This window comes from Leiobunum rupestre, chromosome 2 (genome assembly GCF_980474605.1).
Source record: "Leiobunum rupestre chromosome 2, qqLeiRupe1.1.hap1, whole genome shotgun sequence".
Classification (NCBI taxonomy): domain Eukaryota; kingdom Metazoa; phylum Arthropoda; class Arachnida; order Opiliones; family Sclerosomatidae; genus Leiobunum; species Leiobunum rupestre.
This window is the reverse complement of record NC_143385.1, coordinates 79,097,772-79,241,950: the sequence shown is the minus strand read 5'-3', so window position 1 is coordinate 79,241,950 and position 144,179 is coordinate 79,097,772. Positions and strand designations below refer to the sequence as shown.

General features: G+C 37.4%; 3 protein-coding genes across 4 annotated transcripts; 2 read left to right on the top strand and 1 right to left on the bottom strand.

The window, feature by feature from the left end:
• Nucleotides 1-34,459: 34,459 nt before the first annotated feature.
• On the top strand, nt 34,460-34,933 carry LOC149959157 (uncharacterized). The gene has a single exon (XM_090167351.1). It carries the CDS (start codon nt 34,460-34,462, stop codon nt 34,931-34,933), a length of 474 nt encoding a protein of 157 aa, XP_090023477.1.
• Nucleotides 34,934-37,382: 2,449 nt separating this feature from the next.
• Nucleotides 37,383-61,720, bottom strand: Pp4-19C (protein phosphatase 19C). The gene is made up of 8 exons (XM_090166435.1): nt 61,403-61,720; nt 57,996-58,147; nt 48,492-48,644; nt 47,577-47,750; nt 45,331-45,457; nt 39,823-40,012; nt 37,743-37,821; nt 37,383-37,679 (listed from the first exon to the last, which is right to left on the bottom strand). The coding sequence occupies exons 2-8, from the start codon at nt 58,143-58,145 to the stop codon at nt 37,629-37,631; spliced, it is 924 nt and encodes a 307-aa protein (XP_090022561.1). The 5' UTR covers nt 58,146-58,147; nt 61,403-61,720; the 3' UTR covers nt 37,383-37,628.
• Nucleotides 61,721-62,364: 644 nt separating this feature from the next.
• betaCOP (coatomer subunit beta) lies at nt 62,365-109,861 on the top strand. 2 transcript variants are annotated; one of them, XM_090166431.1, is made up of 21 exons: nt 62,365-62,528; nt 67,650-67,749; nt 68,293-68,522; nt 69,246-69,415; nt 89,021-89,228; nt 89,758-90,015; nt 90,256-90,363; nt 91,085-91,231; nt 91,293-91,438; nt 92,339-92,435; nt 92,744-92,900; nt 96,458-96,585; nt 96,938-97,009; nt 97,077-97,322; nt 97,774-98,005; nt 98,664-98,783; nt 105,700-105,845; nt 106,740-106,829; nt 107,720-107,872; nt 108,281-108,398; nt 109,708-109,861. In XM_090166431.1, exons 2-20 carry the CDS (start codon nt 67,659-67,661, stop codon nt 108,347-108,349), a joined length of 2,868 nt encoding a protein of 955 aa, XP_090022557.1. In that variant the 5' UTR covers nt 62,365-62,528; nt 67,650-67,658; the 3' UTR covers nt 108,350-108,398; nt 109,708-109,861. The 2 variants fall into 2 exon arrangements, with proteins under 2 accessions (XP_090022557.1, XP_090022556.1); XM_090166430.1 differs by lacking the exon at nt 109,708-109,861 and having other exon boundaries at nt 108,281-108,494.
• Nucleotides 109,862-144,179: the final 34,318 nt, after the last annotated feature.

Genomic DNA, 144,179 nt, shown 5'->3' with positions numbered 1-144,179 from the left:
ACCATAGACTAGACGTTATTAGAAACAGAGAGGTCCTATCTACACACGTGGAAGTGATTATTTTATGTGCCCAACAAGATTTAGCACTTCAGGGGAACACTTACACATCCGCCGACAATATTGGGAATAGGGGAAACTTTATTGAAATATTAGATATTTAAAAAAAATGTCATGATTTAAAAGCAAGTTTAGTGAGAAAAATTATTGTTCAAGAGGTCAACTACTATAGGGTTGTTTGGGCGCTTGCCCAACGTGTTTAGCTCCGGGGGTCCGAATTAAAACGTAATAATTAGATTACTTTGAAATTTAAAATTGTCAAAATTATTTTAAGCACTAAACAAGAGGCTGTTTTACACATCAATATTAATTTAATAAGTTAAAACACAACAATAAAACAGTTCAGCTTGAAATAGCGCGAAACTAGACAATGGCCACTGTAGTCTTCCCCCTTAACAATGGGGGAGACAAGCCAAAATAAGTAGTTGATGAATTTGGGTAAAGAGGTAATCGTAGGGTGGAATTCTTCGATTAAAAGTAAAGTTGGTAATATTTTTTGTAAATAATATACTTAACAATAAAAAATTATTAATTTAATAATAATAAAACTTTTATTAATTTAATAATAATAACATTTTTATTAATTTAATAATGATACATTTTTTATTAATTTAATAATAATAAAAGGGCCATTGGGGTGTCGTTTGTCGTGCTGCACATGCCCTTCAAGCGGCTGACTATGTTCAACCTCCTACCGGGGATTGCGCCTCTTACTTTGATTACGAGATCGCTCCTACTTATGATGATCCTGATCCCTCTCTATACTATCTCCAAGAGGATTTTTCTTGCTTGTTACAGTCTTATTCTTGCCCGGGAAGTTAATCATTTACACAGTGACTCTTTCGCTGTCGATGAGATCCTGGAGGAACTTTACCTCGATGATACTCGGGTGACTTTCAAGATCGATACCGGTGCGCAAGTAAATAAACTGCCGCTCCATTTGTATGACACGTTCTTTTCCACCTATGTATTACAGGCTCCTGTTTTTACCGTCATGGCGTATTCGGGTCATCCGGTTCCTCTGAAGGGGGTGCTCGACCTCCTTTGTTCTTCATATACGGCTTCAAACACTTTCCCGTACGTAACTACTGACAACCGGGTTCCCATTCTTAGTGCCTACGCTGCTTTGCAGTTAGGCATCATCCAACATCACTGCCATCATTTGGGGCCCAAACCTAGCACCCTGGGCTCTACTTCACCACTATGACTGCATCACTTGACCTCACGTTGCATTCCCCGCAGGACATAGTCTCCCAATTCCACACGGTTTTTGATACGGTTGGACGGCTTCCCGGACAACATCAAATTCAACTCAAGGCCCATCCCACACCCGTCATCAGCGCCGCTCAACAGATTCCACATGCTTTTCGTGAACCAGTTCGGCTTGAATTGGAACGGAGGGTGCGCCTTGGTGTTATTGTCCCGGTTTCCGGCCCGTCTGAATGGGTCCACCCCATGGTGGTCACGCCTAAACCAGATGGCTCTGTCTGGGTCTGCCTTGACCCCCACAAATTGAATGGTTTTGTGAAACGCCAGCCATATCAAATCCCATCTACTCAGAAAATATTTACCTCCCTTAGCGGCTGTACGGTCATTACAGTTTTGGAGATATGCAAAGTGCTTTTTGGCACATCGCGCTCACCGCCGAAAGCTCGCATTTATGTACTTTTGCCACTTCGTTGGGCGTTTTCGCTACATGCGATATCCTAATGGGCTAGTTACTGCCTCTGAGGTCTGTCAACAAACTCTCCGCAATATCTTTCCCCTGTGTGAATTCCCGGAAACTCTCTCTGGCTACAAACCGTGCCAAATATGTTGCCCACATCATCACGATGGACGGTGTGAAAGTCAACCCTGCTCGTGTTACCGCTATATGCTCTCTACCACCACCAACCAATTTCTGGGTATGATTAATTACATAACTCGTTTTCTTCCCTGGGTGAACTCCGATACCGTTCCTCTCCGTACTCTTCGGAAGGATGCTGTATTTCAATGGGAGCCTGATCATCAGTCTCATTATGATTCCCTCAAACGCCTCGCCACTACTGCTCCTGTTTTGGCCTATTTTGACCCGAAGCAACCCATTACACTCTCTGTGGATTCTAGCCAGTACGGTATAGGGGCGGTTTCACTCCAAAATGGGCAGCTTGTGGAATACGCTAGCACTTCCCTTACCCCTGCACAAGGTCGCTATGCCCAAATTGAAAAGGAATTGTTTGCTATCGTTTACGCGTGTGAACACCTTAATTTCTACGTTGCTGGCTCAAAATTTACCGCAGTGGCGGATTAACTACCACTCGGGCCCCTAGGCTTAGCTTTGTTTAGGGGCCCCTTGACCTTGGGAAATTTGCCGCGGCGGTTTTGATATTATTCGTTTAAGCATTTATGGTTGTACAGTCTGTTACAAAAGTCTTCGACAAAGGGAGTTTTTGCATTTATCTTAAATTTTCTCGAAACGTGTAAACGATAGAAAAATGAAACCACAAGCAATTTTGAATACTTTTTGATTTCCTTTCACGTGGAGTTGTCATATTTTGCTTGTGGTTTCATTTTTCTATCGTTTAGACGTTTTGAGAAAACTTAAGATAAATGCAAAAACTCCCTTTGTCGAAGACATTTGGAACAGACTGTACTTTGTACGATACTAAACTTTCTTATGAAATATATATAACTAAAAAAATCTGATGATACAAGATGAAGAACTGACCATTGACAAAGCACACCTTAAAGGGGCTCCAAAGTTCGGTGGCAAAAAAAAAATAAAATTGAGCATGCGTTTCATTCCCCTTCACTCGGCCTTGGCACTTTACTGACTTTACACACATTTTGCCACCGAAATTTGGAGCCCCTTTAACTGAATTCGTCTCAGAAGCAGCGAAATTATTTTCTTGCTATTTGGGTCGCACAGATAACTCGAGTCAAAAATTAGAATTTCTAATCCATCTTTGATTGGCACTTGCCTTAAGTTTTATGAACAGCGCACAGTTTATCACAGTCAATCAGTCATTCAATTAATCAAATATTATAATATATCAAAATTGGTCAAGAAAATAACCGCCTCATTGGTGATGGACTCGGACTCCGATCCGTACTGTCCAGGTCCGTTATTATTTCGTGGCTACTCGCAAAGTATTATTTTATTTAATTTTACTCAATTTTGAGGACAACAGGATGCACGCATAAAATAAATGCTTGGGTTATACTATATAGATAAAATCAATAAGCAGAGTAGTATTATCAAAAAATAACGTTTTCATGAACTCTCAACTAATTAACAATGCAAACTCTTATAAATTTACCTTTTACTAGTCCCCCAAACTATGGTAATTTTAACTTTATTGATAATTCCATAATCGCTGTAACCAATTTAATTTTAACTATTAATAGTCCTTGATATTGTTTTTCTTTCTCTTGTCCTAAAGTCTTAAAAATTTGTTTGAAAAGGAAAGATGTTATATAATGTTTTAGCTCACTAGATGGCGCCTAAGGCGTTATCATAGAGAGGGGGGGCACACAGGGCTAACAAGGGGGCAGCAAGCGACCGGTGTGACACTTGTGATCTTGCACCGATACCTAACAGTATGCTAAATAAAATACCTTTATTAATCTGAATTAATCTGAGTTATTTTCCAACTTAACATAGAGATATTATGTTTTTTATGGTAAAAGTAGAAAATGACGTAAGATAACAAGTGGGTCACACCGTACCCAAAATAATTGTTTCACACGAGCTTACCTAGCGAAGTATGTAACATCCGTAAATAATAGTGTTGTCGTCTGATACGATTTTGAAAATTTGTAACGTAACAGCTGTAGTGTTAATAGTGGCCGCCATGACAGTTACCGTTTTTATCAATTGGCAAATTACAATGGTGACGTCCCAGGGTTTCAGACGACAACACTCTATAATAAATGAATCAGTCCCTTATCTGTGGCAAGCTAGTTCTAGAATGACCGCAAGTTTGTAAAAATGAATGTGCCAAAATTTATTATTTTTAGTTAACATTTATTAAAGAGACTGGCAGATTATCTATTTAAACACCATAAGTCCATAACACGCCTGAGTCAGAGTTACCAGTTATAAGACGACGTCTAGCAGTCCAAACGGAAATTGGCTTCTTGCGGCTATCAAACTAAACCAGCTAGGAATGTTCAAAATAGAATTTGATTTAAAGGTTAGAAATTATTTCTATCCCATTTTATAGCCAAAATTTCAAGAAATTTTATAAAAGCTTTAATTTTCGTCAATTAAATACTATACCATAAGTGGTATTACCACTTATGACTATACCTAAACAATTCGCGACAGAAATTATTCTAGGTGGCGTAACGGCGCTAGCTTCTCCGACGTAGTGCCTATGCTCAAAGATAATTTAAACTCGTACCCTAGATTCGAAATCACTCTCTCGCGCGTTGCCGATAGCGTTTACCCACTTCCGGCTGGAACTCAGAAAAAATTAACTCCATGGTTTGCGCCTTACCGCAACCGAAGGAGCCCGATTTTTCTGAGGTCACGTGCCGGAAAAGGGTAAACGCTTCGTAACAAAACCGTCAATGGGAAAGCTATCAGTATTCGAATCTAGGGTACGAGTTTAAATTATCTTTGCTATGATCTAGCGTCTGCTACAGTCAAATTAAAAAGTTATAAGAACGTTTTTTTTAAATGGACATCTATAACTATAAGTCTTAAAGTTTGTCCTTTTATTTATTTTCTTATTTGTATGTCATGTTCAGGGCCTGATTTACTACTAAACGCGCCTAATATAATTCCAAATACCTGACATGGTTATTAATCTAATTCAATTTTACTCATAATTCAATTTTATTTTACTCGACTTTGGACTTTCACCCGTTTGCTTCCTTGCGCCCGTCCCGACCTTTAAACTTTTTAACGGGTTAGTGTGAAAATCGTAGAAGGGGAGTTAGTGTGAAAGAAAGGGACTTCATAGAAGGGGAGGTTTAGTTGGTATTTTTAAGTAGTTCAGGACTTTTTGCTGCGCGTGTTACGTGTGTTACGTTTTTGCTACCATTTTTGCTTCAACGTTTACCTTTCTTACGTACAAATCAGAAATAATTCATTAAAACTAAGACCCCGGGCGATGCCCGGTATTAAAGCTAGTCAAAATATAAGCAAACGATATAACAATTATATTAATATGCAAATATCAACCAACTTTTTATCAATAACGACGAGGAAAAACTAAAAGAGTCTGCTTAAGCCGCTACCTATCTAGGTTTCAATGGCGAACAAAAGGGGGCGTAGCAATAGTTTTCTTATGGACTAGGAGAGTGTATGACGTCACATGCGCAGAAAATCGGTGCTTCAGTTTTTTCAAGCAGCTGAGCGAGTTAAAAAATTGATTGTTGCGGGTCTCGTTGCCCGCGTAGCTTTTTGCGGCTAATTTTTTTCAAGTTGTGAAGATTTTTGTGGTTTTATTTTTTTTTCTTATAACAACAAAAATAGGTATTGACATATGAAGCATAATAAACATAAGTATGACACTTCCTACTCACCCAATGCACCAATTATTACCTCTCCGAGGGGACTTTGTACTCTAGGAAGGGTGGGTCTGTCTGTCAGGCCTGCATTTTCGGGGCAAAGGGTAATCACTGCGTACCCAGTTTCTTAGAATCAGGGAAAAGGTTTTTCCAAAAGCGCCCTCTTTTTGTCATTGGGTGTAGTATAATTTTTTAATCGGCCGAGATTCGAACCCGAGCCCTCTTGCACGACAGGTGAGCGTTCTACCGCTGCCAACTTGTTAATGATAGTCTGTTTCGCCAATGAAAATGTAAGCATTACGTACCGACGGATTAACAACTCTCCGCAAACTGCTCCTAGTTTTTGGAGGAAGCCCGGAAAATCGCCGATGGTCCGCCGGCAGCCAGCCCGACGGGCTCGGAAGATAAAAATAACTATTTTAACCTAAACGCGTGTACGCTCGTATTTCTCACCATCAAACTAACCAACTATTTTGCCAGCGAAAAGAGTAGGAAGGGACGAGTTTCCTGTTCGGAAACTTCCTATTTCGCAATCACTCTACTATAGAGTTACCAAATTCGTTCTGTGCCATACTTATGTTTATTATGTTACTTATGGTATTGAAAAGTAAGTTCATTAAGTAATTAAATAAAATGGCAATGATATTTAATTTAATCGTATATTAGATAATCGTTTATTTACAATGACTTGGGTTGTAGTAAATCTCGTAATTGGAAAATAGTACGCAAAAATCAATACCACCCCTACAGAGCTATACGCTACACCAAGGCTTAAGAGATTAAGATCTCGAAAGAAGATTCGATTTCTGCAACTGGTTACTCAATGCCAGCGTTGCCAGGTCGTTTTTGAGAAAGTCGCCCAAACGTTATTTTAAAGTAGCCCAATTTGTCGCCCAAAATAAATTCAGTCTTTCTTAAGTAGCCCAATTTGTCACCCAAAGTAAAACATTAATAACCAAATGGTACAAGCTCACTTAAACTAAATTTTTTAAATCAAACCAATCATTTTATTAAAAAATGAAGAAGCACGGCCAACTTAGATCTGTTCTCGCTGTAGAGCGAGAACAGATCTAAGTTGCCCGTGGTAGAAGTTACATTATACTAATTGCATATGTAACATAATTACTAATAAGTATGCCACTAGCTCTATTTCTTCACTAACGGTTTGTTTCACAGATATTGCGTCAAGTAGAAGGAAAGTAAGGTCGACACTCCGATCCCGGGATCGGGATCGTCGGGATCCGAGATTTAAGTGGTGAAATGGGGGTAAAATCGTCGAAAAGTCAATGTATTTATGATATTTCTCGCGACGATTTGTTTTCCCGTATATCAACATATTGTGTCCAGGCCAACTTGTTCATTTATCTACGCTTATCTCGAAAGATACTTGAACGTATATATTATCGCGTTTTATCGTACGGAATAAGTTGAAATGATGTAAAAAGTGATAACCTAGGCGGCGCGCGTGCGCGGATTACCCGGGGGACGCGGTTAATTTGAATTTAAGAGTTTTTTGACGTCATGGAATATGGGACGCGGTTAACGTGCGCGGATTGGGGCGCGGTTAATTTGAATTTAAAACATGGATTTGAGTGTTTTGACGTCATGAAATATTTGTTAAAATGACGTAGAATGGAAATATTTTTAAACTTCATTTTAATAGTACTTAAATATGCTTGACACTTGAACCTTTCTCACGAGTATTTCAAACGAATATCTAAAGTTTAAGTATGAGAAACGTATCGTTCTCAAGTATTGTAATTGTACACGTGATTCCGTATGAGGACCGGGAAATTCCTATATACGTAACGCGATACACTTCAAAATGCGTATACGTAGAATGGAATTAATTTTAAACTCCATTTTAATAAATAAGATATCGAAGATAAATAATTTCAGAGTATAAAAAGGGAAAACCGTATAATAGTAAGACCATATTTAGAAAGTTCACCATCTGAATTGTATTGGAAGTGACTCCGAGGAACCTTAAAATGTAAGTAGGAATACTCAGTGATAATTCTTAACTTTGTCTTAATGTATTTATTTTATAGGAATTGTTCATTTCCTGTGTCTGCTGACAAAGGGTTAATCGTTTATGCAGATGAAACCATCCACTGCGGTCTATTAGATTTAACAAAGGGTATCAAACTAACAGAAGCGGAACTGCAAGAGCTATGGACAAAGAAAGATGCCATTGAAGCTTATTTCAATAACGAAGCTGAAACTTCGTGGGTTTTCACAGGTTCTGAAACCAAACGGTTTTCGGTTCATAGATTTGCCGAACAAAAGGTTTTAGATGTTAGACAAATGTACCATGGTTATGGAGTAAACTATGGAAAACTGTTACCGACTAAAGAGGGGGTAGCTTTCGCTCAATCTTCTTGGTTGAATTTCCTCGACCAGTACGAGTCGATTCAGAAGTGTTTAAAGAAAATCAAAGAAATAAAGGAGGCGATGACTAACGTTATAATTAAACAATTACACGAAGCTCTGAAGAAAGCGTGTAATGGCTGTCAAATTGATCATCCATCTCAACTCCAGCATGATTGTATCATGACGGATTATTCTAAGCGTGTAGATTTGCATTTTTATGAAATAGTTATGTCGGTAGATTGTGAAAATATTATTGAAATGTTTACTATTCGCTGTGAATTGTCGAAAGAAATTTTAAATAATATAATGTCACTAATAATATGCAATGCTAAAAACTTGTTAAAAAACTAATAAAATTGATTGCACTAATGTTCCGATTCTCATTTACCATTATGGATTTAAGCTTACAACATCCAATGAATGGGCTTGTAGCCGGGTCCACCCAATGCGGAAAGTCATTCCTGGTGGGACGGTTGATTCAATATAAGAAGACCTGTATATCCCCTCCTCCGGAGAGGATAATATGGTGTTATACCGAGTATCAGCCGAAACTATTTCAATCAATATTAGAACACACACCTTCAGTCGAGTTTCACGAAGGGTTACTCGATGTTAATATATTAAACCCGCAAATTAGGAATTTAGTTATTTTAGACGATTTGTTATGCGAGATATCTAATAATAAAGATGTAACTAATTTATTTATTCGTGGATCTCATCACAGAAACACCTCCGTACTAATTTTAATGCAAAACCTTTATTACCCCGGAAAAGAAATAAGAACTTTAAATTTAAATGCTCATTATCTATTTATTTTTAAATCACCACGAGATAAATCAACAATTTATCATCTCGCGAGGCAGATATCTCCAACCAATAGCAAATACGTTATTGATGCGTTTCAACAAGCTACGTCACGAAAGTTTGGGTATTTATTAGTTGACTTGAAACCTCACACCCCAGATCAGTATTTACTACGAACAGGTTTAATACCGGGTGAAGAATCGGCTGTCTTTATTCCAAAATGAAGTGTATTATAGAAGGGAATTTTTTTAGGGTTATTCGAGAGTGGATTATTAAAGAATTAGCTTACGTAGTATTAGAAACTGAAGAATCGGAAGTGTTTACTTTCAAATCTCCATGCCCTTTCAAAGAGCTTTCAAACGAAGATAAAAGACAATGCAGATGGATATCTCATAACATTTGTCATCTTCGATGGGATGACGGCGAACGTCCTTACAGAACGAGACGTGACATTTGCAATCAGATAGCGGAAAAAGCGACTTCGTTTTTCACCAAAGGTTTAGAAAAAGCTGCAGTATTATCGACACTCCTCGGTGTTCCAGTAACTAACATCGAAGATACCGGTTGTCCTAAATTATCAGAACTAGAACACGTTGAATTAGACTGTCCTTTTCATTCCGAAACTGTTCATTGCGCTTTAAGAAAGGCTAAGAAAATCTATAAATGGATGTCTCAAAACGAGTTAAGAAAAACATAGACTTTCTACGTTTCCTAACATCCTGTAATCTAAATCAAAGAAAGACAGCTATTAAATACGCTAGCAAGGAAGCTATATTGGCTCTCGTTGAATGTTGTATAAATGTATTGCACGGAACAATTGAACTGTCAGAACGTCATCGTAAGCGGTTAAAGAAACATAGCGCGGTTATACGAAACGTGTCGAAGAAGAACCCTATATCAAAACGACGAAAGATACTGGTACAAAAGGGTGGTTTTCTTCCATTTTTATTAGCGCCACTGCTATCTATCGTTAGCTCAGTCGCCGGAAGTGCAATAAGCCGAGCTATAAACCGATGATGGCTCGAAAAATGCTTCTAGTACCTGAAGATGTAATGGAGAGATTAAAAAACAATACACCTTCCAAAACAGAAGAAACACCTGAACTTCAAAAAGAGAAGACACTCGATGATGAAATGAAATCTATTCTAGATAATCCAGATTTAAACGAATCAGAGAAATTAGCATTATACAATCAAACTCTCCAACGACGGTTAACTTACGTACGTAAAGAGCAAATCTCTCCCGGTATTGAAAACTCTGAACGACCTAAAACTTGGTTCGCGCAAATATCTTATTCTCTACCTGCAACTTATGTTAGTGATGCAATTTCATTATACCGAGCGACTACGGAAGATCCGAGATATATTAGATGGACTAACTCAGGAGAGCTTTCTATTCGAGGACAAGTGATTGGAGGATCTAATATAATCGATCTTTTGTATGACGCTGTGAGAAAAACGCCTGGAACAGTGATTGATCCTATAGGAGTTACTGAGTTTTACGAGGGCATTCATAAGTCAAATATTTCAAAACGTTTAATTAAAAATCCTGTAAGATTGACACTGTTAAAAACATTCGCTGTATTTCATACACCACCAAGTAGTTCAATGTTATCATCATCTTCACCTAGTCCTCTAAGACCTTGGATACATACTAAATAAAATATATTAACCTGATAATTTTGTTCTCATTTCATAGTATAAGCCTACAATGGAAGGTTGTACAGAAACGGTCTCTTTAGGACTTTTAGCCTATTTATCACAATCATTTTCAAAATCACCGAAAATTATCACAGCTGTATTAATTATCATAGTTATTATAATATTAGAATTATTTAATTTCCTTTTTTGGCGTTACATGCCATTACATCAAAATATTACCCAATATGGAGAAATAACTTGAGCAGATCTATACTAACCACGCAGACCCAGGGTCATTCGCTGGAGTTCGAGCGCTCTATAATTCAGCTCGACATAAAGGTTTAAAGGTTTCATTGGAAAAAGTAAAAAAATTTCTAATAAAGCAGGATACATATACGCTGCATAAACCTGCTAGAAGACGATTCAAACGAAATCGAACTATTGTTTATGGAATTGACGAACAGTGGCAAGCGGACTTGGCAGATTTTCAGAAGCTGTCTAAATATAATTCAGGATCTCGCTATGTATTATGTATTATCGACATATTTAGCAAATACGCTATGGCTGTAGCGGTTAAAAATAAGAAAGGTGTAACAATTTTAGAAGCGTTACGTAACGTTTTTGAAAAAGGCCGTCAACCGAAAAGAATTCAAAGTGATAATGGAAACGAATTTGTCTGTCAAGAAGTGCAGAGTGAATTACAACGAAGGAACATTAAATTTTTCGCTACCCGATCAGAAATGAAAGCGTCCATTATTGAAAGATTCATTAGAAGTTTTAAATCTCGTTTATATCGCTATTTCACGCAGAATAACACCCTTAAATATATCGACGTTTTAGATGATATTATAAACGCTTATAACAATAGTTATCACAGATCAATTAAATGTAAACCCGCGGAAGTTACTCTAGATAACTCTGCTAAAATATGGAAAAATCTTTACGGTTCGGTAAATTTTTCTCCTCCGTTAACATACGCGTTTGAAATTGGAGATATTTGTAGAATAAGTAGAAATTTATCAATTTTCGATAAGAAATATAACCCGAATTTTACTACAGAATTGTTTAAAATAGCTGAGAGACTACCACGTGACCCACCTGTATATAAGCTGATGGATTTAAATTCTAACCCCATTTTAGGAGTATTCTATCGAGAGGAGGTTCAGATTGTTGGTCGAGATTTAAAAGACTGTTACTTCATAATCGAAAAAGTAATAAAAAAGAGGAAAAAATCGGACGGCCGCGTAGAACTGTATGTCAAGTGGCAAGATTACGACCCTACATTTAATTCTTGGATACAAGAAGTGGATTTAAAATGAGTTTTTACGTAACGCTACCTTCAGATTCCTCGTCATTATATTACCAAGATAATAGCGTTGGTAAATTTCGAACGTATTTAGCTGAACCGTTAAGATTTGAGGAACAGTACGAAGTTGGGTTAGCGGAAATAAGCTATCCTCGGACATGGCATAACGTTCGAAAACCTAATCTATTGGTTATTAAAGACCCTCTCGAATATGATAAAATGACTGATAACCCTCTAGTTAAAGACCCTCTCGAATATGATAAAATAATTGAAGTTCCCGCGGGTTTTTATAAAACTCCGGAAGAACTATTACATGTTATGAACGTCCACAACCAAGAAGAAGAACAAGTTACATTCGCTTATTTAAATTATTCTAATCGAATTAAAGTTAAATTGCAACCGAAAATCAGAGCTGTAATTGGCCCCGATCTATCGATTTTACTAGGTTTTAAGGATAGAAGAGATAATGATTTCACCATTTTAAATTCAATGATAACCCCTTACCCAGTTGATATGAACGCTGGGTTACATTCCTTATTCGTTTATTCTGATCTGGTTGAAAATAGCGTTGTTGGGGATAGTTTAGCACCTCTATTAAGAATCATAAGCGTCGAAGAGAAAGCCGAGTCTAATGGGAAAACAACTACAAAAATATTTTCACAACCTCATTACCTACCTGTCGTGTGTAATAATATTAAGACTATAGAGATTAATATAACAGATGATTTAGGTGAGCCAATACAGTTTCATAGTGGAAAAGCTCACGTTGTATTACATTTTAAACCCCGTAAAATGTGGACTTCACTATAAACCTTTAATCATTCAGGACACACCTTCATTCTAGCTTAAGAGAGCGAACAGTTAACATCATGAGGTCTGAATATTCACCTTCAAGAACTGATTATGAAAGTTACTATTTAAACCAGGTTGGTTTCGGTGGAATACCTGTATATAGAGGTTTAGCCGTGCAAAGAGGACATGAACTAGGAAATATATTATCTTCAGCGTTTAGATTCGCGGTACCTTTACTGAAGAAAGGCGCTTCTTACTTGGGGAAAAAACTTTTAAGTACCGGAGCGAAAGTAGCGACCGATGTTGTTAGCGGAGTCCCAATTAAAACAGCGCTTAAATCGCATTCTATTAACGCTGGAAGGGAAACTTTAGCTTCAGCAGCTGATGAAGCCATGCGACTAACATCTTCAGCTACGGATCATATTAAAAGAATGACGGGTTCCGGAAATAAAAGGAAACGAACTCAGTCGAAAAGCGCCATTTCAACAGCAGGCTGGATAGCGAAAGGACGGTTCCCTAATCGTTCCGATATATTCTCATAATGTCCCTTTTACACCCGCACTCAGTTGAGTGTATAAATTCCGAGCTAGATTTGTTTCAAGTACCTATGACACAATCTTCGATTATTGGTGGAGAATGGGTTGAGTATAATCCAATATCAAATATAGTTGATAACGCATCAATTACATTTTCTATCAACGGTAACTCTGAAACCTTTCACAAACTTTGTTGCACGTTCGAGTTAAGGTAACTAAAGATAATGGTCAACTACCGCAACCCGCAGTTCCAGGTGTTGCGGGTGGGGCCGCCGGAACTCCAGCCGACAATATCGCCCCCGAGAATTTGTTTCTTCATTCGCTTTTTAGCGACGTCCACGTATTTCTTAATGAAAGATCAGTAACACCTTCCAGTCAAAATTACGCTTATAAAAGTATGATACAAACTTTATTAACGTTCGGAGATTCTGCGAAAAAAAGTTATTTAACGAGTTCACTTTTCTATCGGGATACGGCTGGAAAGTTCGATTCATTTTTCGATAACGATGGTTTCTCTAAACGAGCGAGTTTAGCGCAAAAAGGGGCGATTGACTTGTTAGGCGTAGTCCATACTGATTTATGTCAACAACCACGCTTTTTATTAAATATGGTTGATTTGAAATTTAAATTCGATAAAAATAGAGCAGCTTTTTGCGTTCATTCCGACGTAAAATGTAAAGTGGAGATTTTATCAGCTTCCCTTTATCTGAGGAAAGTTAAAGTGATACCGGAACTATCGCTCGCTCAAGCCAAGGCGTTACAATATGGAACCGCTAAATATCCTGTAACTCGTTCGGAGTGCACCTCATTTTCTATACCCGCTGGTCTTATGGCTAGTGTGCAAGATCATTTATTTACCGGACAAGCACTTAAGAAAGTTGTTATCGGGTTTGTGGAACAAAAAGCGTTTCTAGGAGATTTGAAAAAATCCCCGTACAACTTTCAACATTTCGATTTATCAAGCATTGGATTGTACATTGACGGTAGCAGCGTCCCTCATAAGGCGTTATCTCTAAACTTTGAGGAAAATCTATATATTCAAGCGTATTGCAATCTTTTCATTCAAACTAATCAGTGGAACGTAGATGAAGGGAATCAGATAAGTCGGGAAGATTACCCTAACGGAAATTGTTTATTCGCGTACAATTTAACCTCGGATCTTAATAACAACGCTAATCACTTGCATCTTGTAAAAAACAGTAACCTGAGATTAGAATTAAAATTTGCAAAACCGTTACCGGAGACGATTTCCATTCTAATTTACGCTGAGTTTCAAAATTTGATTGAAATTGATAAAAATCGAACCGTGATTTTCGATTACAGTAATTAATGGATTCGCTACAGATAACTAAAATTCTTGAAAAAGATTTAAGTACTAAAAGTATATTTCAAGGCGTGTTCGCGGCTGACAAGCTAAATCCGCGCACGCGCGCCGCCTAGGTTATCACTTTTTACATCATTTCAACTTATTCCGTACGATAAAACGCGATAAGATATACGTTCAAGTATCTTTCGAGATAAGCGTAGATAAATGAACAAGTTGGCCTGGACACAATATGTTGATATACGGGAAAACAAATCGTCGCGAGAAATATCATAAATACATTGACTTTTCGACGATTTTACCCCCATTTCACCCCTTAAATCTCGGATCCCGACGATCCCGACGATCCCGATCCCGGGATCGGAGTGTCGACCTTACTTTCCTTCTACTGCGTCATCCGTACCCTACGTAATATTTGACGTCATCGAATCTCAAATGCCGATAATGCCGTCGCCCAATTAGCTCTACGTCTGATAAACCGACGGCCATTATTTTAGTAAACAAACCGGTTGAACAACCAAGGCTTAGGAGCTAAAAATGAAGTTCTGTTAATTGCAAATTAATGAAGTTCTCGGAGACTCACGTTCTAAAATAAATTTGCATTGTCAAATAAAAGAAGCAGGTTTATTGGAAAAAATAGTTGAAATTCAGGTTGAGCTTTTCTGGCGCATCTACAAGATTGGAGTATTTACAGATTCTTTTGAGCCTAGGCCTAACTCTTCTAGGCTTGATATGGGTTTTAATAACGCTGGTGGAAATTGGAATATCCCACTTCGACGACTTGTTCCATTTTCGGAAAGCGATCACTTATTGGTCATTTTCCCGAACCTTTTGTTTTTCTAAATTACTCATAATTTAACTTCCACCCCACAAACCGAGCGAGTTTATAAATTTAAATAAAGCTACATTGGGCTGACTAAAATTCCGACGCAAAAAATTCCTTCTCAATTTCGAGATTTTCCATTGGCTTAAATAAATATGTTACTAGCCAATAGTGTGACTCCCAAAATTACTAGGATGAATAAAAAGGTTAAAATCTAAAGTAGTCCACCTTTATACTGGTTCGTGGTGAAACAAACCGCTAGTGAAGATTTTTGAATGGAATAAAGGTACAGTGGCATATTTATGAGTAATTATGTTACATATGCTTATTGGTTATACATTGATTGGTTGAATGCGTTTAAAACTCAGTTGGAGGCACAAATTCCGAACATTTTGTTTATTCGAGATAGTCTGAATTTAACATATAATATACTAGACAATAAATCGAGATTCATTCGGTTTCTAAGATCAGTTTTCGTCAAGTTCACTTTGGGAGAAAACTCGTTCTACTTGTGCGTTAGAAATTGGTAAACTTAAAAGCTTAATTGCACCTTCATTATGTGCTCTCCAGAGGCATCTTGAAAACGGTATACGTCTATCCAAAATGTGTTCGACCAATTTTGAAAATAGTGCGGGCGACTGAAGACAGATAAAGGAGCCCCAAAATCGCCCAAATCGACCAAGCATTTTTTTGTCTCCAATCGTTTTGAAAGTAGCCCAAATTGGTCGACTTTTCGCCCAACTGGCAACCCTGCTCAATGCTGTTGACAACTATCTTCAATTTATCCGCAACGTTTTGTTCACAGATGAATGTTCATTTTCAAGAGATGGAGCTTTTCGATCATCAAAATAAACACCTTTAGCAGGACGAAAACCCTCAATGGGGATTTTCACACCATCACCAAGTGCAGTTTGAACGCTTAAATATTTTTGTTGGACTCGTGGGAAATCGCCTCATTGGTCCAGTACTTTTACCTCGAACCTCAACGGTCAGAGCTAATTGATTTTTGGGGGCTGGGGCTGTCCAATAGTCAGCGGAAAATCTTCTGGGGCGATGTCGGGCGTTGGAGATTATCTTATTTAACCTTGACGACTAGATGTCTTTAAAATCGTACATCGGACTAAAACGACTACTTCCCCCAAGAACCTTGCATTGTCGCTGGCTTTGGCACGTACCGTCTATGCTAGAGGTATCGGACTTTCCCCTCCAGAACCACCTTCTCTTCTCCTAGCCTTATAATTAGGAAGCTCTTTAACCAGGAAAGAAAGAAATTCGGTGACTGGGCTGCAAGGTTATCCGCGACACTAATAGGACCGCCAAATTAATGAAACTAATGGCAAATGAACTTTAGTTTGATGCTCATTTTGCGGACTCCAAAGCCACGGATAATGTTGGCCCTGATACTCTCCCTTTAAGGCTCATACGTATTAAAAGGGAAGTTTGGACTGTTTCGAATAAGGTCGTGGTGTACTCCAGACTGATTTGGGCCATAAAATCTCTCAAGCCCTATAAGTCTCCTGGTGGGATTTTACACGTCGGTGATGCGGTCTTGTACTTCGCTACTCCACGCACATGGATACCAGCCCATATCATAGCACTATCTCTGGAACCACATTCCTATGTAATCAAAACCATGTGTGGCAAAACCCGAGGTGAACTAGACATCTTCGTCTCCAGCCTCCCTTGAGATAATCATACACATCTTCGCTTAGTGGCGAACTCCCGACGCATCTGCAGTTAAGGCTCTGCTTCCCTTAAAACGACGTGTTTATGCTTCGTTTATATCAATGTACTCTATTACTTATTAAAGTTAGAAATGTCGGCCTTACATATATTATAGACAAATGTTTACTCTATCGATTGGTTATATATACGCTCTTTTCTGACAACGGAATAATTAATAATGACTGTCCAAATTTGATTAAGTTTTTCCCTCACATGACACCCTTTCATCCAGCAAATTTGTAAAACCATCAAACCGATCATGTTGTGCAGTATGTCATTTTACTTGAAACAATTTGATGTATGATTTGAATACTTTTTTTGATATCTTTATTATTTTTAAAGATAATTAGGTTTAAAGTTAAAATTTTTATTTTCGGAAAAATGGAAGGGCAGTTAATTGTCCCGTAATTTTATTTCTAAAATTTGTGTCACCATAACAACTATCTCAAATCATAAAACGGAATCTCATCTTTTTTTAAGTTATTACTCGAAAATTTTACTTGTTTAGTTTTAAGGTTAAGATATACATAGAATTTTCAAAATACTCTAACTTTCAAGTTAATATTTTATATAGAAAATATTACACTTAAGTGTCGCTATTTTGCACACTTAAAGTTTCAAATGCACACTACTAAATGTAACGTTGATTTTTTCTATTGAATATTTAGTTTCGTCACAATAATTAAATTAACGAAGTACCAATTTAGTTACTAATTCATGTTTAAAACCTTAACGATAAATTAAATGTTATTGAAAATTTAACGAATGGTGTAGTTTGTGATACTAGAGTGAAGTATTTTTAAAATTTTTAAAATAAATGATTAACTTTCATGTAATTCAATTTTATTAATTTTCGTACTTTTTATTTTAAAACTTTTTGTTTCATAGCAACCGTAAATCGAAAAAAAAGCGAAATTATTTCCCTTCAGTTTTTTAAAGGCCGAGAACAGAGATTCCATTTTCTCGTGTGCGAATTTAGAACCCCACAAAATTGAGTGACAGCGTCGACAGCTTGACCGACGGCTCGGACTGTTTTTGAATAGAATATATACAATGAGCATAAAAAAAAGAGGTAAGCTACAATACATGGAATTGTCCAGGCGGTCACTCAAGCTGTCAGAGCTGTCACTTAAGTTGTTAGAGATGTCAATCAGTTGTCACTCGTCAAAAAATTAGTTACGGGATAAGAGGGGTGGAAATTCGCTCTGGTCTCGGTCTTTAAGATCTATTTTTTGATACCATTTTTATAATTTTTGAATAATTCGATCTCGAGTTATTCATGAATTACATTATATTTCATTATATATTCAAAGCTCCATTGTATTCAAAGTTCGCGTATGCTCGTGAAGATGGCGTTCGAACCTAAGGGGGGGGGGGATTTACGAGGGAAAATGGGAAATAAATTGAAGTACGCGCGGCTCGTGCGACCTTGGACTGACGAGCCGTTTGACATACCTCACTCAACCCCTTGCCCAAAAACGACGGGGAGCAACCTTTTAACTTTTCTTTCTTCCCGGCTAGATTCACTAAATGGATGGATGCTTTGGCATATTACTTTCGCGATCTAAATATATTACAAATGGTGGAGGCTGCTAATTTTGTTTTATATAATTTTTATGCATATATATAATTAGTAACCGTGTTATCATAAAAGCAATACATGTGTAGGCTTTACATTAAAAGTCCCCGACCCTTTTTCTCTGGCCAGATGTAGTTGGCGCCGGCGATTCTGAAAGCTTCTTTTGTATGTCCCCAGAGATTGTGAAATATAGGCATATCTTGGGGCTTTTAGTTTTCGGTGGGAAAGTGGGGTCTAGTATTAAAACTGCAGAAGCAATTATGTGGCAGTCCCAGAACGAGGGAGTTTATGGTTCATTTGGAAATCGAATCACTCTTATTTGCGACGCGAGTAGAAACGGTTTCTTCGTATTTTTAGCGAGTTTTTTTTCTGCTATGGCTAAGTTCAACAAGAAGCACGACAGTCGGAAATTGAAAAAAGGAAAGCGAGGCGTTCATTTACGAAAATTGAACTCCGACTTTCAATATTACTAATCGAGTAATACCTCAACTGAATTGGATGATAGCGGGATCGAATTGAACGGATCAGTATTAACTCAAAGCTTCCGATGTTCTGTGTCGACAGATGAAACGATCGTGACGAAACAAGATTACCATCTTCTATATCTTGTAGCCAAAACTCTGATTTTGATACGATACTACAAGGATTTCACGAGTAAGTAATATTAACTCATTCATTCTATATTCCCTGCGGGGGTTTTCATTACGAACTATACATATTTATAACCTTATTAAGAGACAACATACCTGCCGCGAAATTACCGGCCAGTGAATGTTATTTAGAAGAGCGATTTGCTTTTTCTAAATATAATTCGAAGATAACTAGCATGTCAGGGAGAAGAATTGTCGATATAGAACATTATACGACGGAAATCTGGAGAGTTGCCGCGCATTTCAATGAATGCAAGTTTACGACAGAGAAGTGAGGTAAGTCGATTTATTATCAATAGTGAAAACGGGTAGCTTAAGACGTATTCAATTTTAATTTAGGTCCAATTGTTTATCGTGAGAGTTAATAATTTACGGTAACTCGGGTGGAAAATGTCATTATTTTCAACATTATCTTTCACTTCTAGGTATGGTCTTGTCAGTAAATACTTGTTTAAATGCGACAAATGCCCGGAATCAAAGGTCATATCAACCGACCCAATCCAAATAAAGGGTGACGCACCATCCCTAAATAAATCTGTAGTTTGGTCTTTCACGTCTGTTGGAGCAGGCCACGCCCAGCAAGATGAAATATTTAGTGTCTTGTCTATACCTTCGTTGGGCCTAAAATCTTTTATTAGAAGCGAAATGAAAGTAGGAAAGGTAAAAAAATGTTCAAACGACGTTGCCGTTTTATTAGATTTAATGATAACACTAATTTACTAGGACTGGGTATCAACATTAAGCAAGGCCATTGACGAAGCCGGCAGGGAAGAATATCGCTTAGCTCTGGAAGCGGGAGATGTGGATGCTGATGGCGTTCCGTATATAACGGCGATCGTAGACGGTGGCTGGTGTCAACGAAGTTACGGCCATAGATTTACCGCCAAATCCGGATTCGCCGTAATCATTGGTGCCAGAACGAAAAAAAATTTAGGAGTAAGAAACAAATATTGTAGTATTTGCGTTGTGGCCACCAAAAAAGGAAAGAAAATAGACCATGTGTGCTTCAGAAATTGGACCGGATCGTCTGGAGGAATGGAACCGGATATCATTGTTGAAGGGTTCAATAAGAGCGAATCCATGCACGGCTTGCGGCAGAAACGTATGATAGGTGACGGAGACTCCAGCGTATTTAAGAACATCTTAGAGAAGGTATCATACAGGAGAGACTTGAAAAAAATTGAATGTGCCAACCACGCCGTTAAATGTTATACGTCGGCCTTATACAAAATTACCAAATCGGGACAGAATGCGAAACTTCTCAGTAAATCGAGAATCAACCGTCTTACATCTGCTGCTCGACAAGCCATAAAAAGGAAAGCGGAAAATGGTAAGCAAGCTTCAGATTTGAGGAAAGAACTTCTAAATGGTCCGAAACACGTTTTTGGGAGCCATTTGAACTGTTGTTCTAGCTTTTGCAACCCGAGCAAATATAAAACCGGCACTCTAAATCTATTTCAAACGATGCCAGTATACCTAAAAACTGCGATATTTTCGTCCCTTCAGTACCTGGTCAACAAAGCGGACTCGATGCTTCAAAACCACACCAGCAACGCTGCCGAAACATACAGGCAGTTGCTATCGAAGTTCATCGGCCACAAGCAGTTTTGTAGATCTCGTAGAGGAGCAATGAATTGAAGATCGACGGGTGCTGGCCTCAGTCAAACCTATGGAAGTGAGTTTCACCAAAAGACATGGAAGCAAGCTTTTCAAAAAAGTCCTTCTAGGGTTCTTAAACGCTATACATCGAAACTTTCTAGGAAGCGTCAAGACACATGAAAACGTTTGGCCTTTACCGAAGCCAAAACACATCGCACGGTAGCGAGAACTATGGCCGCACCGACAGTCGAAATAGATTACGGACCAAGTGCTCAACAGCCCGATTATGCTGAAGAAAAATTTGAAGAACTAAAACAAGAGTTCCTGAAACATTTGAAATTGGGCGTTTCCGAAATGGCCGACCTCGAGAGGCGAACCAGAGAACAGTGAGTGTGACGAGTGGATTGAGGAAAGAAGAAAAATACTCACGGCGTCAATGATTGGACAAATCGCCAAATTGGGGTACACAACATCGGTAGTAAGGCTTGTTAAAAGCATAATATTCTCTAAACACTCCGACAGTACAATACGGCAAGGAAAACGAAAAAAACGCTATCCAAAACTATAGAAAGCTTCGAGCTTTTATCCCTGTTGAGAAGTCTGGCCTCTTCGTTGACAAAAATGGGTTTCTCGTAGCTTCTCCCGATGGATTAGTAGGAGATGATTGTCTTTTGGAAGCTAAATGCCCCAAAACAGCTGAAGAAACCACTTTTTAAACTTTAGCTGCTACTAAAGGCAGTTCGTTTTGCGCATCATTACAATCAGATGGATCGCTACACCTAAACCGAAAACACAACTATTTCTATCAGGTATTGCATTTATCGGCTCTCTAATTAGAATAATAATTTACTAATTATATTTGGTTTCTGCTGTAGATTCAGTTTCAATTATATTGCACTGGCCGAAAATATTGCGACTTCGTTTTATGGAGTCCAAGCCAATGCAATATAGAAAGAATCGAATTTGACGCAAATTTCTGTGAAAGTATCATTCCAAAGCTGCAACGATTTTACATAGAGGTCTTGCTGCCAGAATTGGTGCACCCTAGATTGTCCAGAAATATGGAAATACGAGAAGCTCCGTATGTAGAAGAGGCGACTAGAAAACAACAGCTCGGACAAAGCGCTAAATTAGCTAAAAGAAAGCATCAAGCGGTACGGATATTGAAACTCTAGAATGCATTTTTACCTCTCCGAGGGGACAAAGTCCCCTAGGAGGGGTTATACAACCACCGTGTCTGTCTGTGGGTCTGTGGGTCTATGGGTCTGTCAGGTCTGCGAACGCGTTCGCATTTTCGGTGCAAAGTGTAATCACTGCGTACGCAGTTTCTCAAAGGGTTGGCAAAACCACCGTGTGACGGTGAGCGTTAACGGATGCATTTGCGGTTTGGTTTGGATGGTGTTTTTTCGCTCACCGTCGTGACGGTTTGGTGTATTACGTTTTTGTAATGTTTATGCGTAGGTTGTGAGTGTTGAATTTGTTGTGTTTGTGTTCTGATGGTTGTGCATGTTGAGTCTGTTGTGTTTATATCGGCGTTTTCTCTCCAACTTCTGCTTAATGACTTTGGGACGGACCGAGTGCTGAGTGTAATGCTACCTCTCAACGTCCAATGGCAGGGTTTCCACCAGTTGTACACGGTATTCGTCTTAGTATCAATTTGCGATCGCATCGGGCGGGATTTGAACCCGAGACCTCCTGATTGACAGGCGGACGTTCTACCACAGAACCACCGACACTTGTTACGCCTTATTGAAAATTAGACCTTCAGCTTTATCGGAAGCGTATTTAATAGAGTACGAAATTTTGGTTTAATTGAAATAGAATTGAAATTGAAATTATTGCATCGAAGAAATTCTAATTTAGCGTTTCTCTATTGATTAAAAACAAATGCGCCACCCAGGTTTCGAACCCAGACCATTCGGCTTGGCAGTCGAGCGCTCTACCACAGAACCACCGATAGCTGCTTAGATTCACTGAAATTAAGACAGGCATCGTAAGCATAATAGGTAATAAAGTCTTTTTTTATTAATGAATTTATGAAGGCCTAATCTGGTTTTTCTTAAAGGTTAAATCCTGTTTTAGCGCAGTCAGCCGAGATTAGAGGGTTAAAGGGTAGACCCTGTGGGTGGTCCACTTTGTTAGTTTTTTTTTGTTATTTATTTACGGGTATTATTAACGACCTATATATAGTTGTGTTAATTCAAAGGAGATAATTTAACGTTAATTGCTTTAAGAGCTGGCGGTTAGTCAAGTGGCTCTCTGTGCTTTGTTGATGGTAAGGTTTTTGCTTCTTGTAAATATATTTGGTGTGGATATTTGGATATCTACGATTTCTAACGCAGTCAATGATTTCCTGGGTGTGCGAGTCATTATATGATATTGGAAATTGGACGGCATTGGTCTTTTTCATGCGGTATGTGTCACAACGTCAACTGGAAGTCTACGAGTGTTGAAATAAAATGAGCGTTAAAGATGCGGCAAGTATTTCGTAAGCGAGAAAAATACAAATACCATCTGTAGATGTTTCTTTCATTAAAATTTGCTTAGTATTATATTCAACTGATAAACATGTACTGTAAAAAGGGTTAAATTCAATTGTGCATTGTTTTAGTGAGTCTAACTCGCTGTTGTAACTACTTAATTTATAATATTCTGAATAAATTAAACTCGATTGTTTCGTCTCAATTATTTAAATTAAAATTAAAATTTTATACCGGGCAGGGTTTGAACCGAGAATACGTTTTTCGTAAATAACTCTGAATTGCGGAGATATCTTTGGGGGTCGTGTCGAGAAATTAATACCACTAGGGACCATACTTCCGAGGAGAGGTATATTTTGGCTTGCCAACTTGTTTATAGACGTAACCGTTCTGATTTCTCAGGTTCAAAACTCGGTTTCAAAAAAGAAGAAGTAATCTTATGACAATGCCAACTTTCCCAATGAAGTTATTCAGACGTATTCCAGTCTTTGTAGACCGAAACCAAAAAACGGCCCTTTTCAGGGCCATCCAAATTTTAACAAAACGTATCATCGCCAATAATGTATTGTTTACGCGCCCTGGTGATATTTTTCTTATTTTTTTGATAATCTGAAACATTTTGGGTAAGTATAAATGGTTATTGATATCTAATCCGACATAAAGACCGGGACGTGATTTGGGTGGGGCAAGGACATTGCCCCCCCCCCACGACTTTTTATATAAATTACGTCCCTGCGTAAATCTTGAATGTCATTTGCTTCATTTTGTTTTCAGGTTTTCAACATACTCCTTTTCTGAAATAGTAACTGAGTACTTAGTCAACGTAATGTAATATATTTCTGCAACTAAATAAATGTTACCAGTATACGCAATACCGTCTACACTTGTTTATTTTTACCGTTTTCATTTTACAGTATTATTAGGCTATATTTGTATATTAGACTTATAAAATATTTAGAAGCCATTTTAGCACTCCTATTATTACTTTTATAAAAGTATCATTTTGAACTCAACTATAGGAGCGTAGGAAAAAACCCAAAGTGATGTCTCAAAATACCGCTCTATATTGAAAATAGCACAATAGAGAAAATCCGACTGTTTGTCCCTCCCTCCACCTCGAATTAGCCCCGTTTTTCTCGGCGGACCTTACGTCTCACCAGGGGTCCACAACGAAATTCCCCTGCCATTAGACTCACGCTTTGACTTTCACTACAAGAAAAGTACTATTTTATAGCCTTTCTTATGTCTCGTGGGGACAAGATACAAGATATATAGATGGCAGATAAATAGAAAATATTTTTTCTTATTTTCAAAACAGGTAGCGCCATCCCAGAGACCAAAATCCGAACTAGGGCTACGTATATCTTAAGCCGCTCATCTATTTTGCCCATTGACTTAACACAGAGGCCTATTTCGAAGGGAATCCGCCAGGGGTAGACTGTGTTTTCAAAACGGAAAAAATACCTCTTTCCCGCTTAGAAGGGGGATATCGCTACAAAGAGGGATAGTTGCACGGGGCTAGTTGCGGTCTTTTGAAAATGGGCGTTCCCAAACAGATTGTCTAGTCAATCTCGGCAACTTTCGGAGAATCGGAATCAAAGACTATGTAAGAATTTATATAGTCTTTGATCGGAATCTAGAAAGTATTCGAAGACTGTTTCGACTTAGGTATCGGCACCTGCGCTAGACCTAGGAGGATGAAAGTGAACCTGGAGTGGTAATTTGCGCGCACTATGTACTGCACATGCCTCTCGGCTTTGGCCCGGTTCATCGTAATGTGCTGCCATCTCTGAACGGCAAAATCTGAACTGTGACCTTAAAATAAGCTAAGCAGGTCCTAGGCAGGGTTTTGAAAATGAAAGTCGTGTATTTCTATAGTTATAGATAATTAGAAAGATTTTGAAAGATAAAATGAATATAATATCAGCAATTTTGAATGAGCACAGTTATAGTTGTGCATCTAATAAGAATAATTTGATTTATTTTGTATGTTTAATATTTTGGCCATGTCACCAAGGCCTAGTAACCTATAACTTCAACTTGCATTACAAAACATTTGGGAAATAAGAAAAATCCAAATACTAAAAAAGGGAAAATTTGAAATAGGAAAGCTGATAGTCAATTAATTACCATTACTTATCCATTATTAACGATATACGTTAAATGTTGAAAGATTGGTTAAGCCCACCTCATCAAGCTAAGCCTATTTCGCGATATAAAAAAAGCTGTTTTTTAATGTTTACTAATTAGAGCTGCGGCTAGAAGTCGTTACAATCGTATGAACCAAGGCGGACACGGAGCGCCTCCAGCGGATTTCGGTTCCACACATACGAACAACGGCCCCGTGCTATAGGTATGGTAAATACCACTCCAGGTTCACTTTCATCCTCCTAGGCTAGACTAACTTCTTACAATTATTATTATATATTAATTGCGCAAGAGATTTTTCGATTGTTATATATTCAATATGATGTATAAGATTTAATTGCATTTAGAATATGAGATTTTAATAATTCAAAATAATACCATAATATAATAATGTTTGAACTCTTTATTATTGTAGCTAATCTAAACGCAAATAAAATATTGTAATTCAGCAGTATGTAATGTTGGACAATACTAATCTTCAGGCGAACCTTTTTAAGTTTGGGAACTTTGGCTTTTTAGGGGAAAAAAGAGTATCCGTATTATAATGAGCGTACAATGTCAATTTTACGAATTAATTTAACTGAACGGCTCAAAATAAAAACAACAAGTTGGCAAGCCAAAATATACCTCTCCTCGGAAGAGTTTTTAATTTTCAGTGAAGCGTAACTGTATCCGTGGTTCTGCGGTAGAACGCTCACCTGTCGTGCAAGAGGACTCGGGTTCGAATCCCGGCCGATTAAAAAATTATACTACACCCAATGACAGAAAGAGGGCGCTTTTGGAAAAACCTTTTCCCTGATTCTAAGAAACTGGGTACGCAGTGATTACCCTTTGCCCCGAAAATGCAGGCCTGACAGACAGACCCACCCGCAGACAGACACGGTGGTTGTATAACCCCTCCTAGAGTACAAAGTCCCCTCGGAGAGGTAAAAACTGGGGAAATGTTTAGTGTAGCGCGCGTGTGCCACCGGACATCTAAGGTCATCTGTCGACGTTTCGGGCAGTGAGCCAACGAGTATTAGAAACCCCAAATATTGACAGGCATTTTTATTCTTAGGAGTGGCCATTCCTTTGTCAAGCAAGCCCGAGAGAATCGATTCGTTTCAGTGACGCGCTATTACTATTAGCAAATATAAATTACAACACACATTCTGTTGTGCATTATTTTACTCGCGTCTGATTAGCTACAATGAGTAGGGAAATGACCAGGTAATAGATTTAGATAGGGCGTTTGTATAGACCAGTGGTCACAGGTCACTACAACCATCCCCCCCCCCGCCTGCTACCTCCCCCCTAAAAGTTTACTTTGGCGTGATCGAGAAAAAACGTTGCTTGTGAGAGGGTGGCGTAAGAAGGTCGCCAGGTCGGAGCCCCTACGATACTCGAGTCGAGTAAGCGTGTTTGAATCCCCGCAACTTTCAACATTGTAAATCCGCGTGTTTTCTAGGCGGGATACTACCAGAAGTAACAAATAAGTTCGGTTTGAACTTTGAAAGTGTAACCAAAGGTAACAATTATTAATTGTACCATAAGCCTATCAACCCTAAGTTTGAATCGAAAGGCAGTGTTGGTTCAAGCAAACGACTGGCGAAAGTACAGCGCTAAATAAATCCACCCGGTGGCGGAAAAGAGAAACGTAACGCGTCCCGCAATACATGATGCCAGCTGCTTTGGTAAGAGAGAGGTGCGTAGAGAGAGAAAGGGGTAGTGTTCGGCAGTCGATTAATTTTTATCCATGAATAAAATAAGCTCGGCTATATTTAAATAATATTTATTTAAATAACCAATAGTTGAATAAAACTTGTAAAATGCTTAAATAATCGATAGTGAATAAGCCTATTATTTAAATAAAACAAACAATTATTTAAATAAATACCACTTTTATTCAAATAAATGCTTGGTTGAGTAAAAAACATAATTAAATAAGTTAAAAAGATATTCTTTTTACCAACGTTTTTTAAATAAATCGGAAAATTTGTGGATAATGAATAAACAATTCCGAACACTAGAAAGGGGGAAGGAAGAAGTTTCAATTTATCTCTACCAGGTGCCGATACTATCGCCTGATTTCTTCTTTTTTGCCCTTCCAGTGGTACAAAGGGCGCTATGCGCGTTTCAAACTTAGAGGTTATAGGCTTATGATAGTACCTTTAGTTTGGAAGAATTCGCCATTTTTTGGGGGCAAATGGTTTTTGTAAGGCTGTACGTGTAGGTTAAAGTTACTGTTAAAAGTTTGCAAAACAATACTTTTTTTTAAATAAATTTTTTACAAAAATTATAAACCAAAAGATTAAAAATTTAAATTGCATATTTTTTCTTTTGATTTTTCGGCCCTTGATCGTCGCTCCTTGGGACAATCCTTGTCAAAATATCCCACCACCTCACAATTGAAACACGGTTTACTGCGTTTGGTAAAATGGGGTGGAGTGACGGCTTTGGACCGAAATTCGGCCCTTGCATCCTGTTGGTGGACGGGGTCTCGCCGGTGGTCCGCGACGTGACGAGGAGATCGCGATCTGTGACGGGCGGCTCTTGGCGGATCTCGGTCGGCTGCCGGTTGCAGATCTCGATCGGCTGCCGTTTGCGGATCTAGGTCGGCTGCTTGTGGCGGGTCCCGAGCGGCTGCTTGTCGTGGGTCTTGGTTGGCGGCTGGGTCGACAAAGCTGAATCCATCTTGTATAAACGATATGGAAAGTCCTCCACCCATTTTGATGGTCGCCTTGACATGACCAGCCTTTTTATACCTGTTCGACCTGACCCCCCCCCCCCTCCGTTCGAAGGCTTACCCCTACCAATTCTACGAAAGAATGCAACTTAGGAAGATACCTCTCTATTTTGGGATTTCCAAGTTTCAAAACCGTTTCCCTACAACATTTGGCAAAGCCACTAGTGACCCATTGCCGAAATATTATATTTAAAATTTTCGATTAGGTCAATAATAGGTTAATGTCACAGTAGGTATTAAAATCATACTAAACCATTAGGCTAAGTAAGACCCGCCGGACGATAAAACAGGAACGTCGAACCGAGGCTAGTCGTTGATCGTAAATTTATACGCGGATAAATTGTTCTTTATATAACGCCAGGCAAAAAGGTAACTAACATTAATTACATACACACACACACACACACACATATATATATATATATATATATATATATATATATATATATATATATATATATATATATATATATATATATATATATATATATATATATATATATATATATATATATACGGGTACCTACGAAGTTATTACAGTGGTGACGGGGTAGCTATCTATCAGTAACGCGGTACCATCTGAAGGCTCTACCAGTATTCTGCTTCTGGGACAATGGTGACGTATCTCGGGACCGTAGGCGAGTTCGTGCCCGGTGAAGAAGACTGGGGCACTAACGTTTGGTGGTCTACTCCCTCAAGTGGGAAATAAGATGTTTGGGTTCATTCAGGACCTTTGTTCTCCAACCAAACCGACTGCCGTAAGGTACAGGCATCTGATCGCTAAATTGACCGCTCATTTTAATCCGGAACCCAATGTCACGGTGGAACGACGCCGGTTCTGTCGCTGCCATCAGAAGGAAGGAGAGTCAGTCGCGGCATACATCGCGACACTGCGCCATTTCAGCAAGAACTGTAAGTTTGGAGCTCAAATTGATGATTACTTGCGGGATCTGTTCGTGGCAGGAGTCCGGGAGGAAGCTGTCTCGAGGAAGTTATTATCGGTAAATACGTTGACGTTCGCAGGGGCCGTTGACATAGCCCAATCCATGGAGATCGCAAAACGAGTGCCGTTTCCGTGCAATCTCCGCGTTCTGGGGATCCAAATGCTAAAGGGAAGCCTGAGCAGCGAGAACCTTGTTTTCGTTGTGGCCGCAGGAATCATATCATGACCCAGTCAGATGCTTCGCCAGGGATAAAGAATGTCACAATTGTCACCGAAAGGGACATTATTCCAGCGCATGCCGTTCAGGAACCACGTCAGATCAGGCCAAGCCAAGGCAACCACAGTGACGGAAGGGGAAGAAGGATGTAAAAAAGGTGTTTGCGGCGGAAGAGTCGGGAAGCGACAATGATGTGGTGATATTTCGACTGGATCACGACACAAATCCACCGATTTTACTTCGCATCAAAGTCAAGAATGTCGAAGTTGACATGGAGCTGGACACTGGAGCTGGTTTTTCAGTGATGTCGTCAAAAATGTTCGATCGACATGTAAAATGGACATTGGAAGATACCAAGGTCACGCTCCGGCCGTTCCAGTCTACTGCAGTAATCCGTCTGCTGAGGAAGTTCTCTACGCTGATCTCTTACAATAACGTCACTTATGAGCATGAATTCTTCGCGGTCAAAGGGGACGACCGATCCTTGCTGGGACGGACGTTCTTTCGCCAATTCAAGGTCCGATTGGAAGATGTACTGAGCATATCCGAAGGGGGCAAGGCTACGAAGGTTACTCTCAAGGGCGTCCTGTTTATTGAAGAGCTGGGTTGGGTCAAGGAAAAGCTGGTGATGCTGATTTTGAAACCGGGAGCTAAGCCTGTCTTCAAGAGGCCACGACCTTTACCTTTCGCACTGTTCAAGCCGGTCGAAAGGAAGCTCAAGTCAAGGTTTCCGACTGGGCTACGCCGATCGTACCGGTCATGAAGTTGAATGGGGAAGTCAGGATCTGCGCTGAATATAGCGTGACGCTTAACCCACATCTAATGGTGTATAAATTTCCACTACCAACGGGGGCGGAGCTGTTCAGCAAGCTAGCTGGAGGAACGAAGTTCTCAAAGGGTCATTCCATGACAAAACGCCTAGTTTTTTTTTAATTTTAACACCCGACCCCTTTAGATTTCGCCCTAAATTTGCATATAGGGTTTTTTGGGCCTAGGAAAACGATTTTGAAAGTTTCATAAAGATCGGTAGAGCCGTGTACGAGATACAGCATACGTGTTTTTTCAAAAGTACAGCTTGACCCCCTAAATGTTTTCTCCTATATCTTATGAAGTATATAATATATAATATATCATATTGAAGAGAATGCGTACCCTAACATGAATATTTAATCAGGGTTGTTAGGTGACGTAAATGTCATTAAAATCTGGGCCTTTAAATAATTTGACCTTTGACCCTGCCCAGACACCTCAATCGTAGATCATCGATTTTAGCATTTTCAAAATCTGCGCTATCGAATACATAATAATTACTCAAAATCCCAAAGTAATATTTGTAGTTTTCGAGATATTCATTTTTGAAATTCAGCCCACAACACACAAAATGAAATACCAAAACCATTTATTCTTATAGTTTACACAGGAATCAATTTTTAGCTCGATTTATAGGTTACACGAAACAAGGGCGTATCCAGGATTTTATTTCAGGGGGGGTTTTGAGGGAAAATTTCAAGGGGGGGTGCTGACGGAAGTTTCACTGATTTTTATAAGGCACCCCCCAGTCATCAGCATTTCGGGGGAGGGGGGGGTTTGGACCCCCAAACCCCCCCCTTAAATACGCCCTTGACACGAAACAGCTGGCACTTCTTTATACTTTGAAAAGGCTTTGATAATTTTATTTTTGTTTTCTTTTTTCAATTGATAACCTTTTGAATTTGGTAAACCTACAAGAATTTCAATAGCACAAAGAACATTTGAACTTGATACCCAACAGCTATTGATCCTACTGGCCCATGTGTATTTGTCAGATATACCGGGGGGGGGGGGGGGCACAAGGTTTACAATAGTGCGCCGCACGTCTCCGGTTTTGCCCAATTCGGTTCCGGCTCCAAGATATTTCGGAGCCGAATATGGAGCTACGGCTTCGGCTCCAAGGTATTTTTTTAAATATATTGGTTTCTAAATGAGACGGGCAATTTCGTGTATATAGAATAAACTTACTAATTAAGATACGGAGTTACTCTTTGAAATAAAAAAATGTTGCATTGTGAAATTATTCTAAATCAATTGAATCAGTATAATGAAGAACCCATAGACATACTAAGAACAAAGGAATGGGGATTTTCCTAAATCGACTCCTAATCTATAATTTTTAGGAGACGAAGCTATAGTCTAGCTTCTACCACTATTGTTACTTGTATTGCTATTAAAACTGATTACGAAGTTAGTTCTGTAAGAAGGCTCATGCTTTGTTCCTGAATTTGCGACCTTTTATTTTTGCCAGAACTTTGAATATTCTGGCGCGGAAGAAGTTGCGAAAGGAGACAAGGAAAAAGGCGGAGCTTATTTTGAAATATAGATTAGGAGGCTCCACGACGGCCTAAAGCTATAATTGCGTGTTTTAGTACGTCTATGGGTTCTTGGTATAACGTGATATATCCTTACATTTGTTGTGATACACTTACTTTAATTTAACACCTCATGATAAATGTATTTTTTATTTTATTTATTCAAGTTGCTTTTTAGATAGTTATATTTCAGAGTAAATGGCGCAATTAGCGGTTATAAAGACCATGTATCCATTCAAACATTTGAGTGGTCGGACATTTACGTGAATTGGAGTCTGCAATGGAATGAGTTGAAATCGAACAGACGTTTCACACAAAAATTTATATTATGAAATGTAATCGCAGCCAGCTCCTGATATTCGAAAATTAACAGACGCGTTTTTATGTCCACGATCCTGGCTGGCGTTCAGTCTGTTGCCGTAGATAGAGAGGGGAACCCGTAATGGGGAAATATCCGTTTTTATTCCAGGGTACCAAGTTTTCTTGTTCCAAGGTACTCTGTCGGGTTTCCTTGTGATTTCTAGTAGACTTGGAAATAGATGGAGTTCTGCAGCCCTTAAAGTAAATCATTCAAACGATGGTTGCGGGCCACCAGGGCCGCCAAAATTAATTAATAAATCTTTTTGCAAAGTCTGATATCTTGTACAATTTAGGGTGCAGTAATATATGATAAAATAATATTGAACGCCCAGACTATACTATCCTGGACAAGCAATTTAGTTGCATCTTCTGTAGATAACACGAAAAACCAAAATAAATATATAAATACCTAATCGTAATGTAAGAAGAAGAGTTTTTGATATTCTAAAATCTAAATTACTAGAATCATAATAATATTAATTTATTTAGTAGGTCAACTAGTTTCGAGTATAAAAAAATAGAATTTTCGTTTATTGGTGGGGTAAATTTCAATAATTAATATCTCGAAAACTAGAAATATTACTTTGAGCCGGAGTCGTGCGGTGCAGTATTATAAACCAGGTATATGACAAATACACATGGGCCAGAAGGATCGATAGCTGTTGGGTTTCAAGCATAGATGGGCTTCATTGAAATTAACATTATGCCCTCCAGCCCTCCGGAGGTTTGCCCATCTATGGTATAAAATTAAAATGTTCTTTGTGCAATTGAAATTCTTGTAGGTTTACCAAATTCAAAAGGTTATCAATTAAACAAAGAAAATAAAAATAAAATTACCAAAGCCTTTTCAAAATATAAAGAAGTGCCAGCTGTTTCGTGTAACCAATAAATCGAGCTAAAAATTGATTCCTGTGTAAACTATAAGAATAAATGGTTTTGGTATTTAATTTTGTGTGTTGTGGGGTGAATTTCAAAAATGAATATCTCGAAAACTACAAATATTACTTTGGGATTTTGAGTGATTGTTATGTATTCGATAGCCCAGATTTTGAAAATGCTAAAATCGATGATCTACGATTGAGGTGTCTGGGCAGGGTCAAAGGTCAAATTATTTAAAGGCCCAGATTTTAATGACATTTACGTCACATAACAACCCTGATTAAATATTAATATTAGGGTGTGCAATCTCTTTAAAATGATATATTAAATGTGATTTTGCGAGAATTACTTCATAAGATATAGGAGAAAACATTTAGGGGGTCAAGGTGTACTTTTGAAAAAACACGTATGCTGTATCTCATAAACGGCTCTACCGATCTTTATGAAACTTTCAAAATCGTTTTCCTAGGCCCAAAAACCCCTATATGCAAATTTTGGGCGAAATCGAAAGGGGTCGGGTGTTCAGCGCCAGGCGTTTTGTCATGGAATAACCCCAAAGTTAGATCAGCGTCATGCCTACGCGCAAGTGAAGTTGGACGAGAAGTCGCAGGAGATGTGTACGATCAACACACACTTGGGTCTATTCAGAGTCACTCACCTGATGTACGGCGTGGCATCAGCTCCAGCTATCTTTCAACGAATTATGGAAGAACATTTGACGGGGATCCCGCAATGCCTAACATTTCTGGACGATACCTTGATCACGCGAAAGACGACGAGCCGAGCACCATCTCCAAGCGTTGGAGCGAGTCCTGGGGACCTTGGAAGATTCCGGTTTCCAGTTGGGCAGAGACAAGTGTTTATTTATGCTACCCGAAGTCGAATATTTGGGGCACCGAATTTCCAAGGAGGGAATCAAACCACTGAACGATAAGGTCGAGGGAATCGTCAAGGCCCAAGTCTCAAAAGATCTTACGCAATTATGAGCCTTCCTAGGGGCATTGAATTTCTATGGCAAATTCCTACCGAACCTATCCGATATATTGGGACCAATCCACAGACTACTAAGGGACAACGTACCCTGGAAATGGGACTCAAAATGCCAAACATCGTTTGACAAGGCCAAGAAGCTTCTTATTTCAGTACCGGTATTGGCACACTACGATCCAGGGTTACCGGTGGATCTCTATTGCGATGCATCCAGTTATGGCATAGGTGGAGTTTTGGTATACGTTACGGAGGGAAGCATTAAGAAGCCGACAGCGTTTGCTTCAAGAACCCTCTCAACGGCAGAAGCAAAGTACGCCAAGATAGATAAAGAGGCTCTGGCGATTATCTTTGCAGTCAAGAAATTTCACCAATATCTTTTTGAACTGATCATAGACACCCTTAATAACGCTGTTCAAAGCCAACACGCCTATACCATTCAAGCTTTCCGAAGGGTAACGGACAATGGTGCTCAATTCACAAAGACTTGTGGAATCCTGCACACCTTCACTGCACCAGGACATCCAGCTACTAATGGAGCTGCGGAAAATTTTGTCAGCACTTTCAAGCGAGAGCTCAAAGCTGGGGTGCAGGGCGGGCACTCATAGGACGAAGCACTCCTGCGATTCCTCGGTTCCTACCGATGCGTTCCACATACCACGACTGGAATGTCCCCGGCCGAGTTACTTCAAGGACGTCGCCGGCATACGCGCTTGTATTTGGTTCATCCCTCAACGGCAATCCGGGTTCAGCAGAAACTGTCGAGCCAAGTACTGGATTACGGCGGACGGGATCGGGAGTTTCATGTGGGCGATCAAGTGCTGACTAAAGAGTTTCGGCGGGGACAGTCGTGGACTCCGCCAACTGTTCTTAGCGTGGCCGATGGCGCACTGAACTATACAGTCCAGACCCACGACAATCACACTTGGCACCGTCATGCGGATCAGCTATGGCGTTACCGACCACCAGCCATGGTTTCTGTACTCGTGGAAGCACCGACTCCCATAGTAACACCGAGTAAAGCGTCAATTCCGGAACCAGACCCAACACCGGATAGTTCACCGGAAACTGCACCACCAACACCGATACCAAGAAGATCTACTCGGATATCAAATACTCCGGATCGTTTTATTGTACATTGATTTAATTAACCTTTAATAGAGGAAGGTGTGATAACGAGGTTATCTATTTTTGTATAATGTTTTTTGAGACTAAAGGGGATGTTCCCTACCGAATAAACCAGTTGTTGTTTGGATCCATAAAGGAAATAACTTGTTATTACTTATACGGGTACCTACGAAGTTATTACACACATATATATGTATTATATATATATATATATATGTATTATATATATATATATGTATAACGGTATATGTATAACTATTACCGTTAACCTCAACAAATTTTTATAGAAGGGGAAACCGAAGATCTCGGGGAAAAACCACTTAAACCAGCAAAGTTTTAAACTTGCAAACTCTACGCAGAAGGAGTTGTTCCGAGTTTTCACCCAGTGCCACAAGCTGGGATCGAACCCGGCTCCTCTTGCTGCGAGGCGAAAGTGCTAACCACTCCGCCACCCCACACTTATGCACTACCCCCGGCCACCAAACCACTGCTGCATACGTCAGCATAGGCCTCATTATCATGGTATAGATCCAATACACAACCTTTGGGCTAAGACCCCAAGACTTGCTTATGGTACCCCTTACTCTCCAGAATAACATTTTAGCCTTCCTGATACTGAGATCAAGATGTGGCTTCCATGTTAGTTTACTGTCGAAAATGACACCGAGGTATTTAACCTCAGTTGACTTGACCAAGACGGTCCCAAAGAAAGAAATATCCTTAAACAAGTCCTGTACCTTCCTCCGAGTGAAGGAACCAGGCTCGTCTTGTCAGGATTGAAATGGTTCCTGGGAACTTCCCAGTAATTAATTTGCCAAGCAAGGAAGCTGTTGCGACCCGATCAGTCGATTAGAATCGCTAAAAAGACACAACGTGTCATTGATACCAAAACGTTTAGCAGCCTTAAGAATGACAGCCTTAGAGACTTTACCAAAAGCCCCCCTCGATGTCCAGATAAACAGCTATCGCTATTTCTTTGAACTCAATTGCATGTTTGAGGCAGTTAATTATGCCATGAAGGGTAGTCTCAGTAGATTTGCCCTTATGATAGGTATACCGAGCATCAGAGAGGGGTGTAACACAGAACCTCCTCTCTAATATAACTACCAACTAATTTCTCCAAGACTTTTAGGAGAAATGAAGTTACACTTATTGTTCTAAATGCCTTAGCCTCGAGATAACTGGTTTTCCAGGGTTTAGAAATAAAGATAACTTTTGAATGCTTCCAGGAGCTCGGTATATGCCCAAGAGCAATACAGGCCCTGTAGATTCTGCACAACACAGGACAGAGAATATCTATTCCCTCCTGCAACAAGATGGCTGAGGACATTCCTACCCGATCCTGTGATTCCTGGCAATTCACCCCGTCTACAACCACTCATGCCAACTTCCACACTACAGAGGACATTCCTACCAGATCCTGCGATTCCTGGCAATTCACCTCAACTACAACAACTCGTGCCAACTTCCGCGCTACAGAGCACAGGACTACCAGATCCTGTGATTCCTGGCAATTCACCTTGTCTACAACAACTTGTGCCAACTTTAACGCTACAGAGGACAGGACTACCAGATCTTTAGATTCCTAGCAATTCACCCCGTCTACAACCACTCGTGCCAATATGAACACTACAGAGGACATTCCTACCAGATCTTGTGATTCCTGGCAATTCACCTCATCCACAGCCACTCGTATCAACATCCGCACCACCATTACAAGGTATTATGGGAATGAGAAGGCTCATATAATGGCCAAGGAGGGTGTAAAGGCTGTGTTCTATGGTATGGAGCTTGACGTCCCCATCCCCTGTAGCTTGGTACGAACCCTTGTCTCCCAGCATATGACTGATATGCCGATGGTAAAAGGCAAGCCAAATAATTTATTTTTAACTCCTCTCAGAGTTACCAGACTACGGAGAAAGCCTTTTCCGATGTTCATTACAAGCTGTACACCACTGGTTCAAGCACCTTGTTATGCATCAGTTGAAATAATAATTATTAAATTCGTTTTTTCTTTTAACTGTACTGTGAGTAAAATTTATTTATACCCTAGTTAGTCAAAGAAGCTAAATATGAAAAAGAGAAGCGCATCTAGTCCACCTATGCCTCAGCACGGCTCCTGATAAGACAGATGCTTTAAAACTAACAACTTGATATCCTTGTAATTAACAGTTTTATTTGAGATTCCTAGCATGAGGAATTAGTCTACACAGTTACATTAAAATTATATTTTGAAAAAATCATGAATAATTTTCAAATTATTTCATTAATGTAACCTAACCATAATATGGGCATTTATTTGTAACGCTCTGAACTGCATTTATTTTGGTTTTAGCTAATTCAAGCTACTTTTCATACATATTAATTTCAGATAGTTTTTCAATTGAACGGAAATTTAAAAGCAATTAGTATACTTTTAAACTGTTTTATTAGTAAATTTCAACAACAATTTTTTGTACAAAAATTGGAACTTTAATATTTGGGTCAGAATGTGATATACAATATAAAATGTTGCATATCATTTTCGTATTGGAAAATTGAACTGTAAAACAATTGTAAAATTCACATTGCAGATTTAAAACTCAAACTTTTTATGTAAAAAAATCTACTGCAAATTAGACTTCATTAAAAAGTCCAACCAACTTTCTCAAGTTCCATCATTTACATTTTAATAAAAAAGATTCTTAAAGGACTAATTGGAGCCGATTTCTAAAGAAAGTAATCTGGTTGTGGCTTCTTCGTTGGAATACCTCGACTTTCCTATTTAACAGAAAAAAAGAGTAAAGACCAAGGTGATGCAGTATTTGGATTAAACTTTATTACCTGTGGTGCAGCTTCAAAAATAGTGAATTCTCTCTGTAGATGCTCATCAAGTTCCAAGATTGCCGCTACATTCCCGCACCTAACAAAACAAAAATTATCTTTAAGAAAGCTTAGATTATTACTATTGATATTTTTCATTTGACAATAATACAAAATATGTAAATATAATTTCTAGAAGGCTCAAAATGATTTTACTATTTTTACTATTAAGTTCAGCTACATAAGACCCAGAATTAAGCTAGTATTTTTAACTGAGAGGATAATCAGGATATTGGTGTAGAGTAAAAAGAGTGTAGGAAAGGTGCAAAAATAAGTCATCAAAATTTAAAATTTCACCAGTCCAGCACCACCAAGTGCGGTGTTTTAGGACGTATCGATTACAGAAAAAAATAGCGACAAGACATTTGCCCATAGAAAAAAGGAAGGATTCCCGTACATAGCCACCTAGTTGGCTTAATTGTAATCGATGGGGAGACCATCTCTCAGTAAATATTTCAAAAGGCTCACTGTAAGGCTGACCTACTATTGGTTGTTAAGTCGCTTTTGCTCTTACTTTTTCAACAGTTCTGTCTCACTGGATCTCGTTTTTCCCCTCGATTCATTTGAATAAGTATTAACATCCCAATTCAAACCACTACAAGTTTTGTTCTTGAATTTAACTTAAAAACCATTTGAACCAAAATAGTTCAATTTCAAATAATGGGTAATACCACTACGGACCCTACATGCATGAATTTTGACTGCAGAAACTGAATATCCAAATCAAAATTAAGCCAGCCATTTTTTTAAGTACAGTTAAGTTATTTTAAGAATTTTACTTCATTTTGTAGATAAAGAGAGGACGGGAATTTAAAATTTCGAACCTTCAAAAACTATTCCCCACCCTTGATTAATCTTAAGATGTTTGTGTTTTTGACTAAAAGTTTTAACAAGAAATAGGTTGCTAAGACTATCAAATTGATTTTCTAATACTATTTCATCGGTAAAATATAAAAAGGTGTTATTTTTACATCTTTAAGGAAAGTAATAGCATAGACTAAGAAAGGTTTCACAAGGACATTTCGCGCCCGAATTTAAAACCATGTAAAGTCTCAGCACGGGAGGGCGCCACGTATATCAAAATGCTGGTGCGAACCAAAGACTAGTGAAAGTTTACCAAAGACGTGACAGCATCGAAGGACTCAAATATTATTCTTATTAGCACGTGTTTTAGAAATCAGATGTGATACACGTGAGGTACTATATGGGTTTGAAAACGTATATATTTAATTAAAAATGAATTTGAAAACCAATATGGATGACTTGGATACTAATATGCATGATTTGGAAAGTTTCTTCAATCATGGTATGTATTAAGTTATTAAATTAGCTTTCCAGTACTAATTAAATAATATATCTATTGTTTCAGATTCTATGTCATCATTTGAATTAAATGACGAATCAGAACGCACCCCTTGTTTTTCGGCATTTTCAACGTTTAAAAAAGAACTAAAAATAATACAGGTCTTACAATAAAATTCCAAAATGTGAGAAAAATCTAATTTACCTTTTCAGTTTGTTGTTCAATTAATAAATTTCCTAAAATTATTAAATAATTCTAGAAAATATAACCATTTTCAAAATGAAACTATGAAGAAGAGCAATGCAGACGAAATACTGTTGAAATTCAAATGAAAATAATATGCACGTGATCACCACTTTCTTTAAAATACGCTAGGCGCGCGGCCGTTCGCACCATCAACGAAGTCGGGGGGGGTCTCGCGCCGCCGGTTATAGAGGATAAAGGCTAAGGGGGGGTCACACGCTAAATGTCCTTGTGAAACCTTTCTTAGTCTATGGTAATAGACTGAATTTTTTTGCCATGATGCAGTGTAGAAATCCGCAATTTGTGCTCAATGAAATCTGTATCGACACTGCGAAGGGACATTTAATTTTAATGGGCTATATGGATACTTCACTCCCAAGAGATTTATAATTAGGTTCTGATATTACTAATGATTACTTGCATGAAGTTTTATAATTTTCTGATACATTGTATTTTTTTTTTTTCAAAATTGTGGAGAATATCGAGAAAAATTACCTGTAACAATAGTTGGGAGCTGACCAAACAGTTAATACGGTTTCATTGAAGTGCCATTTATAACCTTCCATGACAAGTTGATGTGCACGACAAATCATATCGATATTATTTGCAGCATTAAATTGAGCCACAACATCACTTCCAAATAAATATCCAGCACCTCTGGGACTAACGCCCCAACCTTGCGTGTCTGAAAATTGAAAATAAAACAATTATTAATTTAGTGTTGGGCCGAATACAATATCGGTACAGATTACTGATATAACGATTTTGGCTATTTATCAGTTCACGTGCAACTTACCAATTTTACCCAATACTGATATTTCCAGATGTTTTAAAACTAATATCCTTAAACTAGCCATGACCTTTGGCTTTGCTAATTTATTGGAAAATATTGGTATTGGTTGCACGAAATTTTAGCTATGGCTAATTAATGGTTCATTAGAAAGAGCAAACATTTTATAGCAAGTACAGAAAATTTCATCAAAATCGGTTACATGGTCTTTGAATTATTATAAAAAGAAGTCGAAATGGTGAAAATCGAGTTTTTCGGCGAATTTCCAGACTTCCCAGCACCCATGACGCCAGAAAATGCGAAGCGTATCATTGGCTAATTGTCTGTAATACATTTCTTTACATCTGGGATTAAAAGCAGGTTGATTTAACACCCAGGAAAAAGTCCTACGCAGTAGTAATTGAAATAGGCATACACAAGCCTACGTAGTAGAAAAACGATATGAAACCGAATGCTCCTTGTAAATTCTTCTTAAAACGTCGGGTTATAATATCCATTGTAAAACCTAATTCATTTTTGGATGGTAAAACCTTTGTTCTAAGCCAACTAGAACACACACACATTATGTCAAAAGTAAATAAATAAAACCAATTTGGTTTCCAGTCAAATAACTTAAAATTGAATCTTGATTTTGGTAATTTAGGTCTCCCATAAACAACTTTTTTACTTACGTATTTTGTAGCTTAAAATCTCAGCTTTTTAGCGGTGGCCATCTTTTTTGGATTTTCAACTCCCTACGTACCGTAATTTTGCCGCAATCACTACCATGTTTAGTAGTTTTTCAAAAAAATAGGTCGGTTCATGTAGCTATAACTCAAAAACTAAATTCCTGAGATTTCTTTCAGCGCTATTTTCGTGTTCATTGGGCCCATTTAACATAATATCAACTCCCATATTTATCTCCGATTTAATATTTTGGTGACAACATCATCTTTAGTTTACCTCAACAAACGAAATTTCAGTTAAAATCGCCATTTTCAAATATTTTTTTATTAAAAACCTAATTTATATATTTCAGAAAGAAAACTTTCTAGTTACTCACTGTTACCTATATTTATAGCATAAAACGTTTCGTGGGTCTATCTTGAATAAGTTTTGAGTTATTCGTACGCACATACCGAGATTTTCGGTATTTCAAAAATGTACACCCTAGACATCATTTTTTCAAAAAATCATATTTTAAAAACTACATTCCATTTTGGGCTAAAAATTTGGATTTCCCACTAAAAATATCTATATTACTAACGTGTAAAGTTACGTCAAAATCGCTCATGGTGATTTGGCATGGAATTACCCTTTAATTACATTACAAAAATTGTAAAGGGCAAACAGATAGATGATATATTTTAAGCATGAGTTTAGTTTTTTTTGCAGAAAATATTTGAAGTAATTGTTTGTATATTTTAGCATACAGGATATAAATATAGCAAATTTCAAGATAAGAAACTCAACATAACATTGCATATTTAGTAGAAATCAACCTTAGAGAAATGGACTAAGACAAATTATGTCAATGGGGTACCAGCAAAAAATCTTTCAGTTGTTTTATTTCAAAGCCATTGTTTTATGCAATTATTAATGTTCAGATTTTAAGTTTAATTGTTACTATTTCCACCGAAAAATGTCTACAATTTCCACCGAAATATGTCTACAATTTCCACCGAAAAATGTCTACAATTTCCACCGAAAAATGTCTACAATTTCCACCGAAAAATGTCATAATCAGCTAGGCTAGGCTAATACCCAAGGCACCACCTTAGGCCTAAGTCGTCAAGCGACTTTTGAAGCCTTTAATTCAGGTGGCCGGGTTACAATGCGTAGGAGGGTGGTGGCAAGCCCTTCATGCCACGCGATCGAGCTAACAGCTCCCTACACTAACTATTACCGTTAACCTCAACAAGTTTTTATGGAAGGGGAAACCGAAGAACTCGGGGGAAAACCCCTTAAGCCAGTGGGGAGAGAACTTGCAAACTCAACGCAATTTCCACAGAAAAATGTCTACAATTTCCACAGAAAAATGTCTACAATTTCCACAGAAAAATGTCTACAATTTCCACAGAAAAATGTCTACAATTTCCACAGAAAAATGTCTACAATTTCCACAGAAAAATGTCTACAATTTCCACAGAAAAATGTCTACAATTTCCACAGAAAAATGTCTACAATTTCCACAGAAAAATGTCTACAATTTCCACAGAAAAATGTCTACAATTTCCACAGAAAAATGTCTACAATTTCCACAGAAAAATGTCTACAATTTCCACAGAAAAATGTCTACAATTTTCCACAGAAAAATGTCTACAATTTTCCACAGAAAAATGTCTACAATTTTCCACAGAAAAATGTCTACAATTTTCCACAGAAAAATGTCTACAATTTTCCACAGAAAAATGTCTACAATTTCCACAGAAAAATGTCTACAATTTTCACAGAAAAATGTCTACAATTTTCCACAGAAAAATGTCTACAATTTTCCACAGAAAAATGTCTACAATTTCCACAGAAAAATGTCTACAATTTCCACAGAAAAATGTCTACAATTTCCACAGAAAAATGTCTACAATTTCCACAGAAAAATGTCTACAATTTTCACAGAAAAATGTCTACAATTTTCACAGAAAAATGTCTACAATTTTCACAGAAAAATGTCTACAATTTTCCACAGAAAAATGTCTACAATTTTCCACAGAAAAATGTCTACAATTTCCACAGAAAAATGTCTACAATTTCCACAGAAAAATGTCTACAATTTCCACAGAAAAATGTCTACAATTTCCACAGAAAAATGTCTACAATTTCCACAGAAAAATGTCTACAATTTCCACAGAAAAATGTCTACAATTTTCACTGAAAAATGTCTACAATTTCCACAGAAAAATGTCTACAATTTCCACAGAAAAATGTCTACAATTTCCACAGAAAAATGTCTACAATTTCCACAGAAAAATGTCTACAATTTCCACAGAAAAATGTCTACAATTTCCACAGAAAAATGTCTACAATTTCCACAGAAAAATGTCTACAATTTCCACAGAAAAATGTCTACAATTTCCACAGAAAAATGTCTACAATTTCCACAGAAAAATGTCTACAATTTCCACAGAAAAATGTCTACAATTTTCACTGGAAAATGTCTACAATTTCCACAGAAAAATGTCTACAATTTCCACAGAAAAATGTCTACAATTTCCACAGAAAAATGTCTACAATTTTCACTGAAAAATGTCTACAATTTTCACTGAAAAATGTCTACAATTTTCACTGAAAAATGTCTACAATTTTAACTGGAAAATGTCTACAATTTTAACTGGAAAATGTCTACAATTTTAACTGGAAAATGTCTACAATTTTAACTGGAAAATGTCTACAATTTTAACTGGAAAATGTCTACAATTTTAACTGGAAAATGTCTACAATTTTAACTGGAAAATGTCTACAATTTTAACTGGAAAATGTCTACAATTTTCACTGGAAAATGTCTACAATTTTCACTGGAAAATGTCTACAATTTTCACTGGAAAATGTCTACAATTTTCACTGGAAAATGTCTACAATTTCCACAGAAAAATGTCTACAATTTCCACAGAAAAATGTCTACAATTTCCACAGAAAAATGTCTACAATTTCCACAGAAAAATGTCTACAATTTCCACAGAAAAATGTCTACAATTTTCCACAGAAAAATGTCTACAATTTTCCACAGAAAAATGTCTACAATTTCCACAGAAAAATGTCTACAATTTTCACAGAAAAATGTCTACAATTTTCCACAGAAAAATGTCTACAATTTTCCACAGAAAAATGTCTACAATTTCCACAGAAAAATGTCTACAATTTCCACAGAAAAATGTCTACAATTTCCACAGAAAAATGTCTACAATTTCCACAGAAAAATGTCTACAATTTCCACAGAAAAATGTCTACAATTTCCACAGAAAAATGTCTACAATTTTCACTGAAAAATGTCTACAATTTTCACTGAAAAATGTCTACAATTTTCACTGAAAAATGTCTACAATTTCCACAGAAAAATGTCTACAATTTCCACAGAAAAATGTCTACAATTTCCACAGAAAAATGTCTACAATTTCCACAGAAAAATGTCTACAATTTCCACAGAAAAATGTCTACAATTTCCACAGAAAAATGTCTACAATTTCCACAGAAAAATGTCTACAATTTCCACAGAAAAATGTCTACAATTTCCACAGAAAAATGTCTACAATTTCCACAGAAAAATGTCTACAATTTTCACTGGAAAATGTCTACAATTTTCACTGGAAAATGTCTACAATTTTCACTGGAAAATGTCTACAATTTCCACAGAAAAATGTCTACAATTTCCACAGAAAAATGTCTACAATTTCCACAGAAAAATGTCTACAATTTCCACAGAAAAATGTCTACAATTTTCACTGAAAAATGTCTACAATTTTCACTGAAAAATGTCTACAATTTTCACTGAAAAATGTCTACAATTTTAACTGGAAAATGTCTACAATTTTAACTGGAAAATGTCTACAATTTTAACTGGAAAATGTCTACAATTTTAACTGGAAAATGTCTACAATTTTAACTGGAAAATGTCTACAATTTTAACTGGAAAATGTCTACAATTTTAACTGGAAAATGTCTACAATTTTCACTGGAAAATGTCTACAATTTTCACTGGAAAATGTCTACAATTTTCACTGGAAAATGTCTACAATTTTCACTGGAAAATGTCTACAATTTTCACTGGAAAATGTCTACAATTTTCACTGGAAAATGTCTACAATTTTCACTGGAAAATGTCTACAATTTTCACTGGAAAATGTCTACAATTTTCACTGGAAAATGTCTACAATTTTCACTGGAAAATGTCTACAATTTTCACTGGAAAATGTCTACAATTTTCACTGGAAAATGTCTACAATTTTCACTGGAAAATGTCTACAATTTTCACTGGAAAATGTCTACAATTTTCACTGGAAAATGTCTACAATTTTCACTGGAAAATGTCTACAATTTTCACTGGAAAATGTCTACAATTTTCACTGGAAAATGTCTACAATTTTCACTGGAAAATGTCTATTTTCACAGGAAAATTTGACTCAAAAATGTTTTCAAAATTTAGAAAGTATTTTATTGATTCCCGACTGTTTTATGTTAAGTAAGGATGATCAATTTCTAACGTCAGAATTGAACACTTTAATATACAACCAAAAACTAACCTTCCGGATCTGACCATAGTAGATCGCACATAGGACCATCATGAGGAACTTCTTGTTTTCTGTCTATCGTTCTGATTTGATCAAGAGTCTGAATAGAAGGTGATAATCCTCCGTGTACACAAAAGATCTAAAGAAAATTTAAAAATATAATTAATACTGGAAGAAGTGAGCAAAATCTTAAACAATTGGTCGTAATTTCAAAGGCTATATAACATAGGTCGTATTATATACCAATTTCCTATTATACACCTATTCCTTAACTTTAGTGTTAAAAATATTATTTATTGAATTTTCCAAGATTAGCTTTGTTCACATCTGAGAGACAGCAGCTATCACAAATAATAATAATCAGCTAAGCTATTACCTAAGGTACCACCACAGACCTGCGACTTTAAGGGCCTTATAGCTGGTGGCCAGATTAAGTTGCATAGGAGGGTGGTGGCAAGCCCTTCATACCACGTGAGTCTAATTATTACAGTTAACCTCTACAAGTTTATATGGAAAGGCGAAACCAAAAACCTTGGGAGAAAACCCCTTTAACTATTGAGGAGAGAACTTTTAAAGTCAATGCAGAATGAGTTCAGAGCTTTCACCCAGTGCCACAAGCTGGGATTTAGCCCGGCTCCTCTTACTGCAGGGCGGCATGCACTCCCGCCCCCCCCCACACATTTGATCCCCTGAAACCTGTAAAATTATGGCGACCGAGTCCCTAAATAAAGTAACTCATGACAAAAATTAATTAACCACAACGATTGACTTTTAGCGCACGCCAAATTTTATATTGATTTATATTTACACACCCTTACCAAAAAATAAGTTGGATTTCAGTTTGTATACACATTATTAGTTGATATTGAGTTGGTATTAAGTAGGCTCAAGTTGTCAGCATATTTCAAGTTACTATTATAGGGGTAATAAGTTGTTATTCAGTTGGTAGGAAAATACTGCTTTTGCTAAGTTTATAATTAGTTGGTTTTTAGTAGTCAGGAAGTTACATAATATTTTTAAGTTGTATTTTAGATGTTTCCCAAGTAGGATTTAAGTTGCTTTTAAGTAGTTAAATGTAAATATTGATTCTGGTTTAGTTGGAAATAAGTTGATTATTTAAGAGGATTTAAGTTATTTTTAAGTAGGTATTTGTCCCAAATACAAACTGAAAACCAAGTTGAAAAACAAGTTGTCGTAAGTGGTTTTTAGCCAACTTATTTTTTGGTAAGGGCAAGAAGTTATCAGATAGCAACAGCTTTAATGTAAGAGGTACTTTTCCTGTGTACCCCCAATTCTTGGCATTCACTCCACCCTTCTAGCTAAATCTCGTTGAAACATGAGCCTTTCTCTCAAACGCTGGCTTTTGACAAGCATATACAAAGGCAGGATTGCCACAGATTTTTCACAATCAAATTCCCTGACTTTCCCAGGTTTTCCCTGACCATCTCTGGAGATTTTCCCTGACTTATTTTGTGCCAAGATTTTGTATTGTTTAACCTATATTTTAGTAAAAGTTTCCTATTTGCAATTGAAATTAAGTTCCCTGAAATTTCCCTGATTTTTAGACAATTTTTAAAATTCCCGACTTTTCCCTGATTTTTAAACCCATATTCAAATTCCCTGACTTTTCCAAGTACCGTGGCAACCCTGCATAGGAATCTTAAGATTCCTATGCCAGATAGAATGTGGGTGATGACAACAGCATTAAAACTGGACCCTCCAGATTCACGTTAGGAAAAACGAGTCTTAAAAATTGCAATCTGTACGATTACTTGTTATTATTATTGAGTGGGGTGGCAAGCCAAGCACTTTGACCTGAGGTCCTTTGTGCATCCCCAAACTGGGTGACGATTACTTGTTAGAACTAAAATGTAAGGAGCAATTTTGGAGCAGTTACACGCATTTGTTAGACAAATTTTTTATATTGATTAGGACCTTTTTCAACTTTTAAAACACAAATATACAGATAATTGAAAAAATTAGGCTTAAACGCTTAAAATTAAATTAAATTCCCAAACATTAAACCATATTTGTCATGGTTTCTACATCACATGATAATCATTTTTTAGGTCACATTAGGCTTGGATTATGCAATTTAGAATATACAACCAATTTACAAATATATAGGTCTGATGTTGAGCATCAACACAATAAATTTGTATTTATATAGGGATTTTTGGTTGTGTTGTTTTTGACCGAGTGAAAACCAGTCTTTGCTGTTTAGTAAGCTAAACACATAAAAGTAACTCTTAACTTACTTTTCCATCAATAATTGCAGACAAACTTAGGTAATCAAAAATTTCTGTGCAGTATCGCCATACTGTAATTGAACCATATTTCCGTAAGCATTCATCATAGAATCCATAGACTTGTGTGATTTGACGACTTTCATGATTTCCTCGAATTAGTGTAATGCGATCGGGGTACCTAACCTTTAATAGGATATTAAAAAAATTAAAACTACATTTCTTCTAACAACTGTTTATATTATGAAAAGACTATTCCAGCTTAACCACTTCCTATTCCACTATTTGTCCCTTTAAAAGTAGTGAGCTGGTATTGGAATTTTCTATAGAAATTCAAGTCTTTAGAGAATTTTAAATACTCAAAATGAAATATTTAATTTTAAAAAGTTTTCAGTTTTTAATTTGAAATACTTTTCTCATACATTATATAAACTAAGGTTTTTATCTTGTTATATCACAAACACTTACCTAGTGCAAGTCTTCATGTCATTGCTAACTAATCTTTTCATGAAGAATTATATGTTTACTCATTTCATTATTGACATTTTTAAGTATTAATATTACTTATTTTTATATTTATATACAAGAGAAGTAATAAGTGCAAATCTTTAAAACGAAAAAGGTATTCAATTAAATTTTTATTCTTTAGGGCACACTTTCTTAACCCTCATATTTCTCAATTTCCCTCATTGTTTATTAAAATTGGGAATTTCACTGACTTTTTTGTCGACAATCTAATCCCCAGATTAGTGTATGAACACTGATTTAGTCCTTAATTTCAAATAATTTTTCCTTTATTTTAAATTCTGATAACATAGTATTTTAGACATCACTTGAACTTCTTTTAAGCAGTTGTCTATTTTAGAGAATATTATTTTGAATGAAAAAGGAATCTATAGAATAGAATTTTACACGTTACTTTCTTACCTTTAAGGCTAATAGAAGAAGGAACGTTTCGACACTGTAAAACCCTCGATCAACAAAATCTCCCATGAATAAATAATTCGTATCAGGAACATCACCACCAACTTTAAATAACTCTTTCAAATCGTAAAACTGACCATGAATATCACCACATACCTAAGTAAGATATGATTAAAATCAAAACAAGTTAGTAAATATGTCTCAGGCATGCGTAGTACTATGAAATACACCCCTTACCAAAAAATAAGTTGTCTAGGAAATACTTTAAGTTGGTTTTAAGTTTGTATTTGAGACAAATACCTACTTAAAAACAACTTTACACCAACTTAAAACTTACTTAATAAAGACCACTTAAAGCCAACTTAAAAATTATACGTAATTTTCTGACCACTAAAAACCAACTAATTACCAACTTAAAGAAAAAAGTATTTTCCCACCAACTTAATAACAACTTATCTTAATACCCCTTTAACTAGTTTATTGAAATATGCTGACCACTTGAGCCTACTTAAAAACAACTTTATGTCAACTAAAATGTGTATACCAACTAAAATCCAACTTATTAGCTCCATTAAGTTGGCCCCCCCTCTCTACAATTTTAAAAACTTTCATTTGCGATCGAATGCGACCTCGATGCGACGTTATGCGAAACTAAAAAAAAAAGATGCGACATAATTGTTAAGTTGGAATAATTAAAACAAAAGGGGGGGCTAACTTAATGACAGCCCCCCCACTTTCAACTATCAACCCGGAAACACAACCAATAGAATGCGACCTCAATGCGACGTTATGCGACACCCTTACTTTCGAATGCGACATCTTAGTTAACGAGATAATCGCTTTCGTAAGTGGGGGGGCTAACTTAACGTGAGCCCCCCCTATAACAGTTGAGGCCTCCAAACACCTTTATTCGATTGTGACCTCAATGCGACGTTATGCGACACCCTTACTTTAGAATGCGACAGCTTATTTAACGAGATAATCGCTATCGTAATTGGGGGGCTAACTTAACGCGAGCCCCCCCTATAACAGTTGAGGCCTCCAAACACCTTTATTCGATTGCGACCTCAATGCGACGTTATGCGACACCCTTACTTTCGAATGCGACATCTTAGTTAACGAGATAATCGCTTTCGTAAGTGGGGGGCTAACTTAACGTGAGCCCCCCCTATAACAGTTGAGGCCTCCAAACACCTTTATTCGATTGCGACCTCAATGCGACGTTATGCGACACCCTTACTTTCGAATGCGACATCTTAGTTAACGAGATAATCGCTTTCGTAAGTGGGGGGGCTAACTTAACGTGAGCCCCCCCTATAACAGTTGAGGCCTCCAAACACCTTTATTCGATTGCGACCTCAATGCGACGTTATGCGACACCCTTACTTTCGAATGCGACATCTTAGTTAACGAGATAATCGCTTTCGTAAGTGGGGGGGCTAACTTAACGTGAGCCCCCCCTATAACAGTTGAGGCCTCCAAACACCTTTATTCGATTGCGACCTCAATGCGACGTTATGCGACACCCTTACTTTCGAATGCGACATCTTAGTTAACGAGATAATCACTATCGTAAGTGGGAAGGGCTAACTTAACGCAAATGAATGGGCCGCCATGTTAAATGAATGCAAATGAATGCGACCTCATTTTAAATGAATGCAAATGAATGCGACCTCATTTTAAATGAATGCAAATGAATGCGACCTCATTTTAAATGAATGCAAATGAATGCGACGCCATTTTAAATGAATGCAAATGAATGCGACGCCATTTTAAATGAATGCGACGTCACGAGATAATTAAATAAACAAATCTGGGGGCTAGGTTAATACTAGCCCCCCATGTTGGAATTAAGACAAATAATCACCGCTATTCGAATGCGACAGCCGTGTTAACGAGATAATCGATTGAACCAGATCGAGAATCATCAAATATAAATACGGAAACACAGGTCGATTAAGTTGCCCCCCCCCTTTTTTTGATTTCCCAGAAAATTTCTCTATCAATTTTATGCACCCACAATGCGACAGCAAGTGAAAGAGATGTGATTTAACCATTATCGAGATATAATTAAAATTAAAAGGGGGCAAAATTAAAAGGGGGCTAAATTAACGTCAGCCCCCATAATTTCGTTATTCAACCAGAACAGAATATCATAGCCACTACATGTCAATGCGAAGAAATGCGACAGATATAATTTTGATTGCGAAAAATAGTTTATGAGAAAATTAATAGAGAAAGTGGGGGGGCTAACTTAACAGTAACCCCCCATATTAATTCATAATTTTAATTAACCTTAATATAAAGAGACGTCAATGCGAATTAATGCGACACTATTTTTAACGAATGCGACAAATTAGGTTATGAGATAATAGACAAATGAAAAAAGGGGGCTAATTTAATGGCAGCCCCCCCCCCCCGAAATATAAAAAATAAGTTCTATAAAAAAAAATGAAGTCGTCAACGCGGACCAATGCGACAACCATTTATCCAAATGCGACATCAATAAAAATAGTTCTTCCTAACCAGATTGTTATGTGACCAATAATAGATAAAAAAGGGGGCTAATTTAATGGCAGCCCCCAAATTTTATATTTATAATTTGTAATTAAAAATAAATTACGTCGTTAACGCCAACCAATGCGACAATCATTTTTCCAAATGCGACATCAATAGAAATAGTTCTTCCTAACCAGATTGGAATATGACCAATAATAGATAAAAAAGGGGGCTAGTTAAACGGCAGCCCCCAAAATATAATGAAAAATTAAAAAAAAATAATAATTTGCGAGTGTAACGCTAATTAACACGACAATCGTTTTTTCAAATGCGACATCCATAGAAAGAGTATTTCCTAACCAGAATTTTTTTTTATCAGATTTAGAAAAAAAAACCAATCTAAGGAGACGGCAATCAATTTAATGCAACACTGTTTTACACGAATTCAACAAATTAGGTAAAGTAAAAAGCTAATTTATTGGTAGCCTCAGAATATTAAAAATTTTAAAAAAAATTAATTATGTTTTTAACGTGGACTAATGCGACAACACCTTTATTAATTGTGACAATATTTCATACCTGCGAAACTGACTACTAAATGCACTCCATTTATGTTTTAAAAGCGATAGTTTTATTCAAGAAAACTGATAGTAGCGACTGCGTATGATTACGAATCATCTCTTTTTGATAGCGACATCTGGGTGACTGCTTGAGACATAATTTTAATGAATGGGACATCATTTTAAGTGAATGCGACATCAATATAAATGAATGCGACATCAATATAAATGAATGTGACATCAATATTAATGAATGCGACATCAATATATATGAATGCGACCTCATTTTAAATGAATGCGACCTCATTTTAAATGAATGTGACCCTATTTTAAATGAATGCGACCTCATTTTAAATGAATGTGAATGAGTTTTTCATTTAAGCCTGGTTCATTTTTTAAATAGCGATTTAATTAAAGGCATTGTAAAGTTACAACATTATTGTGGCTAACGGAATAAATTTGTTTGTCACAAAAAACGGGCAACCAGAGGTGGTGCTAGTATTTTAAAATGTTTCAAGTATTTTTATATACAAATTTGGCCCAACTTCCAGGGGGGTTGGGGCTTCACCATATCAACTTTCTGGGCCTTCTAACAGTTAATAACTGGGCCCCAATTTAAATTTAAAGTAATATCCACTATTTTATTTTAGATCGTTCTTTATAATCTCGTAATATTGCAGGGGAATCGTCAAGCGAAAACCACGCTAAAAACAAAGCGGTCGTTTTTTAATTATTTTTTATAGTTTTCTTATTTTCACTTCTGAGCGACTGCAGCGTCTTAGTTTGATTTTGTGATGAACAACCATTTGATCTTTGAGAGGGTCTCTGCAAGGAGTAGAGGTCGGCGTTTGAATAAGAAATTATACGATTGTTAATATTTATCCATAACCGAGAATTATTCAGAAATATTCGAAAAAAATTATAAATTGTGCATGTTAAATCGTTGTTTATTCGTATAAAACAGATAATACTAATTTTAATGATTAATTGAAATTGTTGCGGTTAATTTATTTGTTCCGCCGACCTCTAGCAAGGAGGCGGTACAAAATGACTTGAGGGATTACAAAATGGCGGTGATTTTATAGCCATTCAAATTGACATCGAAACGGAAATAACTATTTTGGAGCGTTTAATTTTAAAAAACATGAATCCCTCTTCAGAATTATATTACTTCTAAAGGTACAATAATGATTTTTTGCCACATATTAAAGTATTTCATTTCACTGATAAAAAATATCTAATCACTTTATGAAATCAAAATTGGTTTAAGGAAGAATACCGATTATCAGTATTAAGGCTGTGTTGGGTTTTCCAAGTAATTTTTTAGGAACCCAAATCTCTGAAACAAAGCACTTTACAACTCATGTTCATTAGACAAGTTCAACTCATTAGGATCCATAGAAATCAGCTCCTTATCTGTGACGTAGCCGGAAATACGTCAAAGGTGTCGACGAGTGTCAATGTTAAGAAGGAGTTGATATATAAAACAGAAAAAGGTTGGCTGAAAAGGGGTGGGGCGTTGGACACAGAAACCGCTTGTCTACGCCACTCCTCTTAATATTTGACAAACTTATCTTTAACACCCTCAATAGAATTTATTTACGTCGTACAATTGCGGTTTGATGACATAAATATGGTCCCGCGTTCAATTAAATTAAAGTCACATTATTTAAAAATTATATCGCATTCAATTCAAATTATATCGCATTCAATGCAAATTATATTGCAATTATTTCAATAATGTCGCATTCATTTGAAATGAGGTCGCATTCATTTAAAATGAGGTCGCATTCATTTAAAATGAGGTCGCAATCATTTAAAATAAGGTCACATTAATTTAAAATGAGGTCTAATTCATTTATATTGATGTCGGAATCATTTATATTGATGTCGCATTAATTTTAAGGTTTCACATTAAAATTGTCGCATTAATTTAAAATAAGGTCGCAGTCCATTTAAATGAGGTCGCATTCATATATATTGATGTCGCATTCATTTATATTGATGTCGCATTCATTTATATTGATGTCGCATTCATTTATATTGATGTCGCATTCACTTAAAATGATGTCCCATTCATTAAAATTATGTCTCAAGCAGTCACCCAGATGTCGCTATCAAAAAGAGATGATTCGTAATCATACGCAGTCGCTACTATCAGTTTTCTTGAATAAAACTATCGCTTTTAAAACATAAATGGAGTGCATTTAGTAGTCAGTTTCGCAGGTATGAAATATTGTCACAATTAATAAAGGTGTTGTCGCATTAGTCCACGTTAAAAACATAATTAATTTTTTTTTAAATTTTTAATATTCTGAGGCTACCAATAAATTAGCTTTTTACTTTACCTAATTTGTTGAATTCGTGTAAAACAGTGTTGCATTAAATTGATTGCCGTCTCCTTAGATTGTTTTTTTTTCTAAATCTGATAAAAAAAATTCTGGTTAGGAAATACTCTTTCTATGGATGTCGCATTTGAAAAAACGATTGTCGTGTTAATTAGCGTTACACTCGCAAATTATTTTTTTTAAAATTTTTCATTATATTTTGGGGGCTGCCGTTTAACTAGCCCCCTTTTTTATCTATTATTGGTCATATTCCAATCTGGTTAGGAAGAACTATTTCTATTGATGTCGCATTTGGAAAAATGATTGTCGCATTGGTTGGCGTTAACGACGTAATTTATTTTTAATTACAAATTATAAATATAAAATTTGGGGGCTGCCATTAAATTAGCCCCCTTTTTTATCTATTATTGGTCACATAACAATCTGGTTAGGAAGAACTATTTTTATTGATGTCGCATTTGGATAAATGGTTGTCGCTTTGGTCCGCGTTGACGACTTAATTTTTTTATAGAACTTATTTTTTATATTTCGGGGGGGGGGGCTGCCATTAAATTAGCCCCCTTTTTTCATTTGTCTATTATCTCATAACCTAATTTGTCGCATTCGTTAAAAATAGTGTCGCATTAATTCGCATTGACGTCTCTTTATATTAAGGTTAATTAAAATTATGAATTAATATGGGGGGTTACTGTTAAGTTAGCCCCCCCCACTTTCTCTATTAATTTTCTCATAAACTATTTTTCGCAATCAAAATTATATCTGTCGCATTTCTTCGCATTGCCATGTAGTGGCTATGATATTCTGTTCTGGTTGAATAACGAAATTATGGGGGCTGACGTTAATTTAGCCCCCTTTTAATTTTAATTATATCTCGATAATGGTTAAGTCACATCTCTTTCACTTGCTGTCGCATTGTGGGTGCATAAAATTGATAGAGAAATTTTCTGGGAAATCAAAAAAGGGGGGGCCAACTTAATCGACCTGTGTTTCCGTATTTATATTTGATGATTCTCGATCTGGTTCAATCGATTATCTCGTTAACACGGCTGTCGCATTCGAATAGCGGTGATTATTTCGATAATTATGGTGTCGCATTGCTTCGCATTGACGTCGCATTCATTTGCATTCATTTAAAATGGCGTCGCATTCATTTGCATTCATTTAAAATGGCGTCGCATTCATTTGCATTCATTTAAAATGAGGTCGCATTCATTTGCATTCATTTAAAATGAGGTCGCATTCATTTGCATTCATTTAACATGAGGTCGCATTCATTTGCATTCATTTAACATGAGGTCGCATTCATTTGCATTCATTTAACATGGCGGCCCATTCATTTGCGTTCGCCCTGCCCACTTACGATAGTGATTATCTCGTTAACTAAGATGTCGCATTCGAAAGTAAGGGTGTCGCATAACGTCGCATTGAGGTCGCAATCGAATAAAGGTGTTTGTAGGCCTCAACTGTTATAGGGGGGGCTCACGTTAAGTTAGCCCCCCCACTTACGAAAGCGATTATCTCGTTAACTAAGATGTCGCATTCGAAAGTAAGGGTGTCGCATAACGTCGCATTGAGGTCGCAATCGAATAAAGGTGTTTGGAGGCCTCAACTGTTATAGGGGGGGCTCACGTTAAGTTAGCCCCCCCACTTACGAAAGCGATTATCTCGTTAACTAAGATGTCGCATTCGAAAGTAAGGGTGTCGCATAACGTCGCATTGAGGTCGCAATCGAATAAAGGTGTTTGGAGGCCTCAACTGTTATAGGGGGGCTCACGTTAAGTTAGCCCCCCCACTTACGAAAGCGATTATCTCGTTAACTAAGATGTCGCATTCGAAAGTAAGGGTGTCGCATAACGTCGCATTGAGGTCGCAATCGAATAAAGGTGTTTGGAGGCCTCAACTGTTATAGGGGGGGCTCACGTTAAGTTAGCCCCCCCACTTACGAAAGCGATTATCTCGTTAACTAAGATGTCGCATTCGAAAGTAAGGGTGTCGCATAACGTCGCATTGAGGTCGCAATCGAATAAAGGTGTTTGGAGGCCTCAACTGTTATAGGGGGGGCTCACGTTAAGTTAGCCCCCCCACTTACGAAAGCGATTATCTCGTTAACTAAGATGTCGCATTCGAAAGTAAGGGTGTCGCATAACGTCGCATTGAGGTCGCATTCTATTGGTTGTGTTTCCGGGTTGATAGTTGAAAGTGGGGGGGCTGTCATTAAGTTAGCCCCCCCTTTTGTTTTAATTATTCCAACTTAACAATTATGTCGCATCTTTTTTTTTTAGTTTCGCATAACGTCGCATCGAGGTCGCATTCGATCGCAAATGAAAGTTTTTAAAATTGTAGAGAGGGGGGGCCAACTTAATGGAGCCCAACTTATTTTTTGGTAAGGGATAGTTATGTCATCAAATCAAAATCTACTGGAAGTAGATGGATTGGACTATATTGTAAGTTTCATTATCATATTTCTGTTCCAACTTTAATAAAATGTATTATTATTAACTATCCATACTCAATTGTTCTGTACTATAAGCCTAACCAGGAGTTGATTCTGATAACAAATAATATGTTACTATGGGTATCGTTTGGTTGTTGAATTATTGAAATAAGACCCGATACTGGTTACAACCCTTACCAAAAAATAAGTTGGCTAAAAACCACTTAGGACAACTTGTATTTCAACTTGGTTTCCAGTTTGTATTTGGGACAAATGCCTACTTAAAAATAACTTAAATCCTCTTTATTTCTAACTAAACCAGAATCAACATTTACATTTAACTACTTAAAAGCAACCTAAAAATATTATGTAATTCCCTGACTGCTAAAAACCAACTAATTATAAACTTAGCAAAAGCAGTATTTTCCTACCAACTGAATAACAACTTACTACCCCTTTAATAGTAACTTGAAATATGCTGACAAATGAGCCTACTTAATACCAACTCAATATCAACTAATAATGTGTATACAAACTAAATAAAACTGAAATCCAACTTATTTTTTGGTAAGGGAACTTTCCTAAGTATGCCTATTCAAACCAACAATTCGTGCTACGCAAGCATCAACAACATCATCAAAAAGGCGCTTGTATAAATTCCATATAATGTTTGGTTCAATCTGTTTAAAACATTCCATACAACACAATGGAAAAATTTGTGATCTCATTACTCCAAATTACCCAGAATGGTTTTGAGCTTTTTAGCCAGTGGTTATTGTACAACAGATAACCAAAGAATTTGGAACTACTGTAACTTATAATTAAACTTTCAGTAATATTTAATTTTTAATTATCGTTTTAAAATTATATTTATAGACTATAGAGAACACGAGGGGTCTGGGTTATATTACAGACATCTTGTGAAAAAGTGTGAACAATTCCCGCTTATAGTTTGCAAGTTCTGTTCCCATCTGTTTAAAGAGGTTTTAGTGATACTTCCCTTAACAAAAATTAAGTGGTCTAGGAACTTGGTTTTAAGTTTGTATTTGGGACAAATACCAACTAAAACCATAAATAAAAAAAAACTTATTCCCAACTAAAACCATACTGCCAACTTAATATCCACTTATTACCCCTTTAACTAGTTTAATGAAAAATGCTGACAACTTAAAACCAACTTAATACCAACTAAAATTTGTATACCAACTAAATACAATCTAAAAGCCAACTTATTTTTTGGTATGGGTTTGTATTAAGTTACAGAAATTAAAAGCAATTTCCAAAAATTTATAGTCACAAAACACCTATTCAAGATAATTTCAAAACATATTCGTAGCTTGCTCGTGTGTGTGGCTTTTGTTCATTGCCATGGTTACGCGTATAGGTCAGCCATGACATTAAGACAACCAAGGTGGTCGCGTGATTATTTCAAAGGATAGTGTGGGGTTTTGCCACGTGATCTGTGACATGGATTTAATGTCATGGTGGCCATTTCAAGGCAGTGATTAGTTATGTCGTATGCCTACGATGCTACGAGCAAGCAACCAATTTAATTTAATACGGCGATTCCAGGTATGACATAGTTTTTAATGTCACAACATCTTTAAGAAATGATCAGTTATTTTAATTGTTGGTAGACAACTGAAATTTATGTGAAAACTATTACCGTTACAGGTGAGTCAACTCTTTGAACATTGCTTTCCTCCACAAGAATTTCCCTCGCTTTTGTACAAAGTGCTTTAACTTCACTTTCCTTAATGATTTCACATCTTCTCAGTTGTTCAATTTGTCGATCCAAATCACTACAATCACTCATTTCTAAGAAAAATAAAATAAAAATTGACAAGCATTAAAAACTATAAATTGTAAAAAAAAAACCTATAGCTTCATCAGAACCCTCATTGGTAGATGTACAAGGTCATGGTCATCATGAATATGATTATGTATCAGTATCAGATACTACTCCATCAGACCCGTTCTCCTAGTCAAACTTCTATATCATTTTCATCACCTGGTTCTTCTACTTCTGTACATAAAATATCTACACAATAAACCAGCTCTGGAACCATTTCTATTGCTCGATATTAAAGTAACCCAAGACAGAATCTTATGCTCTACCATTTATTGGCGTCATGGGTAGCTGACGCTTCTCTATCGCATTTAACAGTAAACAATGCACGATTTATAGCCTTCGTTGGAGCTGTAAATCAATTTCCACATTGTTATGCCATGCCTCTGGAAGGAAAGCTTAGGTTATCAGTCATGCCGTTGTTGTACAATGCATTGAAGTGGAAACTCAAGGAATTTTCAAAAACGTTGAATGGTATTGCTTTGACACAGACCTGTGGAAGTCAGCTAGTCACCATTCGTATCTTAGTTTTGTGGCTCACTATATTGAAAAACCTTCCTGGATAAAAAAAATGGTAGTAATTTAGTGCAACCAACTTGATGGAACAGTACTCACAGTATGTTAAACAGAATCATTGAAATTAAGTAGAAATTAATATCCGAAACTGGAATGCTTGAATCAGACGGAGTGAATATAGGAAGCACCAAGCTGAAGCCAAATGATTGGTTGCTAATAGAACCCGTAACCAAATTATTTTCCATTTTTATACTAAATATCTTAAGGCTAAATCTAATATTTCTTAAAAAAGCCATGTGAACTATTGACTTGCATTCACGAAACAGTCCTCATGGCCGAAAAGGAAACCAGCTGGATAAGCAAGCGAAGTTATTTCTCACTCAAAGTAAATAAAATCTGAGCGAATTTAATTAAATTTGTTGCAACAAAACTAATGTAACTAACAAAACAGGGGATTATTTTAGAGAATGAAGCAATTAGAAGCACGCTTTGTACGATAAACACAAGAGAGCCTTCTGACACATTTAGACAAATATCTCTATGGAACATTGAATTGTCGGATTCTTATAGAATCTCAACTCTTCTTGACCCCAGGTTTAAAAATAAAATGGTTAGCTCAATTTGCTATTATTCTCTGAAAAACAGTGGTTTAAAGAAGAAAGCGTTAATTCGGAGGCATTGGAACGTTTAAAATCCTCAGCATACGAAAAGTGTGAAGGCGGTTACAAGAGGACATTCCAAATAAATTTCCACGTTCTAGGTACCTTTATTAAAATTAAAAAACTCTTCTTAGTTGCTGTCATTATAAAATATTTCAATGGCTATAACTATTTTATCGGCAGTCCAGGCAGTGTGCCTACTACTGGAAACTCTTGCTCTTACTGGCGGAAATCAATCGTGGCTATTGAACTTGAAAAATGCTAATGCCACAGAAAGCCAGCCAATGAGAGTAGCAGACGACACCATAAGAATCGACACATCACAACTTGATGATTTGGAGTTAAGACCCTGATAACAATCCTTTACAATATTTGTAAAATAAAACTAACATATACCCTGATTTGTAAAAGATATGACTGAAGTTTAAATTTTACAAAAATATACCACGTATTCTTCATGATACTTTGCAAAATTTGTTTAATTATTTTTTTACAGTTGGCACATCAGTATGTAATAGCTCCCCTAAGCAGTGTCGCCTGTGAACGGAAAATTAAACTTGGAAAAAGGACAAAATGCAGAAAAATTAATATTAATCTACTATAACCAACAAGCTGTAGATTTCAAAATTGAAGAAGTAGTAGAAGAACATCAAAAAGCGCAGAGTCACAGTGAGAAGAAAAAAAAACCCCATTAATCCAGAGTCCCAATCTGAGACTGATCCAGATGGTTGTGATTATTTTGGAAACGTTTTTGATTTTTTTTAAAATAAATAAAGATGTGCTACTTTTGAATGAGTTTAGTCACTTTTTTAGGGTTTTTTCTCTTCCTGATCCCCACTCAAATGCACCCCGTAGGATCACTAGTGTTAAGCCTGGTTCACATGGGAGCCCTTTAACGAGTTAGCTTGTTTTTTAATTCTTATTCTACCTTCTGCAGTGCTGCCATAAAGACAGAATACAGGGAATATTTCTATAACGGGAATCACATGCTTTAGGCATAAGTCTAGGTAACAAAAAATTTCTAGGTTTCAAGTGCCTTTAACCTCATGGCAAAATGCTACTCAGCATAATTTTTCACTATTGTTCTTCTATGAAATTTTGCTTTTAAATTGACAACTCTATGAAACTCCTTAAAAAACCATTTATCAAAACTAAAATTGCGGCATTCAGCCCTTCATTAGGTATGTCCCTAAAGAGCAGTAACTATAAGACCAAAAATTTATGCAAACAATAAAATAAAGGAGAAACATAAGATATCATGGGGGAATATTTTTTTTACCAAACAGCAGGAATGGATAGCTCTCAGCTAAAAAATAAATTGCCTTTCGGTATGGTATTTATGACCTAAGTTTAGGCTAGAGTGTTTTACTCCAGATTTACAATGACAAGTTTTGTTTTTCAAATTCTACAGAAATTAGCTGAAACCACTTTAACTATTTTATAAGATATCTTGCACAACTTGCATGTACTCTTAATAAGAATTAGCCTATTCACAGCTCTACCATACATCACCAAGTGCATTTTATGAAAACTAAAAATGTTCTAGGAAAAGCCACACTTTTTATGTTAAAAATTAACTTAATAACATTTTTTTAGGAGTAAGATTGATGTAAACTTTTGACAAATGACTATTTAACCACACCCCCTATATATTGTTGCATTATACACCCATTAAGAGGGATTAAATAGTTTTCAAGGAGACCTAGATTTCGCCATGAAGAAAAGCATTTTTCAAATAATGGCAATTTGTAAAAGGACATGACTTTGACATCTCTATAAACACTCCACATATTAGTAGTAGATGGGAAGCTTTCAAGTACATAATCAACCTAATATCAAGCATCGAAGGCATCAATCATATAAAATAATCAGAAACCATCGATTTGAATAAAAACAGGAAATCATTATGAATTGACAAAGACTACACTTTCTTAATTAATACCCAAGATAACTAAGTTGGTATTTAAAAGAGGCTAAACAAATATCTTACTATTAGACGTTTTCAGATTGAATAAAAAAAAATTAGTAAATATGCCAATTAAAATCTACCTTTCTTTTATAAAGATCCAGAATTTAGACTGAACACACTGTAACCAAGTGCCACAGCTATAACCGTAAATCCTAGATTCCTCGAGAAGTAAAAAAATGTAACAAACTAGCAAAGATTAACTTTAAGAACTTTCGAATCAGAAATATCTACTCAAAATATAGTAATGCATTGTAATATTAATAAAATAGTCATTTATCAACGTGGTGGGAAGAAGACTGAATTCGTTACTATTACAATTTAAAAGATGGAAATTGACAATCACACCAAGGCCGAACGGTTGGGCCTAACGGACAATTTATGAGTAACCAAATATTTTTTTTTTTAAAGAGAAGGTGGGTACTGAGCCCGGCCAGCCGATTAGGCCCTTGGGTCCAGGTAAAGAGTATTATAGGAGGGACTAGGAAAATGAAGTCTTATATATACTCTTTGGTAAGGGGCTAAAGATGCAATATAATAGCCGACTAGATTAATCTATGCTAATATGGTCAATCCCTCACAACCTATCACCTAACGGAAATATATTGCTTTGTCCAGAGAGAGTGCACTGCATTTTCAACCTTTCTGTCCATGCAAAGAGTATTTAGGAGGCCCTACTATTATATATACTCTTTCGTGTGGGGCAGCAGCCGACTTAAACACATAACAACCTTAGGTTGGGAGTCGGGCCCAAACGAGAAATCAAAACGGAGATGAATTACTTTGTCCGGAAAGAACACAGAATATTTCCTGTTTAAACCGAAACTCTTATGATACATGACTAGTCATGACTTTGCTGAATAGCGATACTTTTAGTAATGATTATTTTGGGCTGTATGGCTGAATAGCCCTAGCCCCAACCCCCAACCCCAAAATTTTAGCAAAAATATATTTTTCGTTTTGATTTGGGTGTCTAAGGCTTCCTTGTTAACACCTATAAAATGTCTCTCCCATAAAGAAACTAGAAGCCCGTACAAATAACTTGTAGGGAAACCGCGTGCTACGTGGAGTAATCGAAGTAGGCCGTGTGTCTGCTGTTACAACTTACACGACACGAATTTTATCAAATTATTTTAAATCTACGTTGTATGTTAGGATTGTCACCGGCGTCGCTCATAATTTTTAGGGTTTGTTTATTCTGAGATTCAAGTGAGTGTTTTCTAAATTTTTTTCATTTTATTAGTATTTCGTCAATTCGAAATTGGTTTCCACAAAATATCATGGTGGTGACAAGTTTCTGTATCAATTTTATTCATGCTTTATGGAACTAAAACTTTGTACAATATAATTTTCTGTTTTTCTTCAGTATATTATAACGTCGTTACAGTATCTTTACAAATTATGCATAGTATGTTATAGTATGTGGCTATAGACTCATCTAGTGAGATGAAATGGGGGATTTAAGCATGCCCAGGTACAGATTTTATCTCTAAGATATGATTCCCACCTGCATCATGACTTGCGTTTCCCTTTAAGCTTGTTCTAAACTTCTGCCTCAATATATAACTGAGTACCAGATGACAAAATGCTTGAGTCAATGCTATTTCCAATTTGTAATTTTGCATGAGGCAATTCTCCATAGTTAGGGGTACAAACGACCAGGGGTACTTTTATGTCCCACCTTTTAGGTCAAAATGTTGCTTAAACATCTTGTTTTTATGGTGACGCTAGTTGTGCTAGTTGTATTTTATACGGGCCTATTAATAAATCTTGAAATCTTGCTATTGACATCTGTCGAGAAAAGAGCTTGTACACGTCGAGCTGACACTTACTTTAAGATAAACAATGCTCGTTACCATACGAAATAAGCCTTTTTTTTTAAATACTGTATTTAAATGATTTTTTTTTTTGGAAAATTAATTTTTCGACACTGAGGAATCAAATCCGGAAATAGTTAAATACATCGTTTGAAAGGTCTGGTTAGGGGCTACTTTGTCCAGGAATGAGGTTAGCACTTATTTCCCTGGCTGCTGTATGCTTTATGGCATTAATAATACTTTATTGTCAGGATAGAGAAAGTGAAATACACTTATTGGGCTCCTGAGTACGCACTTATATTACGTACACCAAGCATTCAAAAACAATATTAACATAAAACAAAATAATACCAACCAACATTACCAACACAAGACAGATATATAGATAAAAAATAAACAAAGTGGGCAAGGGGTTGATGAGACGTGAAATAATACGGATAATAAGAAAACTAAGCGGAACAGTATAAAAATTATGTACATACAAGAACAGGTGAATTGAGGAAGCTAAAGAGATTAAGCGGTAAATAGTACAACACACTATACAAAAATATAAAACTAATTCAGATATTTACAAGCAGGGTTGACAAGAGCCAGCCAGACTGGGTTAAACCACCCTGGTTTAAGCCGGCTTTAACCACCAAATAAAATCCATGGTTAAAACCACTTTTTTTTTTATAAAAGAAGTTGAGAAATTAGAAACATTGACAAAACTTAACCTTCACTTTTTGTCGCGAGTAATGAGAGCTAACATATAAGCAATTAGGGTATCTTAAAATTAATTTTGCGCGTGAAAATACGCTGCCATGTTAAGCTTGTTTTCCACTAGCGCGCGTCATCATGTTATTTTCTTTACGCGCTTAAAAATGTTTCAACGTTTCAAAGCTGAGAAACGTGTCGTTGCGCGTGCCAGTGGAAAACAAGCTTAAGGGTATAAAAGCGGGTAAATAAGTCTGCTATACCTAAGAATGTAAAGGTACTGTCACGCGCAAGCACGTAATTTTTAAATCGGGAAATTTGAGCAATGAGGGCTTGATATAAGCAATTTGATCATTTTTTATTAATGGTTTTAACCGGTTTAAACTACCAGTTACAGCCGGATTTAACCATACTGGATTTTACAATTTTTAAAAATGCCGTTTTTTTGCCAACCCTGTAATAACAAGGGGAAATGGGGAATGACTAGAAGGTCCAGCCCCGAAACTTGTCCAAACGTTATTTAAATGAACCAACCGAGGATTTAGTTTTGACGGCAGAGGGGAGCTCATTCCAGTGGTTAAAATACGTTGAGTGAAAAAGACCCGTCTGGATATATAGCGGCACCTGATTTTGTACAGGGTTGGTGCTTTTTGACCAGACCACTTAATTGTAAAGAACTGGTCGGCCGTTAAGTCATAGAAACCATGGAAATCTTAAAAGTTTCAATGAGGTCAGTTCGAAGGCAAACCCGGGACAAGTTTCGTGGCTTTCCTCTGCACCCGTTACAATCTATCAACGTCTTTAACAAGATGAGGACACCAAATGCTTGAGCAATAGTCGAGATGAGGACGGACATAAGCACTGTACAAAATCTTAAACGATTTAGCACTAAAAAAAGAGAAAGATCGCTTTAATAGATAAAGGGTCTCTCATTCCCTGGGCAGAAGCAGCTTTGCTGTGAGTGTCCCCCAACAATCTTCCCGAGAGCATCACCCCCTTTATGGCATTCTTATGGAACATGATTTTTAAAAACAACCAAAACACAAAATCATATTTTTTGGGTTTAGTTCCTATAATTCAAAAAAATTATCGCTTGGATCTGTGTAAGTGTTTGGTCATCAGTCACTTGATTTTATCTAATTCCAATTTTCACAATATTGAAAGTCGTTATTCCAATCCATCGTAATCAGTTAGACAAAAAAGCAGACAAGGAAGTACGAAAATGGTACTTTAATGTGATACCTCAGTGACCTACGACTTCAGCTTAGGCTTCCCTTTGTTGTGAAAAATGCCATCCTAATAGTTATGTTTAGAGCCGATAAATGGCGGTGCGGTTATTGAAACTCTTATTAATACTTAGGAACACTTCTCTATTTGGTTTACTTACTGCTCAAAGTTACAGTTTAAAGGTAGATGACGAATTCAACTTCTGAATTTGAATTGCAAAAGGGAAAAAATGGGTAGGAAAAAGGTCTTTGCGACTTCAATAGTCACTGATGAATAATCAAATTAATAATTTGATTTTTAATTTAATAAGTTAAAAGTAAGAGTTTCTATTTTTACGAGCAATTTTTCAAGCCTTATTTTCCAAAATATAATGGGATCATAAGTTATGTCTATCAGAGATATTTGATTCTCAGCGATAGCCAAAAAACGGTCTCTGCACATGATCAAACATCAACCAGATAGTGCAACTGTTTTAAACGAGCAGAGACAGTTAAAAGGATCCCTCACTCACAACAGGGGAAGGCATAGGGGTCACAAAAAAACTGGTTTTGAAGCACACTGCAAGTCTGGATTTTATGTTACCCCTATGCCTCTCCCTGTGGTGAGTGATGGATCCCTTTAATAATTCCACCCCCATTTCTTTAACCATCTATTACCATCTCTTATTTTTTTGCGTCGATCCTAAAATTATTATTATATAGTCAATATGTGGGAGTTATGGGCCTGTAGCTATTGGCTTGCGTGGCATGAACCCAAGGACACTAGCTACGAAGCTTAAGATGACTTCCGAGCCTAGCGGGTCATAATTGTAATGTTTTAAGTCTTAAAAATACAAAAATGAATAAAGAGTTAAAACAATAATATAAGTAATAGTAGTAGTCTTGGGACTTGACATCTTATTATTCGAAATTTTGTTTGTCAGTCTGTAACAAGGCTTTTATTATATTCGCCATGGCTCTGGCTCACACGAAATACTGCTCTGGTCTCATTTACTATTGCACCACATGTACTAACGCCAATATTCGGCGAATGCTTTCCTAACATGGGATGGCAAACTCTACCGCCATGGGTCCTAGTTGACCACCGGTTGGTTATAAAAAGGAACGTGTGTCCTGAAAGGTGGAGTCTTCTCTCTCTCTTTCTGAAGGAAGACAAGTTTTAAGATACTCTCGGTTGCCAGCAACGAGTTCGCCCCCTCATGCCTAATGTTTACGTGGTATTTCGGTGACCGTAAAAGTCGTTTTAGGGTCTGGGTACGGTCGAAGAGTCGCTTTATAGTCAACGACAAAAGGCCGACCTAAAAACGTCCGAACGTTTTTCGACACTAAAACCGTAAATCCTTTTTTGGGACTATTTATGGTTGGTATGCCGACCATTATCCGACTTAAAGTAGACCTTACATTTAATTATTACCCCTGTAGCACAGAGTCCATTTAAGGTCGGGCTTTGGTCGAAAAGTCGCCTTTCGGTCCTGGTCCAAATACAGACTTAAAAAGTCCTAAACGTTTTTGAGAATTCCTCGTGAGTACGTTTTCGGTCGCTTTTAAAGTTGGTATAGCGACCTAGCATTTTGAACCACTAGCCGACTCTAAGAGTTTCATTGGAACTATTTAGAGTCCAAACCCGCCTTTGAATTGCTGTCAAGACTTGCAAAAGACATGACACATTTATAGCCCGAGCAACGGCTGACTTATATCCAACATTTATTTTCCAATTAATCGCTCAAAACTGTGAAACTTTGGCGATTTAATAAAACAAATTGAAATATTTTTAAAATAACTTCCTTTCTGTATTATATTTTTTCGAAAAAGATTATATATTCAATCTGAGAATGTTTCCTTATTAAAAATCTCTCAGCTCAAGTAGGTTACATTCGTATAGCTAAATGTTAGGCTAAGATATTATTAATGAAGATTTATTTGTTACTTTTACTAAGCCCCAAGAAATTATAGAATTCTGTACTCTAGATTCAAGAGCTTTCCGATTGACGGAAATAAATTCATTGTTTCACTCCCGTTCATGGGACTTCACCAACTACATACATGTATATAGCTATTTATATAGCTATATTTACGGTTTTATTTGGTCATTTTCAGTCACTTAAAATATCAATTAGTAAGTTGTTTCGACGTAATTATACAGTATATTCTAAGTCGGGATGACGTCGTTTCGGAGTCAGTTCTTAGGTCTATTAAAAGGCGGTAGAGAGTCGACGTTTTGTAGGCGGGCGGCTGACCCTTTTACCCCTAGGACATTTCGACCCTAAATCCAAAGGTCGGCCGACTTTAGTGTTTAGTACCTTTTGCCGACGTCGGCCCGACTCTAATTTGCTACAGGGCATGGTTTTAATACCAAGAAAATTCATTTTGGCTTACAATACTACAATACACTTCATTCCTAATGTATAAAAATCTCTTAAAAGTAATTCAACATTAAACAAATGCAAATTTAAGTTTGACTTCTATGACTTGACTGATTGCATTAGTTTCATTTTAGTCCGAATTTGAATACACAATTTTTAGCTATTTCTCAAGTTCAATCCATTTTCGTACAGTGGTTATGAATTTTTATATCCTGTTTATTTTTTCAGGCATTAATTATGGCATCGTCTGAACAAATCTGTTACACTTTAATAAATATCCCCTCTGATGCGGAGCCTCCAAATGAAATGCAACTCCGTACTGATCTTGGTATGTCTGTTTCTGTAGATTAATGTAGAAGTGGTTATACTGAATAGGCATAGGGTGGTGGGAAATCTCTTCCATTTTAAATAGATGTAAGGTGGGGTGGCACATGTTAATTCAAATGTGCCATCAAAATTGAGTAGTGTGGAGGGAGGGTAATCCTCCGGTGTTGCCTGGCACAAACAAGATCCTTTATAGTGAAATGTCAGAAAAAGAGCCTACAAAATCCATCTCGCTAAGGGTTTTAAATGAGTTAAATAATTAGACAAATAAAGTATTTTAATTACTGACCTAAATAAGTTAAACATTGAAAATATTATTAAAAATGTGTAAAATAACACATTATGACCAAGTAAACCACCAACATTTTTTTTTAAACTTGTAGAAGATAAAAATATAATTAAAATACAAATTTCTAGATATAGAATAGTATACATTGTATCCTTATTTGCAAAAGCCGAATTAAATGCAGATTAGTCAGATAAGTTAAAACTTTTAGTAGTAGTATTTTTAATGTTGTTGTTGTAATATAATACCTTTTTATTTTAGAAAAGGGAGATATTAAAGTCAAAATGGAAGCCCTGAAGAAAACAATATATTTGATGTTAAATGGTGAAAAATATCCCTCTCTTTTAATGACTATTATTCGATTTGTGTTGCCACTACAAGATCACACTATTAAAAAGTTGTTGCTGGTCTTTTGGGAGATTGTTCCCAAGACAACACCTGATGGAAAACTTTTACAGGAAATGATACTTGTATGTGACGCGTACAGAAAGGTAGCTATACAGAAATTTGGCAATTTATTATATGGCAGTGAGTGTACCAACTAAAGTCCCAACTTTTTTTTTCTAAGGGTTGTCTACCATATCCTCTATATTTTCATACATGGTCCCGGGGTTCTCTGATTTCAAAAAGTTTATTTTTGAATATTTTCAGTAATCAATAAACATTTTCTAAAATATTCAATATTGAAATAGTGCTGGAAATTTCATGATTTCCATCAGAGCTGTCTCGTTTTTACTGTTAAGATTTTCTTTCGTATATCCTTTTTCAGAAATGTTTTTAAACATTGCATATAGGAGTACTGACGTTGAAAAATTATTCAAAATTTATCAATTATATGCTAAATACTTGTACATCATAGTTTCTTGCATACATATAGTGTGGTATAAAATTTAAAAAAGTATCCGTTTGTAACATCAATCTCCGAAAATGATCTTTATTGACTTTATAGTAGCCATGTGCGAGTCTTGATTTTAGGGGTTCAAGTCCCCTTACCAAAAAATAAGTTGTCTAAAAACTACTTTAAGTTGGTATTTAGTTGTAATAATTAAAATATTAAGACCTAGACTTTAAGTTAATTACATTAACTTTATTTAAATTATAATTGTTTAAAATATAATGGTTTTTATTCTAGTACATGTAAAAATCAGTCAAACTTAACACTGTTTTTCCCCATAGTGCCTACTTGTTAAAAATATTAAGTTCATTTAATGTAGGATTTGCAACATCCCAATGAATTCATTCGTGGATCAACATTACGATTTCTTTGTAAATTGAAAGAACCTGAGCTCTTGGAGCCGTTGATGCCAACAATACGAACTTGTCTCGAACATAGACATTCATATGTTCGAAGGAATTCTGTTCTTGCAATTTTCACTATTTACAAGTATGTAAAAAATTATTTGAAGATTTTTAGATAATACTAGGGTCATATAGAGAACTTGTGTTAATTAATCCTGCCGTCATAGCACTTCAACTGCAAGTCTCATTATTTTATCTAAAACTTTCAAAAGTGAGATACAATCAATGTTTTATTTTTGCAATTAATTCCATGTAAAACGTTTTGATATTTCAAATTAGTGAATTAAATTATTACCCTCCAAGAAGGTGTTTCTATAAAATATGGAAGGTAACGTCTAAATGTTTTTCTACATCACTAGCTTTAGTTATTGAAGATTGGATGTGCTGGACTCGATAAAGATTTGGGAATTTGAAGTCCACATGCGAAACGAGCGGGCCAATAAATTGTTAAGAAGCTTAAGCTTGTGACGCGGAGAAAAACATTGCTTAAATTTTTTTGATTTTATGGAAACACCAATTAGTATTTATTCTATGATAGTGTGTATAAATATAGTAGTACCATGTAGTAATCAATTAATTATAAAAATATGCAAATCTGTGTTGTGTTAACAGTTTATAAAGAAGAAATTTAAAAAAAAATTAACACTTATATTTTGGTAAAGTAATGGGGATTTTAATTTATGGTTAAGTTGCCTAGGGTTAATTAATTAGAATGATTGAGATTAGGATTAAGTGTTACATTAAATAAATAAAATAGGGAGTTAAATGGTTACTATAATAAAATAATGAATAAACATAAGAAGCAAATCAAAGGTTTGTACAACAAAGAAATATATTTACAAAATCATATCCGTCTCGCTGAAGCTTGTCCGAGAGGGCCAAAGTCACGGTGCGCATACCCATCTAAAAACCGCATTGCGTCTTCTTGGTCGCGTTCTCAATTCTGTCTTTTCCTTGCTCAGGTCGGAGGTTTAACCCCTACGATGGGTATTACGAAATCGGTTGCAACCTCCTTCCCGGAGCGAGGAAAATTTTTGGTGACACCATACTTTCGAGGTATCATTATAAGTTCAGGGAATATAAAAAAAATGTTACAAAACTTGAAGAGCAACGCAAGTCTTGATGCATGAGGAACATTTTAGGGACAAAAACTGTTTGCACATGCGCCCATTGCCAGGGGAGTGGAAATTTCACGAGAGTGAGAGAGCCCAGGGCACAGTGTGCTGGGAGACCAAATTTGCGGCCAAAAATCCACAGCGTATCTACCTTTAACATTTATACATATTTCACTCTGATTTGGTGAGAGGAGTTCGAAAATGGTATTCTGGAGACGAAAGCGCCACCTGGTGGCTACTTAGCCAACCTTAACCCTAAATATTACAAAATCACGCTCGAATGCGCAGCTAAATATTTAGTAGAAAAATTGATCAGTATTTTCTCAGTACATTTCCAAATTTTCAGATTGGTATCTCGTGGAACTTTTAAGCAATTAATTTTCAAAGTACCTGAAAATGACGGGGGTCATCACTTGAATAAAGCGTCCAAAAAATAGTGGCTTGGGATTAAAAGCAATGATTCACCATCGACTATTCTAAACTAGACGTACATTTTAAAAAGTACTGAAGAAGTTTTTTAAAACTCAAATGAATAAAAAAGTTGCTTAAAATAAAGCATGATAAGGTCAATAATTCACCGCAGACTTTTGTTAAGTAGACCAGCATTTTGAAACGTGCCTAGTTAGTGAAAGTTTCGTTTTCGCGGAGATATTTGTTCAGTATTTCTAAAACGGTTAAACCCAGCAGATTCAAGATTTACGGTTTACGATGAGCAAGGGAGATTTGTATTCCAGGCACCGTTAACGCATGATAATTTCTACACTATTGAGGATGCGATAGTAATCGGAGTTGACGATTCAGGAAGTCATAATCCAGAGGCATATGCTTCGTCAGCAGGGAGCTTTGGCACCAACGTCTTGGTCATTTAAACGAGGGTGATCTAAAATATATGGCCTCTCATGAGTTGCTTTCTGGTTTGGGAACGATGACAGGTGAATTAGGAAGTTGCGTATCGTGTTTAATGGGGAAGAGTACACGAGCATCATACAAGAGTATTGGAGAAATTCGTACAACTCAAGTTTTGGAACGAATTCACTCTGATGTCTGGGGTCCTGCACCAGTTTCGTCAGCAGGTGGATCCTTGTATTATGTAACTTTTATTGATGATTTTAGTCGACATATTTGGATTTATACAATGAAAACGAAGAATGAAGCGTTTCATCATTTTAGAAGATTTAAGAGTCTAGTCGAAAAGCAGACCAATAATAAAATCAAAATATTACGTACCGACAATGGGCTCGAGTATTGTGCTAGATATTTTTCCGATTTCTGCGTGGAGAATGGCATTAAACTCGAGCGGACCAACACATATTCGCCGCCTATGAACGGGGTTGCAGAACGGGTAAATAGAACTTTAATTAATACTGTTCGTACACTGCTAGAAGATGCTAAGTTGCCTCACTACTTATGGGCTGAGATCGTCCATACTGCGGTTTATATAAAGAATCGCTCTCGCCATGCTCTCTTGGTGGACAAAGTTCTGGTTCAACCTTTTGTCGCAAGTACACCAAGTGCAGCTCACTTACGACGTTTTGGCTGCCTCGCTTTTACGCATATTCCCAAACAACTAAGCCGAAGTAAGTTACACCCGAGAGCCCGGGCAGGTGTATTCGTTGGGTATGCTATTGCAACAAAAGGCTATAGAGTTTGGTACCCACAAGAGAAGAAGATAGCAGAGACCAAACATGTATCATTCATTGAGTCCAAGCTAGGCATGGATTATTTCAGGCACTATGTTGAAGACATACCTCACGTTAAGTTGGATCTAATAGACGACGAATCTGATGGTGAAGACATCCACGTTCAACGGCCGATTCCCCGAGAAGAAGATACAGAAGGAGCACAGGGAGGTGCCACTACTGAAGATACACAAGGAGCACAGGGAGGTGCCACTACTGAAGATACACAAGGAGCACAGGGAGGTGCCACTAATGAAGATACGCAAGGAGCACAGGGAGGTGCTACGAATCCAAAAGTTCCAGCGGGTTGGAACAGAACAGTGGTATACCGACAAACGGGTAAAACAGAAGGACAAGCTGACATTTATTACTATTCACCAGACGGTACTAAATTACGTTCAAAGAATGAAGTTCTTAGTTATCTAAAGGAGACTTCTTTGCCAAATAAAATAGAAGAGTTTGATTTCTCAAGGTCCAATGTAACCGCATCTTTGATGGCTGATATCATGCAGGAAGATATTGACAGTATCTTTGAGGCCCATTGTACGGATATATGTGTTCCAAATAATTACTCGGAAGCTATGTCATCACCACAGAAGAATGACTGGCAACTGGCTATGAAAGAGATGTCTACCTTGGCAGCGCGTGAAGTAACAGAGTTTGTTGAAATTCCAGAAGAAAAGAAGATTATTGGTTGTAAATGGATTTACACTTTGAAGAAAAACCCTGATGGCCAGATCATCCGGTATAAAGCAAGGATTGTCGCTCAGGGTTTCAGCCAAAAGGCAGGGGTCGATTATGAAGACACTTTTTCACCCGTAATTGGATTTTCGCTTGTACGCTTATTTAATGCACTTTTCGTTATTGCACTGGGATGGGTGCACAGTCATTTGTACGTCAAAAACGCATATTTATATGGAACATTGGACCAAGAGATCTACATGAAGCAGATACCAGGATTTGAACAGGGAGATACAAGCACACATTGTTTAAAGCTTAAGAAAGCCTTTTATGGATTACAGCAGAGTGGGCGATGTTGGTTTACGGAGCTGGACAGGGCTTTTACCACATTAGGCTTCAGGAAATTTCTAGGAGCTAACTGCATATATTTTATACCATACAAAGCCGTGGTGCTTGTATATGTTGACGATCTGATTATACTTGCCATTAACGATGAGGTCTTAAAGGAGGTTTATCTAAAGCTATCATTGAAATATGAATTGAAATGCTTGGGTCCGCTCCGGAAAGTTTTGGGCGTGGAGTTCATAATAAACCAAGAGGGAGATTTAAAGATGCATCAGGAGAGTTATATAAAGAAGATAGGAGAGCATTTCAATATCAGGGCTGACACACCGGTCAATTTGCCAATGGTGGCTGGCACAGTTTTGTCAAAGGCAGATTGCCCAATGACAGCGGAGGAACAGGAGGATATGAAGAGATATCCGTATAAATCTCTCATTGGTTCGTTACTTTATGTGGCATTACGGACAAGACCTGACATCCTGTTTGTAGTAACTTCACTATCACAGTATTCGAGTAATCCCGCTCTAATACATTGGCAACGATTGTGCCAACTAGTGCGTTATGTTCTCACAACATCAAGCTATGGTCTAACATACAAACGTGGGCAGTCTTGTGATATTACAATTTATTCAGACAGTGATTGGGCTTAGGACAGAGACACTAGACGCTCAAACTGTGGTTACCTGGTTTACCTTGGGGATTCACCCGTTTTCTGGCGAGCCATGAAACAGCAGTCGGTATCACTCTCGACGATGGAAGCGGAATATGTGGCTTTATCAGAAGCTGTGAAGGAACTATTATATTTGGTACCGATTATTAATGAAGTAAAATTGTTTAATGTGAAATTCTTGAAACCTTTAATATTTTGTGATAACCAGTCAGCCATATATTTTGCGTCTAACTATATAGAAAATCAAAAGTCTAAACACATTTTGTTCGAGAGAAGTTAGCGGATGGTTTGTTTGAGTTGAAGCATGTAACGTCTAAGAATAACGTAGCGGATGTGTTTACAAAAGTACTTCATAGAACAGATTTTGATAATATTTAACGAATTAATTATTGATTGTATATGGCAGTTGACAAGTTTTCATTTAAGTCAAATAGGGGGAGTGTTGTAGGGTAGATGTAGATTTGCCATAAATGGAGTCCTAAAAAAATATATGGTCTTTGGTGTGACGTCAAAAAGAACGTTGTCTGTTAAATCACGTTTCTAAAAGTTTACAACTCACTCTCTATTTTGGCACGGTTCAGTTGAGATACTAAATTTTTATGTAGTTTAATTTTAGTTATTTTAAATAAATATTTAGTTATGTTGAGTACATGATCTTTATTGAGAAGTAATATTATAACACTACATAATTTTAAGGAAAGGTGCTATTAGTCGCGGATTTGAATTATACCCTTGTTATACATTGGTAGCTCAAGCTGGAAAAAAATGTTATCCTCAAGGATCCTTGTTGGTCAGTGAGATTCGTATAGCGGTTTCTCTTAACTATCTACTGCACCATACCGCTAAAAGAATTCTCGAAATACAGCGTGAAGTATATAACCATTATTCTAAGTCTATGTCAATGAAAATTCTCGATTTGGTTTTGGTCGCTCCTGGGGGCCAACAAACAAATCCACACTGGTAATGAATCTTTTGATCTTAATTCTTTGCTAGCGACCACTGTCACTCCACTTCAGCTAAAATCATTAGACGTAGTACTATGGCAAAACCCTGTGCCTCAGTCGGTTCGTTACTGTCGACCTATTTCTTTGAAGTTCTTGAAGGAATCTAAAGAAACTATACTGGCTGAAAAAAAATCAGTGGACTCGGAAATAGAAAATCTTCAAGAATTGACCTGTGACAAAGAACTTGAATTAAACGTACCTACTGTAATATCCTGCTATATCTGTTTATATAAAAAGTCGGACTTTTGTTTTGACGCGCATGATTACGCGTTTTATCACGCGCGGATATGAACGCGCAGAGGTTTTGAAAAAAGAAAGAATTAGTTTTGTGGGTTTTTAGAAGCCAGGAATGTAGTAGTCACAATAAAATTTAAGTCTCTTCAATTTGCGTACTATTAGCTTAATACCACACTCAACACGACCATCGGAAGACACGAAATTGGCGACGGAGATACCTTCGAACCCCACGCTCAACGATTTATCTTCTAAACAGCGGGAAATCACTAAAACAAGGACACTCACGTATACTAATCTTCGGAGTTCAAGCTAACCCTAACTTTAACGAACTTCAAGAATTTTTATTTCAGTCGCGAACCTCAACACGCGCTCGTTTTCAAATCATTTTTGAAACAGCTCAAATAATTTACAGCATTTTCGTCTAAGCCTAACGGAAAATGGCCTTCCTAACGCCCAATTTCCCACCATTTTCAATCCAGGAAAATAGAGAAAACGTCGCAACTCGATGGGAGAAGTGGTTACGCCGTTTCACTACTTTCCTGGACGCCTTCGCAGTCAATGACCCGACGAGAAAAAAATCCATGCTTTTACATTATGCCGGAGAAGAAGTCCAAGACGTTTTCGACACTCTAACCATTATACCTCCACAGGCGCAAGCTGGTGTACAAGCCCCAGACGTGTACGATCTAGCAGTCCAAGCACTTACTGCACATTTTCTACCACATCGCCACACTACCTACGAAGTTTTCAATTTTCGTCAAGCTAAACAAGGTGCGTCTGAAACCATTGACGAATTCCAAACCCACCTACGCACTTTATCAAAAACGTGTGATTTCGCTGATGCGGACACCGAGATTATGCGACACATCATTCAAAACTGCAACTCCAATCAACTGCGTCGACAGGCACTTCGTGATCCAAATATCACACTCAACGAGCTATTAGCGCTAGCACGATCTTACGAACAAGCCAACATACAAGCTATGAAAATGGAAAATCGAGATACGCAGCCTTCCACAGACCTAAATGCTCTAAAAAATTCATTCATACCCACTCATTCTGGTCGACAGCAGCCTTCTAGCCAACAATGCCGTAGCCGCAATCCATCGGCACAAAATCAACCGACTCCATCAAATGCTTCTGGATGGCGCTACCCGACTCCTCATTCTGATCACTCACAACCGCCTCTCAATTGTTTTAATTGTGCTGGATTATTCCCGCACCCACAAGGACGTTATAGCTGTCCAGCTAGAAATGCGAGTTGCACTTGGTGTGGAAGGCTAGGCCATTTCGAAGCTCTATGCCGTCAAAAGCAAACCGAAACGAACAAACAGCCATCCCATTACGTTGCTAATGCTCTTTATTCAGGGGCCTCCGAGCATGCTCAAGTCCCATTTCTGAGCGATGAATATGATGATGGCAACGAAGGGCTTCAACAGGAAGGGACCCTCCATACTCTAACTACCAACCAACTCGTGCCTAATCGGCTTACTGACAAATCTGAACTTATTCAGATTTTTGATATCCGTGGAAATGTCATGGAAGCACTTATTGACACGGGTGCTTCAGTAAACATTATAAACTATACCACATACCGAAAAATGAGCCCACTGCCAAATCTTGAAGAATCAACTTTAAAAGTTTACCCTTTCGCATCAAAGGAACCCTTACCACTGCTTGGGACCTTCGAGTCCACCATCATGTACAACGATCAAAAAGCTGACGCTGTTTTCCATGTTTTAGATCCCTCGAAAACTGCTTTCAACATAATTGGCGCTTCAACTCTTCGACACCTTAATCTTTTGCCAACGCTACCTTCCATATCCACGATACAGTCCCTTAATTACTTGTCAGTCGTGAAGGAGTATCACCACTTGTTCATGGGGCTTGGAAAAATGAAAAACTACAAAGCTCACTTTCACATTGACCCCAACGTACCACCAACCGCTATACGCCATCAACGTATCCCGTTTCATCTACGAGAACTCGTCAAAAAAGAGATCGACGGTTTAATTCAATCTGACATTATCGAACCCGCTACTGGCCCCACTTCATGGCTATCTCCACTTGTTCTAGTACCAAAGAAAAATAGCGCGGAAATTAGGATTTGCGTTGACATGCGTCTGCCGAATCGTGCCATCATTCGGGAACGTCATATACCTCCAAAAATGGACGACATCATACTCGCCATGAATGGCATGAAAATCTTTACCCGCCTCGATCTTAATAAGGGTTATCACCAAATTGAACTCGACGACGAATCCCGTTATATTACTACCTTTTCTACGCACTTGGGACCGTTTCGTTACAAACGCCTTATTTTTGGGGCTAACTCAGCAGCGGAAATCTTCCAAAAAGCCATTGAAGAGACTATTTCCGGCATCAAAAATACACTTAACACAAGTGATGACATCCTAATTGGAGGCAGTAGTCCAGCCGACCATGCTAAAAAACTACAGCAGGTCTTAAAGCGACTTTCAGACGCGGGGTTAACTCTCAACAAAGACAAATGCGAATTCGCCAAAACTAACTTAGTTTTCTTTGGGCATGTATTTGGAAGCGACGGTATTAAACCCGTCCCCAAAAAAATTGAAGCCCTAGCGTGTCTTCCAGCACCCCGAAACGTCAGCGAATTTCGAAGTTTCCTAGGCCTAGTCAACTACTGCGCCAGATTTTTATCCAACTACGCTACTTTAACCGAACCACTGAGAAACCTGCTTAAAAAAGACACGGATTGGATATGGACCTCCACGCATCAAACAACAATGGATAACATCAAGGTGAATCTGAAGAATTGTACCACCCTCAAATACTTTGACCCAGCAAAACAAACAGCTGTCATTGTTGATGGTAGTCCAGTTGGCCTAGGAGCAATCCTGGTCCAACATGACCACGAGGGTCACGAGCACATCGTAGCATTCGCGAGCCGATCCCTTACTGATACGTGTTGGAAAGTAGTTGAATAAATCACACCTGATTTACATAAACTGATTTATTATTGTATTTCGTTAAGGTTAAAGTTAAAATTACTATACATATTTACAAGACCACAAAGGCCTATGTTCTAGTTAATGTATTTGGGGAAGCTAAAACATCACACCCTGTCAGCTCAAGTTCTCCTTGACAACTAACTCATTAGTAATAATAAACATTAGTCATCTTTAATGTGATAATGTCGCCACTAGATGGCGCCACCCTAGGGTTAATGATTGTGAGGTCATAGCAAGGAATGATTAATCAATTAAGAAATTACTATTTTCAACACTCCCCCGTAATTTGTTAATTCAATACAGGTTTAAATTAATCTAATTTTCATACAAATATCAATGACCTTTCTTCGGGGTAATAATTTCGTAAACATATCGGCAAGGTTATCGTTAGTGGGTACAAACTCTAAATTAAATAAATTCTTTTCTAAACTATCTCTTACAAAATGGTGTTTAATATCAATGTGTTTAGTTCTATTATTTTCAATGCGATTTTCAGAGAAACATATCGCAGATTGATTATCGCACTTTAACAATGGGTTCTGAAAATCTTTAGTATGATTAAACAGTGGGTTAATCTCACACAAAATGTTCTGTAACCATATAAGTTCCTTTGCGGTTTCCGCAAGTGCAATATATTCAGATTCCATGCTGGCCAACGCAACAGTCTCTTGTTTCGCTGACCTCCAGCACACTGGATTACCCAGTATATGAATTAGTAGGCCGCTGGTGGATTTCCGGTCATCTTCATCAGATGCGAATGAAGCATCAGAGTGAGCTTCAAGTCGACAGCAATCGTTATTTACGGCGTGATAATTAAGTCCATAATCCATGGTGGAGCAGACATACTGCAATACGCGCATGGCGTAGCTATAGTGCTTCTGTCCAGGTGCTGATGAAAACCTGGCTAAAGTTCCAACAATGAATGCAATATATGGTCGTGTACGTTGAGATATGTACGACAATATGCCAATAATCTTTCGATAAGGAGTTTCAAGATTTCCGCCTGGTGTACAGTCTCTTTTTGTCAATGATACACCAGGTGATAATGGAATTTTCATACTCAGATCTGATTCTAAGTTGTATTCTTTGGCAATTTTTTTAATGTATGCTCCTTGGTGTATTTTCATTTTTCCATCCTTAAGCCAGTCAAATTCGATACCAAGGAAATACCTTAGTTCTCCTAAATCGGTTATTTCAAAATTGGTACTTAACATCTGTATTATTTCCTCCATTGTGGTTAAATTTCTGGCCAAGATAATAATGTCATCAACATAGACTATCACGATGCCATTTACGCCAAGAGTGTATATACAATTACACCATTTGAGTCTCTGTAGTCCCAGTTTGAGTAATGTAGAATCGAGCTCCGTAAACCATCGCCTCCCACTCTGTTTCAGTCCATATATTGCCTTGCGTAAATGCCAGACATAGTTGTTTTTCCCTGGAACTTCAAATCCCTTTGGTTGTGCAATAAATATGTCCTCTTCTAGGGTACCATAGAGATAGGCCCCTTTTACATCTAGATGTCTATGGCTCCAGCCCAATGTGACAGCAAATAAAAGTAGGAGTAATCGAATTAGCGTGAAATTAACTACTGGTGCATAGGTGTGGGTGAAATCTTGACCAAATTGTTGAGTGAACCCTTGGGCTACCAATCGGGCTTTGAAACGTGCAATAGTACCATCTGCTTTGCATTTAATGGCATATATCCATTTACTTCCTATGATTTTTCTATCCTTGGGTTTTTGTACTAGACTCCAAACTTCTCTTTCCTTTATCATGTCATATTCCATTTGCATCGCTTCTTCCCATTTGTGACTCTCTGTACTTTTCATGGCCTCTTCATACGAATTTGGTATTTCTAGACAATGACACTCCATCTTGTCAGTTGTCTTCCTGTTTGTTGGTCTGAAATCGAATAGGGTTGGGTCGTATATTTCGTCACTACCCTCATAGTGTTTGACAACATCATTGCGGGATCGAAGGGTGATATTTCCTTTTTTATAATAAACGTCCGTGCGATCTCCTGTTGTCCTTGTTTTTTCAGTTCGTGTCCAGTCTTGCATGTTCACCCTTTTAGAAGGTTTCGGTAATTCAAATGTCACTTGTCCACTCTCCTCTTCGTCTTCACTAACATTACTGCCCGAGTCAGAGATGTTTGACTCTTTCATGCTTGGGATTGTTTGGTGTCCGTTAGTGTTCTCTTGCTTATTTATTTCTACTTCGGAGTGGGTTAATTTATTTCCATTTTCGACATATATTTCTGGCCAGCTCTCATTGACTTGGAATACTTGATCTTTAGTCTCTGTTATAGTTTCAAGTCCCAGCTTCGATTCATCAAAGCGAACATGTTTCAGTTCAATAACCCTGCGTTCATTCGGATACCAAATGCGAAAACCTTTTGTACGTAACGCATATCCAACCATAACACCCATCTTTCCACTTCGATTCAATTTACTTCTATGTGGTTTCGGAATGTATGCAAATGACAAACATCCATACCTCTTTAAATGGCGAACTGATGGTTTCCTATGTGACCAGCGTTCTTCGGGAACTATTCTATCTATCTTTGAATGCGGTAGTCTATTTGTTAGGTATGCTTGGCATACTACTGCTTCTCCCCATAGGTTCTGTGGTAATTTTGCATCTTCGAGTAGGGTTCTTACTCCTTCTATTAGGGTTCTGTTCATCCGCTCGGCTACACCATTCATTGATGGAGTGTACGTATTGGTTCTTTCAAGCTGGATTCCATCAGCTATGCAATGGCTTTCAAAAACATGAGCACAAAACTCCATCCCATTGTCAGTTCGAAGCCTTTTCAACTTATTGCCGGTTTGTCTTTCCGCCCACGCTTGATATATCTTGAACTTTTTGAAAACTTCATTCTTGTTATACATCGTATAAACTTTAACTTTCCGGGAATAGTCATCAACAAAGCTTACATAATAGCGCGCACCCCCTTGAGATTCTACAGGAGCTGGTCCCCACACATCGCTATGTACAAGCTGTAAGGTTTGGCTAGTTGTTATCTCAGCTACTTCTTTTGATGTTGCTTTGGTAGCTTTTGATAATCTGCATGGTATGCATTGCTCCATGTCCTTATTGATAGTAGGTAGTCCTTCTACCATATGATGATGTTCTAATTCTTTGATTCTTTGGATGTTCGGATGTCCAAGGCGCTGATGCCACAACTCTGTCTCACCTGCATTACTTATAAAACTTCGCTTTTCTTCCAGTGGTGGGATTTCTTCCAGGTCAGTTACCACGTAGCCATCCAGGATATACAGGTTACTATCTGATAAGTGTGCTGTCATATATTCTTTATCTTGTTTATCATATACGGTTATACGCTTTTTCTCAATGACTGCTGAAAAACCCGACTCATCTACTTTCCTTGCAGACAGTAGATTTCTGGTATACTTTGGTACATATATAACATTCCTCAGGTAAACTAAATTCTCGGTGCCGTGACATTTCACCATTATTGCAATATCTCCCGTTCCGACAGCTTTTGCAGTTCCCTGCGCAATGTCAATTGGTGAATCCATTTCCGTATAGTTATAGAACCATTCTTTCCTGTTGCAGAAATGGTGCGTTGCTGCGGAGTCATATGCAAAGGTGTCTCTCTCGCTGATTGCCACCATACATGTTGCAGATGCATAAAAAGATTGGGCTACACTTCTTCTATTCCGGGTATAAACTCTACGGTTAGCATTACTTCTTTGATCAAATCGGCAATCTTGTGCCTTATGTCCCCGTCCGTTACAATTTGAGCAAGTTATTCCCTCACGGTTAACTGGGCATTCACGAGAAATATGACCCATTCTATGGCAAGTAAAACATTCAGGTCCCCTCTGTTGGGATGGACCTCTTTTAAAATTTCTTCTATTAGATCTTGCTCTTGATGTGAAACTAGAATGATTATGTAACTCAACAGACTCTTCCAAAGCGACCTGTTTCTGTCTCTCATATTCTGAGATTAATAGTAGCTTAACATTCTTTGGTGTGAATTCTTTATCGTCCAATGCATATGCTCGTACTACAGTATTTTCGTACTGGGGTGGTAACCTGTGAATTAGTTGATATGCAATTTCATCATTGCCTAATTTCTTTCCAGCCTTTTCCAGTTGGTCGGCAGTACTAATGACTCTGGCTATGTAGGCAGACATTGATTCTGGAGGGCTATATTTCAAACTAAGAAATTCTGACCGCAACGCCGCAATGCGTGCCCTTGACTTGGGTTCGTGGGTATCAGATAAGATATCCCAAGCTTCTTTGGCAGTATCACAATTGCCAATAATTTTCTTATGTTGATTATCAACAGCTAAATAAATTCTAGAAAGGGCTCTTTATTTCCTATCTATGTATCTTGCCTTCTCTTCTGGTTTAACACCTTCACCAGTTGGTTCAATGTCTGATCCATCTATAATTCCCCATAGACTATATTCACATAACACCATCTTCATATCAGCCTTCCATTGACTATAATTCTCATCATTAAGCTTGTCAAAAGTGAAACTAGTTGCCAAAGATGACTCATGTCTGCCCTCCGCCATATTGGATTTTTCGTCTATTTTTTTAAGCCTTGGCCTTAGTGGCAAAATTCCAAAAACAAAAATATTCCATCTACTTTCCTTTAATCTTCTTTGCCTTTTAAACCACGCTCTGCTACCATGTTGGAAAGTAGTTGAATAAATCACACCTGATTTACATAAACTGATTTATTATTGTATTTCGTTAAGGTTAAAGTTAAAATTACTATACATATTTACAAGACCACAAAGGCCTATGTTCTAGTTAATGTATTTGGGGAAGCTAATTCATCACACCCTGTCAGCTGAAGTTCTCCTTGACAACTAACTCATTAGTAATAATAAACATTAGTCATCTTTAATGTGATAATGTCGCCACTAGATGGCGCCACCCTAGGGTTAATGATTGTGAGGTCATAGCAAGGAATGATTAATCAATTAAGAAATTACTATTTTCAACAATACGGAAAAACGCTACTCTCAAATCGAACGCGAAGCTCTCGCCATTGTTTTTGGTTGCGAACATTTTGACATTTACCTTAACGGATCAAACTTTCACGTACTTACTGACCACAACCCCCTTGTGACCATTTTCAACAACCCAAGAACCCTTACCTCGTCCCGTATTCAGCGTTGGATTCTGCGCTTACAACACTATACTTTCACAACCTCATACCAAACAGGAAAATCCAACCCAGCGGACTACTTATCGCGCCACCCGCAACTTTCAACTATAGACAACAAACATTGCTCATTAGTTGCGTCAGCTCAAACAATATCTCTTGGTGCTATAAATCTTAATAAAGTACGTGAAGAAATCTCGCACGATGAAGTACTGCTGGAAATCATTAAAGCTCTATATGATAACAAGCTATGGCATACAACACACCTTACGGGAGACAACCTAAAATCTTGGAACGCATACAAAATCATTCGCCATGAACTAACCGAAGAAGACGGCCTCATATTTCGAGGTGACCGCATTATCTTGCCACAAAGCTTAATCGAGCAAGCCATAACAATCGCTCATGAAGGCCACCCAGGAATCGTGCGAACGAAACAGACACTTCGAGACAAACTGTGGTTTCCTAACATGAATGACAGAGTAAAAACGCGTTTGGACTCTTGCATAGCTTGTCAAGCCACAGTTCCCCATCACCAGCATCAACCCATATCTATGACTCCGCTCCCGGAACACCCATGGCACTCTGTAGCCATCGATTTTTTTGGACCAACACCCTCCGGAGATTACCTTTTAGTAGTCGCCGACGAATACAGTAGATATCCGGTTGCAATAAGCCTCTCAACCACATCTTCGACACCCACTATTAAGTCGTTACGAAACATATTCTCAATGTTTGGTATTCCAAAGCTAGTCAAAAGTGACAACGGACCTCCTTTCAATGGAGACGAATTTAAACGTTTTTCCGAGGAACTGGCGTTCACCCACCACCGGATAACACCACGCTGGCCTCAGGCCAACGGGCTTATTGAGCGACAGATGCCCATGTTGGCAAAAGTTATACGAACTGCCATCATAGATCAGACTAACTGGCAAAACATACTCCCAAATTTCCTAATGAATTTTAGAGCTACAGCACACCCGACGACAGGCAAAGCACCGGCTACGTTATTCTTCAATCGCGACATCAATACCAAGCTACCTGGTGTGCCAAAGGCCTCGCCAACATTTGATGCAACCGTCAGAGTCAAAGATGGGCTCAACAAAAGCCGGATGAAGGAGAAAGCGGATACCAATCACCGTACATCTACACATACGTTCAGTCTCGGGGATCAAGTCCTACCAAAGCTCATTCAAAGGAACAAATTTGACCCATTTTACGATACGACACCATGGAAAATAGTCAAAATCAAAGGCTCGAGCGTGACAATTGAAAACCAAGGAAAATTTCTGATTAGAAACTGTTCCCTATTAAAACCTCTCAAATCGTCTCTCCCTATAGCACAAACTACGAAGCCGCACGATGACATTTATCAAAATGATTTCAATCAAAATATTAATGCGAAACTACGCCACAAGCCTCCAATACCTCCACCTATACAGAATCGGATAGTTCAAGGTGCAATACCGCGCGCCAGAGCACCCCGTCAAAATAGCGTACCGGAAATACAAAGGAATGGCAATGGAAGAATCGTTTTACGCCCAAGACAAAATATCTGATCGCCGAAGCATTTTTAACTTAAAAAAAAAAAAAAAAAAACAACGATATATATTATATGTTTACAAGTTACTAAATTTCTTTTCTGTTTTTTTTTCTTTTTACCCGTGAAGGGAGAAATGTAATATCCTGCTATATCTGTTTATATAAAAAGTCGGACTTTTGTTTTGACGCGCATGATTACGCGTTTTATCACTTTTACTTGAACTGTACCGTGATTGGTGGAAAAGTACTAAGTATTTTCACTAATACTAAATCTCGGGTAACATGCCCTCTTTGTGGCGCTCAACTAAAAATGTTCAACAACCTTGAAAACTCTTCTGTCAGGTTTAAACCAAACCCCGAGAATTTGCAATATGGCATTAGTTCACTTCACGTGTGGATACGGTTTTTTGAATTTTGCTTACATCTTGGGTAAAGGAATTTTCCAGGGTTATATTGTTGGAGGGTTGAGGGAACCGAAAAAAATATATATATATGCCCAAAGAAAAGGTGTTCAAACTAGATTTCTGAAAGAAATGGGATTAAGGGTAATTTTCCTAAATCTGGAGGCAGTGGAACAACAAATGATGGCAATACTTCCAGAAGTATCGAAATTTATTTGCAGAAATCCTTAACTTAGAAAAGTGGCTAATAGATGACCTTTTTGTTATGCTGTCCACAATTTCCGGTGGTCTACCTATTGATCCTCAACTCTTTGACTAATTCTGTCAAAACGTCTCTAAGAAGTACATAATTCAAAATTCAACTTAACCAGTAGGCATGCTGAGCGAACAAGCTGGCGACTCTAGAAATAAATTATTACGCCAATATAGAGAATTTTACACTAGGAAGTGTAGTAGCGTCGCTAATTTATTAGACGTTGTAACACTTTTTAAATATTATGGTAAAGTAATGGGGATTTTAAATTATGGTTAAGCTGTCTAGGGGTAATTAGGTAGAATAATTGAGATTAGAATTAAGTGTTACATTAAATAAATAAAATAGGGAGTTAAATGGTTACTATAATAAAATAATGAATAAACATAAGAAGCAAATCAAAAGTATGTACAACAAGAAATATATTCACACAAACACAAAGAAAGTATATTTACAAAATCATGTCCGTCTCGTTACCAGAAGCCCGGTAAATTGTCAGGAACTTTCAACGGAATTGCTTTGTCTGTACCCAAGTCTTCAACTGAGCGTGATAGCGCGTCCGCTTCTCGGTGGATTTTCCCGGTGTATAGATTGCATCAAAGCTGCATTCTTTTAGTTGAACTGCCCATCGGACCAACCTACTTTTGGGTTTTATTTTCTGGTTAGACAGCCAGATTAAGGCATCGGTAACTACTGTGAAGCATTGCCAATGAAGGTGATATCGGAATTTATTCGACTGAATATACGATTGCAAGGCACTTTCTTTTTCTTTGGGATAGCGTAGTTCCGCTCGGCCCCTTTGAAATGCTCGACTGGTGTAAGCCAATGGGACTTCCGATCGTTCTGAATCTGTGACACGTTGCCACTTGCCTCGGTAATAACTGTATCTGGATAATTCGGATTAGGTATGTGAAGCCTTACTACGTTTACCTGGAGCTGCTTGATCCTTCCAAGAGCAATTTGTTCTATCTCAGTCCCTTGCCAGACTACACCTTTCTTTTTCAGTCGTTGTAGTGGTGTTACTTTTCTGCTACGTTCGGTATAAACCGTATTTGATAGGTTCCATACCTAAGAACGCTGCTAGTCCCACTGGATTCATGAAGAGGCATACTTTGATATCTTCAAAGATAATCCGGCTTTTGGAAGTTGTAATAGTACATATCACATTGCTCCTAGATGATCGGCCCAGTACTTACACATTCCCAATGAGTTTGGTTATTAGTGGATAAATAATTGCCATAAGCTTATCGTAGGTTAATAATTAAAATTACAGGTGTATATACATTCGGAGACTGGCTCCCTGCTACTCTCAGTTCCCTCTTACATTTTCCTTTGTTGATGGAATCCCAGTTACGGTTGGTTTAGGCAAGGAGTATCTCGCTGTTAAATGGTTGGACAATTCTGCTACGCTGTTTTGCAACGCTTCTATCTGTTCTCGGATTCGGGCCAGCTCTGGATTCTTCTCAGTGATGTTCACCTTATCGACTGGTGGGGATATATTCGCTGTGGTCTTCACCGTAGGTCCCTGATGGCCGGAGGCATCCCTCGAAGCTGGCGGTTCTGCTGTTGTACCGGTACCATTCTGAAGGAGATCCGTACCCAACTGATTGCCATAAGCCTCCAATTGTTTTCCATACCTTTGAACCAATCTTCCCAAGTGATTAATGATCCTCCACACTTTCACAATTGGCGAACTTGGCCAGAACCATAGAAGTATATGCAAAATTATATAAAATATTGTCCACCATAAGCAGGGATAAATACAAAAGGCCAGGAAAAGACTCCATGTTACACTACTGTAAAGCCACCAAATCCATGACCAACAAAATATTGCCAAGTCCTGAATTTGTGATGTAGAACCGACGATAAGTTCGTTAAATTGTTCCATCGCTTTCATTGTATTAAAAACGTCCCAATTTATTAGTAAATAAATTATATATAAAAATGAATGTTAAATTAATTAGCTAAAACGTAGTCAAAAACGAGCTTACATTACAATTGAATTCAAACAATCACGGCGTGTTTGCTCCGGGACAAAAGATCTTCAACAAATGGCAAAGAGGTTGTCGTTTTCAAAAGTAAAACACAAATGGCTTCTTCTCCGATCTGATTGGATGAATGAATCAGTTGTCCGGGATTTCGGCGCGAAAACCGGCTGCTTGCAAACAATATGGCGTCGGAAGAAGAACGCGTGGTGCGACGTAGAAGTACGAGTCTTAACGCAAGTGGGGCGAGTTTCTACCTCCTTCATATATAATTATATCTCGTCAAAGGGTTCCGTCAAAGGCTTCCCCCCATGGGCCACCATTATGTAATGAACTCTACTTTACCGTTTACTGCAACTAGAGAGATTACACGTCTTATATTTATTTATTTAGGGAAGACGCCTTGATAGTATATATAACATAGTTTATTGGTTCATACTCTTACGGCTACCACGGAGCTATTCTTCATCACACTTTATCTTCGGCTACGTTTCTGCTAGTCTCTCTTATCTAGCTAGGGGGCTCTATATATACGGGAATAGTCTGGCACCAAGCCAAGGACTTACTACGTCACTCAACTAGCGACCCCTACAACCTCAAGGAGTACGCCAATTTTTGGCTGAGCCACAAACAAACGTTCATACAACAGAAAACATTGAAGAGGAGGACGAGGACGAAGAAACATCCGCATTCCATTCGGAGAGCTTTGATGTTTTGGATAATTTAGAATTAGACTCAAACGAATAAATTTATTTTTTCTTTTCGTGTGAAATTGTACTTTGTCAATTTGCCTTTAATATTTATGGAAGATCCCCTACATTTTCAAGAACTTTACTCGTTACTTTGAAAATTAATTGCTTAAAAGCTCCTCGAGATACCAATCTGAAAATTTGGAAATGTACTGAGAAAATACTGATCAATTTTTCTACGAAATTTTTAGCTGCGCATTCTCGCGCGATTTTGAAATATTTAGGGTTAAAGTTGGCCAAAAAGGTAAAATTTCAGTGGTTTTCAATCTAAATCAGAATTTTTTAAAGGGTTAAAGGGAATATAACCTGCAAAGCAATCTTTACGGAAGACCCATTCAATTTTTCAAATGTCCCTGTACAGTGGCACCAAACATTTTTAAAGCCGAAGGCAAGAGCGGCCAGAGCAGCAAGCGTTGGTGTTCCACACCAAATACCTGAGGTTATATTCCCTTTAATTACATTCAAATAGACTCTTACTTCGTTTAAAAATCTACTTATGATAGGTTTATGATACATCAAAAGCACTAGTATGTAGCGCCACCTGTAGGCAAAGTAGCCACCAGGTAGCGCTATCGTCTTCAGAGTAACATTTTCGAACTCCTCTCGCCAAAACAAAGCGAAATATATATAAATGTTATAGGTAGATACGCTGTGGATTTTTGGCCGCAAATTTGGTCTCCCAGCACACTGTGCAGGGGTATAAGGTAGAGGAGGGATGAAAAGGATATGGTGCCTATGTAGATACAGTTTTATAAATAAGATTCCTAGCTGCATTTAATAAAAGTCTAGATTATTGATGAAAAGTTACTGATTCGGTTTTGGAACAGTCAGATATTATTAAAATAATTCACAGAATTGGGTTTTAAAATCACAAATTTTTTCATTAGGAATTTTGACTTTTTGATCCCGGATGCTCCAGAACTCATAGCAAATTTTTTGGAAGCTGAGCAGGATATGTCTTGCAAACGAAATGCTTTCATGATGCTGATTCATGTCGATCAAGACCGAGCACTAGCATATTTAAGTTCATGTATTGACCAAGTTCACACTTTTGGAGATATTTTGCAACTTGTTATTGTGGAATTAATATACAAAGTAATTATTTGTGTTACTACTATTATTATTATACAAAGCTAATTAAAGGCTTTTACGAGCACTCTTTAACTCAAACTGTGCATACTTCAAATAAACTTGGGCTAAAGAAATTACACTTCAGTATATAAAAATAATAAAACCACAGTAAGGGATAAAGGAATATTAGCTTCTTTTAACATTGCTAAGTATCTAGAATAGAATCTAGTAGAAATCTGGAAATATTAAGCATAGGTCCGCTTTTATGTATTTAAAATGAACAATGTTTCAGCATTTGTTTAAATACAATTAGGATTCCAATATTATAAAGTCCTTGCGCCTATAGGCTTAAAGTCATATAACTTCGCCACTGATGGGGTGCTACTGCTTCGAGTTTATCAGCATAGTCACTTCAACATTTAAATATTAAGTCTGAAATTTTAAGTGGATTAATAATTTTTGACTTTTTCCATAATCATTATCTTATACTACTTTTTTTTATCCACTTACTTGAACATTTTACCAAAAAAATCTCAACAATAAACATTTACAGGTATGCCATAGTAATCCATCAGAGAGGTCGAGATTTATCCGATGTATCTACAATTTGTTAAATTCAAGTAGTCCTGCTGTGCGCTATGAAGCTGCCGGCACATTAGTTACATTATCTAACGCTCCAACTGCAGTTAAAGCAGCAGCCAGCTGTTACATTGAGTTGATTGTCAAAGAGAGTGATAACAACGTGAAATTGATTGTCTTGGACAGACTTATTTCTTTGAAGGAAATGCCGGCTCATGAAAGAGTATTGCAGGTGATTATAATATCATTGAAAATTTGATCTCTATAGCTGTTTCCCTGAAATCCTTGTCAAAGCCGAATAGATTTTGTGCAGCAGTGACTTTATGTATAAACAGTTTTACTTAACACTACAAAGTTCTGGCAGCAATATGTGGATTTTTTGGAAATAAATATTGGAGCAGGGCTTTATTTGGCCAAGTTCTTTCAGGAATGTTAACGTTGAATTAATTAGGTTTGTGTCTTTTTTTTTAAGGATCTAGTCATGGATATCCTCAGAGTTCTCACTGCTTCTGACTTGGAAGTTCGAAAGAAGACCTTAAACCTTTCCCTTGATTTGGTTTCGTCAAGAAATGTCGAGGAGGTAATTTTGAATTTCTAAGAGACATTTAACACATTAAAGAAGTTTTAATTTTTAATTAAAAAGTTTAAAGATTCAAGCATTTTCTTTAACTTAAGTTTCTCAAAAATATTGAAAATACAACAATTGGTCTCTTTACTGTTGAGAATAAACATATTTGATGCTTGTTGAAATAATGGAAACTTCACATGCAAATAGAACGTTGATTTTTTTGCTAAGCCTTAATATGTCTCAAAAATCTACCTGGATAAAAGGAAACACTTGTTGCATACCGTACAGGTGAAAAGTTTCCATTATTTCAACCAGCACTATATAAACCGTATCTTGCATGTCCTGGTTCTCGGAAATATCACCTTGGCAATTTCCTTGAAGATGTTTTATTGAAGTGTATTGCACGTTCTTGTCATCATTAACCTTGTATAAGCAGTCTTATAAGTTGTCCGTTCTACCTAGCTATGGTTTTCAAGTTTATTTTCCTTGTATTCAATTTATATTAGTTTTCACTTATTCTGTAAAAGGCCATAAAGTTGGAAAAAAAATCAAGAGTTGGGATGGGGGCAAGCATCTCTTAAGTAAACTTTACAATGGGTCTTGAAGGTTGACTTTCAAATCTAACAGTTAAAGCATTTAGAGTTTTTTATTAGCTATACCCTTCGTTTTATCAAAAAGACTGACATAACAGTGTAAATAAATTTCTACCTATTTAACGATATTTTCCTATTAGATGGTGTTAGTGCTGAAAAAGGAAGTGACTAAAACTCATAATGTGGGTGAACATGAAGATACTGGAAAATATCGTCAACTCCTTGTTAGAACTCTTCATTCATGTTGTGTGAAATTCCCCGATGTTGCCCACACTATTGTGCCTGTGGTAATTCTTTTGTTGTAATTTCTGTGAAAACATGTAAATAACTCACTTAAACCTTTTATAGCTCTTAGAATTTTTGTCTGACACAAATGAGCAAGCTGCAACTGATGTTTTAATATTTATGCGAGAAGCTATGCAAAGATTTGAACAACTTAGATCTGTCATTCTTGCTAAATTACTTGAAGTATTTTCAACGATAAAAGCATCAGTGTAAGTTTTATAATAAGGTATTTTTCTGCTATGCTGTTCCTAATTTTATTTTTAATCAAATTACTGTTTAAATTCAAATTGCTAGTGTTGTAGTATCCATTATGCATGGTAGAATTAGTGGAAATTTGAAATATTTTGAAATAACCGCATACCAACAAAGGTATTAAAAAAATGTTTTATAAAACTTAGCTTATTTAAAGAGAAGTTCGAGCTTCTGCCAATACCTACCCATGACGCAAACCAGTACTGGCGGAAGATGACCTTCCCTGCCAAGGTTATTCTCCTCACACTTATTGCCTCAATGACATTGTTTTCAAACTTCATGCATAATATGTGGTATCGAATTAGACTGTCTTCAAAATAATAGTCAAAAGGATGTTAAAAATTTAAAAATTAATGCTACTATTGAATGAGAAATTAATAATAATAATAATAATAAAATGCTTTATTGGGTTTATTGGGTGACACCATTCAGGTCTAGCCTGATTTACAAGGAGACCCAGCAGGGTTTACAAAGACAAATTTCGTTAACATTATATTTATTACAGTAAATCTGTTAGTTTAAAAATATTCAATTCTCTTTTAAAGTCATTTAAAGATTGTAAGTTTTTTATTGTGTTTGGGATTTTGTTCCAAAGTTCATTTCCTCTAGATTTGGTGCTCACTTGACGAAGGGATGATTTAAGATTTTCTTCGTAAAAATTTTAGGATGAAGCTAGAGTGTTTTGTAGATGAATTTCATTAGGTTTCTTGTTCTTGAAGATAATCTGGACAGATTTAATTTAAGATTTTAAACATCATGGCATAAAGGCAAAATGTTTACAACCCTTTTATATTGCTAATGTTATTAATTTATTATTTAAAATTTGGTAAATTGACACTTTTAAAAACTGATTTTAGGGTTCACCGTGGAGCGTTGTGGATACTTGGCGAATACTGTGAATCAGTTGAAGACATCCAAAAAATAATGACTGAAATTCGTCAAGCTCTAGGCGAGGTGCAGTATTATTGTATTTATTAATTTATTAACTACTTAAAAGGAGAAAAGGAAAAGAGTTCAAAGAGATTTGTAATAGATTTAAATAATTAATAACTATTATTGCTTTATTGTTATTGTGCTTAAACATTTGGTTCAATTGGTTTTGATAGCGGCTTTGCACGGCAATGATACCCCTCAAAAGCAAATAGTTTTCACCTATTCATTTAAATAATTAACTGAAAAGTTCGTATGCCAGTAACTTCAATTTTTAACACTTTGCTTACTGAAATAAACATAGTTAATGATATTAAAACAACTCTTTACAGATTCCAATTGTAGAAGATGAGTTACGTAAGGCTGCGGGAGAGTCCAAAGATGACAACCAAGATCCTAATTTAACTGCCCCAGTGCAGCGTCTTGTTACTGCAGATGGAACTTACGCCACTCAAAGCGTATTTAGTTCTTCTCAAAGCACAAAAAAAGGTGTTTGATATTTAATTATAACCGTATGACATATGAAAGAAGAACCCTCTTCTATATTGAGAAAGTTATAGTAATTTAGCTCAACCATGTTGCAAAAATTGTCTTGTGTAATGAATATACAGGGTGACCACTAAAAAATGAACCAGGGCGAATATCTGGAAATCTGTTATAGGTAGGAATTTGAGATTTTCAAGTTGTGTAGGGGGAAAACCTATTATGGAAATGTCGATGACCTTGATCCATAAGTGTTAGAAAGTGGGTTCCAATTAGTATTAGTATGCCCCGTCACGTTTTAGGTCTAAATAGCTTTGACCCTATTGGATTTGACCAATAGGAATTCGAGAAAGTATTTACCAAAATCACGAATGTTGTAAAAGGGAAAATTCCAAGAAAGCGCCAATAACTAGACAAACAAATCATGGTGGGAGTCTTTAAATTTTTTAAAATTGTATGACCTTGAAAATGCGGTTCACGGTCATAAAAAAATTAGCTTGCGATCCATTGGGGATTTCAATTAGAAAAATGCGTATCATGTCATTCTCGTCCAATCAGCTTTGAACTATGTCTTCAAATACATAAAATTAGCTTTAACACGTTATTTAAGGAACTTCAACACTTCATTAAGTTTAACTGACAAAAGACCTACAATCCCTAAGGTGAATGGCACAGTATCGGCTTCGAGGGACCTCTATGCAATTAACCTCCTTCTCTATCTGCCGCCGTCTTTCAGCTAGTCACTGCTATTTATATTCAGAACGTTGCAGGTGGCGCCCCCTTTATCCCGGGTTTAATTAAATTTGGTTCTATCTTGTTTTTTTTGTTTATTTTCTTTTCTGACGTGACTCAGGTCCCTACAACGTATTGACCAATTAACAAACGTTACGTTGAGTCACGTGACTCTACACTTACCACTAGCTTATAAATGATCTGGCAAACCTGTATATTCTCCAGATCTCAAGAGGTCCTGTTTTGTTGGTTGTTTGACTTGGTTAGCAGCAGTCAGTTAGATATAATTATGTATATATATCATTAACTAGTTTTATTAAACCTTTTTAATAATGTTCAAGAGAATCGTTTTTGTTACCACACATTCCCCTAACAGGAAATGTTTTGCTTTCTTTTAATATTCCCTTCTAGTACCTTTGTGATTTTGGTAAAAACTTTCTCGACTTCCTATTGGTCAAATCCGATCAGGTCCAAACTATTTAGTCCTAAAACGTAGCTCCATTAAGTTAGCACCGCCAAGCATGCAATTGTCAAATTAGTTTGTAAATCGTTCGTCATAAATTAAAGCGTTACAAGTTAGTGCACCTTGTTGCACCCATCATGCATCGCAGTGCATCACCAAAAAAATTTATGCACCATCGGGGGAAGGCGTGAAAATTAAAAAACGAAGTGTGCTAAGTTAACGACAGCCCCCCATATTCGATATCGATAATAATAACATGCCTAATCGATTGCACCAACGGTGCTCTATTGTGCACCAACAATATTTTACTGCACCCTCATAAAAAGATGGGAAATATAAATAACAAATGTGCCGTAATATTCGATATTGATACAACACACCTAAACGATTGCACCAACTATGAACTACCATACACCACAGATTTTTCATTTCACCATACCCCTTCTAATAATTGATTTTGCTCTTTCCAAGCTTTTTTTTTTCAGCTAGGCTTATACCCAAGGCACCACCTTGCCAGGGGGCTAAGTTAACGACAGCCCTCGCACATCTGATATTGATAAAAATAACAACCCCAATCGATTGCACCCTCAATGCACTACTATGCACCACAGTTAGTTTTCATTGCACCACCCTCCTTTTGGAGATATGATATATGAACTTAGCCCCCCCCCCCCCCGGCAAATATTTTCATTTTTTTAAAAGCTTGGAAAGAGCAAATTCAATTATATCTCTTAAAGTGGTATGGTGCAATGATAAATATATGTGGTGGTAGTTCACAGTTGGTGCAATCGTTTAGGCGTGTTTTATCAATATCGAATGTTCTGGCACATTTTTGTTTTTTAAATTTTCTATCTTATGAGGGTGTAATAAAATATTTTGGGGGAGCACGATAGTGCACAGTTGGTGCAATCATTTAAGCGTGTTTTTATCATATCAAATATTACGGACCATTTTGGGTTTTTTAAATTACCCACCTTTTTATGAGGGTGCAATAAATTATTTTGGTGGTGTACGATATGAGACAGGTCAGGCTTTGGCTTGAGACGGATGGTCAGAGGCAATTTATTCCTGGGCCTTCTGAGAAAAGAGCAACTGAGCTGCTCTCGCTCTCTAAGAGTAGTATCAGGGTGGTTATGGGCCTACTTTTAGGTCACTGCCAGCTTAATAGACATCTGCATCTGATTGGTATCAGTGAGAGTTCTATGTGCAAGGCATGCCTTGCAGAGGAGGAAACTTCCTCTCTTGTCCTTTGTGTCTGTGATTCTTATGTGGCTCAAAGGTTTGAGCATCTTGGTATGCATAGGCTGGAAATGAGTGATCTTTCCAATGGACCTCTGGTCGAAGTGCTAGGTTGGGTCTAACCCAACCACCCAACTCTTACTAATAATAATAACACTTGCGGTTCTTGAGATAATTTTTGGGTGACTTTGAAGACCTGGTTCAAGGTCATTGACATTTTCATTGTAGTTTTTCCCCTACACACTTATGCGATCTGAAAATTTAAAATTCGTACCTAAAACCTATTTTGAGATATTTGCCCAGGTTCATTTTTAGTGGACACCGTGTCATTCTTTCATTAGGCATCCCTTACCAAAAAATAAGTTGGATTTCAGTTTGTATTTAGTTTGTATACACATTATTAGTTGATATTGAGTTGGTATTAAGTAGGCTCATTTGTCAGCATATTTCAAGTTACTATTAAAGGGGTAGTAAGTTGTTATTCAGTTGGTAGGAAAATACTGCTTTTGCTAAGTTTATAATTAGTTGGTTTTTAGCAGTCAGGAAATTACATAATATTTTTAAGTTGCTTTTAAGTAATTAAATGTAAATGTTGATTCTGGTTTAGTTGGAAATAAGTGGATTAATAAAGAGGATTTAAGTTATTTTTAAGTAGTCATTTGTCCCAAATACAAACTGAAAACCAAGTTGAAATACAAGTTGTCCTAAGTGGTTTTTAGCCAACTTATTTTTTGGTAAGGGATATTGTAGCATACCATCTATCTTTTTGTCACCTTATTTTAAAAATTATCAAAATACTTTAAAGCAACCTTACCTAGAATAACTTGAATAATATTAAACTGCTACCTTATTTAAAAATTATAAACATCAATTTTTGCTGATTTTAAACCTACCACATGAATTTTTTTAAATCTAAATATTTTTCTGTCAAATTTTACTTTTTAAATACTTTGCAAGTCTAGTGGGAAGTAGAACAAACTAATTAGAGAAAACACAATTAGGCGTTAAAGTTTATCTGATTCTGGTAAAGGTGATTGCAAGGAAACTTATAGAATGTGTTTGGTCAACAAGAAGGTTCATTGAAGATAAAATATTAAATATTATATTTTAATATCTTAATTTAAAACAGATCAAAGGCCACCTCTAAGGGGATATTTAATGGATGGCGACTATTTTATTGGAGCTGCTCTAGCATCCAGCCTCACCAAACTGGCTTTACGATACATAAATTTAGTGTCTGATGCAAAGAAGCAAAATGTAAATAACAGCTGAAGTATTTTTCATTCTTTACTCTCATTTGCACTAATTTCTTAATGTCTTCTCCATTTTTAATGTTTTCCATTAAATATTGCTATTATTGCATTTAGGTTCAAATAGTCATTATTGTAGTTCCAAACATGATAACCATATTTTTTCATTATAAATTGTTAATTTTGAAAGATTAAGGCGTACTAGAATTAGCTATTTTATTTTGTTGTTGATTTATTTTGATTTTAATTGTTTCATTCGTCTAGCTTTAATTTGATTTTTTTCTTTAGATCTTATGACTATAGAATGTACAGTCTTTGTATTTTACATGTTAAAATTTCTTTATTTAAATGCTCGACAGGCATTTGTAGCTGAATCTATGCTTATTATGACATCCATTATTCATTTGGGAAAATCAAATTTGGCTACTAAGGTATGTTTTAATTCAAGAATTCGTGGTTAGATTTGCATTCATGACTTTTTATTATTTTGTAATGTAGAACATCAATGATGATGATTTTGATCGCATTGCTTTATGTTTGAAAGTGTTATCCGAGCGCTCTCCACTTTTAACTCAGATATTCACAGTTGAATGCAGGAAAGCTTTAGCTACTATGCTAGCTGCAAAGCAAGAAGAAGAAATGGAAAACCAGAAAGCCAAAGAAAATACAAGCGTCTCTATTCAAGCGGATGACCCAATTTGTTTTGGTCAGCTTGCCTCAAAAGGGGACAACTCCGGAACTGAGGTTTGTTCATCAGTTTTCATCTTAAATAGGCAGTTGCTTGTTTATTTGGGGTGTGCGAATTCTGTTTTTTTTTAGGTTTAAAGTCTAGTCCTTGAAAATTGGGGCTCATTTGAATCTCGAGTCTTGGAAAATAAGACTCGGATTCCAAAAAATAGTTAAGTCCTAAATTTATATAAAATAAATATTTATATTTGCATTATATTGTAAACAATTTAATTGCCAACTTGAAAAATAATCAGCTCCATTAAGGAAGCCTTCATCCCAAACTAGAGTTAGTCATTTCTAGGCCTGGGCGAAGGATTCGGGAACATGTTTGAGTTTGAGTGCATGCAATTTTTGAATATTCGCACACCTTATGGTTATAACATGTTTACATGCATGCTATATTTCAAAATAATTTTCTGATTTTGGCCTAAAATTTTTTTATTTCAATTTTCTCAACTCTAAACAGAATGTATTTGAATTGTCCCTCTCACAAGCGGTTGGAATAAACAAAAAAGATAGTAACGCAGATTTATCATCTTCAAAATTGTCCAAAGTGACGCAACTCACAGGATTCTCGGACCCAGTATATGGCGAAGCTTATGTTCATGTCAACCAATATGACATCGTTTTAGATGTGCTAATTGTAAACCAGACAAGTGACACTTTGCAAAATTGTACTTTGGAATTGGCAACATTAGGTAAGCTTATGGAACTTTTTAATGTGAAAGAACTCATGTAAAAAAGTAGTTAGATAGTTGGACTTGCGGGTAATTCATTACAAATGGTCACCTGGAATAATCTTATAATTTTTTTCGTAATTCCGGGAAAGGAGCTCTTTTTTACGTGGAAAATTTATTTTCGAAAGTATTTTAAATATTTTAATTTGATGAATGTTTTTGAGGAAAATGGAATTGAGCAAAATAACACTAAAATATTTTACTAAAAGTAGTACAATTTTAGAAGAACAAAGCTTACTCCAAAGCAATTTTTGTGTGGTTTCCAAAACTGAAAGAAATTTTGGTTTTAAGTCTTGACCTTCTCATTAAAGTTTAGATCACTTGAAAAATTGTAGTAATCTCAGTCCAAAAACCAGACTTAAAATATACTTAAGGTCTTATTTAGATCTATTTAAAACAGCCCAAAATAATATTTTAACTCTCAATTTTCAAGATTTGTGTTAGACCCAATTTAGACCCGCTTTTAGTGATTTGTGAAAGACTTAATTTATGCTTACCTTGAGATACAAAAACCCTTGGATAAAGCGCTACATTTGTCATGAAGTTTATTTAAATTGGAACATTGTTTCTCCTCAGTCTCTAATTCTTCTTTGGTATTGCTATTTTAAATTTTTAACAGGTGATCTAAAGTTGGTTGAAAAGCCATCACCAGTTATCTTAGCCCCTCATGATTTTTGTAACATAAAAGCTTCCGTGAAAGTTGCATCAACAGAAAATGGAATAATTTTTGGAAATATTGGTATGTTTACAATATTTTTTAGTGCCTTTAAACCTGATGTATACCCAAAAACCACTGAAAATTTTTTTTTTAAATTTTAAATATAAAATAACTAACAAAGAGATGACCCGAGGTGATAATCACCAATTTTGTTCAATCTCGGGTATAACGTACACCTCCATGTAACTTGAAAAACCTGCAAGGGAAAAGTTGCGACGGGCTTTCGTTTTGCCATGGCAACCGAAAACGTTTCTGACTACATGATTTGGAATTATTTCAATTGAAAATAACATGGGAATCTGAACGATTTTAAGGGTCCCCCAATTGACTAAATTATATTTAAACTTGATTAAATTTAATTATTAAAATCAACTTAAATTTTTTTTAACGTTTTTGAAATTTTCAAAATGTTTCATTTTTAAAAGGTTTCCCAGGGGGGGGGGGGCTAAAAATCCTTCAGATTCCCATGTTATTTTCAATGGAAAAATCCCAAATCATGTTGTCAAAAACGTTTTCGGTTGCCATGGCGAAACGAAAGCCCGTCGCAACTTTTCCCTTGCAGCTTTTTTAAGGTACATGGAGAGATGTAAAGTATACCTGAGTTTGAACAAAATCGGTGATTATCACCTCGGGTCGTCTCCTTGTAAGTTAAACACGAAATAGTAACACTAGAACAACATTTAGGGGAAATAAGCACGGTACTTGGGCCTAAAAGCCTTCTGGGCCAATACAAAACTGCTATATTTGTAAAGTTTTATACTCGCCCAGAAGGCCTATAGGCCCCAGTACCACGCTTATTTCCCTAAATGCTGGTCTCCTTTTACTTTTTCACGTTCAACTTAGTACTCATTCGAGGCTAATGGTGGTTTAATTAATATAGCTAGTCAAAAAGGTTTGCCAATTTAGTAAATTTTTTAATATTTGTGTTATACCAGGAGTTAATGAATCGAAGGTATAGGATAGTAATAGTGCTAATATAAGAAGTATTTTCCCTTTGCACCCCCTCTTGGCGTTGACACCCCACCACTTTGCAAAGTTTTTAAAATTTTCTCTGCGCTCTCTGGGAGAAAGAGGGGATGACAATCGACGCAGCAAGTGACCCCAAGGCTCTCTCACATATGCAAACACAAAGGAGCGTCCTCGCCAGAAGAAATGGGGGGGATGACACTGGCACAGCGCAAAAGCCAGTCCCCCCCCCCCTCCATGTCAGGGAAAATGCCTTTTATAAATTTAAACCTATCCAATATCTTCAGTTCATTAACTTCTGGTAACGCCCTTAAGTAAAAAGGTTAGATAAGTTGCGCTACCATGTTTTGGTATATCTTCCAGAAAATATGACAGTTAATATGGAAAAATTTTCTTGGACTTGTTGTTTTAAGGTGGTGCATTGAGCATTAGCCTAACTGGTTATTATTACTTAATCATTTTCTTTTCCAAATTTTATACAGATTACTGTATGTTCAACTAAAGTTGTTGTTTTTAGCCACTACCAGAGGTTTTTACTTGCATTTGCCAATTCCCTCCCTTATTAGAATAATTTGGGCATTATGAATTGTTAGTTATGACTATTTTTGTGTTAAGGATTGGCTTAATAATTGAAAATAACCCTAGTGCTTCAGAAAATATAACATATGCCTAGAAATTTTTAGTTTTGTAAGATAATTTGGGTGAAGTGACCTACATAAGTATTTATATTTGTACCCCGCTGCTCCGCCTTAAGCACTACAGCGGCCACCAAAACAACCAGCCCCGAACAAAAGTGCGCTTTGCGAAACAACGTTCGGCCAGTGAGACAGCCATTTTGACCGCCTGACATATAGCAAACAAACGCCCTCATCACGGCCCAACAAAAGGCGACACCATGGGCTGCCCGAGACCCACCCTCGCACAGCTGAGGACTAGAGTGGCTTCCTCTTCCACTGCAAACTACCCTCCTTAGTAGGTCACAGAATGACGAGTGTGGAACACCCATGAGGTTCCAGTGACCCAGCGCCCCGATCACATGACCTTGAGAGCCGGGTATGGAGCTCCAGTGACCCCATCACACCACTAGATAGGGACAGTGGGACCTACAGCGGCCTCATTGAATTTTATTTTAATTTTGGTTGCTCCTGATAGACCTTGTCACGTAGATGCCGAGGGTATTTTTTATTTTGGCCGCAAATGATTATTTAAATTTTTAATTTAATTTAAAAAAATTCACATTTTTGGGCATTTTCACGTGTTTCGTTGTACTTATTTCCGTCGGGTGTTTGCCGACACCACAGTTTCGGTGTCCTAATAATTTCCACGTGATATTCCCGTACTTTATAAAATAAATTACAGTTTTTGTTCATTTTCTAGGTGTTTTGTATTTTGGGCCACAAAGTGATATTCCCGTACTTTATAAAATCAATTACAGCCTTTACAGGTTTTGTTCATTTTCTAGGTGTTTTGTATTTTTGGGCCACAAACGCTTATTTCAGGTTGATATTAAAAGTATATACTTGATGCGTAAGGCTTGGTACTGTCCTCTAGGTCGCGTTATAGATGGCCCATCGCTTTTTTTAGTATGGGGTTGGGGAGGCGCCGCGCGTCCCCAGCACTTGAGCGAAGTGAGTGCGCGGCGCCGTCAGGCGCCAATACGGGGAATCTCAAAGTGCGTCAGGCGCCAATACGGGGAGTTACTATTTAAGTTGATACGATTTCACTAATTACGATGCCACTAGGTACGATTACAGAAGGCCCACCGTCAAAGCTCGGAAAAGTTGTCGACGGATACACGACGGAACTATTTTTAGAAAAACGTTACTAATCCCCTAAAATGACTATTTTTTTAAAAAGTTAATTAAAAAAATAATCATTTGCGGCCCAAAAAAAATAGTTTCGTAATCTACGCGTCAAGTGCTACATTCTCCGCCCAAAAAAAAGCAAAATTACATGAGGCCGCTGTTTTTTTTAGGTGGGTGGTTTCTTTTTGGTTTTGTTTTTATTTCACATTCTGCTTCTGGTATTGGTGTGTTGATTTTGCTTTGTTCCGAGTCCTCGTCAATGTTCAAAATTGGTTTATCTGATTCTTCGCTACAAATTTCTGACAATATTTTCCAGCAATCATACAGTGGATCATTTAAGTCACTTGAAATTCCTTGATTTTATTTTCTACCAATCCCTTTTCCAAATTTTCAGTATCTAAAATCGGTTGTTGTTTTGGAATCTTGGGGACCTCAGTCTCGGGTTCTTCGAATGTAATGGAGGGCCTTAGTTTTTTTGCATCAATAGCGATGAAATTTAAAGGGTACAAACCACTGGCCCATGATTCTTGCTGACATTGAGGTAACCCAGATGCAAAATTCTTCTAACAACCACATTTCCTGGGTTTTGGTTCATGAACTCTTGAACTGCAAGGTTCCAATTGCTTTTTATAGATTTGAAAACTGTTACATCTAATGGCTGGAGAATGTGTGTGGAGGGAGAGCATACAATTCAATACGATTATGTTTGCACAACTTGCTTATTTCGATGTTTATGTGACTATGATGACTGTCCAGTAAAAGAATGACAGGTCGTGCAATTGGTATAGGTGGGGTAAAATGTTTCGCCAACCATCCATAAAATGCTTTAGTTGTCATCCAACCAAACTTGGTTAGAGCATGCCTAGAGCCCTCTACTCCATTTTCCAAAGAGTGAAATGTGAGTCGATTTTCCACTGTATAATTGGTATGGTGGAATGTAGTTTCCTGAGGCAGCTGCAGCTACCAATGTGGTGATTTTATTTTTATAGTTTCTGCTAATTTGTGTAGCACATTGTTTTCTGACTTCAATGCTAGCACCTTTGCAGTTCTTTGACAAAGGGAAAATCCTGATTCATCCAGACCCTATTTCCAGCACAGTGAAGCATTCCTTTATCTACCAGGAATTTTACAAATGCATCGAACCACTCTTAATTTTTCAGGAGTACACGCTTGAGCTTGTTCAATCTGCAGGGGTTCAGGAGTCCGGAGTTTAATAGTTGGAAGCCGCCAAAGAAAGCCTTTCCACCAGTCGTGGCCTGGTCAATTGTTTTTGAACAGAGATGACCAGTTTTCCTTGGAAATCATTTCTTGCACAGTGTTTATTATTTGACCCTTTGAACATCCATATCCAATTTGAGACATTTTCACTACCCAGTTCACAATATAAAGTTCTTCTGGCCCAGTCTTGATTTTAAGTCTGATTTTCCGGTTAATTTACTATGCAAAGTTTGGCGAGGGATATTATATTTCTTTGCTGTCAGACTGAGTGGTTGATTTTAGTCATTCACTTTTTTAATTGCCATTTTAGGTCTTCTTAGGTCCTTCTATTTTGAACTGGAAATAATTGTATTTAATAATTTAAAAACGCTTAATGTTATAACCGATGGGGTTTCCAGCCTTAATTTTGAACCAAAATTAGGCAAAAGTTAATTACAGCAACCTCATCTTGTTTTATAATTTTTTTTTAGGCGGATACGATAGAGTTTGTCACGTAGATAGCGTGGGTATTTTTAATTTTTGCCGCAAATGATTATTTAATTTTTTATTTTCATTTAAAAATTTTAACTTTTTATGTAATTTTCACGTTTTTTGTTATTATTTTGTCGTGTGATAGACCCATCACGTAGATAGCGTGGGTATTTTTTTGTCCGCAAATGATTATTTAAATTTTTATTTTTATTTAAAAATTTTAACATTTTGTTATTTTCACGTTTTTTGTTGTTATTATTTTGTCGTGTGATAGACCTTGTCACGTAGATAACGTGGGTATTTTTTATTTTGTCCGCAAATGATTATTTTTTTTTATTTTAATTTAAAAAATTTAACATTTTGTGTTATCACGTTTTTTGTTATTATTTTGTCGTGTGATAGACCTTGTCACGTAGATAGCGTGGGCATTTTTTATTTTGTCCGCAAATGGTTATTTTATTTATTAATTTAATGTAATTAACTTCTTTATGTATTTTAAAATTTTGTTTTGGTTATTATTTTTGTCGTGTGTTCGCCGACACCAGGCTGTTTTAAGAAATTGCTAAAGAACAGTTTTTCGTGATAGTAAAAGTATTGGCGACTAACGGCTACGCTCTCGTGCTGGTGGCGCGCGGCGCCGCCCCAGCCCCATACTAAAAAAAGCGATGGGCCTTCTATAACAGTACCTAGGCATACCCTTCCAAGTATTGTCGGGCGTGTGAAAATTTGCCCGTATATCGCACAGCCAAGGGCCAAGTTGGGTATGCGACTGGAATAAACTGCAAGTGTCGGCGAACACACGACGAAAATAATAACAAAAATCGTGAAAAGGCCCAAATAAGGGAAAATAATAAAATAAACCAAAAAAATAAAATAAGCGGTTGCGGTCAAAAAAGGCAGCACAGCAAGATAATACCCAAAATTTAGAAATCTTGTAATTTATGTAACCGGAATACCACGTGGTAAGTATTTTTTTTACAAACCACCGGAATAGCACGTGGAAATTATTAGGGCTGAAAATCACGTGGTGTCGGCGAACAGACGACGAATATAATAACAAAAAAACCTTGTAAAACAAAAAAGTTAAAATTTTTAAATTAAAATAAAAAATTAAATAATCATTTGCGCCAAATAAAAAAATACCCACGCTATCTACGTGACAAGGTCTATCACACGACAAAATAATAACAACAAAAAACGTGAAAATTACATAAAAAGTTAAAATTTTTAAATTAAAATAAAAAATTAAATAATCATTTGCGCCAAATAAAAAAATACCCACGCTATCTACGTGACAAGGTCTATCACACGACAAAATATTAACAAAAAACGTGAAAATTACATAAAAAGTTAAAATTTTTAAATTAAAATAAAAAATTAAATAATCATTTGCGCCAAATAAAAAAATACCCACGCTATCTACGTGACAAGGTCTATCACACGACAAAATATTAACAAAAAACGTGAAAATTACATAAAAAGTTAAAATTTTTAAATTAAAATAAAAAATTAAATAATCATTTGCGCCAAATAAAAAAAATACCCACGCTATCTACGTGACAAACTCTATCATCTCCGCCTGATATAATTATAAAACAAGATGAGGTTGCTGTAGTTTACTTCACCCCAAAATTATTTTAGAGCCTTACCCACCTACGTTATATAAACCAGTTCAAAACTTCAGGAAATCGTTTCTAATCGTAATTGAGAAATGACAATTTAAGTTTATAAATCTGTGCATAGAAGAAATAAGCACTAAGGACATTTAGTTATAAATATATTTATTTAATTAGAAACTTTCTAATTTCCTTTACCAGAATAAATAATTAATTACCATAAACTCCATGTTTGATGGTTCCTTCTGTTTCCGCCGGCAAGTCGGGAGTCGATCTAATAATTGAGAGATCTCAGCTGGTCGTTATGACTTTTTATACTCTTCTGCGTGAGTCGAATATTCTCGAACCTTCCCGGCGGAAGCAGAAGGAAGAGCTCGTTGCGCCATCTGGTTTATGCAGCCAATGGCGGTAAATTTGAATTTATCGCCATCGGTTGCAATGTTTTTTAACCCTATTCCTGTAGTCTTACAAAATATGCTAATTCCTTTGAAAGAAAAGGAGTAGCTAGTGCTTAAGGTAAAAAATAAAAGCTTAGTCTTCAATCAAACTCTTAGTCAGGGCTAAATATTTTTGCTTATCCTATATATCAGGAATCCATACCTCTACTTGGATTGCTTATCGCAGCAGATTTTCGTCTCGATGTGGCTGATGGTTTTTTTGACATCACTGTGGCAACTTAACAAACAACTACGTGAGAGGGGAGCGAGTGCAAAGGGGACTTATGCGCCTTTTTAGCCGACAATTTAAATTTTTTCTCTTTAGTGTCCAAACTTACACTGATTCACTCTTTAAAATTAAAATCATACATACTGAAACAATGATATTTTTAAAGATGTTTCATATAATTTAAAAAAATTTCAGTTTATGACGTGAGCGGGTCTACAAGTGACCGAAATGTAGTTGTTCTCAATGATATTCATATAGACATAATGGACTACATAGTGCCAGCTTCTTGTACAGATTCTGAATTCAGGCAAATGTGGGCAGAGTTTGAATGGGAAAACAAAGTAAGTACCCATATTTTGCATTTTATATCGTAATAAGCTCTAATTGGGGATCATTATATTCAGTCATTTACATCGGGTGCCAGAAATTTCTAAATAACCCTTACCAAAAAATAAGTGGTCTTGTAACTTTTTAAGTTGGTTTTAAGTTGGTATTTGGAACAAATACCAACTAAAAACCTACTTAAAAACCACTTTACACCAACTTAAAACCAACTAAAAGCTTTCTTAATAAAGACCACTTAAAACCAACTTAAAACTTACTTAAAAAGGCCTCTTAATAAAGACCACTTAAAGCCAACTTATAACCTATTTAAAAATTATAAGTAATTATCTGACCACTAAAAACCAACTTTAAAAAATGAGTATTTTCCAGCCAACTTAAAAACAACTTATTACCTCTTTAAATAGTTTATTAAAATATGCTGGCAACTTGAACCTACTTAAAACCAACTTAAATGTGAAAACCTACTAAATACCAACTAAAAAACAACTTAAAACCAACTTAAATGTGAAAACCAACTAAATACCAACTAAAAACCAACTTATTTTTTGGTAAGGGAAGCTACCATAATTTTTAGCTTTTTAACTACCTGCAACTACGGTACTCAAATGTGACTTAACTATATAACATTTTAAAAATTAAGTTAATTTGCAAAATTATTCAATTAGTAATATGAAGTAAATTAGAAATTTCCTTAATTAGTAATTTCTTAATTTATAAATAATCCCTGGTCAAATAAGAATACCTAGCAATCAAATCTATTAGAATTAATATACCAGAAATTGTGAAGTGCTTTATTTTTTCCCACTACAACCGGGCATTGTATTTTATCTTTTTAGATTTTGCAAGATATTTCTGGTTTGTAAAACTCTTTAAATTTCATTTATTTGTAGGTTACGGTCAATACATCTTTAAGTGACTTGAATGCTTATTTACATCATCTTATTTCTTCAACAAACATGAAATGTCTAACTCCAGACAAGGTAAAGAAAGGTTTTTCAACATTTTCCTTTCTAATTCTAAAACAAAAATTGCCAGTCATCTCTTACACTTTTGCTAATTGTTGAAAACGGGTAGTTTTCTACCTTATTTTAATGCGCAAATTATCATAATCAAAAACAGTAGTTAATTCCTAACTAATATCAAATTTTTTTCACCCATGAATATTCAATTGAAGTACTCTAGATTGGCTGTCACTTATGAAAAGCCTACGGAGCCTAATTCTATCGATTTCCTATTTGAAATTTAAAAAGACAATGATACTGACATTCTTTTTATCAATTAAATTCAAATTAGTATCCAAATAAAATGCAAAAAGCCATTTGTATTGCGTGGTTTTATGGTACGTAACATGCTTGTCTGTCATGCTGGAGGCTGGGGATCAGTTCTTCGGAACTCCAATGAACATTTTAAATACTATTTTTTGGTATAACTTATTTTGTATATTAGAATGTGTTTAGTTATAACTAGGCATAAAATATTTTTGAACACTTCATAAAAATTTATAACAGGTAAAGTTATTTTACCAAAATTATAATAATGAATATGTTAATTGTAGAAACCCGGTCCTACATACAAAGCAAGCATGCTACCCCCTAGCCACAGAATAGAAGAAGCTGGGGCACTTTGAGTCATTTAATTGGTGTCTGGTGAGGACGTTCCTGGAGAGGGAATCACAGGGTAATGATAAGTGAAATAAATTCATGCTAATATATATGAATACTTAAATTGTTATCCATGGTGAACAAGTTAAAATATTAATTAAACCTATTTCATATTGGATTACATACACAATATTAATCTGCAAAGTAATTTGCTTGTGCAATAATATAAAATATAATTAAATATAATTCCAATTTTTTTCTGCTTTCAGGCTTTAAGTGGAGAATGTGGTTTTATGGCGGCAAATTTGTATGCCAAATCTATATTTGGAGAAGATGCACTAGCAAATGTTAGTATTGAAAAGAATCCTACAAATCCCGATGGAGCCGTGACTGGACATATTCGTATTAGAGCCAAAAGTCAGGTATTGAAATAAACTGATATATTTAATTACAAAAGATATAAATGTAGCAAATTGCAATGCTAGCCATGGCTTGAATTTTATTACTCCCAGACACTCATTAGATGCGCATTAATTGAATAACAAGGCAGTTAATCCTCAAACTAATTTCAAAAGTCTGCACGACTCTAGCACTCGTAGATTTGTAAAAGTAAGAAGGCTATGCTACTTCCTAAAGACCTAAAGTGTTTTGACACCCCCCACCCTGGCCTTTTTTTTACTTGGAAAAATACAATTTATGAATCACTAGTGGCAGGGATGAATAATAGATATTTTTATTGAGCTTATTTATTCATTTAATATTCACTTTTAAGTGTTGTTCAGGCCAAACCATATTGAGACTATATTAAAGAAGTTTTGTTTTGTTTTCAGGGCATGGCTTTAAGTTTGGGAGACAAGATTAATTTAACCCAAAAATCTCCAATCAAATCTGGCGCTTAATACAAATTTAAAATTTTAAGTACACATCTTATATAAGCTTGTCGTCAAGGTATTCATTCCCTCAATTTTATATTTATATGTTATGGATTAATTATTTACTAAAGGAATAAAATTAGTTTAATGAATTTTTAATTACCATACCATACATTTCGTCTAGCATAGTCTTGTTCATAAAACTACAGCAAAGGCTGACTCACTATTTTTTTTACGCAAATGTCAAGCAATAAAGTCAGCATTAAGTTTCCCACAATATGTCACTCTCTTCGAGAACAATATTAAAATATCAGCTATGAATGGCATTACCTACTGCCAAATTTACTGACATCTGTGGCTATAATTAATAGCTTTAACCTGCTTCATTATTTCCACTGACACACGACACATTGGGTTAGCAGGCATCAATTTTAATACTTCTATGACTGTGCAGCTCGATTTGAATTATCACTGTGTTAAGTGAAATTTATTAAAGTTACCAAAACACATTACTATTTTCGAAGATAATTTTAAGAATACTGGTCTATTTACACTTGAAAAGGACACGAGTTAATACATTTTAAATGCATTTTAGACTAGAAAATTACTTAACAAGTGACTGGTAACATTTATTAAAATTTGCTTGTGCTCTGTGTTACTTTACAACATCTATCACTGTGTTAAGTGCTATTGCGATTTATGAAGTTTTAGGATAATTTTAAGAATACTGGTCTATTTACACTTGAAAAGGACACGAGTCATTACATTTTAAATGCATTTTAGACTAGAAAATTACTTGACAAGTGACTGGTAACATTTATAAAAATTTGCTTGTGCTCTGTGTTACTTTACAACATCTATCACTGTGTTAAGTGCTATTGCGATTTATGAAGTTTTAGGATAATTTTAAGAATACTGGTCAATTTACAATTGAAAAAGGCACCGATATATCGGCCTATTTTTCTAATATCGGTATCGGCCAATATCGGCTTAAACGCAGCCGATATTGGCCAATAACGGTATTCAAAAAATATTTGCAGGAAAAATATTTAAAAATAATAAAATACTCGATTAACTACCTTATGATAATATTTTATTGCCACAAACTGACATTTCTCTTTAAAAAGGCAAGTTCTTCAACCAGGCTTGGGTTTAGTCTATTTCTTAATTTTGTAAGTAGCTTTCCGGTTGTACTAAACAGCCTTGCACTATCAACACTGGATGCAGGTGCTGATGGATATATTCTAGTAAGGCTGGCAAGAATTTAGAATCGTTCTTTATTGGCATGCATCGGTGCATCCCTAGGCAGTAGGCACAAGTCATTATTATATTTTAAATGCATTGTAGACTAGTAAATTACTTGAGTTACTGTTTTTCGATTTCAGGGCATGGCTTTAAGTTTGGGAGACAAAATTAATTTAAAGCAAAAATCTCCAATCAAATCTGGTGCTTAATATAAATTTAAAATCTTGAAGGCTGTCTCGATTTTTTATTTATATGTTATGGATTAATTATTTAATAAACTAGTTCAAATTCAGACTTTTGTTCATTATTTTACCCAAGTGTGAAGCAGTAAAGTCATTATTATTATTATTATTATTATCATCATAATTAATTGTGTAGTCGAATCTCAGAAACAAAGTCATAAAAGACGATAACTGCATTCTCGAGGCCAAGGATCTAACCTTTGGTGATCCAGGGCTACGTCTAATCGTCTATTCCCTCTAGTGGGAACCTACGACATAACACTGCTTTGGCCACCTTAAAGTGGTGCAGGTTAATCTGAACCACCTTGATGCCCATCTTAAGGTTTTAGAGGAGCACTCAGCACTACTGATTATTCTCAGAGGTGGGTGTGGTAACCACACCATTCCCTCCAGTCTCCTCCAATCCCCCTACGTATGAGGCGTACCTAATAAATTAGGGATCATCTCACAACAGATTGTCTTCCATGTTTATAATGACCAATACCTTTTGTCAGTGTGTCTTCCCCACTAGACAAGGTATTATTACCTTCTGCGCCAGCAGGCTCTTCACTTTCTGACCCATCCTTAGCCTCATTTGAAGGCTTAGCTGTGCTGGAATTGTATTTTTAAAATACCCAGATCCAAGCCCGTATCCGCCCTAAAATCGGCCCCATCTGTGTCTAAGATCCAGCGAATGGAAGACTTGTTGACCACCAAATTAACTACCCTCCAACAGTGGGTGTCAAGATCGCCATTTGAAAAGAATCTAATTGTCCTTCGTCCATATGTTCGGGGGTTTCAACGCCACTTTGAACGGTTTTCGGATTTAACTGGCTTTTATACCAAAAGCTTCGTGCCCCGAAGAACCGTATCATTTTGGTCGACCACCATTTTCAATCATTCACTTAACAGATTATCTCTGCACAAATAGATGATGGCTGCCCCAGACAGCTGGTAATTCGAGAAGTGGGGCAGCGGGTCACCACATGGTATCCCATCTATCCGCTCAAGAATCCCACACTGAATGATGTTGAGCTCATCATCCACAATGGTAGTGACGGGAAAGCCTTCTTTAATGATGGCGATCTTCGTCGACCCTGCAAGTTCAATGTAAGGCCTAGACTTAGGCCTTTTGTAAGCCTGTTGCTGAGATTCGGGCAAACGTTTCTGGACAACATGTTTTTCAAATTTTTTCTATAACTGTTTAGAGTAGAAAGTCAAATGATACCTTTTTGGAAAATTTAAAAAAAAGAAAATTTTCGCTATCTAAAATATTTAAAATTTTAATTATTCGACCGAGCCTTAAAAAACTAATCATCGCTTTTTCAACCAATAGAAATTGGAGAAATTCGCGCGCGTGACCAAACCCAATCGCCGATAAAATAACACAAAACCTAGCCAAAATACAGAAAAATCTATGTAATCGAAAATTATTGAATACATCGAAAAATGCCGTCTGGGGATCAGAAACAGGGGCTTCAATGCTTTCGGCGCCCTGTTCCGATGTAGAGTGGGAAATGTCATCCCTCAGGTGTAAAATTATCAGAAACAGGGGCTTCAATGCTTCCATTGGTTAATATGGGCTCTCACGATCTGGCGAAATTATCTCGTGTCCACCATGGGCGTTCAATGTCATGGCTGAAATAAACATGGCAATGACTACCGGGCACACCCACGAGCACGCTACAAATAACTAAATGTGAAAAATCATCAATTAAGGAAGATAAGTATTTGTTGTAAAGACAGAGATGCTCGTGAATGTAATTTTAAAATATATTATGTATTACAAAACTAATTTTCGCAATTCCAGGGTAACTATATACATGAAAGTCTATAAAACAAATATTCCTTACGAATATGCACTATCGAAAGTATACGAAACCAGATACCATTGGCATTTAAGTACACACAGTCATCCCGTATTAACTTGATATTAAATTTAAGTAAACTCAAAAATAATTTTTCGAGTTACCTGGGTTTTGGAAATATGGTAGAGAAATGCGGACACGTTAGATGGTGCCTGTATCAATGAGCGTATTGGCCAGAAATCTCCTTAAAATTAAAATTTCCTAAGGCAAGCGAAAACATAGTTTAGAAAGATCAGTACTAATTAAATATGTAATACAACCAAGTCGGTATTATGTACATTTAAATTCGAAAATCGCCAAAAATCCCATTTCCGGGGCCCCAATCTCACAAATGTTAACAATGCCGTCGAGGGCATAATATTTCCAATTGATAGACGTATCATGTCTTCGTACCTCTAACGTACCACGAGAAGTCGTGCGGACACCGTACGTGAAACTAATACACATAAATCCCCCAGGGATTGTGTGTAATAAAAAAAGATGAATAGTCAGTTTTAGGGTGGACAGAACTCCGGATTATAAAGCTTCTAAGCAGAGAGTTTTTACCCAGTGCCACAAGCTGGGATTGAACCCGGTTCCTCTCGCTGAGAGGCGAAAGTGCTCACCCCTGTGGATTAACGTACCTGTTATTTTCGTTGGAAGTAGTAAAGACTCCTCCATCTAACCTGGAAGGTTGACTTGAAACCGGTATCCGCTCTCAGGTGAGGTGAACCCCTCAGAGCGAACATCGTCCCCTGTCTTGTGCCTCGCCCAGAGGTTGGTTTGTCAAAGCGACAATCACCCGTAGTACAGGGCCGTCTTAAGGCATGGGCTAAGTGGGCTACAGCCCAGGGCCTCCAGCCAGTTTGGGGCCCCGGAAAGGCCATCCATACCGCCTCTACTCTAGGTATAAGGGATTAGTTAATTAAATATTATTTATACTCATTTAATATTATGTATCTTTTAGTTACGTCTAAAGTAATTTGACTCATCGCCACATCGCGCATCATACGGTACCAACAATTTTTAAAACCTAACAGCATATGTAACATAATTACTCATAAGTATGCCACCGTACCTTTATTCCATTCAAAATCTTCACTAACGGATTGTTTCACCACGAACCAGTAAAAAGGTGGACTACGTTAGATTTTAACCTTTTCATTCATCCTAGTAATTTTGGGAGTCACACTATTGGCTAGTAACATATTTATTTAAGCCAATGGAAAATCTCGAAATTGAGAAGGAATTTTTTGCGTCGGAATTTTAGTCAGCCCAATGTAGCTTTATTTAAATTTATAAACTCGCTCGGTTTGTGGGGATGAAGTTAAATTATGAGTAATTTAGAAAAACAAAAGGTTCGGGAAAATGACCAATAAGTGATCGCTTTCCGAAAATGGAACAAGTCGTCGAAGTGGGATATTCCAATTTCCACCAGCGTTATTAAAACCCATATCAAGCCTAGAAGAGTTAGGCCTAGGCTCAAAAGAATCTGCAAAGACTCCAACCTTGTAGATGCGCCAGAAAAGCTCAACCTGAATTTCAACTATTTTTTCCAATAAATTTGCTTCTTTTATTTGACAATGCAAATTTATTTTAGAACGTGAGTCTCCGAGAACTTCATTAATTTTCAAATTAATTACATTAACAGAACTTGAGACTATTGTAGTTCATTTTAGCTCCTAAGCCTTGGTTGTTCAAACCGTTTTTTTTTCTAAAATAATGGACGTCGGTTTATCAGACGTAGAGCTAATTATACGACGGCATTATCGGCATTTGAGATTCGATGACGTCAAATATTACGTAGGGTACGGATGACGCAATATCTGTGAAACAAACCGTTAGTGAAGAAATAGAGCTAGTGGCATACTTATAAGTAATTATGTTACATATGGGTGTTGAACTACGCATACTCCGTTAGTACGCGTCAAGTTGTTTATTTTTATTTACAAGTGACAAATAAAGGTTTAACTTTCTAATTCGCCACGAATTGGTACACTATTAACGTAATATCTATTTTAAGCTCAAGAATATAAGTTTTAATTTTGAAAATGAAATTAATATTTCTCTTTTTATTAGGTGTATTTTTAAATTAATAACTGACAATAAATAATGTAGAAATTAAAGCAAACCCCTTAAATTAAACTGAGATAAATCAAAAAATATATTTTAACAGAATAAACTGAGCTATTAGAGACAATATCTCCGGTAAAAATGCGTGAATAATACAAATAACGATTTGTTTTGTCTTATTTCAAACTATTCTAAAAGTTCAAGTAATTATCTAAATTTTGGACTGGATTGTTTTACCAAATGTTTTATCCCCGCATAACGGTAGGTTTTACCCGAGGGGTCGGCCATTACCAAAAAAAAGCGTGCGGGATTTCGAAATCTCTGTGATTTCTCGATTTCGTCAAAGATTTCGCGATTTCGTCACGAGATTGACCAAATTTCAAAATCTTTTGAAATCGCGAAGAGATTTTGCGATTTCGTCAGGGATTTCGCGATTTCGTCGGAGATTTCTTCCAAAGTGTAGGGGATTTTGTACAAATGTCCGACCCCTCGGTTTTACCCCTTTTCCCACTTAATTTGCCGTAGGAATGGTTCATCTTTCCCCGCCTCTCTGGAAATGGACTTAAAACGAAGAGACCTTGCGCGAGCCGAGTTCCGTTAAAAGTTCTAATTACGAATTTTGTTTTGGATTTTAGAAGCTAGGTTAAAAATGATAGCCGTATCGTGGACCATTTTCTGGTCGGCATTTGTGATCTTCTAATATTTCCAAAACCACCCACAAGCGTGGCGTGTTTGGAGAGTGAAACTTTATCCGCTAAAGAACCGTCAACGTTACTTGAGAAACGGACAGTCTTAATTGGGCAGCAGCACAGCGTCAACACCAACCAACGGAAGCGTATTCTTCGCCTCAGCAACCACATTCGTAAGACGCGCGTCCCAACATTCCCAGGAAAAAAAAACCAACGTAATTGACACGCCGTTAGGAATGATCGGACCGGAGTTTGAAGACATTTAAATGGATAGCTCTTTTGAGTCGTTGAAAATGTTTCGACTGGCGAATTCGGCGGCGAAGGCGAGCGAACGGCCGTGTCACCTCCCGAAGCGTATTCACCCAAACCCGTTGATGAGCTTAACTCCCAACTTTCCGACAGCGGTTAAAAGTATAGCGATGGTTAGGAGCGATAATGAAGATCGTGGTGAAAGTAGGAAAAGTGGCGGTTCTAGTAGCGGCGCCGAAAGTGACAGCACCAACACTAACGGAAGCGGGGCCGGTAGCAGTGACATTTCGAGAGATACTATATAGTAATGCCCGAGAAAATAACAGCGACTTTATCCAAAAAATTAAGCGTTTCCCCCAAAACAGACCAAATTTCACCTACGCTTATGAAATCGGCAATCCGACGGAGTTAACTTATCGGGACACCGCCCGAGACCAATCGCGTCACACCGCTGCAAAACATTTTGAAAAGAAAACCTGATGACGCTAAAGGTAGGGCCGTTAATTTTGTCCAAATTGCACTTTTCTCAACCGGGGATGTTGCAGATATACCGAATGATACCACTTTTTAAATTTCACACAAAATTGATCACCGCGAAAAATTAGCAAAAACAGTCACGGGTGGAAACTTTTACCGCTACGCGACCATAAACGTTTAGTACAATATCCTTTGACGTTTGGGGCTATTCCTTCACATTACGAAGACACCGCGACGTAAATCATTCAATAGTAATATTTCGCCTTATTTATATTTAGACACTAGGGGGCTCTGTGCTTCAAATCATTTCATTAACGGGTATGTTAACTAAATAATTACAAAATCTTAAGAGCAATGTACTTTATACTTTAAAATTATCTTAAAAACAAAGAAACTAAAATATTATAGCCGTTTTGTTTGTCATAGGCGCTCGGTCATTCGTCATAAAATTTAAGTTTTGTATTAAATTTGTCTACTTTATGTGGAAATAGTGGAGATGGCTTCTTCTTTACAAGCGGTTATATTTCTTTTAGAAAAGATTTTACTCTTGCCCCATTGTACGCGTTAAATATAACAAATATGCTATATCCCAATGCAAATAAAAATATTATTCGCGACTGAAACCAGTCTAGGCGGCGTAAAGGCGCTAGCTTCTCCGAGGTAGCGCCGATGATCTAGCGTCTGCTAAGGACAAATTAAAAAGGCATAAGTATGGGGCGCCAAACCGGAAAAAACTAAATGAACTAAATATACACTTTTATAACCAAAACTCGCGTATTAAGAATGAGATTTTTCATTTATCCAGAACGAGACTCGCGTATCCAGAACGAGATTTTTCATTTATCCGGAACGAAATTTTTCATATACCCAGAACGAGATTTTTCATATTCCCAGAACGAGATTTTTCATATTCCCAGAACGAGATTTTTCATATACCCAGAACGAGATTTTTCATATTCCCAGAACGAGATTTTTCATATTCCCAGAACGAGATTTTTCGTAATGATGGCTTAGGCGGCATCTTTCCGTTGACGGACCCGGCGTTGATTATTTCGGTACGTTTCCTTTAGTTTTTGGGCTTACGCGATCGTGAGTTTCCCTTCAACGACGAAGCTCGTAATGATGACTTAGGCGGCATCTTTCCGTTGACGGACCCGGCGTTGATTATTTCGGTACGTTTCCTTTAGTTTTTCGGCTTACGCGATCGTGAGTTTCCCTTCAACGACGAAGCTCGTAATGATGGCTTAGGCGGCATCTTTCCGTACGTTACCTTTAGTTTTTCGGCTTACGCGATCGTGAGTTTCCCTTCAACGACGAAGCTCGTAATGATGGCTTAGGCGGCATCTTTCCTTTGACGGACCCGGCGTTGATTATTTCGGTACGTTACCTTTAGTTTTTCGGCTTATGCGATCGTGAGTTTCCCTTCAACGACGAAGCTCGTAATGATGGCTTAGGCGGCATCTTTCCGTTGACGGACCCGGCGTTGATTATTTCGGTACGTTACCTTTAGTTTTTCGACTTACGCGATCGTGAGTTTCCCTTCAACGACGAAGCTCGTAATGATGGCTTAGGCGGCATCTTTCCTTTGACGGACCCGGCGTTGATTATTTCGGTACGTTACCTTTAGTTTTTCGGCTTACGCGATCGTGAGTTTCCCTTCAAAGACGAAGCTCGTAATGATGGCTTAGGCGGCATCTTTCCTTTGACGGACCCGGCGTTGATTCTTTCGGTACGTTACCTTTAGTTTTTCGGCTTACGCGATCGTGAGTTTCCCTTCAACGACAAAGCTCGTAATGATGGCTTAGGCGGCATCTTTCCGTTGACGGACCCGGCGTTGATTATTTCGGTACGTTACCTTTAGTTTTTCGGCTTACGCGATCGTGAGTTTCCCTTCAACGACGAAGCTCGTAATGATGGCTTAGGCGGCATCTTTCCGTACGTTACCTTTAGTTTTTCGGCTTACGCGATCGTGAGTTTCCCTTCAACGACGAAGCTCGTAATGATGGCTTAGGCGGCATCTTTCCTTTGACGGACCCGGCGTTGATTATTTCGGTACGTTACCTTTAGTTTTTCGGCTTATGCGATCGTGAGTTTCCCTTCAACGACGAAGCTCGTAATGATGGCTTAGGCGGCATCTTTCCGTTGACGGACCCGGCGTTGATTATTTCGGTACGTTACCTTTAGTTTTTCGACTTACGCGATCGTGAGTTTCCCTTCAACGACGAAGCTCGTAATGATGGCTTAGGCGGCATCTTTCCTTTGACGGACCCGGCGTTGATTATTTCGGTACGTTACCTTTAGTTTTTCGGCTTACGCGATCGTGAGTTTCCCTTCAAAGACGAAGCTCGTAATGATGGCTTAGGCGGCATCTTTCCTTTGACGGACCCGGCGTTGATTCTTTCGGTACGTTACCTTTAGTTTTTCGGCTTACGCGATCGTGAGTTTCCCTTCAACGACAAAGCTCGTAATGATGGCTTAGGCGGCATCTTTCCGTTGACGGACCCGGCGTTGATTATTTCGGTACGTTACCTTTAGTTTTTCGGCTTACGCGATCGTGAGTTTCCCTTCAACGACGAAGCTCGTAATGTTGGCTTAGGCGGCATCTTTCCGTTGACGGACCCGGCGTTGATTATTTCGGTACGTTTCCTTTAGTTTTTCGGCTTACGCGATCGTGAGTTTCCCTTCAACGACGAAGCTCGTAATGTTAGCTTAGGCGGCATCTTTCCTTTGACGGACCCGGCGTTGATTATTTCGGTACGTTACCTTTAGTTTTTCGGCTTACGCGATCGTGAGTTTCCCTTCACCGACGAAGCTCGTAATGATGGCTTAGGCGGCATCTTTCGGTACGTTACCTTTAGTTTTTCGGCTTACGGGATCGTGAGTTTCCCTTCAACGACGAAGCTCGTAATGATGGCTTAGGCGGCATCTTTCCGTTGACGGACCCGGCGTTGATTATTTCGGTACGTTACCTTTAGTTTTTCGGCTTTTGCGATCGTGAGTTTCCCTTCAACGACGAAGCTCGTAATGTTGGCTTAGGCGGCATCTTTTCGTTGACGGACCCGGCGTTGATTATTTCGGTACGTTTCCTTTAGTTCTTCGGCTTACGCGATCGTGAGTTTCCCTTCAACGACGAAGCCCGTAATGATGGCTTAGGCGGCATCTTTCCGTTGACGGACCCGGCGTTGATTATTTCGGTACGTTACTTTTAGTTTTTCGGCTTTTGCGATCGTGAGTTTTCCTTCAACGACGAAGCTCGTAATGTTGGCTTAGGCGGCATCTTTTCGTTGACGGACCCGGCGTTGATTATTTCGGTACGTTACCTTTAGTTTTTCGGCTTACGCGATCGTGAGTTTCCCTTCAACGACGAAGCTCGTAATGTTGGCTTAGGCGGCATCTTTTCGTTGACGGACCCGGCGTTGATTATTTCGGTACGTTACCTTTAGTTTTTCGGCTTACGCGATCGTGAGTTTCCCTTCAACGACGAAGCTCGTAATGTTGGCTTAGGCGGCATCTTTTCGTTGACGGACCCGGCGTTGATTATTTCGGTACGTTACCTTTAGTTTTTCGGCTTTTGCGATCGTGAGTTTTCCTTCAACGACGAAGCTCGTAATGTTGGCTTAGGCGGCATCTTTTCGTTGACGGACCCGGCGTTGATTATTTCGGTACGTTACCTTTAGTTTTTCGGCTTACGCGATCGTGAGTTTCCCTTCAACGACGAAGCTCGTAATGTTGGCTTAGGCGGCATCTTTTCGTTGACGGACCCGGCGTTGATTATTTCGGTACGTTACCTTTAGTTTTTCGGCTTACGCGATCGTGAGTTTCCCTTCAACGACGAAGCTCGTAATGTTGGCTTAGGCGGCATCTTTTCGTTGACGGACCCGGCGTTGATTATTTCGGTACGTTACCTTTAGTTTTTCGGCTTTTGCGATCGTGAGTTTTCCTTCAACGACGAAGCTCGTAATGTTGGCTTAGGCGGAATCTTTCCTTTGACGGACCCGGCGTTGATTCTTTCGGTTTGTTACCTTTAGTTTTTCGGCTTACGCGATCGTGAGTTTCCCTTCAACGACGAAGCTCGTAATGATGGCTTAGGCGGCATCTTTCCGTTGACGGATCCGGCGTTGATTATTTCGGTACGTTACCTTTAGTTTTTCGGCTTACGCGATCGTGAGTTTCCCTTCAACGACGAAGCTCGTAATGTTGGCTTAGGTGGCATCTTTTCGTTGACGGACCCGGCGTTGATTATTTCGGTACGTTTCCTTTAGTTCTTCGGCTTACGCGATCGTGAGTTTCCCTTAAACGACGAAGCTCGTAATGATGGCTTAGGCGGCATCTTTCCGTTGACGGACCCGGCGTTGATTATTTCGGTACGTTACCTTTAGTTTTTCGGCTTTTGCGATCGTGAGTTTTCCTTCAACGACGAAGCTCGTAATGTTGGCTTAGGCGGCATCTTTCCGTTGACGGACCCGGCGTTGATTATTTCGGTACGTTACCTTTAGTTTTTCGGCTTATGCAATCTGAGTTTCCCCCCAGTAAGTCGGTTATCCCCGGGTTTCCAACCCCGACCCGACTCAGGTTTTTTTTAGTCGGGTTTTCCAAATCCCAAAAAAAATAGAATAAACGCCCAATTCGCACTACTTGTCCGTTTCACGTGGGGGGGGGGGGGCGTGAATTCATCGCGGCAAATGAGCTCCGAACTAGGGAGAACGATAGTTGGAGTAACTGAGACGGAGAGAGGACACGAGCTTCTAGGACGTCCGTTTCTCTGAGCGGGTTAACTTGCGTCTTCAACTTTTCCGGTGCAGACAATGAACGAAGAGGGGATCTTCGTTTCCATATGTAATGTAGCGAGTCGCTTTTGTTCCAATAAATGATTTTTTTTTTCTTAACAAAATTATATAAAATTTAAATTTTAATTATTTGATTAAGTAAAACTCGTGTTTTCATAACAAAATTATATAAAATTTAAATTTTAATTATTTGATTAAATAACATTTGTGTTTTAGTAACAAAATTAGATAGAATTTGATCTGAGGGAAATAACCTTGTGCGAACGGCGGTTGTACCTCTTACTTGAGCAACGGACGGGAATAAAACAAAGAATGTGAACGGAATCTGAATAGCGTGGAAACTGAATAGCGTGGAAAAGATTCCTTTTGGCGTTGCTATAAGTCGCCACTAACTGAATTTTGAAGGTGTCGTTCTCCATATAAACAAGGTGGCCGAATCGTAACCATAATTTCACTTGCTGATTTCTTCAGGCCCTAAATGGGTTAGTGTGCAATAACTGGTGGCTTTACCGGGGAGTCGGGGTCCGGCTCTTGTAACCCATAAGGGCGGTGGCGCACTGGGTGATGTTAGCTCTGATCAAATGGTCCTATCTCCACCTCCGACTTCGGTCAGGTTTGGGCTGGATACTGAACTTCGGTTCAGGCTAACGGAGAGGGTCCAGGCAAACTGGCCGCCTCGGCGGATTGGGTAGCCTGCTGTGGGGCGGCGAGCCTCCATGTGCGGGCACGGCGGTCCTGTTTCCCGGCCTTTTGGAGCCCACCGGGATCTCCGGTGCCAGCGGTGCCGGGTTACTTGGGTTGCTGTGTGCTCGTCGTTCCCCTTTAGGAGCTCTTTCCAAAGGGTTTGGCTCCTTACCTTCATAGGTAGGGTGTCGGCTGGAGTTGCTATAGCATCCATTCTAAATCCCACTGCTGTGTGCGAAGTGGGGATTGGTCCACCCATTGCTGCACCTTCTGCTGGGTTGAGTGGCTTGCGTCAAAGGTGAGACCATCAGTAGTAGGGTTCTGCTACCCATGCTGGATTTGTCACCTGTCCGGGCTAGGGGGACGCTGGCGTAGGGCACTATGATGATAGGCCTCCGGTGGTATGGTCTCTGTTACTAGGTACACCGGGCTATAAATTCTGACACACTGCTGATTTCTTCAGTGTAACATTAAATATTTCTTCCTCTCTTTTCTCGACTTTTTAAGAGGCTGTTATTTTCTAAGATGATGTTCGCGGTGGTGGTGATCACTTCACGCCGCATCCTCATCCTCCGACTTCGGTCAGGAAGGGGCTGGTAACTGGGCGTCGGCTCAGGCTACCGGAGAGGGTTCAGGCAAACTGGCCACCTTGAAGGATTGGGTAGCCTGCTGTGGGGCGGTGGGTCTCCGTATGAGGCGCAGAGGTCCTGTTTCCCGGCCTTTTGAGGCTACAACGGGTGTCCGGTGCCAACTGTGTCGGGTAACGTGGGCCTCTGTGTACCCGCCGTTCCCCTTTGTAGCTCTTTCTGTAGGGTATGGTTCTCTACATACGTGGGTAGTGTGTTGGCTGGAGTTGCTAACGCATTCCCACTGCTGTGTACGAAGTGAGGGGTTGGTCGTCCCATTGTTGCACCTTTTGCTGGGTTGAGTGGCTTGCGTCGAAAGTGAGACCGTCAGCGGTAGGGTTCTCTACCTGCCTTGGCTGTTCTGTCACCTGTCCGGGCGGCTGCGGTTAGACGGAACGGCTAGCTGCAGCTGCGGAGGTTTGGATCACCGGTATATAAATTCCGACCACATGGCTGCAGCTGGACGAACGGCTGGCGACGGCTGCGACTGGACTGAAAGGAAGCCTGCAGTTGCGGCTGGACGGGAATGGCTGGAGGCTTCAGAACTCGTTGTAGAAGCGGCTTCTTAGACTCGAAGTCAGACTCATTCTCCCTCCCAAATATATATATATATATATATTTTTTTTTCTAAATCTGATCAGGAATTTGAGAAAGTTCGAGGTCGGAAGCTATAGCGTCGCGGCTGGGCGGGAACGGTTGGCAGCGGTTGCGACTGGACGGAATGGCTAGCTACGGCTGCGGCTGAACGGAAAGGCTAGCTATACGGCTGCGGCTTAACGGAACGGGTGGCGGCAGCTGTGACTGGATGGAACGGCTGACTGTGGTTGCGGCTGGTGGCGTCAGAACTCGTTGTAGAAGCGGCTTATTAGACTCGGAGTTGGATTCGTTCTCCCTCCCAAATATTTTTTTTATAAATCTAATCAGGAATTTGAGGAAAGTTCGAGGTTGGATGTTATAACGCCGTGGCTGGACGGGAACGGTTGGCGGCGGTGGCGGCTGAACGTCAAGACAGGGACGTTCGACGGCGACAAACTCGTAATTATTTTTTGTTTTCTTGTATTCTTTTGGTAATAGTGTTTATATCATAGATAAAAACTAGCCCACGTTGTTTAATAGTAATTAAAATTCAAATTAACTTTTAACCTAAATAAATTTCGAGCGATACATAATAATTAAATATAATATATACAGATCATAGAATCAGTGCTTCCCTAGCTTTTTAAGTCCAAGTAGTAATTATTTTGGGAGTTTTAATTGTCACTTGGTGTAATTTATTTATAATGAACTATTGCCAATTTTACAATTTTTGAAAAACAAATAAAAATTGAAGATGGACCTAATAGTCATTCAGGGAAGTTCCCGGTGGGAAGGTGTGCAGTGTCGAAGCGGCATTACCTTGTTGAACCGCGATGGCGAAGCGCTGGATTAAGTAGGAAACTGAGTGACGGATCGAATCCTACGACCTATAGAGTTGGTCAGTTCCAAACCGAAGGAGCCAAGAGTTTCGATGGCCACTGCTTTAAACATATAGCGTTACTCAAGCGCCAAGTATTTGGATCTCTTCTTCGTTTCAGCCTGGGTAGCGGCCCGGAAAGGGGCTGTTGAAAAATTCAGATTCCCACTGATTTAGATGGAGTCCGTATAAAATTATCTTAGTATTCATTAATTCTTTAAGAATATGTATTGGTAATTTATATTCCCTTTTATAACATATCTAAAACGAATTGAATTTAATAAATCTTGGGCACGGAAAGTAAAGAAAACTCGACAACATCTAACAAGTGCTGAATGTATGAAGTATTTTGAAGAATAAAAACTTGAAATAGAAACGTTTGCCCGAGAAAAGGAAGTGTAAAAATATTAAGGCCGGAGAAACCGTGAGCGAAAATTTTGAAGAAGAAAACTGTTAAATCTAAGCGTGGAAAACGATGCGCTACATGTGATTTACTTCAGAGTACGAGGAAAAAGAACGATGAAGGATTAAAGTGCAAGAATTGTTAAGACTGGATTTGTTTCACTTGTTTGAAACCATGTGAAGGAAACTGAATAACTGCCTAATGAAAAAAATATTGCATTTTATAAAATAACACTATAAACACTTATTAAAATTTTTAATATCTAAATATTAAGATTCTGTTTTTAATTGATTCTATGATCTGCATAAATTAAATTTATTATGTATCGCTCGAAATTTATATGGGGTTAAAGGTTAATTTTAATTACTCTTAAACCACATGGGCTAGTTTTTATCTATTAGGGGTTGAAACTTCAAGTCTGACGTATTGAACATTCGAATAACATGTAATTAATTATTACTAATGCGCTTAACATTGCTCCTTATACGCGACAACAAGATGGTCAAGAGCATTATTTTCTATAAGTCAGGGTATTTATATATTTTAATCGTTGGTGTAGGTCAAGAGTATATGATATAAACACAAATGGCAAAAGTATACAAGAAAACATAAAATTAGTACGAGTTCTGACGCTGTACACTGTTTAAAAAGTCTCCAGCAGGTGAAATTTTTGCCCTCTTTTTAATTCTGCTAGAAAACTGTAATAGATAGATCGATGAAACCAATTGCAACTATTATTTATTTTCCAATATCTTTCGTTATTTATCGGTTTCGTCCGCCAAAAAGTTGTAGTTTTGGCATGTACCGTCAAAACTCATTTTTGACAACTTTTTAAATATTGGTTCTACGGCACTGACTCGCGCGTTTTTGAATTAACAATGGTCGATTCATATTAAGAGAGTGAAAAATTTTTCCCTCTACAACAATTTTTTTTAATAGTGTATCATCATAATACCTTACGCCAGCGTCCACAGCCCGGACAGTTGACAGAACAGCCAAGGCAGGTAGAGAACCCTACCGCTGACGGTCTCACCTTCGATGCAAGCCACTCAACCCAGCAAAAGGTGCAACAATGGGACGACCAACCCCTCACTTCGCACACAGCAGTGGGAATGCGTTAGCAACTCCAGCCAACACACTACCCACGTATGTAGAGAACCATACCCTACAGAAAGAGCTACAAAGGGGAACGGCAGGTACACAGAGGCCCACGTTACCCGGCACAGTTGGCACCGGACACCCGTTGTAGCCCCAAAAGGCCGGGAAACAGGACCTCTGCGCCTCATACGGAGACCCACCGCCCCACAGCAGGCTACCCAATCCTTCAAGGCGGCCAGTTTGCCTGAACCCTCTCCGGTAGCCTGAGCCGACGCCCAGTTACCAGCCCCTTCCTGATCGAAGTCGGAGGATGAGGATGCGGCGTGAAGTGATCACCACCACCGCGAACATCATCTTAGAAAATAACAGCCTCTTAAATAGTCGAGAAAAGAGAGGAAGAAATATTCAGTGAAATTATGGTTACGATTCGACCAACTTGTTTATATGGAGAACGACGCCTTCAAAATTCAGTTAGTAGCGACTTCTAGCAACGCCAAAAGGAATCTTTTCCACGCTATTCAGATTCCACGCTTTTCAGTTTCCACATTAATCAGGTTTTACTAACTTTTCCACGTAAATCAGGATGCACGTTATTCAGTTTCCACGTTATTCAGTCGGTTCGGGGTTTTTTGGAATTTTTATCTTTAAGCGTTTTCTAACTACAAAAGTGACAAACTCATTCAAAAGTAGCACATCTTTATTTATTTTGTAAATTATCTAAGACGTTATCATTTCCAAAATAATCACAACAACCTGTCAGATCTGGAATGGGACACTAAAACGGTCTTTCGACAATGTATACATTTTGCAGTTTTGTTTGGTCGTTAGGTAGAGTCTGGTTTTCAAAATGAAAAGAAAAGTTGCTTAACTGACTTTGACAGTGAAATTGAAGCAACAGCCTATAACCGTAACCGCAAACGGGCGGAGTCGCGGACGCCGGGACGAGAGTAGTCACTTCAACGGCCGACTATTTAAAAGTAAAAGTAAAACCCAAAACGACGCGAACTTTGTAATTTAGAACTAGAGAACAAGCTGGCTTGCCCCCTCCTTCCCCGTTTTGAGTGAAGCTAAACATTATTCGAAGTACTTGATCCGTTTCACATAGGGGTGAGTTCACCCCGCCCAGTGAGACGGATTTCCGTTCACATTCTTTGTTTTATTCCCGTCCGTTGCTCAAGCAAGAGGTACAACCACCGTTCGCACAAGGTTATTTCCCTCAGTTCAAATTCCATATAATTTTGTTACTAAAACACAAATGTTATTTAATCAAATAGTTAAAACTTAAATTTTATATAATTTTGTTAAGAAAACACAAATGTTATTTAATCACATAATTCCAATTAAAAATCATTTATTGGAACAAAAGCGACTCGCTACATTACATATGGAAACGAAGATCCCCTCTTCGTTCATTGTCTGCACCGGAAAAGTTGAAGACGCAAGTTAACCCGCTCAGAGAAACGGACGTCCTAGAAGCTCGTTTCCTCTCTCCGTCTCAGTTACTCCAACTATCGTTCTCCCTAGTTCGGAGCTCATTTGCCGGGATGAATTCACGCCCCCCCCCCCCCCCACGTGAAACGGACCAAGTAGTGCGAATTGGGCGTTTATTCTATTTTTTTTTTGGGATTTGGAAAACCCGACTAAAAAAACCCTGAGTCGGGTCGGGGTTGGAAACCCGGGGATAACCGACTTACTGGGAGGAAACTCAGATTGCATAAGCCAAAAAACTAAAGGAAACGTACCGAAATAATCAACGCCGGATCCGTCAACGGAAAGAAGCCGCCTAAGCCATCATTACGAGCTTCGTCGTTGAAGGGAAACTCACGATCGCGTAAGCCGAAAAACTAAAGGTAACGTACCGAAAGAATCAACGCCGGGTCCGTCAACGGAAATATGCCGCCTAAGCCATCATTACGAGCTTCGTCGTTGAAGGGAAACTCACGATCGCGTAAGCCGAAAAACTAAAGGTAACGTACCGAAAGAATCAACGCCGGGTCCGTCAACGGAAATATGCCGCCTAAGCCATCATTACGAGCTTCGTCGTTGAAGGGAAACTCACGATCGCGTAAGCCGGAAAACTTAAGGTAACGTACCGAAATAATAAACGCCGGGTCCGTCAATGGAAAGATGCCGCCTAAGCCATCATTACGAGCTTCGTCGTTGAAGGGAAACTCACGATCGCGTAAGCCGAAAAACTAAAGGTAACGTACCGAAATAATCAACGCCGGGTCCGTCAACGGAAAGAAGCCGCCTAAGCCATCATTACGAGCTTCGTCGTTGAAGGGAAACTCACGATCGCGTAAGCCGAAAAACTAAAGGTAACGTACCGAAATAATCAACGCCGGGTCCGTCAACGGAAAGAAGCCGCCTAAGCCATCATTACGAGCTTCGTCGTTGAAGGGAAACTCACGATCGCGTAAGCCGAAAAACTAAAGGTAACGTACCGAAAGAATCAACGCCGGGTCCGTCAACGGAAATATGCCGCCTAAGCCATCATTACGAGCTTCGTCGTTGAAGGGAAACTCACGATCGCGTAAGCCGGAAAACTTAAGGTAACGTACCGAAATAATAAACGCCGGGTCCGTCAATGGAAAGATGCCGCCTAAGCCATCATTACGAGCTTCGTCGTTGAAGGGAAACTCACGATCGCGTAAGCCGAAAAACTAAAGGTAACGTACCGAAAGAATCAACGCCGGGTCCGTCAACGGAAATATGCCGCCTAAGCCATCATTACGAGCTTCGTCGTTGAAGGGAAACTCACGATCGCGTAAGCCGGAAAACTTAAGGTAACGTACCGAAATAATAAACGCCGGGTCCGTCAATGGAAAGATGCCGCCTAAGCCATCATTACGAGCTTCGTCGTTGAAGGGAAACTCACGATCGCGTAAGCCGAAAAACTAAAGGTAACGTACCGAAAGAATCAACGCCGGGTCCGTCAACGGAAAGATGCCGCCTAAGCCATCATTACGAGCTTCGTCGTTGAAGGGAAACTCACGATCGCGTAAGCCGAAAAACTAAAGGTAACGTACCGAAAGAATCAACGCCGGGTCCGTCAACGGAAATATGCCGCCTAAGCCATCATTACGAGCTTCGTCGTTGAACGGAAACTCACGATCGCGTAAGCCGAAAAACTAAAGGTAACGTACCGAAATAATCAACGCCGGGTCCGTCAACGGAAAGATGCCGCCTAAGCCATCATTACGAGCTTCGTCGTTGAACGGAAACTCACGATCGCGTAAGCCGGAAAACTAAAGGTAACGTACCGAAAGAATCAACGCCGGGTCCGTCAACGGAAAGATGCCGCCTAAGCCATCATTACGAGCTTCGTCGTTGAAGGGAAACTCACGATCGCGTAAGCCGAAAAACTTAAGGTAACGTACGGAAAGATGCCGCCTAAGCCATTATTACGAGCTTTGTCGTTGAAGGGAAACTCACGATCGCATAAGCCGAAAAACTAAAGGTAAATCTCGTTCTGAATAAATGAAAAATCTCGTTCTGGGAAAATGAAAAATCTCGTTCTTTGTATATGAAAAATTTCGTTCCGGATAAATGAAAAATCTCGTTCTGGGTATATGAAAAATTTCGTTCTGGTTAAATGAAAAATCTCGTTCTTAATACGCGAGTTTTGGTGATAAAAGTGTATATTTAGTTCATTTAGTTTTTTCCGGTTTGGCGCCCCATACATAAGAACGTTTTTCTCTTAAATAAACTTATTAAAATATAAGCAAATGATGCAAAATTATTTATAAAGTCAAATTTACCAATAACGATGAGGGAAAACTAATAGCGTCTGCTTTAGCCGCTACGTAACTAGGTTTCAATGGCGAACCAAAGGGGGCGTAGCGATAGTTTTCGGTAAATATATCACGCCATTCGTATCAAAACCTCAATCGATACTAAAGCGCGTTGTATCTAGAACTCTCCCACTAAATTAATATACTTAATTACAATACTTTATTTGCTGGGTTTCTACTGAGGGAAAAAATGCGCGAATTTAGCCAAAATTTTAGGAAAACGCAAAAATTTTCCGTCTTTCTGTGCAAAATTAATATTTCTAATTTGGCAACTTTTTCGGCTCTATAGTTCTTTAACCGATCTAATTGACCTAACACGGAATATCGAATATTGTCGCGCGATACTTTAAGTTTAAACTACGTGGTTCCTTAGATCAATATTGGTCATCATCATTTTGCAAAGATAAGTGTTAATTTTAAGTTTTAAAGCCATAAAATTGCGAATAAGCCTTGGCTACGGTTCTAAAGGCTCGCGGCGGAGATTTCTTGCGCATGGTTCTAAGTTTAAAAACGTTTGCGCACGGCTTGTGCGCATTTATAATGCATTTCGCGAAATTTATTTCAGAAATGCATAGTTCAGGAAGTAGCCACTAGGAGGTGCAGGTTAAAAAGTTTAGCCCTATGACGTCATTTTACTCCAATTCTGTCTTGACGATAAAACGAGTTGGTGTAAGAAGGGAGAAGTTAAAGGTTAAAGGTTATTTATTTGCCGTAGCAGCCGTAGTTTTGTTTTAAGACGGTGACCGGTGGTGAGGTCATCAATATGTGGCTCAATTTTCTCATTTATTTAATAATAATAATAATCAGCTAGGCTAATACCCAAGGCACCACCTTAGGTCTAAGTCATCAAGTGACTTTTAAAGCCATTAAATAGCATTCAACAAATGGATTTTCGTTATTAAAAGCTTGCCACATGTGAAGAGGTTCAAAACCCGTCATGTTTTCGTGAAACGAAATTTAAGCAGATGACAAAGCTAGATTACTCCCTCTACACCTCCTTTCGAGGAGGAGTAAAAAGTGTAACCTTAGAGCTCTAGAACAAGTGAACAAAATTCGGGACAGGGTAAATCTTACCCTGAGAACAGGCGAATAAAACGTTTTAGGTTAAAAAGTTCACACTTTTTGTCCTCGGACAGGCGAAAAAACAACCTAATAACGGGTATGTGATAGTCAAAAATTTGGCCTAAACCTTTGCTTATGGGGACCTTATGATAGGCTTCTCGTTTTATTATATAAGCCACGTTCACACGTACCCTCGGAAACGTTTTGCCTCGTTTCGATCTCGCTGCGGTTCGTAGCGTTTGGAAATCTGATGGTTCACATGTTAGATTTCCAGTGAGTTTAGAAGAAAATTGGGCACGCGTAGAATAGCCACGTAATTAGGAGTTCGTCTGTTCACGCAGTTGAGTCACGTTTTAAAACCATCTAATTAAAAACGAATGCACGCAGAAGAATTTTTTTGTATTTAAAGCAAGTGTCGGCTCTAGGTGAAGTAGCTCTTTTTTCAACAGATGTCGCTGGCGTCGAAATAAAAACAAGATGCTGAAGCTACATTTTGACCCAAAAGGCGGGATATAAAAGTATGCTTCGCGTTGATTGGCTCGTTTGTAAATTTGTCAATAACTTCAATTATAATAATTGTTTATAATATATTTGATATGGGATATATAGTTTAGGTTAAAGTTCACTAATTAGATTAAAAGTGGTCTAAATATAATACTTCATAATGGCTCTCTGACAACGTTATTGTTTCGCTATTTTGAATTTTAGCTTCAGTTCCCATTAATAGATGGCTCCACGCTCTCCAGTAAAGTCGCGTTTTTCGAAGAATCTGATAGATTCATGGCCATCTCTAATAACAGGGGCCTTTTAATAATACAGGTGGCAATGATAGAGCGGACAGTTGCTTTAAATATGCAAAAAGCTGGAAGATTATTTTATTGTAAAATATTAATAAAAAATTTTTTAGGCGCAAAAAATCCACGATAGTCGATTTCCTTAAAAATTAAAGAATATGTTTCACAAAAAACCGACTCGATGACGTCACGAATCGCTGCTAAACTGGTCGACGAAGCGATCTGAAACGCTGGGACGCGCAACCAGTGTTTCCACTTTGCGGCGAAAAAGGGCGTTTTCGGCGAAAACTGTCTTGGTGAGCACCAGAAATTTTAAAACCGGTGAAAAGGCGAAAACCATTGAAAACGGCGAAATTTGCGGCGAAAATATTTTTCGATATTAGCAGTCAGAAAAAACTAAAAAATCATCGTCTCTGTAGTGGGTCCTGATTTAAATGCTGAGTCAAGACGAAAGAGGCACCTTTGGTTAAGAGAAATTTCACAACAGCCACCGTTGAAAGTGCTAAAAAATGATTATTTAATAAAGCGTTCTTTATACATAGTTATGTGGATTTTGAAATTACCGGTCATTCTTAAACCCTCTATAGTTTCTCTACTTAAAAGCATATGGTCTCGTTCAGTTTTGTTAAATTTCCCAGGATAATTTGCAACATCTGCTTCCCATTCGTTCAAATACGTAATAAAGTCCCCTTCCAACCACAATAAAATTATTAAATACATTAGAAAAAGGATAAAAAAATTTATGGCTTTTTTGAACTTACTTTCAACCTTTCATCATTCGCATCTTCATAAGGTCTTTTATTGGGTCTCCTAAAACGTTGGGCTTCATTACAGTTTTTGACGTTGCACAGGTCGAAAAAGTTGTCAAACACTCTGATTAATTTAATTGTCTCTACATATTTGTCATCATTTTTAAATAAGGTTTCAATTGCCGAAGCAACAGTCTCACTCAAAATCTGTGCGGCATAGTTTACTTTCATCCGCGAGTATGAATTCAGATATACATGCCCATACGTTAATTTAGAAACATGCTTAAATTCACCTCTTGATTTAAGTTGAGTGTAATATAGCCGTTTAATCACTTTACAAGATATATTTTGATTATTCTTCCATAGTTCACGAGAGTTAGAGTGAGCACCACTATTGCTAAAACAATTACGAACAGTCTTTATAAGGTCCGGTGTATCTGATATAAAATAAAATTTCCTTTCCTCATCAGCTGCATGGAGGTTCGACGTATAAAAGGGTACCTCATAGTTTTGATCAGCTTTAGCACACATTCGGAAAAATTTCCTGTTTGAAGAAGCTCCGTCTGCTACTACAGCTATGTTTCTGAACCCAGAGTTCTCCAACCAGCTGATAGCTTCCGAAATTATATAATATAAGTCACTGCTCGTTGCACCCGTTGTTGGAAAATGTAGTGACACCTTGAGCCTCACGTTCCATATCTTCTAAAGAATTTTTGTGCTCACTTATATCCTTAAAGCCTGTCATACAGCCGGTATTTTTATGACAAACTAAATCGGGGTTCCCATGAATTTCATCCAATAAGAGAACAAAATATTTATCTTTTTCGGGAAGATTATTGATATTTGTCTCTTCAATCATTTCATTGAAAATAAGGACATGAATTTGCGAGTTGATGATGAATATTTATTTACAGTTAAAAGGTTACAGGGATGAATGTTTAGTTACTATGAAAAGATAAAAGTAATAATACAAGAACTTATGTACACGCGCAAAGGTCTCAGCCAAACTCGTGGCTCGCGGGGTTTGCTTCTCTCGGGAGGCTCCCGTAACCTAGGGCAGGCTTTTTCAGCCTAATGCGTCCCAGGTCAAGTGAGCGGCTCTTTAGCGGGCTTGGCTTTTCAGCCTTAATATTTCCCATTAAGAGAGCTGAGAGAAGATTTCTTGACTAAAACCAGACTTGTTGTCTACAGTATGAGTGTGATTGTATATAGTTCTCACACTTGGCAATATAATGGTACCTGACTTCTTTAGTGCGTCGTAAGTTGATTTAGACTTGCTTTTGATGTACGAGCACCATTTAATGAACTTTGCATCCCATCGCAATCCAAATCTGGGCCTTTCGAGAGCTCTTATTTGCTGTTTTAGAAATAGTGTCATGAAAGATCCCGGTATATCATTTTGCAGTCTAGCTTTCAGTAAGTACAAGCCTGGTTTTGGATTTTTGATTTTTCTTATTAGATTTTAGTTTCTCTAATATAGCTTTTCCTTCTTCAGTCTTGGTCAATGCTTTAGCACGATGACGTAGTCGCAAAACTCTTAAACTTTTCCTATGAACAATGCACGCTTGGCATTTCTTTTTTCTCTTACGAATCAAACCTTTACAATCATTACTATACACTGAATGTAACTGCGGGGAATAATGCCTTTTTGTTTTATGATTGTTTTTAGTACGTGACGTGTAAATAGAAACTAAGTCATCATCATCATTCCCAGGAGAAACTTTGTATTCGTTCAACATTGATAGGAACTTGTAAATATCACTATTAGTTGCCAAGGATAAATGTTCAAATAGTTTTTCCGTTGCTATCTCTACACCCAAAACCTTCATTTTCACATCCAATTTTTCAAGATAAGAAAATGTGCACTGCAAAACGACCACACCAATTTTGTGTTGGCTAAAAATAACACCATTGGAAATTAGTTCCATACTCCAGACTATAGGTGGTGTTAATGACAAAATATTTACAGTATCTGTGATATTTTCATCTTCGTGTAAAGATAATTGCTTGCGTTGCGCATATTTACGTTTCTTTAATTTGGGAGTTCCATCCTACAAACATTAATATTTAAATTGACAACAACTCTACCAAAATGTTTAGTTAAATTTATTACCTCAGTGTTTTGAACTCCATTTTCAATTGATGTTGTTTCGGGTAATCTTTAATAATAATCAGCTAGGCTAATACCCAAAGCACCACCTTCGGCCTAAGTCATCAAGCGACTTTTGAAGCCTTTAATTCAGGTAGCCGGGTTACAATGCGTAGGAGGGTGGTGGCAAGCCCTGCATGCCACGCGACCGAGCCAACAGCTCCCTACACTAACTATTACCGTTAACCTCGACAAGTTTTTATGGAAGGGAAAACCGAAGAGCTCGGGGGAAACCCCTTAAGCCAGTGGGGAGAGAACTTGCAAACTCAACGCAGAAGGAGTTGTTCCGAGTTTTCACCCAGTGCCACAAGCTGGGATCGAACCCGGCTCCTCTTGCTGCGAGGCGAAAGTGTTAACCACTCCGCCACCCCACCTTATCTTAATTGCTTACATTTCGTATATTTCCTTTGGTTGGGTATAGGATTTTCATTTTACAAACAAGGATATTTGCATTGAGTATTCAAAACATTTAACGAGATATAGTAATTTAAATACGATCAATTACCATTTCATTGGAAGAGGAACTTTGACCAAAAAATAATGGCAGTAAATCAGGGGTTAAAACCTCTAACAAGGGAATAGGATCTGGGTTATCTTCGGTAGGTCCAGTGAAGTTGTTGAAATGTTTACTGCAAATGTATGTTAATCCTTTCACATTTGATATGTTGAAATCTTTACGGCCACACGCTTTTACCCATCTTTCACATTTTTCATGTTCAGTTTTTGGTGAAGGAAATTTTATGAACTTCAATTCAACAAAGTTACTTTTGGGCTTTTCCACTGAAACGCACGGTCCAAACATACACCGTTTTCGTACCATTTTAAATTATAATCATTAATCAATTTAATTTAAAAATAAACTAATATTCAATTTAAATTCGAATTATATCATCCACAAATATAATCAAGGCTTAGCAATGGCACCGCCGGCTGACACCGCTTAAAAAATCTAAAATATCCATCATATAACACCGTAACAATTCAACTTATCTGCACCAGAATAAACCGGGGTAATTGTTAAATTAAAGAAAAATTAAACTTCTCGAAAAAATCACAATGTGAAAAACCATCTTCAATCGTACTTTCTATAATTAATAGGTGGCGCGACGGTAACCGGAAACTCCTCTGTACTCCTCTACAAATTTGAAATTTTGGAGCAACATCGTCATTTGTGCTTGTAGAGCAGGGGAGCTGCCACTCATTTCATTATATTATCTTTGCTTACATTAGAACTTACAACTTTACGAAAATGAATGTACGTAGAGTAACTTAGGTACACTAACAAGTAAGTTTAAGAACCATTTATTTGTGAAAATAAAGTTAAAGATACTATTTGCAAAGAAAAGGTTCTCGTACCCCGGCCCACTGCGCATGCGCTCGCGTTCTCTCGCCCCATAGCGGCCCGCGCAAAGAATTTCAAATCAATGCATTGGTGCGAAACTAAAGTTTAGCGATTAGTGTCATCGTCGTCCGCCGAGAGCGCTTCGTCCCGACCCTAAAAACGCATCTTTTTACAACCGATTTAACATCATACTCTTATTACTCTATGGTGAGAAACTCAACAACTGATGAGTACGTGCTGCTGAAAACTACCTTAAAATTCTTAAAGCGCATTTTTTTAATTTTCTAATTATAAATGAAAGTTACATTTCCATTTATAACTGCAAGAAAGTTAACCCTAGATAGTTTTAGTTACAACTTTACCTTGTCTTGTAGTAATTTTTCCATACATATAACTATATTATAACAAAAACAGTTCTTCGAACTGAAAAAAAAACAGTTAAGAGCTCGTTAAATGTGCAGCCTTAAAGGGACATATATTATTTTTATTGTTAATGAATATGTCAAATTCATTTATATGATTTAAAGTATTAAAAAATATTCCTGTGAACAACAGAATGACGTCATTCCACCTTTCAAATCACAGTCCACTGCTCCTCCAATTTTTAACACAAAATCTTTCATCCATTTTTGCCCACAAAGGTATCCATATTTATATTTATTTTCTTCTCTACACATTTAACATAAAAAATTTAAAATGTATTATTATTATTATTTTAATTTTTGTTGCAGATTATTGCAATAAATAAATAATACATAATAATAATAAATTTTATAATTTTTATGTTAAATGTGTAGGGAAGAAAATAAATATAAATATGGATACCTTTGTGGGCAAAATTGGATCAAAGATTTTGTGTTAAAAATTGGAGGAGCAGTGGACTGTGATTTGAAAGGTGGAATGACGTCATTCTGTTGTTCACAGGAATATTTTTTAATACTTTAAATGAATTTGACATATTAATCAACAATAAAAATAATATATGTCCCTTTAAGGCTGCACATTTAACGAGCTCTAAACTGTTTTTTTCAGTTCGAAGAACTGTTTTTGTTATAATATATGCCCATTTATGAGACGTGGTGCTTTACAAGAATTACATCCCAATTTTATAATTTTTTTAAAAATTAGTGATTTCTAAAATTAAAAATTAAATGTTTGTAGTGTCTCTAATAAAAGTGCCGAAAAATATTGTTATATTAGTTCAACCACATAAAAATTATTACCTTTGCTGCGCAAATACTCAGCCCGTCGTTTTGCCTTTTTCTTTTGTTTCTTTGGCATTTCAAATTTTAAAGCTCGAAAATTATTAGTTGTCAAACTTAACAGCTGTCAAAAAATTAAACATTAAAAAAATACTGATAGTTTAGTTAAACCAAAGATAATACGTACCCTATATTCGATATCACGGTGCTTTTACATTGACTATACTCCATGAAGCGGTTACCGAATTCCAGGCGAAATTCCGAAAAGTCGGGCTCCTAAATTATGGCAGTGATAATACCCAAGGCCCAAAATTTTAACCTAACTTTTATTTAAATCGATTTAGAATTACCTAATACCGTAAAGTGACAAAACTTAGGTTGAAATGAAAGCCAACTATATTATTTACCTTTTATCATCGAAGATTTGTTCGTTTTAAATCATTATGTTTAAACATGTTAGAATATGAAAATTAACATTTCACGCGGGCACGCGGCATTAAAACCGCCATCAAAACGAAGCCGTGTCGGCAAGTTGGCAACTTTTTTCCGACTTCCACCCGTTCCCGTTGCGCATGCGCGCCAATCTGAAACTTAAGAGGTAAAATGGTTGCCTCGAAACCGTAATTTCCTGGCTTCAAAAACTTATATTTTCTCGGCGTTATTGATTAAATTATAAATCGTGAAAAAACGGGTATATGAAGTGAAACACACTGATTTTAAATCCGTTTACAGAATTAAAATACGACAAGTGGTTGAGGTTAGAGCGCGACCCAAAAAAGGCCAAAAAGTCTCTCAAGCTGAGTTGACGTCTTCCACGACCAAACCGGTAAATTGCCAATATACGCGCAGCAGATGTGGAAATGGGGGAAAAAGATGAGCTCTAAATATACTCCGCGGCCGCGGAGTATAATAAACTTCATTATCTTCTAAAGAAAAGAAAATTTTTATTTAGGTGGAATTTCTTAATTTTTATTATAAACAAGTTCTAAGATTTACATTGTTTGAAACCCTTTTAGGAATAAGTTCCAACATATATTTATATGGTTTTGAATTTCATTTTTCAATAAGTCAATGGATTCACTAGATTATACAAACTATTGAAGCGTAGTAATACAGTTTAAAGGTAATTAGAAATTAAATAATTTTTATTCGACAATTTAGTTACCCTTACTTAACTAGATTAAAATGCTTTTGTGTTGCGTTCCTTATTGCAAATCTAAAAAAGTGATGAAACTCTAATCCAATAAACAAATTGAAACTAAATATGATCGATCGGTTTTCGACATTGTTAAGTTGTAAAATCTTGGTAAAATAGACTGATTTGTTATTTCAACAACATCATATAAGTTACTTAAACAACTATAAAATCATGACGTTCACAAGAAACTACATTACCGTAAATTACAGGTAAGACGACAATGTTTAATGCCCTTGTCAGATGGCGCGGATAACCCGATTCCACCCTAATGGCAGCCTTCTACATGTAGCTTGCCCGTTTTCTTTGGGATTGGCGGAAAGCGCAGTGGTTCTAATCTCACTTCTATTTCTATGGTGCTCGTACCTTTGAAAGGAAGAAAAACAGCAGTGTCATTAAGCGAATCACTCGCATTGAATATTGAAAAATTAATAAATAAATAAACAAATTATTTCGCAAACAAATTACAGAATTTTCTGATATTACATATTTTGGAGGCCCCTTAAGACGACTTTTGCAGGCCCCTACCAAAATTTCAAGTAGGCCCAGGCCTACCCCGGCCTGAATTAGAGGCCCGATCTATAATGTTTATTTAAAAAATTCCCGAGTTTCAAGGATTTTTTTTATTTAAATGTTTTAAATTTTGACATGATTTCTATTTTCACATTGAATTTTTTAATGGCATTTTAATCAAGGAATGACACTCTTCGATTAGTTTTTTTTTCAAATTCGTCGACTACTAACTTTGGGTTTTCTTTTAAACAATTCGACAAATCACGATTTATCGACAGTGTAGCCAGATTTGAAAGCCTAAATTCTCCCATAGTTGTCCGTAGACGTGTTTCAATTCTTTTGAGTGAACTGAAACTTCTTTCTGAGATTGTATTTGCCACAGGAATGCAAGAAACAATTTTGTAGTATTTCACTAGGTCGGGGAACCCATCTGCCATTTTAATTAAATAGTGGAAGCAGTCGATTACGCTGGTAAATTTCTTGGGGATAATTAAATTTCTGGCTATTTTAATTTGGCTTTTTAACGAATTCAGGTCGAATTGAAACCGATTGTTACGATATCGTTTTCGTTAAGAAAGTTTTCCGAGTTAGGGTCAAACGCTATTATACCCTTGAATAGAGTTTTCCAATAGTCGAATTTTCATTTCTGACATAAATTTATCAACTAATTCGAAATAGGTGGACCTCAACTGGTCAATCAGGGTTTTTGCTTCCGTTTCCCTGCTACCCGTTATACTCGTTACCACACTATGTTTTAATCTCTTGTTAGGGATTATTTTACGTTTCCGTAAAGCTATCGGTTCGCTGTTACGATCAGGTATTGCAATAAAAGCAGATTCTGCGATTTTAGTAGCTTCTACCCAAATTAAATCAAAACGTTCCGAGTTCCTACATTCTTCTAAGGTCTTGGCAAATGGCAACGGCTTCCGTTAAAATAACTTTCGAACTTTGCAAGTATTCCGACAGGGAATTCGTTACGCCTAATACTTCGTCTAGTGCGACAATTAATATTAAGTTGTTTAAGTTATGCAATTGGGATATATACCCACGACACTCAGCAGCTTCCTCGGGTTTTCCGTTTTCAATTAGATTCTCTAACGTTAAAACTACGGAATCGAGTCTATTTCTAAAATAACTAACACCTTTTTTTTACTCCACCACCGAGTATCGCAGCTTTGTGGCATTTTAAGTATCTCATAGCCCAGATCTTTTTGGTTGTTTTCAAAATATTCGCTTCTAATAACCGAATTTCTTTGAAAATTGTATATGGCCTGAACCAAACCAAGTAGTTCCCTAACTGCCAATATTTTGGAGCAACAGTCAACTAAAACTAAATTTAAGCGGTGCGCGTAGCAATGCACGTACGGACAATGTCTGCCTACTGCCTCTTCTACTTTCACCCTCACTCCTTTTACGTGTCCGCTCATTACACTTGCCCCGTCATATGTCTGTCCAACGCAATTTTCCAGTTTTAAACCACCCTATGTCAAAAGATTTATAATTGCCAAGCTGATATTCTCATAATCGAACTTATGTAAATCAGTGAAACCTAGAAATCTTTCTACGACACCTATTTCTATTCTAGTATATCGAATACAAACGCTTAGCTGCTCCACCCCTGCATTGTCTCGGGTTTCATCGGCAATTACAGAGAAAAACCCACCGGATTCGATGACCTCTTCGACAATCATTTTCCTTACTAAATTTGCACAAATGTCAATTATTTCATTTTGTACAGTGCTGTGAATATATTTTGCATTATTGGGCATACTCTCGCATTTGGCTCTCAAATCAGGACATTTTCTTTTCAGAAGTTCTAAAATTTCAATAAAATTTCCTCTGTTTCCAATTTTATCGGCAGATGTATTCCCCTGAAGTGCTAAATCTTGTTGAGAACATAAAATTATGACTTCCACGTGTGCAGATAATACCTCTCTATTTCTAATTACGTCAAGTCTATGGTGGCCATTAACCTGACACGCTATTGATCCACGAGATTTTAATTCAGTGTACTCTAAATACATTCTATAGGCTAGTTGGTGGGAAGATTTATTCGAAGTGAAATGTTCTTCGAATTTTTTCGCCATATTTTTCCAATCCGAAAATCCGTTCACAAATCCAGTTTTTCTACTGCCTAGAAAATGACGGCAACAAAAGCAGTAAACTGCATTTTTTGCAACTGAATACTCAAGCATTCGATATTTGTCGTACCAAGAAGAAATGAAACCACGATTTTTACCACCCATTAAAGTTTTAGGAAAAGGATTGAGTTTATCCTGAACTGGAAGGCAATCTTTATCTAAACTAATATCCAATTCGTGTAAGCGCACTTCTGTTAAATTAGTTAAATCTTGCACATCGGCAGATATAGTAGGGTTTCTAATAATTTCGGCTTCATTACTTAGTGCAATGTCTAAAGCAGAACTGACGTTTGGAAGAACCTCAGAAATATTACCACCTTCGAATTCTAAACCCTCTTTATTTCCCAAGCTTTCCCCGGGACTATCATTATGACTCTTGCCTGACGATTTCAAAAAACGTTCCATTGCGCCTTTCTGACTACTAACAACACCATCTTCTCTCTTGCGCTTCTGGCGTTTTTGGGCCCCAGATAAAAACTTTCGGGTGCTCATATTTTAAAACTTAATTTAAAACCTATTCTAAACGAATCTTGTAATAGCTTAGTAGTCTCGAAAAGACTGTTTGGATAAAGCAGAGCTATAGTATATGTAAATATAATAGATAATTAGGTTTCAAAAAGGCCGTGGGAAAATCAGCTATAAATAGCAAATTAGCCTTGAAAAAGGCTGTTTGGAAAATTAAGCTACAAATAGCTTATTAGCCTTGAAAAAGGCTGTTTGGAAACTTAAGCTACAATAGCTTATTAGCCTTGAAAAAGGCTGTTTGGAAAATTAAGCTACAATAGCTTATTAGCCTTGAAAAAGGCTGTTTGGAAAATTAAGCTACAATAGCTTATTAGCCTTGAAAAAGGCTGTTTGGAAAATTAAGCTACAAATAGCTTATTAGCCTTGAAAAAGGCTGCTTGGAAAATTAAGCTACAATAGCTTATTAGCCTTGAAAAAGGCTGTTGAAAAATCAACTATTAAATCTAGTTAAATTCTGGCCAAAAGAGACTCGAAATTGAGAACTATCTTGCATTCTTGCTCAGGAGACGAAAACGAAATGACGATTGACGAAACGCGAGGCCCTAATCACTGACGGACCCCGTTCGATGGTCACTGAAATCACGTGACTTCGCAAAAGAGGGAAAAAGGGGAAACCCAAATTCCTCAATATTTGAAAGAATAACCCCTTCCTATCAAAGCAATAGGCTTGGGCTTTACCTCTGCTGGGACGAGAAAGAGAGAAATCCAGTTTTGGCAATCCCCCCCTCCGGTCCTCTTCACTGACGTCGTCAAATTCCAAGAAACTAAATGTCTTTGTTGTGTGTATTGTAGCTTCTCACTGACACCGAGGCAAAAAAAACAGGTGTCCCTGCACTTTGCGGCCTAGCATGACGTATTTCCCCCTCTCGGCATCACCATCTCTTATCAGTCAATTCAAAAGAAAAAGTTTTTTCAAGGGGAAAATCAATAATCACGGACAGCGTTGCCAACCGTACTCTAATTATAGTACATTTCGATAAAATTAACTTTCGATTTTCTTCGTTTCCAATCTGTTATATTACTCTCAGTAGGCTAAAAATGGAAATATCAAATCTTATTTTACAAACTAGTAACTAAAAATATTGAGGGTTATAATAGGCACCGTTTCAAAAATTTAGAGGCCCCCAAAGTAGGCCTACACTTTTTCAACGTAGGCACGTGCCTACTTGTGCCTATTGCTGGCGGGGAGCCTGCGTCTATCTAGAAGGACGAGAATCTTAATGGCGGACCTCATGTTATATTTTTTCCCTTATATTGTCAAAAAATTAAAAAAAAAAATGCAGACGACAAAAGGAAAACAATATAAACAAATAAAATGGCTGCTTTGGTCGTATCTTTATCGTAAAACTGTAACATTGGGGGTGCTAGTTTTTAAAATTTTAAATGGGGAAAATTAAAATCTGCGCATTTGGAAATTGACCAAATGGTTCTAGAAGTATAAAAAATAAAGATATACGTACGCTTCATACCCTTCGCAAAACCAAAAACAAACTTAGCAAAATGGCGAAATGTGGAAGACTTGATGATTTCACTGTTAAATTCTTGTTAATAGCATTGGCCCATCCACTGTTACCCCCCCCCCCCCCCCCCCAGAAGTCATACTTCTGAAGTAAAAAATCTTAAATCAGTTTTTTGTGTTTTTTATTTTTGTTAATCCCCTTTTATTAAAAATCTAAAATAAAAATTGTTTCCCCCATAAAAGGGATATAATATTTAAACATTACTCTATCTAGACGGACTGTAATAGAAGGAAGACACACCGGTCAGCGTTACGTTCCACTTCTTGAGAATGATTTTATTCCGAGCGTGATGGCCAGATTCCCTCTCGGAAACTTTACGTTCATGCATGATAGATCACCTATTCACACATCTAGAGTTGCTACTGGGGCTTTACTAAGACTTAGCCAGATTCATGGTTTCGACGTAAATACACCATTTATATTCTTCACTTATCTTTTTATGTGTAACATTGGGATTATTATTTTAAGATAATGGAATGGTGTTCGAAAGGGTGTGATATGAATCCCATCGAAAATGTCTGGGCCGAGATGGTACGAATGGTCGATCATGCGAATGTTTCCAACCCGGACGAACTTTTCCAAGCCGTTGCCAATGCCTGGCAAGAGTTGAAACAGAATAACGTATTATGGCGCTCTTATCACGAATCCATGCCAAGTAGAATGAGGGAGGTTTATGATAAGGGCGGATATTGGTCTCACTATTGATAAATTATTTTCAACGAAATGACTTACGTCGTTAGTAAAATAAAAAAAATTCCTTTAAGGGTTTGTTTCGAGTTTGCGTTCTACCTTTATTACGAACAAAACAAATTAAGCCTTTTTAGTTCAGCCTATCACGTGAACCCATTTAACACCGTATGGTCATAAAAACAACGTTACTCGTGTTAAGCATGAGTGGTAATGAGAGTTGGATGCTTGCAACCATTATAAACCCCTGGTAAAATCCAGCTTAGTTCTACAATAAAGTAGTTACGACAGCATTATTTCTGCGCGGCAAGGTTCGACTGTGACGCTATTCTGTATAATCATACCTATAAAAGCACTATTTATCGACATATTTCTTAACGCGTTTTTCAACCCCTCCCCCCATTTTTAATATTGAACGCCTACATTAGAGAAGACATTTAATGGACACACGACGACGAAAAGAGTTTTACCGAATTTTTAAGTGAAACATTCTGCAAATTTAGAACCAAATAGTAAATTATTCTCAAGGTGTTGTCCACGGGCTATGGCTTTGAGTTGAAAAATAATTGTAGTCTCGGTCACCAATGATCTAAATTCGTGTTTACTAAAACCGAACAGTTCTGTGATTTGATAATAACAAAAACGAAATTTCATAACTTACGACATAAAAAAACAAAGGTTAGGTTAAACATGTTGTGGTAGTGAACAGTATTGTTTTACCCGTATAAACTTAGGGTTAAAATTATTGTTTAAAAGCTGAATTGTTTGTTTAATATCGTTTGAAATACTTCAGCGATTTTAAATCTGTAAATATATTTGGATTCAGTGTAACAAGGCGCGTATAATGCCACCCTTGTAGAAACGTTCCTGTGGAGTTATGAGAAGTTGACTTCGAGGGGTAAGACCACTTCCGGTTTCGTTTTGGCCCAATACTCGTTAACGCAAATATATTTAAAGATTTGTATGCTCACGATGTTGTTCTTTCCAAAAAGCTATCACTGACATTTCTAGCTAGAACTACACAAAAATGGCAACAAAAACTAAACGGCCCGGAACTTTTGTCCGGGACTGTACATAGTAATACTTTTATAATCCGGAATTTACTACTTCCACGGAGATAAAGCGTTGAAGTTAACCTCGTAAATTGGATATTATCAAACCCTCAATCGTTCTTCAGGTTTCGAGAGTTTGAAACGAAACCCTATGGTTTTTATTAGCTTTCTATCAGGAGCCTATAAAAACACATTTTGTGCGAAGTATGAACGCTCCAATAACTGCCATGTTAAAAATCGCAATCAACAGCCTTAAACCATAAACTATAAATACTGAGTTTAGTATATTTGCAACAGATACATAGTTGTTGTGGTTTCGAAGTATTGGCGACATCTCCCGTTGCACTATGTAGTCATATCGTAAACTTTTGCCAAACGGATTGGCGCTGATTTGAATGCTTTTATAGAAAGATATTGTATTTAGAGAAAGCTTGAAATTCAAACTTTAAAACTTTATAGTAATCATGTTTACAATATTTATCACAAAAATGAAGTTTTAAAGACCTTTTAATAACGAAAATAAACATTTTCCACAACAGGATATGAAGCGGCGACATTGCAATCGACAGTTACGTGCTTTACGAATAGACTATCTTTCGTAAGATGTGCCTCAGATATATACTACAATGGTTAAACTCTGTTGTTACCCGGAAAGTGGGTTATTAAAGATTTTGGGTTTTACTTATCTTAAATCATAAGGCTATCAAGGCCCCGCTAAGTTTTAATTGGGCATAAGAGCGGTGGATCCCATGTACTAGAAAGGCCCGGAAGAAATCAAAATTAGGATCTACTCTACCTGGCGATGAAAAAGAGCAAATCCTCACAATTCCCCTCACCTCTACCACCTTTACTACCTTAAAAATTGTTGTTACTTATGCCGTTAAAAGTTGTTGTTACTGATGCCGTTAAATGTTGTTATTACTGATGAAGTTAAAAGTTGTTGTTACTGATGCCGTTAAATGTTGTTGTTACTGATGCCGTTAAAAGTTTTTGTTACTGATGCCGTTAAATGTTGTTGTTACTGATGCCGTTAAAAGTTTTTGTTACTTATGCCGTTAAAAGTTTTTGTTACTTATGCCGTTAAAAGTTTTTGTTACTTATGCCGTTAAAAGTTTTTGTTACTTATGCCGTTAAAAGTTGTTGTTACTGATGCCGTTAGCATTTGCGGGCCCACAATGAAAAGTTTGGAAATTATGAGAAATTCTGAAATATTTGATAAAATATGGCACGACGTTTTGGGAACGTCCACCACTGTTCCGAATTACAACAGCCCACCTTCA

Excerpts from the sequence above, each read along its gene's own strand:
- betaCOP (XM_090166431.1), top strand. The coding sequence starts at position 67,659 with ATGGCATCGTCTGAACAAATCTGTTACACTTTAATAAATATCCCCTCT. Across the intron at positions 67,750-68,292 it reads GCAACTCCGTACTGATCTTG|AAAAGGGAGATATTAAAGTC; the intron begins GTATGTCTGTTT and ends TTTTTATTTTAG. Across the intron at positions 89,229-89,757 it reads TTGTGGAATTAATATACAAA|GTATGCCATAGTAATCCATC; the intron begins GTAATTATTTGT and ends AAACATTTACAG.
- Pp4-19C (XM_090166435.1), bottom strand. The coding sequence starts at position 58,145 with ATGAGTGATTGTAGTGATTTGGATCGACAAATTGAACAACTGAGAAGA. Across the intron at positions 40,013-45,330 it reads ACTATGGTCAGATCCGGAAG|ACACGCAAGGTTGGGGCGTT; the intron begins GTTAGTTTTTGG and ends TTCAATTTTCAG. Across the intron at positions 37,822-39,822 it reads GCTCCCAACTATTGTTACAG|GTGCGGGAATGTAGCGGCAA; the intron begins GTAATTTTTCTC and ends TTGTTTTGTTAG.
- LOC149959157 (XM_090167351.1), top strand. The coding sequence starts at position 34,460 with ATGTCCCCGGCCGAGTTACTTCAAGGACGTCGCCGGCATACGCGCTTG.